This window comes from Amphiura filiformis, chromosome 14 (genome assembly GCF_039555335.1).
Source record: "Amphiura filiformis chromosome 14, Afil_fr2py, whole genome shotgun sequence".
Taxonomy (NCBI): Eukaryota; Metazoa; Echinodermata; class Ophiuroidea; order Amphilepidida; family Amphiuridae; genus Amphiura; species Amphiura filiformis.
This window is the reverse complement of record NC_092641.1, coordinates 11,521,037-11,665,215: the sequence shown is the minus strand read 5'-3', so window position 1 is coordinate 11,665,215 and position 144,179 is coordinate 11,521,037. Positions and strand designations below refer to the sequence as shown.

The 144,179-nt window shown below is 36.6% G+C and overlaps 7 protein-coding genes across 7 annotated transcripts in view; 5 read left to right on the top strand and 2 right to left on the bottom strand.

Moving 5' to 3' along the window:
* Positions 1–23,470: 23,470 nt before the first annotated feature.
* On the bottom strand, positions 23,471–86,506 carry LOC140169703 (beta-galactosidase-1-like protein 2). Its single transcript, XM_072193000.1, has 6 exons — positions 86,456–86,506; positions 28,481–28,504; positions 28,359–28,422; positions 27,589–27,706; positions 25,612–25,728; positions 23,471–23,802 (listed from the first exon to the last, which is right to left on the bottom strand). Exons 1-6 carry the CDS (start codon positions 86,499–86,501, stop codon positions 23,704–23,706), a joined length of 468 nt encoding a protein of 155 aa, XP_072049101.1. The 5' UTR covers positions 86,502–86,506; the 3' UTR covers positions 23,471–23,703.
* Positions 30,062–34,124, top strand: LOC140169700 (uncharacterized). Its single transcript, XM_072192996.1, has 2 exons — positions 30,062–30,426; positions 31,673–34,124. Exons 1-2 carry the CDS (start codon positions 30,145–30,147, stop codon positions 33,419–33,421), a joined length of 2,031 nt encoding a protein of 676 aa, XP_072049097.1. The 5' UTR covers positions 30,062–30,144; the 3' UTR covers positions 33,422–34,124.
* LOC140169699 (uncharacterized) lies at positions 41,560–44,629 on the top strand. Its single transcript, XM_072192995.1, has 2 exons — positions 41,560–41,850; positions 42,520–44,629. The coding sequence occupies exons 1-2, from the start codon at positions 41,578–41,580 to the stop codon at positions 44,347–44,349; spliced, it is 2,103 nt and encodes a 700-aa protein (XP_072049096.1). The 5' UTR covers positions 41,560–41,577; the 3' UTR covers positions 44,350–44,629.
* On the top strand, positions 50,255–53,726 carry LOC140169701 (uncharacterized). The gene is made up of 2 exons (XM_072192997.1): positions 50,255–50,650; positions 51,875–53,726. Exons 1-2 carry the CDS (start codon positions 50,372–50,374, stop codon positions 53,570–53,572), a joined length of 1,977 nt encoding a protein of 658 aa, XP_072049098.1. The 5' UTR covers positions 50,255–50,371; the 3' UTR covers positions 53,573–53,726.
* Positions 83,492–85,772, top strand: LOC140169702 (uncharacterized). The gene is made up of 2 exons (XM_072192999.1): positions 83,492–83,840; positions 84,323–85,772. Exons 1-2 carry the CDS (start codon positions 83,559–83,561, stop codon positions 84,983–84,985), a joined length of 945 nt encoding a protein of 314 aa, XP_072049100.1. The 5' UTR covers positions 83,492–83,558; the 3' UTR covers positions 84,986–85,772.
* A 50-nt stretch (positions 86,507–86,556) lies between the features above and the next one.
* On the bottom strand, positions 86,557–117,657 carry LOC140169193 (beta-galactosidase-1-like protein 2). The gene is made up of 11 exons (XM_072192450.1): positions 117,626–117,657; positions 113,982–114,077; positions 110,699–110,783; positions 106,787–106,851; positions 103,966–104,053; positions 93,266–93,430; positions 92,573–92,665; positions 89,923–90,029; positions 87,842–87,994; positions 86,761–86,926; positions 86,557–86,717 (listed from the first exon to the last, which is right to left on the bottom strand). The coding sequence occupies exons 3-11, from the start codon at positions 110,778–110,780 to the stop codon at positions 86,557–86,559; spliced, it is 1,080 nt and encodes a 359-aa protein (XP_072048551.1). The 5' UTR covers positions 110,781–110,783; positions 113,982–114,077; positions 117,626–117,657.
* A 17,632-nt stretch (positions 117,658–135,289) lies between these two features.
* The window catches only part of LOC140169697 (rRNA 2'-O-methyltransferase fibrillarin-like), a 15,374-nt gene continuing 6,484 nt past the window's right edge, over positions 135,290–144,179 (top strand). Inside the window, exons 1-5 of the mRNA XM_072192994.1 lie at positions 135,290–135,431; positions 139,947–140,186; positions 140,673–140,759; positions 141,667–141,726; positions 143,387–143,481. Coding sequence (XP_072049095.1) covers positions 135,419–135,431; positions 139,947–140,186; positions 140,673–140,759; positions 141,667–141,726; positions 143,387–143,481 — 495 coding nt within the window. The 5' untranslated portion in view covers positions 135,290–135,418. The remainder of the gene's footprint in view (positions 135,432–139,946; positions 140,187–140,672; positions 140,760–141,666; positions 141,727–143,386; positions 143,482–144,179) is intronic.

Here is a 144,179-nt window from a genome sequence, read left to right as displayed (position 1 = left end):
GTTTAAAACATTTTTAAAATGTTCCTGTGTTTACAGGGGAGCTACTTGCTTTATGGTCCGATAATTATGTTAGCATCCAGTTCCGTGCGGACACAAGTTTAAAGCCATATACGATCTTATAATATGAAATTGGTTAATTTTTTCAAACCTGATTTTTTGGCATATTTCTATTGTTTACATATGTCCCAACTTGCACCTAAATGGAATCGGCCAAATTTGTTGTCTTTGTAGGTCAACAGAGCAAAGTTTGACATATTATCATAATTTAAAAATTATGATAATATGTCCTCCCATAGAACTGCGTGTTAATTGGCCAAAATAACCTGTGGGGTTTCTTTCACTTGACCTTCTAATTTCAACCTAAAATGGACAGCAACCCTTCTCGTCAGTTATTACTAATATTATTTCAACATTTTGAATAAAGAATAACAAAATCAAAATTTGACGGAAATCGTAATTTAATGCTTTAATGCTGAATGCAGCTTGTTAATTAATTGACTCTTCTTTCCAGACACGTAAATGATAACGGTACAGGGTGTCCCAGAATGATTTGTACCGTGTTTGCAAAAATAACTAAAAATAGAAGACGGGCAGTGTATCTATTTTTGATACCTGTATTATAATGTTGGACATGTCTCCTACTTATTCTGTTAATTTCAGCACGCTACCTTTATTTGTTTTGGCGTGGCATGGAATAATGTAAAATCGATGAAAAACCTGCTTTTCATTTTCAGCGCAAACGACTCGCATACCCTTGAAAAATGGCACAACACACTTGAACAACTCATGGATCATTTTTATGTACATTTAATGTCAATCAAACAACTTTCATTCTTTAACTGATTCGTAACGTCATAAATAATAGATGGATATCGGATATTTAGTGGAAATATGAACGGGGCACAACTAAAATACCTGCATAACTTTTTCCAAATACCTTTGTGTGGGCTTTGTGCTGAACGGTTAGTAATTTTACAGATTTCAAAATAGGTTGCATTGTCAAAACTTAGAATTCACCATTTTTACGCAATCTTCTATAACTTCTACTAAAAACGTCCAATCTTTAAAATCTAAAAAATCTGAGAAAGCTAAATATATGTAGAACTTAAAATGCAAAACAATATGACCAACAAACATGCCCTTCATACCTAAAAAATTCCATCTTTTCCGGTATAGATCATTCTGGGACACCCTGTACAATATTACAACAGATAATGCCAATACAGGTAACAGATTACATGTGATTTAATTATTCCGGGAAACAATTAGCAGGATTAACTACTTCCTAAATTTGATTATAACAGAAAATGTAGCTGTCAACTACATGCCGGTACATCATGTAGACATCCATCATTTTCCTTTTAATCCCCGGTTTTAATTTTGATTCTTTCCGATAATGTACAAATGGATATAATAATCATTGATAATGTTTCGCACGCCATAAGTCTATATTTTGAAGACTAAATCTTTAGACATGAGCTGATATGGATCTCCTTTGAAAGATATTCTGCACTATGCATATACAAAACACAACAATTAACGGTCGAGTGTCGCCCACCTTTTGCCCGGGCCTTTGCCCAATATTTTTGTGGAACCTAAGAGTACATCACAAGCTATCAGACACACCAAATTGCATTCTGAATACGAGAAAATAATGTTCTTCTGATTGTCAAATATTTTGAATTTTTGAAATTGATAATGACTTTCATTTCCCCTTCTTTTATGTCCACACAACACTGGGTCTTTAAAAAGCCCACTCTAGACAGTCTGATGCCTATAGTCTCCGGCAATCACAACATTATGCCTTGTATGTTAGAAAAACATTGCCCTAGATAATTTCGGCGTGGGCATTTTGAATATCGCATGTTGAGAGACGACTGCTTTTATTAGTTATTATGGTCAAGTTTGTTTTAAATAAGACCATAATTAAAATTCGTGCTTGATAATTACTTTTCTAAAAGAATAAGGCATAATGATTGTCGGAGACGTCCATAAATCACAGCAAACCACATACAGGAAGGACGATTCTGCCACACAGGGGCCAAAACACACGTAGGTCTTTGTGTAACATATTGGTCGTTGACCACTTTTTGTCCTGTTGTGGCCACTACTTTACTGATTTTTAAGTCAACATAACACCTTGCAAACATCTGTCAGGCATGCCATATTTCAGATGATTACAACCTTATAAAAGTCTATTCAGTATAAGATGGCACATGAGAATAATTGTGGCAACATTCACTAAAGCTACCACACATTTTCCAAAGGTTTTGCATACAATTTGATCTTTGTCTCCATTGTAGACCTGTGTACTTTCCCAAAGGTCATGTGCCATAGTGGACGGACTATAGCCATGGGGCCCTATACATCCACATATCCAGGATCTGTGGTACAACCGTCACAGGTCATACCTTTCACAAACGTGTCATATTTTAGGTTAACACATTTATGCTTCATGTCAGAGAAATGGGCCAAGAGGTCCAGAGTTTAAATCTCGCTCAACTAGATATGATATGCATTGTCATCCTCAATAAATCATCCCAATAACTTTTCAGTATAACTGAGCTGCATATAAGTTGAAGGAGTATTTTGTGATTCAAACATACTGACCTTTTCAGTAGATATCCGCAACAAATGCTTAATCCCGATAATCATTAAGTTGATTGAGATTTTATGTATCATCCTTGATGACCTGAAGCCACAAGGTCTTAACATTAACACCTGTGCTCTTGCCAAATAAGGTAAAGGCAAACAAAACGCATCTTCCTTGATGACTTGAACCTGAAGCCACTAGGCCTAATACCCTTGTTTGCCAACTGAGCCATCAAGGGCAGATAAAACGTATCATCCTTGATGACTTGAACCTATAAAGCCACTAGCACTTAACACCTGTGCTCTTGCCAACTGAGCCATCAAGGGCAGACAAAATGTATCATCCTTGATAACTTGAACCTGAAGCCACAAGGTCTTTACACCAGGTCTCTTGCCAAAAAATCCATCAAGGGCAGACAAAGGGCATGAGTTAAACCTGAAACCACTAGGACTTTACACCTGTGCTCTTGCCAAATAAGCCAACAAGGCAGACAAAACGTATCATCCTTGATGACTTGAACCTGGAACAACAAGGACTTAATACCCGTCCTCTTGCCAACTGAGCTATTAAGGACAGACAAAACGCACCATCCTTGATGACTTGAACCTGAAACCACTAGAACTTAACACCTGTGCTCTTGCCAAATAAGCTATCAAGGGCAGACAAAACGTATCCTTGATGACTTGACCCTGAAGCCACTAGGCCTAATACCCGTCCTCTTGCCAACTGAGTCATCAAGGGCAGACAAAACGCATCATCCTTGATGACTTGAACCTGAAGCCACTACGACTTTACACTCGTGCTCTTGCCAAATAAGCTATCAAGGGCAGACAAAACGTATCCTTGATGACTTGACCCTGAAGCCACTAGGCCTAATACCCGTGCTCTTGCCAACTGAGCCATCAAGGGCAGACAAAACGCATCATCCTTGATGACTTGAACCTGAAGCCACTAGGCCTTAACAACTGTGCTCTTGTCAACTGAGCCATCAAGGGCAGACAAAACGTATCATCCTTGATGACTTGAACCTGAAGCCACTAGGACTTACCCCTGTGCTCTTGCCAACTGAGCCATCAAGGGCAGACAAAATGCATCATCTTTGATGACCTGAACCTGAAGCAACTACGACTTAACACTCGTTCTCTTGCCAACTGAGCCATCAAGGACATACAAAACGTATCATCCTTGATGACTTGAACCTAAAGCCACTAGGACTTCACACCTGTGCTCTTGCCAAATAAGCTATCAAGGGCAGACAAAAACGCATCATCCTTGATGACTTGAACCTGAAGCCACTAGGACTTACCCCTGTGCTCTTGCCAACTGAGTCATCAAGGGCAGACAAAACGCATCATCTTTGATGACCTGAACCTGAAGCAACTACGACTTAACACTCGTTCTCTTGCCAACTGAGCCATCAAGGACATACAAAACGTATCATCCTTGATGACTTGAACCTAAAGCCACTAGGACTTCACACCTGTGCTCTTGCCAAATAAGCTATCAAGGGCAGACAAAAACGCATCATCCTTGATGACTTGAACCTGAAGCCACTAGGTCTTAACACCTGTGCTCTTGCCAAATAAGCTATCAAAGGCAGACAAAACGTATCATCCTTGATGACTTGAACCTAAAGCCACTAGGACTTCACACCTGTGCTCTTGCCAAATAAGCTATCAAGGGCAGACAAAAACGCATCATCCTTGATGACTTGAACCTGAAGCCACTAGGTCTTAACACCTGTGCTCTTGCCAAATAAGCTATCAAAGGCAGACAAAACGCATCATCCTTGATGACTTGAACCTGAAGCCACTAGGTCTTAACACCTGTGCTCTTGCCAAATAAGCTATCAAAGGCAGACAAAACGTATCATCCTTGATGACTTGAACCTGAAGCCACTACGTCTTAACACCTGTGCTCTTGTCAACTGAGTCATCAAGGGCAGACAAAACGCATCATCCTCGATGACTTGAACCTGAAGCCACTAGGACTTAACACCTGTGCTCTTGCCAAATAAGCTATCAAAGGCAGACAAAACGTATCATCCTTGATGACTTGAACCTGAAGCCACTAGGTCTTAACATCCATGCTCTTCTCAACTGAGCCATCAAGGGCAGACAAAACGCATCATCCTTGATGACTTGAACCTAAAGCCACTAGGACTTAACATCCGTGCTCTTGTCAACTGAGTCATCAAGGGCAGACAAAACGCATCATCCTCGATGACTTGAACCTGAAGCCACTAGGTCTTAACACCTGTGCTCTTGTCAACTGAGTCATCAAGGCCAAAAGGGCAGACAAAACGCATCATCCTCGATGACTTGAACCTGAAGCCACTAGGACTTAACACCTGTGCTCTTGCCAGATAAGCTATCAAAGGCAGACAAAACGTATCATCCTCGATGACTTGAACCTGAAGCCACTAGGACTTAACACCTGTGCTCTTGCCAAATAAGCTATCAAGGACAGACAAAATGCATCATCCTTGATGACTTGAACCTGAAGCCACTAGGACTTTATTACACCAGTTCTCATGTCAATTGAACTATCAAGAAAACCTATGATATTGGTTTACTTTATGTATAGGCCTATGCTCCATTCTATAATTATTGATATATTTTTTTCTTCAAAAGTCATCAATACAAAAGCTGATAAGGCAACTAGGTGGCTTAATGAAACCATTTTGGAGCCGAAGAAAAGGAAAGGACACTCACTCTAAACCTGAGACGAATATAAAAGAGATAGGAAGCAATGCACTTTTACCATTGACCACTGTGAATCATGTCTTACGTGGCATCATTAATACCTCAAATTCTTAAATTAAATTGTCACAAGTTCTATTATGCAATCATTAAAAGAACATGTTCAGTACATGTGGAGAACTTTTTTTCTCGGATCGACTTGGACCTCTCGGAGAATTTTACTGGAGTACATACTACTACTGTGCTGAAATATCAGTAAGATCAAAGCATGTTTCACCCAGGCAGTAAATTGTCACAAAATCCCTACTTTTTTGTTATTTCTTACTGCATGTATAACTCTATAAAGAGAAATCAGTAGACACACCAGGTGAAAAAGTAGGCATTCGGATGACATCATAGGCAATATTAAACAATTTGGGTAGTTTGTTTGGACCCTCTAGAACATCACCAAATAGCAAGCAGTATTCAATTGGCTATCATTTTTTGTGCTAAAGATATGTTTGAAAGTTAAATATTAATGATATTTGAGTTGAAATATTATGGGGTAGAGGTAGCATTATGGGGCATTTTCCCAGTTATACTCAAATTTCACAATTTTGGCATTGTTACATAGATATGAACTGCAACATTGCCAAAAATAAATCATAAACGATTTTCGGCTGGCTATGTTTTGACCAGATGTCAAAAGATCACACAGCCTTAAAAATTACTGCAAATCAGACGTCACATGACCCTTTAACCCCTGGATAAGTCAGAGCTGCTCTAAATCATATCTCATGTATTGTTTGTACTTTTACAGTTCATATCTACGCAACAAGACCAACATCGTGTAATTTGACTGAGGGTCAGACCAAAGACCCTAAATACAGGGATATCCAACTCCATCATTATGGAGGCCATGTATGAAATTATCGATTGGCTCCAAACAAAGGATTTGAGCCGGTGTCCTTCACCGTAGTTATGGCGGAGTGCAGTCCATTCAATCAAATGTTGTCATCAACCTATTTGATCGTAGTGCAGGGTTATGTGTGTGAGACAAACTGTCACGGTAGATTGCAATCATGCTTTTGTTGAATGCATTTGAGTAGTCCGCCATATTTACGGGATGATAGTCACATGCAAGGCCTCTATTCAATACAATATTGATTGTGTGTGAAGGGATTACTGTTTCACCTACACCTGTTGCATTGGCAGTTTAGAATTGTTTTTAGGAAATTGAAAATCTATAACACAACTGGAAATAAACGCCATGGTGAAATTTGAAATACTTCCTCCCACACCTTGAAAGTAATAACATTAATGCACGTTTTCACTGTAGCAGCACTAACGACTATTCCCTCATGTATAGCAGCTAAACACAGATTGCTTCCAAGGAAGTGCCGCTGTTGGATATCCCTGCATTTAGGGTCTTTGACCAGACTGAAGGAGAAAATCACCCAACTCCCTGAAGGTAGAAAAACTGCACACACTGACAGAATATCATATAGATTTCTTATGGGTGTCATATATTTAATAGAAAAGTTCTTATTCATCAAAGATAAATTATGTAACATCAATGGAATTAACAGTAAATACACTCAATTATATTGAATCAACTTAAATTTCACATAAATCTCTTTAAGGGCTGGGGTATGAACGTTTGGACAGTATTTATTTTGGGACATTAGAGCACATCAGACATATCGAATTGCATTCTGAATACGAAGAATGTCCTGATATCAAATAATTTTGATTTTTTGAAATTCGCAATTTAATACACATTTTATGGCAAATCATTAAAATTGATATTTTGATATTTAACAGTACTTGAAGTAAACTTTATAAATCTGATGATTTATACTTGTAGTGTATGTAGGTGGGCTGAAAAGCCGACGACCAATTGAAAATTTTGATATGGATTTTTTCCCAAAACACCAAAAAAAATTAGGTCTTTTTGGGAAAAAATCCATATCTTCAATATGAAAGGTCAAAATTTTCAATTGATCGTCGGCTTTTCCTCCCTGCTACATACACTTTAAGAATATATCATTATATTTATATAATTTACTTCGAGGACTGTTATATATCAAAAATTTGAAAAATATCACATTTTTATAATTTGTCATAAAATTTGTATTATATTGTGATTTAAAAAAATGAAAATTATTTGATATCAGAAAGACATGCTTCAGATTCAGAATGCAATTCGATAGGTCTGATGTGCTCTCATGTCCCACAAAAAATACTGTCGAAACGCAATAAACGCTCATTTTGGATCCCTTAATACTACTGATAAAACAAGTTTTGTTTTTGTTAAGAAAAGTATATAAGGAGTAACTATTACACATTTCAGCTCTCTCTATACACATAACTTTCCACTGAACATGAACATAAAGGTGGCCAGGAAGGTGACACATTAGGCCAAGAAAAATAAATTGTTTGTTTGCCCTTTCATGAAAAAGATCAGGAGGGTCGGTAGGTCGATTTCTTTCTTTTCTTTTTTTTTGTCTTTTTTTTATATGATGTAAACTGCAGATGTTGAAGTCCCACATTTGTTTAAAAAACAAAACAGAAACAAAGAAAAATGAGAACAGTCACAGTCATGGAAACACTGATGAGGTATCATTTGCCAAAGTTTGGGGTTTAAAACGCTCAAAAATATCTTAGAAAAGTATCAATTATCTTTTTAATGTTTTTTTTTTTTTACAAAAAATTCATAATTTTTGAGGTTATAAAAAAAGGTAAAAAAGAAAAACGCGACCCAAGATTTTCGTGATTTTTCGGTCGGTCGGGAAAGGGCAAACAAACATTTTTTTTTTCTTGGCCTTATGACCCAGCACAGATCCTGGACCTGTGGACCCAGCAAACCCAAATTTTTCCCAATATTATTTGCAAAAGGTTATTTTGGCATTTAAAAAATGTTTGTAGATGTGTTGTCATACAAATCTTTTTAATATTTGTCATGACCTTGCATACTTGGCAGTGGGGTTTGACCCCCACCCTTTTTATTTTACCCCCACCCTTTTTATTGAGGCACCCTTTATATTGAAAATTCCTGACCCCACGCTTTTTAGTGAGGCACCCTTTATACTGAAAATCCCTGACCCCCACCACTTTTTGCTTTTCCCCCTATTTGTATACATTGATGAAGTCACAGGCAATTTGGTTTGAAGTAAATCAAGTACGCTGAATTCTGCACCTATCATCACACGATAACCTAGTGGATGTAAACATGCATCAAATGGAATTTTATCTTATGATGCCTTTGCTGGCAGTGGTTTGGCACTTATTCTTGTGGTTATTTTATCATTCAATGAAAATATATTGTAAGCTGGCACTCCCACCCTTTTTATTTTACTCCCACCCTTTATATCAATCCACCCTTTTTACCAACAAAGTTTAAACCCCCACCCTTTTAAGGATTTTCCAAATTTCCAAGTGGCACCCTTTAAAAAGGGTGCCCTGCCAACAGTGTACACAGGATGTATCAAAATGATTGGTGCCCTTCAATTTTGATGTTTAAAATCACATTTGTATCATTAATCATGTTATTATGATCTCATGCATTTTGCTATCTTTATTGTATATATTTTGTTTCACATTTGCATTATTGTATTTTTCATTGTTGCTTGTTGCGCCGTGGTCTATATGAAATGGCGCATTATAAATGCCTAATGTATGTATATGTATGTATGTATGTTTATTGAACAGCCTGCATCTTCCAAATCTAACATTGGATACTCTTGACATGTCCAGAATATTATAGTTTATGACTCATCCATTATCAATGGACCCTAACAAGTACCAATCATTTTGATACAGCTTGTACAATCCAACACTTAATGTTATTAAAACGTTTTTACCAAAACCAAACCACCAAAACATAACCTGTTTAAAAGCGTTTTTAAAATGTGTTGTGTTTGCCGGGCATGCATCATGATGCATTATGTCAACACAACTGTATAGAGATAATGTGGACTGTCCCTGCTTTATGCTTAATGCTTTCAGGGAGGGCGAGTTAGCGCAGCGGTATTTCCCTCGCTTTGCACCACTTTGCCCAAGGACTCATGTGCATATGGTTTATCCCGATCCATGCTCGTCTCGCAGGTTTTCTCCGGGATCTCCGGTTTCCTCCTGCTTTCAAAATCGGTGATTGCAGTTGTTTCGTTATCAAAAACTTCCTTCTCCCAATGGAATTTGGGGAGCTGCAGAAAATGGGTGGATGTTACAATCTAAGTGCGGATAGGTTTGCGCCTGGTTCAGCTGCAACTAGCCTAGTTGATGCGATCTGATTGTGATGATTCACCACGCAGCGAAATTACAGCACTTTGAATCCTCTGGAAAAAGCGCTATATAAATTCCGAAATTAATTAATTAATAAATAATTAATTAAAAAAGTGAAAATGCAATGTCCCAATTTCTTGAATTATTAAAGGACAAAAAATATCATTCATGATACAATTCTTCAGCACACACACCAATATAACCAAAACCAAAATTATGTACATGTAATTGTTGTAGCCTAAACGATTTTAGGAAACTGCTCCCAGGAAATTCTGACTGGCACTGGGATTATGTATAGCCAGACTGTGCAAGGTATGCCTGGACTTTTTAATGTTGGCAGGTACCCATAATGAAGAAACTGTGATGATCTAAAAATAGACTTGTAAAGATTTTTATCAAATCTCTCGATATAAATATAATGTCAGTTTGCACAAGCTCAAATTTAAATCTAGGGACCTAATACTTTCAACATTGGGCTATTCCGGTTGAAATTTATACGCCCCATATGGAAGACATGACCTTTACCTCCCGCACAGGGGGTTTATATTTGAAAGGGAGTAAACTATTCAAGTTAGCCTGTACATTAAGATTATGTCTTCCATAGGGAATGTATGGATTTCAACTGGAATAGAGCATTACATTTCTCTAGTTCACTCTTTCACAAGCCAATTAAATTGCAGACAAATATAAATGAAGTAAATCTATGGATTAGTACAAGAAGAGCCCCAACTGTAAAAACTACAATAGCTGCCTGGTGTTATTTTATCAGATGTGTACAATACAGAATATAATTCAGATTCAACAACTCTTCCTATACTGTTGTTTTAACAACAGTTGGCTCCTGTACAAAATACGTAACAAATCCACAATTTGCCAGTACTGTATACGCGAACGCAATTTAATGGAAGTGTGTATATGCGCTACGCATTAGCGAGTAAAATTTGCCATGTCTAGGACGTGTGTGCGCTACATGTTGTTTTCATTATTTTGGAAGAAACGGCTAAACATTGCCTTTTTATTCTGTAATTCTATTGCTGATATCACAAGAAAAATCATCTATCTCCTTTTAATGTTAAGTGGTATTCAGCATCGAAGTGGTTACGTAATTCTCTTGGTTACCGGATCACGCTACTTTGGTATGCCTTCGAGTGCCATATACTTTATGTGGTGATCATTTTGATCGTGGTTCATTACTCTAGCGCGTGATCCCGTTGACATAGTAACATTACGTAACTTCGATACTGAATTGACCAGGGACAAATGATTTTCGCGGAACTTTTTTTCCGCGCAATTGGCTATTTTTTTCCAATGGGCAGGGATACATGATTTGCACTGAAAAAAAATGAAACTGGACATTCATTCCACACGAAATAATCCAGTGAATTACACAATATTTAGCTTGTTTTCATTGTTTAAAGGGATTCAATTATATTTGGCTGTTATTCATCACCATTTAACAACTCATGTCCTGCGCATTTGCATGACTTCAACAACACAGACGCATCATTATTAAATGGTGATAAACAATGGTAAAACATGGTTGAATCCCTAAATGTAAAAATTACCATGTTTATAGGGCAGCTTTGGCAGATAGGGCCTTTTTGCATAAACCCCATGCAAGAATCCAATAGAAATAATAATTGTATATGGCACCATAAATAAAAAGACAATGTTAACTTATCGAAATAATATATGGCACCATAAATAAAAAGGCAATGTTATTCAATTACCATAGTTTTAAAATATCTTAAGGGGTCGGTCACCCACCTTTGCACAATATTTTTTGTGGGTCCTGAGAGCACACTAAACACACCAAATTGCATTGTGGATATGAGGAGTGTCCTGATGATATCAAATAATTTAATAAGATTTTTTGAAATTCACGACATAATACAAATTTTATGACAAATTATTGAAATTGATATTTAACAAAAGGATACCTCGTATTCAGAATGCAGTTTGGTATGTCTGATGTACTCTCATGTACCACAAAAATACTATGCAAATGTCACTATCTGAGCCCTTAAAATCAATATTATGTCCTTATTACAACATAGAAGATAAGGCCAAAAAAAAATAATGGTTTGTCTCAAAGCTCACGAATGGTTTGAAAACAAATTCAAATGCGACTTTTTCATGGTATTTGGAAAAAAATCTGATTTATGCTGAATTTTCTGGAAAAACTAAAAAAAAAAAATTTGAAATTAAAAAAAATTCTGCATTTCTTTTTTTCCAAATCTCACAATTTTACAAATGCGCGCGTGAGCTTTGAGACAAACCTTTTTTTTTTTGCCTAATATACAATATACATATACAGGGCCTACTGAATCATATCATTGGGTTATTCCAATTGAAATCCACACTCCCCCTGTGGAAGATTTTGGAAACATGTTCCACAGAGGGAATATGAATTTTAAATGGAATTAGCACATTCCAGCTCCATTTATATTTCATACACCCTCTGAGAAAGCTCCAACTCGAATCTTTCACAGAGGGAGCATGTGTTTCAAATGGAGCTGCCTAATGTGCTAATTCTATTTGAAATGTGTACTCCCTCTGTGGAACATATTTCCAAAATCTTCCACAGGGGTAGTGTGGATTTCAAATGGAATAGCCCTTATTGCCTGCATACTGACAAATACCAAGATTACTATAAACTGCCCCTTTGAAGTGTCTTATGTGATTTGCAGAGAGTAGAGTCAGAGAAGATATCGTACCCTTCCCAGAATCCTTTGCAATATGACGCATTACCTCATTTACATCAAATAACACTCTTTGTACAGATACCATTTGTTTTCATGTTGCAAATAGACTGACTAAACATGGGATTGATAGTCAAGAAATAAACATTTTTTGCAAGTTTTGGATGTGCTCAGTTCATTGTGGAACATTTCATCACTATCGACCCATGCTGCACTAGATAGCAAATCAGTAGAGAAAATCAAAATGGGAGAAATGCATTGTGGGAAGTGTAAGGTATCTTCTCTGGAGTAGAGTGACCATGGCAAAAACATTGATAACATCACCCTCTATTAGGCCTAAAGATTGTTTGATTGGCGTAACCCGACCAACCCTAACAGTAGGCCCGACCGTTAAAAAAAAATATTTAAAAAAAAACATTAAAAAAAAAAATTTTAATTAAAAAAAAAAAGATGGAAAAGTTCCAAGGCCTTCATCAAACACAATTTACAGCTTTAAAAGAAAAAAAATCCCTACCCAACTACCCTAATTTTTATTTTATGTTACGACAATCAAACAATTTTTTTAGGCCGTATCTGTATCATACATCATACAAGGAAAGAGTTTCTAGTTATTTTGGGTTGGTCAGTATTGTGATATGAATCAAGGATCATCTTACAACAATATTACAATATTATAGTATGCATGCCTTCCGAGAAGGCAATAAACATGATAAAGTTTGTTGTCTGTTTACCCAGGTTGGTCCATGAGGGACACATGCTATAATTAAAGACAGAGATAAAAAGAATTTATCGCGTCTGACGTCATCTGTCAATCAAATTCGAGCATGGTTTGTTTACAAGTGTCGTGATGATGACTTGCTGAACGCGGCGGTATAACCGGGCGCCTTATTGTTAATTTTGCACCTTCAAACATGCAAACCATCTCGAAAGTTAGGTCTTTATAGTAGGAAACTTTTTTTCGCGAAGGCACCATGTCAACAATGCCTAGAAAAGCTGCTTTTTGCCTTGTAAAAGTACGTAATTTTTTGCCATTTGCTGCTATTCCTTTTCTCCGATCAGCACCAGATAGATTGGTCTTCCTTTTACTCGATATTAACCTGTGTAAACCAATCAAGGATCATAATTGACAGTGACATCAGACGTGATAAATTCTTTTTATCTCTGTCTTTAATTATAATGTGCTAATCCATGGGAAATCCATGTACCGTTCCAAGCTCATTCAATAAAAATGCACAAGCCTGGATTGCGGTGTAGACTAAGATGATGCATGCTGGCCCAAATAGCTTTGGTAAACAAAAGCAAGAAATGGAAGAAAATAGTAAGGAGAAAGGAGAGAAGGCCACTCCCAAATAAGTAAATTAAAACTTTGTAATTTTCTCAAAAAATTGCTATTTTTTGCAGGAATCTGTTATGCTAGTTGGATTCCTTGTGTCATTTCCTCTCTGAAAATGTACATTGTTTTAAAATATTTATCATTGTCACATTAATTAACAAATTTACCCAAACATTGTTCCCATAAATACTGATATGACAGCATATTTGGTCAATTTTATTTAAATATAATGAAATGGATAAAAACTGAAATTCATCGGAATTAACAACGATTGTTATCTCATGTTTTTTGAATTTTACTTTTAAAACCATAAAATAAGATTTATTTAATTCAATATTATTTTATTGAACAGGGTTCAACTTTTGTTGCACATTGCAATTTTTTGCAAAAAGAATTTTCGCACACTTTGAAAATTGACAAGAATCACATTTGATCCACTTATATTTTTTTCACATAAATCAATCAGCAATCCTGTTGAAAAATATTTTTTTATCATTGTTTGAATACATGATTATTATATTAACACCAATCCACACCATAACGCTCACCAGTGGCAACACGAGGGGGGGGGAGGGATAATTCCCCCAGTCTGTCCCCCAATAAAAACCCCAAATTACAAAAATGTCCACTTTTTGCGGCAATTTTTGCCTCACCTGAAATTCACTTTTTCCCCATTGTCCCCCCACCCATGAAAAAATTCCCAGTGCCGCCACTGTCTCTCACTCCACCTTAATGATACACCACAAAGTTTTGAAATTGCACATTTCAATTGAAAGCATAGTATACATAGTCGGAAGTAGAAATGACAAAATGTATGTATAAAATCTATACCCAATACATACTCAGGATAGCGTACATATGGCATTGGACCATTCCATTCCAAAACATTAAAAACATAATGTTACTTGTGTTGACAAAATGTTTTGCAAAAATGTTTGCAAAATAATATTTGTCAACCTTAAACATTAGTGACAGAGAGGGCGTAAGTCTAACTACATCACACAAGGGGATTAAATATTCATACTTCATGATAAGGTAAAAAAATTGTTTGCTTGCCCTCCAGTGGGATTTTTGGGGTAGGTCGGTCAGTCGGTCGGAAAAAAATATATATAAAAATTTTTAATGATGACTGACATGTGGAAAGATACATCAATACTTCACTTCCGACCTTCAATAGCAATGGCTTCAATTAGAACAACTGCATACTTACAGGCATAAGACTACAAGTTTATTGGAAACATTGATGCAGGAATGGATGTTTATAAATGTTATAATGAGTTTACAGTAATGATTTTCTTCTTAAGAAAAATGTTGTTGGCCAAATTGAGATTTGAAATGAAATTTAGACACAGAAAATGCAATAAAAAAAACCCATTAAAATTATAAACTAAAAAAAATAAATTTTTTTTCAAAGAGCCAACCCTGATTTTGGCCAATTTTGGGTCGGTCGGTCGGTGGAGGGCAAGCGAGCAAACAATTTTTTTTTGGCCTAAGGGCCCAACAACTTTTTAAGGTCATACACAAATGTGTGTAATCGCCAATTATTCTACGGTTTCCATTTCTTTTCTGCAGAAATTGTTGGAACCTTCTCATGTCATACGGAGTAGACTAAAATACTATACAAACAAAAAATATTATTTCTTACTCATATTCATTATGATCAGCATCAAAATTAAAATGTATAATTATTATCTTTTTCTTCAATTTATACAAATATGCTATACAAATTTTTTTGACATACAAATATTGTATGTCAATTAATATGGCACAAATCACAGATGTGAACAATTATACACATACAACATCACATGGGCGTCAATCCTGGGAGAGAATGTGTCCATCACCTTCCAGCAAAATGACAAATTTTACGTTCTTTTCAGCCATTTTTTGACGAATCAGGCCGATTGTATCCCCACATTTCAAGACGGATTGACACTAAAAAATATGCGAAACATTACGTTTTGTTACCTGGAGAGATTTGATCACGTCTCACCTCCTTTTCAACCAAATCAACGGTAATAACTGTTGTAGTGAGGGATCAACATTTAACCACAAATTGCCTCAGGCAAAGTTCACTTCCCGGGAACTAAATACCACACAAGGTCAATAACTCATTGACCCATTTGTGTTATATGCTGCCACTAGCTAGAATGACATCCTTGTGATCTGGTCAACTTCATTGACAGATACGAACCTCAGGAGTGAATTGGATTCTCTCCAGGTAGTGAAACGTAATGAGGCGAGGCAAACAATGAGCATGATGCAGCATGTGGGTAACACATTTTTTCATAATTATAGCTACATGGACTGTGTGGTGCTACACCTCTTGACCAAACTTTTGAACCGCACCTACATGTACTTACATAATGCGCATGCATACTTGTACTCACACAATTTATTTCGAAATAAGAAGATAATGAAACATAATTGTCCTTTTAAATGACATACTATGTGCAAAAAGTTCACATTTGCTATCTGCTTATAACATCATTACTATTACTAAAAATATTTCACTTAAAATAATTTCAACATAATTGATTATATCAATATCATCACAATCAAATTCGATACATTATTATAAATTGTATGAAACACAAAGATTGCCTTAAACCACAAAAATTGACAGGTCTACCAACTGTATAGAAGCCAGCAAATCCCCCATATTGAGTTGCATGACCATAGACGGTACATGGTGAGTTGCATGACTATTAATAGACCATAGATGTGTACATCCGTATCAAAAGGATGCACTTGGCACCTGCTACATATGTCTTTATAGCAAGGAATAAATACCAGACTCATCTCAAGTGGAGGTCCCTTCAAATCATCCCCAAGTCACATGGTTTGGGTATACAGAGAACATTCCTAAACCATGTCATTTTGGGGTGATTTGAAGTGACCTCGACTTGAGATGAGTCTCATGCCCTCCAGTGGCGCGCGCAAAGGGGGGCCATGGCCCCCCACTTTTGTTGGTCATTCGGGGGATTTGGGGGAAAAAACCTTAAAAACATCAAAATTTGCCCCAAATCAGACTCCATTCGGGGGAACTGAACAACCTGCCCCCCCCCCCACTTTCAATGTACTGCGCACACCACTGATGCCCTCAATGAGCCCTGTTCATACATTCCAATACATTTGGTGATTGTATTTCAAATTATAAAATAAGACGCATCATTCTTAAATCACAATTTTCCTGCGTTTTTTTGATACCAGAATTATCATTCTAAAGCAGGTAGCACACCATTAGATAACACCTATGTATGAACCAAAGTTTACACCTGCTACCACAGAAAATGTTCACGTTCAGTAAATTTCTACAGAAAAATTTGTAACATAAGTTTTAAAAAATAAGACAATTAAAAACTAACCCAAGCTAGTACTGAGGCCATAACTACTTAAAAATATAAATGTAGCCATGCACACTTGAAATGAAGTTTATTTGTCACACTGATTGTACAAAAAAGTATCAAAATACATATATCAGGTTTATTGATTAAATAAGATTTTTTTTGTATTTTTGTTTGACAAAACCAAGAGAATATTTACTCATTACAATACTTGTCTTTAGCATCGGACAACAGATCTGGCCATACTCCTTAGTCTTTTTTCCAGTTTTAGGAAGTATGTGCCATTCTCTTTGTGGTCTTACTCCCTGTTCTTGTTTTCGTAAGAGACTACTGGAAACTAGCTTCCCTAAGAATGTGGATCAAATGACCATATCAGTTACATTCGTTCTCTGATATGAAAGACAAAATATTATAGTGAGTAACAATTTGCATACCTGCCAACATTGTAAAAATAAAAATCTGTACAGAGTGCGCGCGAAGCATGCGCTCACGGTAACGGCGCATACTTGCCAACCTTTGGAACTAAGGTCAATGTCTAATTAGAGTGAAGCGATAAGCAAAACAAATTTTTGGAAAAAAAGAAGAAGTTATAGACCCTAAATTACTTGTTATTCAAGGTTGGAAAAAATAAAAAAAATAAATAAAAAAAAATATTTTTTTTTAAATTTTTAAACTTTTTTTCAAAGTTTTTGGCAACTTTAGAGAAGCACTGGACCTATTCTGAAGTGCTGGGAACATTCACAAGTATTTGAAAAAAAAATTACGAAAAAATCACAGTTTGTTATTCTTAATATGTAAACCATTAACTAGTGTTTACCTCTTCATGTATCACATATTATAGATGCATTGGTTTTCCATGCATTTATAATATGTGCTACATGAAGAGGTAAATATTGGTTAATGGTTTGCTTATTAAAAATAACAAACTGTAATTTTTTCGTAATTTTTTTCCAATTTTTCTAAAAATTAACTGTGAATGATCCTTATGATCCTAGCACTTCTGAATAGGTCTAGTGGTTCTCCAAAGTCGCCAAAACTTTGAAAAAAAATTCAAAAATTCAAAAATTTTTTTTTTTTTTTTTTTTGCATTTTCAAAAATCGGATTTTTCCGATTTTTGTGAACTTTGACCTCAAAAATCGGAACGAATCCGATTAAATCGGAACGGTTGGCAGGTCTGAATTTGTTTGGTTTTGTCAGCAAAAATGCACAAAATATGTATCAAAATACTATTTCAGGAACAATTTTGCATCAAACAATTACCATCCACTACATGAGGAAATGTCTTAAATTGGCAGGAAAAACCTGTGTCATTGGCCCCTGAACATGTTTAAACCGCAACCTCCTATGTAACCTGTTGGCAGTTTTGTTTTAAACATATTCAGGGGCCACATAATCATCCATAATGCTGTGATTTTGACACAATGCAGAATAAGATAAGAATAGCACACTGAGCTATTCCAGTTTACATTCATACACCCCCTATGGAAGACATGACCTTGATCTCGCACACAGGGGGTGTGAATTCAAAATGAGCTCATTTGAATGGGTGACTACATTTAAAATTTACACCCCCTGTGTGGGAGATTAAGGTGATGTCTTCCATAGGGGGTGTATGGATTTCATCTTGAAAAGCCTAAAAGGCTACAGTCAGGACTCTTATTTCTTATTATATTTACTTTCCAAAAAACCCAAAAACGATTGTTTCAATTCACTGAGCAAGCTTTGAACTAGGCCCATAGTCAGGAATGCAACCCCTGCTGAAAAAGGTCAACATTTTAGAACAAAAAAATGTTAAAATGTACTCAAGATGGTCAAAATTAGAAAGAACAGTTAACAGAGGGACCACTTTTTCATGCTAAACTGTTCAAATAAGGCCTACATTTTTTTTGTTTGATTGGCGTAACATAACAAAATAGTATAGGCAGGTAGGGATTTTTTTTTTTTTTGCAAGTCAGGGTCAAGCCTATATTTAGAAATCTTTAGTCATCTTTAGAAATAATAATGCTTACCAATTACATTTGAAACAAACATACTCCCTCTGTGGAAGATATTTCCAAAATCTTCCACGGGGTGGGGGGCAAGGTCTTAGCCAGTCAAGCGGCTACCTGTCTTTAAGATGGGTTAATCTAATTTTAGACGGGTGGATTAAATCGATTTTACAGATGTGATAGCTCTAAAACAGATGATTTTAAGGTTATATGAACTTGAGACTAATTCAGGGTGACATGTAAAGGCCAAATCAGGACATATTTGACCCCAGTGACCCTTCCATGGGTATAGACAAGTTGTTTTATATTTGAGGGTCAAATTTTGGTATCTGCTTGGACGGGTGGTTTCTGATTTCTGGCTAAGACTCGGGGGGGGGGGGGGATTTCAACTGGAATGGCCCTTTAGTTAGTGTACTTTATAGCGGCATCAGTCTTAGGATTTCTTTTTCATATCAACCAGATGTTCACTATCACTAAACTTTATTTGACGCATATCTGACTCCTCTACTTGAAATGGCTAAATATACATATTACACACACAGAACACTATGCAACAGGACATGACTAATTTATGTAACTGCATCAATGTCATGGATAGGGTCCTGTCTGTTAAACATCTGGGCTATTCCAGGTTAACTTTACATACCTCTTATGGAAGGCACGATCTTAATCTAATACACGGGGAGTGTGAATTTTAAATGGGTTTATCTAATTGCATCAGTGTCATGTGTCATGGATAGGGCCCTGTCTGTTGTCACAACTTCTGGGCTATTCCAATTAAACTCCACATACCCCTTATTGAAGACATGATCTAAATCACACACACAGGGAGTGTATATTTTAAATGGGTTCACCTGGATGGATGACTAAATTTTAAATTTACACCTGTGTGGGAGATTAAGGTTTTGTTTTCCATAGGGATTTCAATGAAATCTATGAATCAGTGTTAAAAGGTCATGACAATTGGTTTCTTTAAATTGTTCATATCATTTTGCGGTCTCCTCTAAAAACCATATATTATGAGACCCATCGTAACAACACAGAGTAGTTGTCTTTAAAAAAAATGACAATGTGGTTTGTCCCAGGAACCGCCACTAGCACTTGCAGACTGGCACTCAATCAAAATGAGCTTCCATAAGCTTCCTTCCGACCGTTATCATGTATTATATCACTCATACATAAATTCTAGACAGTTCATTGGTTGATTACCATTTGCTACCATTTGCCATTTTTTACTATCACCCACTCCGTGTGATAGTCTTTACCATCATGTGCTTTGTCAGTAGTGCGCCTGCGCCAAACCGTCGCTGACTCTTGGACTCGCCGATTTAGTTATGGGGTGGACCCCAAAATGTGAAGTATATCACCGCAAAACATGGTGTTATGTTGATGAATAAATGTATTTCCTACCTTAAATAGTATTTTAGTAATAGAATTTATGCATGAGTGATATAAAACAAATATTAACTGTCTATGAGTGTAATGGTCGAAATATAATCACTCGGTGAAAGATGTATTGTTCCATTCCACTGCTGCCGCTCGGGAATGGAACAATCCATCTTTCACCTCGTGATTATATTTCACCATTACACTCATAGACAGTTAATATTTGTATACTGAATTTAGTAACTATCAAATATCTAGGCCAAAATAATCTACAGTTTTTTTTACGTCTACATGCATATAAAACTGCAATATGCAGCGTCATACACCATCGCTGTAATATTCACTCAATCGTTGATGGCGCACCATTCTTGTTGCTGTAGTTAACAAAGTTTCATCAACAAGTGCACACTAACACATGCCCCAGACAGGTGTTTTCCTGTACGGCCTAAAAAAGAAAATTATTTGATTGGCGTAACATAAAAAAAATAGGGTAGGTAGGTCGACAATTTTTTTTACACACACATTTTTAAAAAGCTGCAGGCCCCTAAATTGCACATGATAAAGGCCTGGGAACTTTTGTTTCTTTTTTTAATTTAATTTTTTTCAATTTTATTAAAATAAGAAAGTCTAGGGTCAGGCCTATTAGTAAGGTCAGTTGGATTATGCCAATCAAACAATCAACAGGTGGCAAATTAACACATGTCCCAGACAGGTGTTTTCCTATGAGTAAAATATCTAGCACTCAACTTGGTCTGCTGATGACAACCCTGATGTAAATTTGGATTTCTAAAGACTTGCTTCATTGCTTTAACCCCATGAGACCTATACCTGCCTATTGGTCAAAAAGAAGTGTTCATTATGAATTGGACCAATCAGTAACATTGTTAGAATAATTTCACCATGCAAATAAATTGGGATGAATTATTTTCAAAGCTCCATTCTGATTGGTGATTAAAATGAAGATATCACGTAATTGACCAATCAGAGGCAATGTTAGATCGGCAGGTAGTTTTCAGGGGGTTAAACGACACCTCACACATTGATATCATACACAGAATATTGATTTAAGGAACAAAAAAGTACACATTCCTTGTATTTTCTTCATTTCTCATAAAGCAATATTGTAACATTTCCATAAATATTTTTATTTAAAAAAAAATTGATTTGTATTTCTTTTCCATAAAATGTGTAGATTTTAATAGCAGATATTATGTCACCAAATCCCTAATTATAATTCCAATGCAGATGTTGCCAAATGTTATAATATTGCATTTAGTACAAAAACCAGTAATAGTTTAATAAATATAAAATTTAGTGGTATATCTAGAGTACAAAAGGATGTGGGGTGGGGGTGTGTGGGGGGGGGGGGGGGGGGCTGTCTTGTGTGTATGAGTTAGTGTATTGGCAGGATTTAACCTGGATTTTAAAGTCACTCCTGGTTCACAGTAATTTGGTGTAAGTTAGGCGCTATTTAGATCAATAAAGTTTATGGCACATATACCAATTTAAAACCAGTTCTTAAATCTTCTGTGAGTATCAAAAATCACTAATGTACATGCAATCTGGCATGCATGCAAGTATGAGATAAGACTTTCTGTCTTGAGAGTGAGGAGATAAGGTTAGAAGTAGCTCCCGGTCCTGTTATACAAGAGGCTAACCAGGAACAGTACTTGTAAAAGTAGCTCCTGGTCATGTTATGTAAGAGGCTAACAGGGAACAGTACTTGTAAAAGTAGCTCCTGGTCATGTTATACAAGAGGCTAACCAGGAACAGTACTTGTAAAAGTAGCTCCTGGTCATGTTATGTAAGAGGCTAACCAGGAACAGTACTTGTAAAAGTAGCTCCTGGTCATGTTATGTAAGAGACTAACTGGGATCTATACCTGTAAAAGTAGCTCCTGGTCATGTTATGTAAGAGGCTAACTGGGAGCTATACCTGTAAAAGTAGCTCCTGGTCATGTTATGTAAGAGGCTAACCGGGAAATTGCTGTAAACCTCTAACGAGAGCGTACTTCCGCAATATTGACAAGGTGGAACTCGCAACACATATATGGCAGAATTAACAACACGTTAAGCACACATACTACATACTGTATCTATGCATGTCAAGATCGTAGAAGAATGCTCCCGTCAAAGGTTTACATCAAAATACTATAATTGGGTGACAATTGGAGCCTGAGAGCCTGCTTATTTACACCCTTGGTATGCATACATATCTGTGAACACATTGGTGTGCATGCTCATACAAGGTGAGAGTGTAGTGAAAGAAAGACTTATTTGCAATAGCTGCCAGGTGTCATATGTGCCCAAGATAGAATGCAGAAATTGTTAAATTGTCTATAGGGCAGCTATTGCAGATATGCCTTTCTAGCACAAAACCCTTGATGTGTTGTTGGTCTTCATCCACTTCTCCCTATTCCAGAAAAATACAGTAATAATTTTTGTAATTAAAAAAATATTATCTTGTTTTGCTAAATGAAACATAGCTAAAACATAATCCACTACTTAGTTCTAACTGGCAATGAAAGTCAAATTTGAATAGTTTTGCAATTTCAGGGAAAATTGGCCAAAAAACATCTAATTTTGCACAATTGTAGTCATAAAATTCTAAGACGTGGCACAAGTCCAAGCATTTAAAATCTTCAGTATAGGCTACGAGTAAGGTCGTAATTTAATTTTTTTCTGTCATTTTAGATAATTGGTTAATGAAAAGATTAAGATAATGTGTTTTCCAAAAATTAGAATGCCTAACTTGAAATTAGTCTTTGTACAAGTCGTGGGGCTTGATTGTCACAGCAAATGAAGAACACCCTAAAAAAATTGACCAAACATTAAAATCTGACCTTTATTGCTAGTTAGAAAAGGATTAGGATTGAGCTATGTTTCATTTGGCAGCAGAAGGTAATTATTTCTTTAATCTCCCCATAAAATAGTGCTGTATTATCTGGAATGGGGAGTACATCCACTAGCCCTAAGGATCACTAGTCCTAAAAGTCCAAATAGTCCAAACCCTCACCCTAATCCTTTCACAGACTATAGAATCCTTTCAATTATATTTCTGATTATCAAACAATTTTTCCAGGCTAGCAGACCATCAAGGACTATAATATTTACAGTAATTTCTTGGCCAAACTGGAACATGCGCGTTGCGTCCATGTAGCGTACTAAGCGTCTACGCAATGTAAGGCGCGTGTATGCTTTCTTCTGTACCACGCTATATTCGCGTGTGTTTATCGCGGAGCCACTAGCGTTTATAGTGTTCCAGTTTGGCCAAAAAATTACTGTAAATATTATAGTGAACTGTAGGATTAGCACCTGCACATTGTGTTACTAATCAAATGGAATGACTCATCTGACAGTCTGATACTATCATTTAATCCTACCATAAATCATTCATCATCATCCGTAACATGCTGTACGGGTCCTAGATTATGCTTATCTGAAAACACAATCTCTGAGCTGCTTTGATGAAGTTCAAAGATGATTATCTGGAAAAGAATGAAATATGAGCTATTATAAAACCCACTGTAAAGGTTATTAAACAAATATTATGTCTATGATATGTGTGTGTGTTGGTTGATATATAATCATGAGCTGAAAGATGGATTATTCCATATAATGAGCCAGAACAGCAAGTGGAATGAAACAATACATCTTTCACCAAGTTATTTTATTGGGGCTGGGTGGAGGCACCTTGCAACCCCCATAAGCCTTTTTGAAGTATGGCGTGCACAAAAGGAGAGGGCGTACTTTGATTTGAGTAATCTTTTGTATGCTTTCTCATCTGACAAATGATTACTCAAATCAAAGTACGCCCTCCCCTTTTGTGCCTGCCATACTTCAAAAAGGCTTATGCTATTGGTGACTCCTAGTTCAAATTGCACAAGTTGGGGGTAGGTGGGGCAAGGCAACATTCCACCCCCCCCCCCAATGCTACTGGTGACTCCTAGTCCAAAATACATGATCAATGACATCGGCCTAATCAGTAGAGGATATTAACTAGAATTACGTGGTTCGTATTAAGGTGGCCCCCACATCAAAGGTTGGAAAATACAAAGAAAATTGATCTTGATAAATCTGGTAATAAAATGTTAGTCAAAATATGGGAATAAGGTTAATCAGTAGAGGATATACAATTTATGCTTTGTCTAGCAGACCTAGCATGTTGAGCTACAGAGGATCATAATAAGCTCATCAGTTCTAACCCCATGGTTCCCACCCTTGAGGGCCTTCTATGGAGGGGTACCGCTAGAACTAAACACTCCAGTGTCCGCAGGGACCCCCGAACTTGCAGAAAATTTATAAGTCGGGGTCCGGAGTAGAGTTTGGTGAGTCCGAGTTGCAAAATGCAGCATAAATAGTATGTCTGCAATACAGCTAGATCGAAAAACTGGGGGTCTGCAGGGACCCCTGAACTTGCAGAAAATTTAAAAACAGGGGGTCCGAACTCTATTTTGGTGGGTCCGGGACCCCAAAAAGCAATCTAGCGCTACCCCTGCTTCTATATGCTATACATTGGGCGTGTTCAGATGGTCTAGGATCGCCATACTCAAGAATTGTAATTCCTACGGCTTGTTCATATGGCAGTAGCACACAAAGATCACTTGGGGGAAATTGGGATAAATCTGGGGATTGGAATCACATAGGGGATTTCCCAAAATTTTTGATTGAGAACTGCTTTGCTCAAGCAAAAACTTCTCTGTGTGGACGTGTCTATTATTAGTAGGATAGGCTTTTATGAAGGGAGTTCGTAACAATTAGTCAGTTTTTAGCGGATTCGCCGTCGGACAAGTTTAGAACTGTCAAGCTTTCGTTAGGCATAGCTGACTTCTTCAGGACAAATTACCTAAGACTTCAGTGAACAGCTCTTTTCAGAGCTAACAAACCTTTAAATTTAGCAGATAGGCGAGGTCTACTTGTTCTTTGTTGAGAAGGGGCAGACTTTGCAGTACCACCAAACCTTTTACATTAGCAGATAGGCGAGGTCTGCTTGTTCTCTGTTGACAAGTGAACGGCTCTTTTCAGAGCCACCAAACCTTTCACATTAGCAAATAGGCAAGATCTGCTTGCTCTCTGTTGACAAGGGACAGTCTTCAGTGAACAGCTCTTTTCAGAGCTATCAGTAGGCAAGGGGTGGCCTACATGTCTCATTCTTAGTTCATTTGTCCTAAAGAATTCAGAGCTACTCCTGACGAAAGCTTGACAGTTCTAAACTTATCCGACAGCAAACCTGCTAAAAACATACTATTAAATTGTGCCTATTATTGACCCAATCAAAGAAACCATGTCAACCTTACCTCATTCTTTCCTGTTTTTAACAATGGTCCTGGTAGATAGTATGTGACTTGTGGTCCTTTCTTCCAGTATCTGCCTAGGTTGAACCCATTGATGAATATAACACCTTTCTCCCATTGCTAGAGTAGGATATCAAATGGACAAGAAAGAAATGATTTCATATATTGTCCCAATGGGCATTATAGTTGAAATCCATGCATCCCTAATGAACCCACTCAGGGAGTGAGAATTTCAAATTGGGCTACTTAAATGGGTGATTCCATTTGAAATCTACACCCCCTGTGTGGGAGGTAAAGGTCATGTCTTCCATAGTATATGGATTTTTCAACAGGAAAAGCCCAATATACCTGTATAACCTGTGAAAGGCCATATGCATTTATCCCACAGCAGCTGGAGGGAGTATCCCATCATCCATTGCAGTCTATCTGCTTTCTCCATAGTAAATACATACAAAATACAAGTAAGAGCTGCTTAAATATTGAGAGCTATGGATAGTTTCACAATACTTTAGAGATCATATTTTTTTCACACAAAAATCTAAAGCTCCTCTGATATAAGCGAATAATTGAAAGTTGAATTGAGGAATTTGGTGTACACTTTCTATGGCATGTGCATTTCTACTATGGTACCGCAGAGCATGATGGGATACACCTATCAGCTGCTGTGCATTTAGCCAAGCATTTGTAGTGAAAAGGTAAAAGACAACATCACACTGTAAACCAGACTCATAGACAACAAAATCAACAAATACCGTAAAACCCTGTCTACAAGCATATATAGTGTTTTTTATAAAAGTTTAATTAATTCGAAGCAAGCGTTAATATACCAATACAATAGATCGGTCTTAAAATAATAGGCCTACTTGTTTTTATATGCTTGGATCCGTAATTTATTTGCTCAAACTCCATAATGGCGACTGGATTAATGTAGCTTTCATCAGTAGCACACTATATGCTTGTAGACGGGGTTTTACGGTATGTCACATGAACAATATGTCCCATATTGGGCGAAGCTTCCCCTATAATAGTTATGCTATGCATGATTTTGAGTTATAGGCCTTTAAAGATGACATTCCCGTAAAATAAATCAAATTTTGGAATTCTTAATTTCCTTGGGACTGAATTAACCAAGGTATCATTTACAAAATTACCCATATCTTGGAAAGTATTGATGCAACATGTATGTATATCATTTTGCTATCATTTTGAAGTGTATTGTCCCGTGCTTACATTTTTATTCAAATCATGATATGTCAAAAATGTGACTTGTTCCTGTCAGAACGGGTCATATTGTGTTATACCATATTCAACCTTAATTAGCACCCTCCCCTGATAAGCCTCTGTGAACTTTTTTAACTTGCATATGTGTCAGCACCCTTTTCAGTGCATGTGTTGCATTAAAGAATCTGGAATGAGCGTTTTGAGTGTTTCGACAGTATTTCTTGTGAGACATGAGAGCACGTCAGACATATCGAATTGCATTCTGAATACGAAGAATGTCTTTCTGATATCAAATAATTTTCATTTTTTGAAATTTCCAAACGTTCATACCTCATCCCTTAAAGAAGAAATAAATGCAAGTTTAATCACATCAAGAATCCATCTTGGCATAGAGTTTCCGGAATAAAAACATAGTTTGACATGAAATATTATCCACTTTGAATTTCAAAATATGGTACTTATTTAGCGCCTCCTTTAGGCGACTCACTGAAACGCCTGGGCAGAGAAGAACGGTAGTTGCTTACATTTTGAGAGCGTGCAGAGCGTAAACACGGAAGTGGGTTCTGATTGGCTGAATCAATTGTCTGACAATCATAGCAACAGAAAACGTTGTTCGGCGCCCTTGAAGGGGGCACATAGCTCAGCGTATGTCGCTCATTAACAGGGCTCTCCCGTCAATCTGAGCAAGGAACCGCCATTCTTCTCTGAAACCGATTGAAGGTTGAATACGGTAGTGTTTTTATGCATTTTCATACCTACCTTCATATCTATAAAAGTATCTTTGGGTGGGTTTTCTGTGATATCTATAGTTGCTTTATATAATGCTGGTCTCTTCACATCACTAGCATAGTCTTGCCACTTGGAAGATGCTGATGCACTGAATAGAGGAAGAAAAAACCAATACGCAAAATTTCAAATATTATTATACAGCTCTTAACCTCTTGGACATTACCACCTTCTTGAAAAGTGCATCTTGAAAAGTGGCACACAGGCCCATATGTAGGACATGTTTTTTTAGGGGGGAGGGGGTGCATGACTACTTCCACTTGAAATCCATACACCTTCTATAGAAGACATTGCCTTTATCTTCCAAAGAGGGAGCATTAATTTCAGATGAGGTTGCCTGAATGAGTGCTCCATTTGACATTTACAGTAAATTTTACACCATATGTGTACAGTCTGTCTAGTCTGAAGTACAAAGTACCGACGTGGACGCACACATTGTGCCGACTTTGAAGGCACTCATACCTGCAGCAGAGACGCAGCAATGCGCATTGTTTATGTGCTGTGTACGCACGTGTTGTCACTTTGTACTTCAGAGTGGACAAACTGTAGGAGATGATTAAGGTAATAGCTTCCATAGGGGGTGTATGGATTTCAACTAGGTATAGCCCAAATCATTTGATTGCACCTTTACAGTGTTATAAAATCACATCTCATATAGCATTGCATGAAAACTGATCATAACAAACACACTGAAATCAAAATACTGAACAAATGAAATAAAAATGCTAAAATCCAAAACTTACGCTTGTATAAATGGTTGTTTGAATTCCATAGGGTACATCTCCCAGTTGATTTGCTTCTTGCCATCTATGAGTACATCGCCAACAAACCTAGAAAGAAACAATAACAGTATCACCATGGTTACCTATGAGTACATCACCAAGCAAACCTAGAAAGAAACAATAAAAGTATCACCATGGTTACCTATGAGTACATCACCAAGCAAACCTAGAAAGAAACAATAACAGTATCACTATGGTTACCTATGAGTATATCACCAAGCAAACCTGGAAAGAAACAATAACAGTATCACCATGGTTACCTATGAGTACATCACCAAGCAAACATAGAAACAATAAAATATCACATTGATTATCTCTCAGACACTTTAAATTCATATTTAAAGTGTCTGAGTAAACATTTCCTTTGGCAGATTCCAAATTAGGTGTAAGTTGGGACATGTATGTGAAAACATTACAAATATTGCAAAAAAAAAATCAGGTTTGCAAAACCAAAACCAAATTAATATTAAAAGATTGTACATTAACCCTAACCCGCCAGGGGCTTTTTGATGACTGGAAGGGAAAGAAGGAAGGAATAAAGAGAGAAAACAAAGAAAGAAGTTTTTTGCTCTGTGTGGGATTCGAACCCGAGACCCTCGCATGCCAAGCACTGGGTCGGCGACACTTTGTCACAGGTCTTGGGATTCGCTGGCTAGCAAAACCGTGCCTATATATCACTTAGGGCGATTATGTCATCACACCATGTGGGATGCACGAACAGCGCATAAATCAAGTAGTATTTTGTAGTACTAAGGCGTGTTAGGGTTAAGCGACAAAAAAAAACACCACCCTGTCTTACAGGTCCGACCAACCCAGACTTTTTTTTCTTCAAATTTTGCTAAAATCATGTAAACATCCATTTTTTGACCAAAATAAATTGATTTAGACTGGAAAGTTTTTGAAAAAAAATTCAAAACATTTTCAAAATATGCTTGCAAATTTTTGGCAAACATATTTTGAAAATGTTATTTCTGCCCGATTTCTCAACATTTGGGTGATATTTCGGGTCATTTTAGCCTTAAAAACACCCAAAATTACATGTCTTTAATTTAAAGGGACCTCACATTTCCTCAGTTTGATTTGCTTCTAGCATTGGCACCCTTAAGAAGAACTTGAAAACATTGAGCTATTCCTATTGAAGTCCATACACCCCCTATGGAAGACATGACCTTAATCTCCCACACAGGGGGTGTAGATTTCAAACAGTCACCCATTCCAGTAACACCATTTGACATTCACACTCCCTATGTGGGAGATTAAGGCCATGTCTTCCATAGGGGGTGTATGGATTTCAAGTGGAATAGCCCATTTAACAATAATGCATATTATATTTTGTTTAGTTCATGGGCACCTTCAGGCTTTTGGCACTATACCAAGTGTCAAATATTGTTATTATTATTTTCTTTCAATTTTACCTTTTATTAATGCAAAAATGCACAAGTAACTTGGAATGACCCAAATTACACTTTCCTAAATCCATTGTATGTGAATACCCCTGAGCCTTGCTGGTTTCATATATAAGTAGTCTTTGCACAGTCATTTATAATGGTGACATATGTGATATGGCAATCATACAGACTGCATGAGGAGGTTGTGTGTTACCCTATTGTTGGCCATAACAACAGAATGCCCTGGACTTGCTCAACCATGCATTTTGTTATGCATTAAGTTTTAACACTGAAATTGCACTGAAAAGTTTTTGATATATCATGTGATGCTAGCCTGCCCTGGATAGGGCAACACGGCTATGGCGGAAACAAGTACTCTAGCATCAACGATAGACAGACATTTTCTGGAGTGTGTGATCTGTTCTGAGCCTTTCAATGACCCAAGAGCATTACCATGTCTCCATCCATTCTGTTGCGAGTGTTTGGAGAATTGGGCCAAATCCTGCAGTAATGATAATAGCATTGTAAGCTGTCCTCTATGTAAAAAGATCTACCAAATTCCAGAAGAGGAAGGAATAAAAGGCTTTCCTGTTCATTTTCTTGTGACTAATTTGCAAGACACTGTTGATAAAGCAAAGCAGGTATGTAGTGCACTCCACCCAGTATTTGTAGCACCACATTAGATAGAGAAATGTTCAATGTTTGCTTAAAGAGGAAGACCCAGCAGAGCAGTTCTTCTGGGGTGAACCAAACCTGTCTGGTTATCAAATTAATCAGTGACGAGGTTATCTCTGAATTTGACTGGTGCTAAGATGCAATACCATTTTAAAAACATCAATTAAAAGCTGTCAAATTCAAATTCAGAGAAAACCTTGGGATTTCCCCCGCCCCCAACACCGAACAAAATGAGGTCTTTGGGGGAAAAATGTATATCTTCAATAAGAGAGGTCAACATTTTCAATTGATAATTGGCTTTTCATCCCAGCTACATACACTTTAATAAGTACCGTATTGTTTGTAATAAACGCCCTGGGGGTGTTGCATTTTTCCAAAAGGGGGCGTTTATTAAAGGTGAATTGTCAGTGAAAAAAACTTAAAAATCAGGTTATATTTCCCGATGGTGCTCCTGTAGAAAAGAGGGATTTCCGGCTATACTAATGGCGATGCCCATGGAAAATATCATTTTTGTGGTAAATGCATCAAAATTACACCCGTAAGTACATCATCAAGCAAGAATCTAATGAAATTCTACCATAATTAGGCAATGGAATGGATGGAAGTGGGAGTCATAACAGGTTTTGTCCATGCAATTTACCGATCTTCCCTGACAAGACTGACTGACTGATGCCAGTTTTAAGCTTACTCATGCGATATAGCATATGCCATGGAATTTTTGTCAAATTTTCACAGAAAAATTGGAGGGGGGGCGTTATTAGAGGGGGAGTGTTTATTAAAAACAATATGGTACATATTATTAAATTTATAAAGTTTACTTCGAGGACTGTTTTATATCAATAATTTTAAAAATATAGTATAATTATAATATGATAATTTGCCATGAAATTTGTGTTATATTGCGAATTTCAAAAAATCTAAATTATTTGATATCAGAAGGACATTCTTCGTATTCAGAATACAAATCGATATGTCTGATGTGCTCTCATGTCACACAAAAAATACTTATGAATTGTTGACCTCCAATTTTTTGATGTATCAACGGTCAATGCTTAGCGGGGGGTCCAACCCACTGGATATGCCACTGTATAGCAGCAAGATGTTGAGTTCCTTACACAGCAAGTAGTTTGTTAAATTATAACATACTTTCCTGTATTTTCTCCTTCTGCTCTTCATAATCATTCTTCAAATTTTGATCCTTCTTCTTAACAGAAAAATTCTACCACAGAGCTCTGTGACAACCACGGTCAGGAGAAGAAGTACTTCTGTGAGAATTGTGGCTGTGCTGCATGTTCAGATTGCGGTATCCTTGATCCTACTCATAGAGGCCATTCACTCATCCGGTTGAAGGAAGCATCACAGCGACAGAGCAGCTCCTTGGAAAGCCTCACCAGAAGAGTTAAAATTGTAGAAGAGAAATATACAACTGCAGTCCACCAAATACAGCAAGTAAAACAGAATCTTGACCGTGATACAGATGTAAAGGTACAGGCCATAGATGAAGCAAGGAATGAATTTGTACAGCAAGTGGACAATCTTGTTAGAGCTTACAAGCAAGATGCCTGTAGTAAGAAAGAGGAAAATCTGCGAGCAATTGAACAGATTGAGGAAAAGCTCCAGGTTGATCTAGCCAGCTTAAGAAGTTCAAATGCACTAGCAAGCAATGTGATCGAGTCTGGTTCTGATTCCGATATCATCTCCCTCTACCCATCATTGTCATCATCACTACAACAAAGCGCTGAATCACAACCCACTCTAGTAGATAGCAAACTTGGTAGGATAAAACTAGAGCGCCCTCAACCTACTTCCACGGATTTGCCTTCTTTGGAGCAGCTGCTATGTGATAAGTTGCATATCACTACTTCTCTTACCCAACACCCTCAAGTAAGCCATCAAACCAGCAACTTGTCAGCAAAAGCAGCAACAGCAGAACTCTTACCATCAGCAACAGCAAAATACTTGCCATCATCATCAGCAGCAGCAGCAACAATTAAACCCTTGGCAGCATTTACAGCAAAGGCGCAAGTTAATACAGTAACAGCATCAGGACAAGATCATCAACAATCCACTAGTAAGCATGAAGCCTCTCAAGACCAAAGTTTCAGCTTATTTTCAAAGTCTCAATCTGTGCCCAATACCCAGCCTAGCATCCAGCCCATTTTTGGTAAAAAGTGGAAATACTGTGGACAAATTAAAACTACCCCACAAGTAAGGTATCCAATGGGTATTGCCATTCATCGAAATAGGGATATTATTTTGACCAGTATAAGCACACCTGTCACAGTGTTCTCTAGGAATGGTGATTTCAAACATGTCATCAAAGGCTCGCCTTCTGAAATCTTTGATATTGCCATTACTCCCAGCAACCAATACATCATACCTGGCAAGTGCGATAAGACTGGCTTCTACATATGTGACAGTCGTGGTGTCCTAGTCAGTACTATTCCCACGTATGATATGAACAATAAGCCATCCAGCCCTACATCAGTTGCTGTAGATTCAACAGGTAGAATCATAGCAGGATTAGGTTCATATGGTGACAAGAAGACCGTGTCCATTCATCAGCCCAATGGGACACTGGTATCCAAGTTTGAAACAACATCATCTCCGAGCAGGCTAACCTGTACGCCAGATGATAAGCTTATCATATCATTTGAAGACAATACGCTGCAAGTAATGGATCAATCAGGTCACAATGCTAGCCTCATTCAGCCCCCTCCTAGCATTCAATCATGGAAGCCTTACCACGTCTGCTGCAGCAAACAAGGGGAACTGTTTGTTGGCAACCAGGGTTATCCGGATACGGTTGTGAGTAGATATGTGTGTACAGGTGGAGAATACAAGTATCTAAACTGCATCACTACAATGGAAAGCTATCCTTGGGGTATTGCATTGTCAGCAGATGAACATGAATTGTTTGTAGTTGATTGGGGGTCCAATTGTGTCAAAATATTTCGGTAAACTACAAAATACATTTACAAAAGTTCTTATGCCAAGTTAGAAGTACAGTACTAGCATAACATATACAACTAGTGTAACTGAATAACTTGAAAAAAAATCCAAAAAAACATGATAAAAATAAAAAGAATGAATAAATAGGAAATTATGAAACTATTCAAAATGGACTCACATTATGAGTGGGTATGGTATAGCACCATATCCTATGTACATATTCAGGCAGACTGATAATCTTGCGGTGATTGTGACCCTTGTCACAGGTCAATGACCTGTGACAAGGGTCACTGACCAGTAACAAGAGGGTACAAGTTACGTCAGTTCACCAAACTTTCTTATACTAACAGATGGTTCCATAGCCACTTAAATAAATACAAGTCCAGTTGATTAGTTTCATGATTTCTAATTAATGTACAATTATACCTGAATGAATGTAAACCCATACACACGTAATGACAAGAACAATCATCTATAACAATATTTATTTAATAATAATATTATTATTCATGATAATAATACCAACAGTGAGATAATGTCTGCTTTTACATTGTGAAAACTTTGATTTTTTGGTGAATGGGGCTCAGAATTTGTATGTAGGGTATCTCAGAAACTGCTAGGGTATATTTGGAAGTGAATCTGAAAAAGTAGTGTGAAGGTGATAACCAGGTAGACCTGTAGCAGTGTCTAAAAATTCTGGATCAGTATGATTTGCAACTAATTTTAGCTATGAAATTCAAGCGTGAAATGGAAGCAAAAATATTTGATTATTACGAACAATGATTGACTGTAGGATTGGTGGCCCTTTTGGAATTAATGAGTTGTCAAGATATTACACCTGGGACTGTAAATAACATTTAGCATGGTTTTAGATACATTTTGTACCCAGCGAAAAATAACATCGAACAATAGAAGTCCAGTGTTTTAATGTTAGGTGTAAATATAGTCTCGCGGGAGCATCTGTTATTAGTCTTCTTTATCAGTCTTTTTTTTTAAAAACTTGCTGGTCACGGCTACCGCGTAACTCTAATTTAACAACATTGAGCAAATGTGACCATCCTCCACAACTGAGCCCGGATGTTGCCAGTGCCACTATTGAGATATGCTCCATTGAACTTAACAATAAACAACAGGAAACAAAGCATTTATTGACTGTTTTGATTTTTTCACTACTTAAATGTCAAGTACTATAGACATGATATACATCATTTTAAAGCTAATTTCAAGCAGAATATTTTGGTTGAATATCTCAAAAATGATGATTGGCGACTTCAGGGCTCAGTTGTGCTGGATGGTCGCAAATGGGGTATCAAGATGTGTTTAAATAAACCATCTTTTTTCCTATGTGTAAATAAAATTAATAGTTCTAATGCTAAAGCGTATTTATAATGGCTGAGTTACTTTTTGTGAGGTTGTGGGGGGTATTTAACTCAGCTGAAGTGGAATCTTCTTCTGCACAGGATATGTGAATTTCAAATAGAATCATTAATCTATTATCAACTATTTATCCTCAGCTCATTGTACACGGATTTTAACAAATTGTACAAATACGACTTTCTGTTAACAAATGTATTCTGCATTAACTTGAAGGGAAAAGTAAGGTTTAATAATGGAAATCCAGCTGAAAAGTTTGAAATATTTACTTAAATATGTTTAAAGAAAATTTATGAATTGTATAAATTTATGTTTTGCTTCAATAATTTGTAGTAGTGTTTATTAAAATCTTTAATTCCCAATGTTCAATGTTTACATGCACAATCTATCTTAAAGGAGGATTTTGTGATCCAAGCATTCTCTTTTTATGACATTTTTCAGTAGATATCCACGAAAAAAGCTTATTCCCAAAATTTCAGTTGATTCCGATTTTGCGAGTTTTTGAGTGTTTTGACAGTATTTTTTGTGGGACATGAGAGCACATCAGACTTATCGAATTGCATTCTGAATACGAAGAATGTCTTTCGGATATCAAATAATTTTCATTTTTTGAAATTCACGATATAATACAAATTTTATGACAAAATTTAATATTTTTCACATTTTTGATATATAACAGTCGTCGAAGTAAATTTCATAAATCTAATGATATATTCTTAAAGTGTATGTAGCTGGGAGGAAAAGCCGACGATCAATTGAAAATGTTGACCTTTCATATTGAAGATATGGATTTTTTTCCCAAAAACACCTTTTTTTTTTTGGTGTTTTAGGAAAAAATCCATATCTTCAATACAAAAGGTCACAAGTTTACTTCGAGTACTGTTAAATATCAAAAATATCAATTTTTAATCATTTGCCATAAAATGTGTATTACATTGCAATTTCAAAAAATCAAAATTATTTGATATCAGAAGGACATTCTTCGTATTCAGAATGCAATTTGATATTTCTGTGGTGCTCTAATATCCCACAATAAATACTGTCCAAACGTTCATACCCTGCCTCGGATACAACACCCTTGCAGAAAAATAGCTCCTGTGTCTGATCAATCAGGTCTATTCATTTAAATCTTTAACATAACAAAGAAAAGTATTTTCCCCACCTATTTTAAGGTAGCTGTGTACTCTCAGATACGCATGTAGTAAAAGTGCCATAACTTTGTAATTATTCACGCAAGACATATAAAAGTATACATTTTTATAAAGGCAAGACATCAATGAATCTCAATATAAGTACAGTTTTGGTGTAAAAACAACAATTATGAAGAAAATCACAAAAAAGTGAATTTTGGCAATATTTGTTCGGTACATCATAACAAAACTAGAACGTCATGGTTTTCGACGCATAGGCGTCGAATGGGATGCCTCCACCATGGGGCAATTTAAATGTGTACAAATCCATTTTTAGTAATTTGACCTCAGATGACCCTTGGGTGACCCTGGATGACCCCAAAATGACATGCCAAAAATTGGCTCTAAATGTTGACTGTACCCACCAAGTTTCATGCACATACCACCAATTTTATTAATTTGACCTTAGATGACCCCTGGGTGACCCCGAAATGACCATCCAAAAATTTAGCTCTAAATGTTGACTGTACCTACCAAGTTTCATGCCCATATGACAATTTTTAGTAATTTGAACTCAGATGACCCCTGGGTGACCTTGGATGACCCTGAAATGACCTTCCAAAAATTTGGCTCCAAATGTTGACTCTACCCACCCAAGTTTCATGCCCATACGATCAATTTTATTTATTTGACCGCAAATGACCCCTGGGTGACCCCGGATGACCCCAAAATGACCCTCCAAAAAATTGACTATAAATGTTGACTGTACCCACCAAGTTTCATGCCCATAAGACAATATTTAGTAATTTGACCTTAGATGACCCTTGGGTGACCCGGATGACCCCGAAATGACCTTCCAAAAATTTTGCTCTAAATGTTGTCTGTATCAACCAAGTTTCATGCCCATACGACAGTTTTTAGTAATTTGACCTCAAATGACCTTTGACCTCAGTATATGACCTTGAACCTCACCCAAAAAAAAGTATCCAGAGTTTTTGACCATGACCCACCTATCCTGAAAATCTGAAGTCAATCCGCCCATCCATGCCCGAGATACAGCATCCGGACGGACGGAAGCACGGAAGGGCGGAAGCTCGGACATTGCAAAAACAGTATGCCTCATGGTGGAGGCATAAAAACACTCTTTCCAAAAATTTTTGTTTTGCTTTTTTCTTAATCTTGAGGCACCATTCCAAAAATGTTTTTTTAGTTTTTTGATATTGGCCTTATCTTTTTAGATATTGACCATATAAGGCATCAAAATGAACTTTTTAAAATTCACAAACGCCTATTTGCACAAAATGATGCCTAAAATCGGAAATAGACCAAAATATAAAAAATGAGAAAACAGTTTCTTAAGTCGATCATGCTTTTTATGATGAGCATAATTGCTTACCTATAGATGCTGTATTTATTGAGTTATCGTGTACCTAAATCGTCATTTTACCGAGAAAATGAACATTGAAAAAAAGACCGTTGAAGTTTAAAGTGGTCACATTTTGCACTTTGATCGAAGCTTACAGAAGAATGCGACAGTTCTCGTTTTTCTACCTTACATTATGTGAACATCGGGTACAGGCCTCCAGAAAATTTTCTGCTGTCTGGGAACTTAATGACAAGTGCTGGAAATTTTCTGTGAAATAATTGAAATAGGCCTATGTGCGCGTAGAGCGAACATCACGAGCGCTGAAGCGGGAAGTCCTAACAGCTCTCAGGGTTTAGATGCTCTCTCGTGCAATCTGAGCCTTATTTTGGAACAGTTTTCTATCAAAATTTACATCCTTTTTCACAAAAAAACACAACTTAAAATTTCAAAGTATTAGCCTACTGTCAAAACTCACAAATTTCCAACAATGTTGTCATTTTGTTGTTGTAAGTCATAGTACATATATATATAGTATATGATTGATATAATCACATCTAGGGCTCAACCGATTATTGGATGTCGGATGTCGGTAAAAAATTCAAAAAACAATTTTTATTTATTTTTTAACATTTTTTAGAAGTATTCTGCAACTTTGAAGAACCACTGGACCTATTCTGAAGGGCTAGGATTATTCACAGATAATTTGAAAAAAAAAAAATGACGAAAAAATTACAGTTTGTTATTCTTAATATGCACATATTATAAATGCATGGAAAACCAATGCATCTATAATATGTGATAGATGAAGAAATAAACATTAGTTAATGGTTTACATATACAGGATAACAAACTGTAATTTTTTTACCTTTTTTTTTCCTTTTTTAAAATTAACTGTGAATGATCCTGAAATTTCATAATAGGTCCAGTGGTTCTCCAAGGTCGCAATTTTTTTTTCTGTGACCTCTGTGACCTTTCTGGGAACGCCGTTCCCGCGTTTTTTGGAGGCCTGATCGGGTAAATCCACAGCCCCTTGAGAAATTTGGGCGAAATCTATTCATATCTTGATGTTTAAATCGAGGGAAAGATCTTGACAAAATTCACATTTTATCAGCTAAAACGGAGCCATTTGACCGCTAGGTTTTTGTGAAATCAGTGCTCCGTGGTGTTTCCATAAGATGCGCCGCACATGCAGATAAGCGTCAGCGTATGCGTAAGCGTATTTGTGCGTTACCAAATTTCGCGATCGCATAACGCGATGCGTTCTTCTTGCCGCGTGTACCCTGCTGGTACAACAAAGATTTTCTTTCCTTTTAAATTTCAAACACGAGTGGAATAGTGAAATAAAATCCTTCAAATATTGCAGTTGGAGTTTACAAATCTGGATTTTCATTCCTTGTATTTATAAAAAACATAACAAAGTACAAACATATAAAAAAAACTCAATTTCGCGAAAGAAACAATGTCTAGAGTACACAGTCGCGTTAAGAGTCTTATAAGAATTGTAACAATTCTTATGTTTTTCTTTATTTTTTGAAAATTACCTTAATTTTGACAGTTTTTGATTTTTTTGCCCACTTAGGAAGGAGCTATGGTTACCAAACTTTCAGGGATAGTAAATAAGCTTAATACCTAAATTCTCTCGTCAGTTTTTTTGGATAAAGTGTTTACTTTTTGAAAAAAATTATTTTTTTCCATTTTTAATTTTAGGGAATGTTCAAAACACTGTAGCTTAAAATAGAAACACTTAATTGGAAAAACTGACGAGAGAATTTAGATATTAATCTTATTTACCATCCCTGAAAGTTTGGTAACCATAGCACCCTTCCCTGTTGGCTAAAAAATCCTAGAATTTAGGTAATTTAGTGTTTCTAGAAAAATCAAAAATCATAAAAAAGTACCAACATTCCTGTTAAATATATACTTAAGTAACACTAAGTCAGAAAATAAACTTAGTTTGTATTATTCTGTGATATATTGGCAGCAAAATGAAACTTAAAACTTTTATATACAACTGCTATAAAGGAGAGAAAATCAGTTTTAATAAAATCTTTGTTTTCAAAAATGTTGCTATTTTGAGAAATTGGCAAAGTGCCAAAAGCCCTTCCCTGAAGAAATTCAATGGGATTTTGAGATGACAAAAAAATTGCGTAACTCGAAAACGCTTTGTTGGAAAAAATTAAAACTTGGCAAGTAAGGTTTTCTCATCAATACACACATCCTATATTATTTTCAAGGAATTCTGAGCATGACACCGTAGCCGATACAGCCACCTTAAGCAGAAATAAATTTTTAACAACATCAATATTTTCAGACTAGAAACGCATGCTATAACGTAATTAATGGACTTAGGCGAAAAAGCTGGCGAGAGATTTTAGATAACATTTATTTACAATTTTTCCAATAGTAAAAGTTGGAATCAGAGTTGAAGTCTTTGCTAGAAATAATTATTAGTCGTAAAATTAAGGTTATTCATTAATTAATGCAAATTAGCGACTCAAATATTGTGTTGTTTCAAGCATTGGGATGTGTAGTTTACTCATAAAAATCAAGGTGTGCACTCGTAGGCGGAATATTTTTTATCATTTTTTCCTTGCCGACATGTGGGAACCAAGTTTCCTACCTTAAATGCCTTTTTTAATCTGCAGGTTGAAAGGGGATTATACATGTAAATATTCTTGTAAATATTCATGTTAATATTCTTGACAAAGGTCTATGACCGAAAATTCATGTCTAATTTTGCTACGCAAATACATTTATACAAATGTGGTTTGACACCAAATATTTCTGCTCTTGGACTCTTTTACTTGTAAATATTCTTGAATATAAAGAAATATGATTGTGTGTGTGTGGGGGGGGGGGGGGGTGTCGGAGAGACCCACTGTAAATTCCCATTCCAATTTCCAGCAAAAAAGATATTTTTGTCATTTGAAGACATGGATTTAAGAAACAACAGCAACTGCATTTTGCATTTGACTTGTTTGACCTGCTACAGGAGACAAACACATTTTTGGGGGGCCTTAAGTTGTACATTTTAATTACTGTTGCTTCTATTGGCCAGCAAGGGATGTGTTGAATTAGTATATATTCCTAGCTGTTCAATAGAAGCAAAAGTAATAAAAATGTACAACTTGACCCAGCTTTGACAAAGACACTTGAATAACAAGTAGTTTAGGGCCTATAACTTAATATCAGATCGGTGGACAAAAGTCAGCTCTAATCAGCAGTAAATAGCTAATTCATCAATACCAATATTGACGAAGTAGCTATGTACTGCTGATATTGGTATTGATGAAGTAGGTATCTACTGCTGATATTGGTATTGACGAAGTAGCTATCTACTGTTGCTTTGGGACGATGAAATACCCGTATCAGCAGTAGATAGCTACTGCATCAATACCAATATCAGCAGTAGATAGCTACTTCATCAACAATATCAGCAATATCATCAACACCAATATCAGCAGTAGATAGCTACTTCATCAATACCAATATCAACAGTAAATAGCTACTTCATCAATACCAATATCAGCAGTACATAGCTACTTCATCAACACCAATATCAGCAGTAGATAGCTACTTCAGCAATACCAATATCAGCAGTAGATAACTATTTCATCAATACCAATATCAGCAGTAAATAGCTAGTTCATCAATACTAATATCAGCATTAGATAGTTCATATTTGAAACTTAAGTGCAAAGGTAATAACTTTCCAAGTCACCAAATACTTGCACACATATAAATGCAAAGTTTTGGGGGGAAATTCCAACTAGGCCTCCCTGAAAATTGCATCTTGGCTTATGAATCTTGCACCTTCAGTTTCAATATTAGTTCACCTAAGATTCCAGTGGCCATACTCATAATTGAAAGTGCATTATATGTAAGGGTTTCCCTTAAATCACTCCAAAGATATAAGTACAATCCTGAAATAGCAAGGTGTTCTCCTGAAAAAGACATTCCTTTAAACTTAATCATTTAATTTGAAGTGACCTCATATTTCCTTTAAAGTGTTTTTAATGCAAATATACAAGTAATTAAACCCGACCCAAAATAATGCTTTCTTATTCAATATTCTGTAAATATCACTTGCATGATCAAGTAGTCTTTGCACAGTCTTTAACAGTGACATGCATGATATGGCAATCAATACAGACTGCATTATGAGGTTGTGTGCTAACTCATTGTTGGCAATACCCATGGCCTGCTCACCCATGCATTTCCTAAAATGTTAACATTGAAGTTTCAATTGAACTGTAAGTTTTTGATGTGTGGTGCGACCTGCTATATTGGGCAACATGGCGGAAGTCAGTACCCTGATAGATCGACATTTTCTAGAGTGTGTAATCTGTTCTGAGCCTTTCAATGATCCCAGAGCATTACCATGCCTCCACCCATTCTGTTGTGAGTGTTTGGAACATTGGGCCAAATCCTGCAGTAATGATAATAGCATTGTGAGTTGTCCTCTCTGTAAAAAAGTCTACCAGATTCCAGAAGAGGAAGGAATAAAAGGTTTTCCTGTTCATTTTCTTGTGACTAATCTGCAAGATAATGTTGATAGAGCAAAACAGGTATGTAGCATTCTCCACCCAATGAGCCCTGTGTCAGTTTGGGCAATATTCAATACATCGAGGGCTCAGAATTTGAAAGCTGTAACTCACAATGACCAGCTCTCACAAAATGAGTATAAAGTTGGTTCCTTGCTTTGGTATTCAAAAATCAATATTTCCTCCACAATCTCTTTGTGTTTTCTATTGAATATTGTTATGATTTATGGACTCTTATCTTCTATAATTCAAATTTATGATACGAATCCCTCCTCCTAATCCTATATAGGATAAAAACATGAGTAATATAGAATAAATAGACCTAATTGAATCTTCTAAGTGAAGGAATACTCAAGCGACACTGTTTTGAAGTCCAAGCTGCACATCAAAATGTAACAAAACCACCCTTTTGGGTACCCCAGTGTATGACACAAGATCTTATTTGTTCAGTTTTACACAGCAAACCACAAGACCATCGCAAGGTTAAAACATATGGGGGCCATCACAAATGTGGGGCAACCAAAACATATGCTCAAATTGAAATTAAGAAAAAACATTGCAAATTTATTAAAAAAGAGGGCCGGGCATGGCCTCCCTAGCCGTCCTGCTTGCTACACCCCTTTGTCATCATTTTGTTTAAAAAAATCACAACTTGACACAGTATGTACCATTATGCTTCTTTCTTCTTTACAGAAAAAATCTACCACAGGCCTCTGCAATAAGCATGGTCAGGAGAAGAAATACTACTGTGTGAATTGTGGCTGTGCTGCCTGCTCAGATTGCTGTGTTCTTGATCCCAGTCATAGAAGCCATTTATTCATCCAGCTCAAGGAAGCGTCAAAGCAACGGACCAGTTCCTTGGACAAGCTCACCAGAAGAGTTAAAGATGTGGAAGAAAAGTTCACAACTGCAATCCAACAAATACAAGAAGTAGAGCAGGATCTTGAAAGAGCTACAGATGAAAAGATTCAGGCTATAGATGAAGCAAAGAATGCATTTATGCAGCAAGTAGACAAGCTGGTTGAGGCTTACAAGCAAGGTGCTTACAGTAAGAAAGAGGAAAACAGGAGAGCAATTGACCAAATTAAGGAAAAGCTCCAGGTTGATCTAGCCAGCTTAATAAATTCAACTGAACTAGCAAATAATGTGATCGAGTCTGGTTCTGATTCTGATATTATCTCCCTCTACCCGTCATTGTCATCATCACTTCAACAACTTGCAGAATCACAACCCACTCCAGTAAATGGCGACCTTGGTGAATTCAAACTAGATCCCCCTCAACCTACTTCCATGGATTTGCATTCTTTGGAGCAGTTGCTATGTGATAAGCTACATATCACCATTGTGCCTACTGAACACACTCTTAGTCATCAAACCAGCAACTTGTCAACGAATCCATCAGCTGTAGCTAAACCCTTACCATCAGCAACAGCACAACTGTTGCGATCACCAGCAGTAGAAAAACCCGTATCATCAGCAACAACAAAACTGTTGTCATCACCAGCAGCAGAAAAACCCTTACCATCAGCAACAGCACAACTGTTGCCATCACCAGTAGCAGCAAATTCACTACCGTCATCGGCAACTGAACCCTTGTCAGACATTACACCAAAGGCCCAGGTTATTGCTGCTGCAGTATCAAGACAACTAAAATCCACTGGTAAGACTGAATCCTCTCAAGGTCAAAGTTTAGTCTCAAGTCCTCAGTCTAGCACCCAGCCCTGTATGGGTAAGAAGTGGAAATACTGGGCTAATATCAAAATGACCCCACAAGCCAGCCGACCAATGGGTATTGCCATTCATCCTGATGGGGATATTGTTTTGACCAGCATGTCTTCACCTGTGACAGTGCTCTCTAGGAATGGTGATTTCAAACACATCTTCAAAGGCTCTCCTTCTGAGATCTTTGACCTTGCCATTACTCCCAGCAATCAATACATCATACCTGGCAAGCCTGGTAAGAATGAATTCTACATATATGACAGTCAGAATGTTCTATTCAGTACTACTCCCACATATGATATCAACAAGCAGCCATCCAACCCTACATCAGTTGCTGTAGATTCAGCAGGCAGAATCATAGTAGGATTTGGCTACAATGGTCACAAGACTGTGTCCATTCATCAGCCTGATGGGTCTCTGATATCGAAGTTTGAAACAACATCACCGCCACGCAGGCTAACCTGTACACCAGATGATAAGCTTATCATATCATTTCATATTAATGATACCCTACAATTAATGGATCAATCAGGTCACAATGCTAGCATCATTGAGCCCCCTCCTGGCATTCAATCATGGAAGCCTTGTTATGTGTGCTGCAGCAAACAAGGGGAACTATTTGTTGGCAACACAGGGTATCCTAAGGCTGTGTATAGATATGTGTGTACAGGTGGAGAATACAAGTATCTCGACTGCATTACTAAGATGGAAAACATACCATGGGGTATCGCATTGTCAGCAGATGAGCAGGAATTGTTTTTGGTTGATTGGAAGTCAAGTCTTGTTAAAATATTTCAATAAAAACATACACCCATTTGCAATATTGGCAGTTTAGTATTTTTGCTATATTTATACATACATTGTAAGAATATAACCATAGATGAACTCCTGGATGGGGCAGCTTTAATTAGCATGAGGCCGCATTGATATGTAAATAGCGTATTGTTATTTAAATTTGTGCCCAGACGTATTGAGGGCGACAGTCATGTTATCCAGACGGAGAATGGCTGCATATGCCGGGCATGTCAATTTGCTGAGTGAAGGCTGATAATCACCTTTCTGTATAGGTAATAAGCTAGTATATTTCGTGTACCAGTTGGTTAGAACAAAAAATTAGTATCATATTAAATATATTAAATGTATAAACTTTGAAATTTACATGAATTTGAACAGCAGAGCTTGAAATCTAGCTAAGTCAGGTGATGTGAAATTCTGCTGCATGTGACCCCTCTGCGTGGTAGAATTATATTCATAAAACATTGAATTTAACAGATATCATGGGCAGCCAACCACGATTTATCAGCATTTAAAATATATGTTAATTAACAGAGATAAATAATAAAGAGTACAAATGGCAATTAACTAGTAAACAATCCTGAAATCTTAAAATGTTGCCACATGATTTCCCGACCACATGATATGTTAACATATGACCACTATTCAGATTTACCGTAAATATTTGGAGTATTGTTGCCTTTGTTGTACGGCTTGCACATACACTGTGCATTTCTTTACCTCCGTATAAAATCAATAATTCATGCTGGGAGCCAAGTAACATTCTGTCTGCTCAGTGCATATTGGTATTTTATTTTACTTGAGAGCATAATAGAAATACATAAGACAAATAGGGCGCCATGATGGAAGGTCAGGTCGGGTATCAAAGGTTATTATAACTTAAATACTACTTGTATTTCACACCTTGCCTCTGTCACATATTTCCTTCATATTATTGACAGCAAGTCCTAATTTTGACTTTGCTATTGCAAAATGTCATTTCATATTAAATTAGTAGACTTTCTTTGCAAAAACATATCACTGGTGCCTGATGGGAATACCCGTCCGCCATTTCATTAAACTGGATAGTTTTCGCCTGGTTTGTGCCCAGATGTATTGGGGCGCGCTATACTCTCATTGAACAGGCAAAGTTCGCAAAACTAACAATGTTGTTATTTGCCAAACTCAATTAACATGATCCAAGGGGTCGAACATGAATTATTCATAACGAGCTATAACGGATCGATAACTGGCCTAGCTAGTAAACCAGCTGAATATTTCATAGATTTTGTGTTGCTAATAGAACAACCGTGAATTTAGTGTCACCCCCTTGATATAACTTATAAACTTGTAACGTTTCATAATAATGAATAATAATATAAATTTTGGGGAAGAGTAGGGAGAAGGGTAACATAGAGTGCTGCCTGTTTCCCCTGGGAATTATTTTGGCATGGACTTGGCTCAGTGGTGTCCAAACTGATATGACTTATTAAATAAGGACTTGCATGGCTAGGTTATGTGTCTGAATATCATAAAAGTTATATCAAAATAAATGAAAACAATCAATTTAGAGAATACCCTAAAACTATTAAGTTTACTCCAACAAATAAATAAACACAACATGGTACTGTAGACCGGATATAATGTGAACAACTTTTATGGTCAACCTGGCCATAAATCTTGGTACTTGTGGGCCTGAGACGGCATCACTTTATGGTCGACCTGGTAGAAACCAGTTACGATAACATAATGTGGTCTACCTGATATTGATAATATTGCATTTTGATTTTGCTGACAGTTCTGATTTTCATTCTTTCTTTTGTGCTTTCATGCTGCTGACGAGAGTGTTTTTCCGTGACGTGGGTCTTCATGTGCAAGTGTTCTGTTTCCTAAACATATTGAATGAAATGACACTCGTCTGATTTACAAGGTTAATGCTGTTTTTGAAAAATGCTAATAAATAAGTCTGATTACTTTTTAGCAGTGTAATTCAAATAACTCAAACTCATTGGTTGTGAGGGTATCGCTAAACCATTTCTATTTCATTGTCAACTATTTATCCCCAGCTCATTTTACTCAGTTGTTGTATGGAAAGTTTGTACAAAGTTATTTTCTGTTAGAAAAAAAAGTTCTGCAGAAAGGATATGTTTTGTGGCCAATAACCAAAACCGCGCACTTCTGGATAAAACGACTAAACTCAGTATGATCATTTTATTCCTTACAGGGTAAAAACAAATCTCATCAGGAGTGCCCAAAAATTTAATCACATTTAATAACAACATCACAGGCCATGCCCGTTTCTTCATGGGTAAAACAAAAGAGGAATAATTTGACAAGTTTCATGCTTTTATCCAGAAGTGTATGATCATGATGACAATATGGAGTTATTGCCCACACTACTAAAAGGAGTATTTAGGAAATTATTGAATAAATGTACTGATATACATGTATACCTGGATTGGCAATATAAACACAATACAAAAAGAAACTCCACACTTATGTAACTCGTCATAAATCTAAACCTGCTTATGTTGTTACGATTTGATTGACATAGTCGTGTCATGGACGAAGAATAGAGCACGAAGTGCGATGGACTTGCAACTCCGTTCGTCGATGTGAGGTCAGCACTTGCAACACGTAGGTGGCAGCAGCATTTTTCTTTAATTAGCACCAGCCCTCGAATTAAGGATCTGAAGGGGCACGGCAACTTTTTTAGGGCAAGTTGATAATTGCCTTGGATTTTCACTGAAAAGGCAAGGCAGCACAGCAGTTTGTAATATTTCAAGAGGGCATCATGGCAACTGTTGCAAATTTGAGAAGGGCACCAAGGCAATTTCTCAAAAGTGAAGAAAACACACACAAACATAGATAGATGATTTTATAATGAAGGGGCAGGGCTGGGGCACCGACGGCAACTTCATTAGAGGGCACGGCAAGTGACTGCCTTGGGTAAAGGTCACATTTTGAGGGCATTGCGGCAGCGGGGTTGGGCACCCACGGCAAAATGCCATGGGTGCCGTGGGTTAATTCGAGGGCTGATTAGCACAGCACTACGCATATTTTTTTTACGTAGCTTTTAGTACTATCGTGGTGGCAGCAGCATTTTTCTTTACTTTTCCAATATGGCACCGCCCGTGAATCAATTTGGTGCCTGTTGGCGACGCCATTGGACGCCATTTCAGCGCAGGGTAATACACAGGGAAAGCTGACGCTGTCGCCACCTTTTTGTATTGCGCTAGTATATGAGTTGCAACGGCCTGGTCGTGTGCAGCATCAGATTGGAGATAACAAGATGCTGCACATGACCATGTCAATCAATATGTCATGACATGAGCAGGTTTAGTACACTGGACCTGGAATCGCCTTCCACACAGGATGTGTGGATATGAAGTGAAATACTTAACCCCATGAGAACTACCTGCCGATTGGCCAAAAAGAAGTTTTCATTATCAATTGGCCCAATCAACAACATTGTTAGAATCATTTTACAGAGCAAAAACAAATGGGGTGAATTATTTGCAAAGCTCCATTCTGATTGGTGATTACAGTGAAGATATCATGCAATTGACCAATCAGAGGCAATGTTAGATCGGCAGGTAGTGCTCAGGGGGTTAACCCATCATCACCAGTTATCATCCTCAGCTTATTTTACTCAGATTTTACATGAATAAAATGTAAAAATATAATTTCCATTAACAAAAATATTCTTCATTGTTGACTTCTATTAAAATTGTTGATGAAATTTTGTTTTGGCTCATTATTTTTCTTCAATGAAAATTAAACTGAAGGTTGGTAATAACTTCCCCATGTATAGTTGTATCACTTCTTGTCCAATCAAAAAGCTGTAACACAATGATTGTTACTCATCATCCTTTTTAAGTGCTTTTGGAAAGGCTGCCTCTTCCAAACACACCATTAAAGGCCAAAAAAATAAATTGTTAGCTTGTCCATAGATCACTTTCAGAAGTTAAGTTGGTCAGTTGGGAAAGTCTTTTTTTTTTCTTCTTTTTTCCATTATCTTTTGTTTTTTTAAATCAAATATCAAAAGTGTAATGTGAAGTACTTGTATGCAAAACACTCATTGACCACAGAATTTCCAACTTGTGTAGATGCTGAGAACAATAATACAAAATATCGGAACCCTCAGCCAGGTACAACTGGATAGGAAGAATCATGAAGGCAGTGGTATTTTACATTTCTTTTATATCTTCAGTTTTTCAGATGAAAAGTTAATGACTTTTGTGGGCAAATTTTGGGCAAAAAGACTACAGTCGGGACTGCCAAGATGGTCGGAGAGACGGACAAGCTTGGCCCAAAGATCTTTAGTAAAGCTAGATGAGAATAAGTATATGTGTTCACGTAACCTCCTTCAACTCATTTGCATAGAATTGGATACCAAGATCGTATTCTGATTCGTCCAACTTCGAATTAACATACTTTTGGATACCTCCATATTTGGGTTTACCTAATTAATTATTAATGACGATTACATTGTTTACATCATGACGTCATTAGAGCTTGTCACTTGTCCGATTCGAAACACGAAAAGCATTTGCACTTTTCTTCCCATTAATGTTATATCATGAAATACCATATAGCGGAGGTGTTAGTTTTTTATATAAGGAAAATATTCAAACCGATGACCCCATGTTGACAATGGCTAAATATGCTGCATTAGTTCTGGAAAGGGTTCGGCGACGGTCCGCCATTTTATTCTTCAGATTTTGATGTCATTTAGTAGACTTGCTTACCAGTCGTTTTCATTATCCTAACTACAGTTTGCACATTGAAAAGTGAACTTTGACGTACGTGATGCGAAAAATTCTTGCCGTACCTATTTTGATTCATTTTTCAGCCGGGACGGTTTCGTTTGCGGCCTCGCATCGGTATAGGGATGACCAGTTCTTGTGTATATAGAATTCTGTGGCTTGGCCTTGGATCCACCTGAAATTACCATACTTTTACATATTAAAACTGATGGGTAACAATTATTGTGAAACAATCTGTTAACCAAAACTTGGTCAAGTCTCCACAAACACAAATGACGTCCAATAGAAAAATAATCACTGACCATCCAGAATTTGAGCCTGGGACCTTCAGATCATTGGATCGATGCTCAACCAACTGAGCTAGTGAGTCAGATGGAGAGGAGCTGTGATATTATATCTGTAAGCTTTCAGTCAATACCCATCATTAAAAGTTATTTTAAACACATACAGAATAAATACTTGTACACAACATTCCAAGATCAACAGTGGATAGCTACTTCATCAATACCAATATCAGCAGTAGGTAGCTATTTCATCAATACCAATATCAGCAGTAGATAGCTACTTCATTAAATACCAACATCAGCAAAAGATAGCTACTTGACTTCATCAATACCAACATCAGCATGACATAACTACTTCATCAATACCAACATCAGCAGTAGGTAGCTATACTACTTAATTAATGCTAAGATCTTGTTTGCAATGAGTAAAGGCATAAATCACTTTGTAACTTTAGAGGGGATGGAGGTTACTGTAAAACCCATGAAGTTTTTTTCTCCGATATTCATACGCAAATGGCAGTTTCAACTTCCACATGTATATACTTTAAAATTGTCCAATGCTGGTCTGTTCCTTTAACGTACCACATTTCTCAGTTTAAATTTCCTTTAATTTGAAGGGACCACTAATTTCCTTTAAAGTCTTTATCAATGCAATTGAAATGGTACAAGGGGAATACCCAAAATGACAAATTCCTATCCCATTATCATGTATATCACTGAGCATAGCTATTCAGCTGCATACACGAGTAGTCTTTGCACAGTCATTACTAAATGTGACACACATGCTATGGTAATCAATAGACTGCATAAGGAGGCAGTGTACAACTTTATTTATTTAATTGTTGGCAATGCAATAAGCCCTTGACATGCTCACCCATGCATTTACACAGAGAAGATCGTTACGCTGATTTATCAATACATTAATTGTTAACATGAAGAGTAAATTGAACTGAAAGTTTTTAATATGTGTGGTATGAGCCTGCTTTATTGGGCAACATGGCGAAAGCAAGTACCCTGGCATCAACAATAAACACACATTTAGAGTGTGTAATATGTTCTGAGCCATTCAATGATCCGAGAGCTTTACCATGTCTACATCCCTTCTGCTGTGAGTGTTTGGAAAATTGGGCCACATCATGCAGTAATGATAATAGCATTGTGAGCTGTCCTCTATGTAAAAAGATATACCGGATTCCAGAAAAGGAAGGAATAAAAGGTTTTCCTGTTCATTTTCTTGTGACTAATTTGCAAGACACTGTTGATAAAGCAAAGCAGGTAGGTATCATACTTCTTCCAGTACTACTTCAATAGGAAATGGATGTGAGACTGATACACATATTTCAGAGTTTAGGGGAACAGAGTGCAAACAATTTTTTAAAGGGTATTTGGGCAAGAGGGGCAAGATGGATTTTGGGTTAGAACATAATTTTTACAACACGGTTGTTTGATGGGATCATTTATTAATTTTTCTAACAAAATATTATTATAATGCTCAATTATAGACCTGAATAAATACCAACATCTATCACACTAATAAACTATATATAAACATATATTTTGTAGCAATTTTAACATAGATTATCGTTTCTATATCATATTATTCATCTTTTTCTGTTTTTGTGGTAATTTTAATTCTATAAACTATATTTGGGAGCAAATTGAGGGCGCTATTTACATATATTTTGAATTTAAATTAGCCAAATAATATGAGTTATACCTTACATTTCATGATAAAAAGTTTTATTGAAAATTACCTTGTCATTTGTTAGTATGTATGCTGATGTTCTTATACCATTTTTCAAGTGCCTACACCTTATAAAGATGCAAATAAGATTTTAGATAAATAGCGCCATCATTGTTCAACTTTTTTTTAAAATGACTCAGTTTTACATGTCATCAAACAACCGTGACAAACACAAGGACTTTTGGTGGAAAGTCAAAAATAGCCCCAAAGGGACTGAATGGAAGTTGCCATTCAAGAAGTTTCTAAGTGACATCCACTCCGATTGTTAATCTTTGCTGCTCTAACACAACAAAGACCTCACTTGATCCCTAAGTGACATTTGATCAAGTTCAATACCACACTGCACTGCCCTGACCAACCTCTGAACATGCTGGGGCATTGTTAACATATCTGCAGAATTACGTCAAATGACTACCAGATGACTTTTGACCTCACATATGTTAATTGGCATCAAACATGTCACTGATGTACCTAAGGGCCATTGTGTCTGAGTCCCATTGAAATCCATAAAAGCATGTAGCAGAATGACCAAATGTTAACCTTTGGTGTTGTAAGTCAAAAAAACAAGCTGTATCAAAAACAAGCTGTAATGCTACCCCTACCCATTAATTTAGCAACTTAAATATCATTAATATTTGAATACATGACCTCACTTGACCTCCAAGTGACTTTTGACCCCTGATTCCATACCACCCTACATTACCCTTTGTAATAAATAAATCAAATAATACATTCTCCTTCTATTACCCCAACAGAAGAAATTCACCACCAACTACTGTGAAAATCATGAAGGCAAGGAACATGAGTACTTCTGTGAGAATTGTGGCTGTGCTGTCTGTTCAGATTGCTGCATCCTTGATCCTACTCATAGAGGCCATTCATTCATCAGGGTGAAGGAAGCATCACAGTGCCAGAGCAGCTCCTTGGAAACCCTCACCAGTAGAGTTACAATTGTAGAAGAAAAGTACACAACTGCAATCCAACAAATACAGCAGGTGAAGCAGAATCTTGACCGCGATACAGATGTAAAGATACAGGCTACAGATGAAGCAAGGAATGAATTTATACAGCAAGTGGACAAGCTAGTTGGAGATTACAAGCAAGATATATACAGTAAAAAAGAGGAAAATGTAAGAGCAATTGAACAGATTGAGGAAAAGCTCCAGGTTGATCTAGCCAGCTTAAGAAGTTCAACTGAACTAGCAAGCAATTTGATTGAATCTGGTTCTGAGTCTGATATCATCTCCCTCTACCCATCATTGTCATCATCACTACAACAAAGCGCTGAATTGCAACCCACTCCAGTAGATAGCAAACTTGGTCAGATCAAACTAGAGCCATCTACTTCCATGGATTTGCCTTCTATGGTTCAGTTGATATGTGATAAGTTGCATACCCCAGTCACAACTACACAACATATTCAAATAGCGAAACCAGATGCAGCAGCACAACCCTTACCACCAGTAACAGCAAAAGACTTGCTATCAGGAGCAAAATCACTACCATCATCTGCAATTGAACCCTTGTCAGATGTTACACCAAAGGCTCAAGTTATTGCAGCTGCAGTATCAACACAACTAAAATCCATTGAAAAGCCAGAGTTCTCTCAAAGTCCAAGCTCAAAATCTGCACCACCTATCCAATATAAAGCCCCGCCTAGCACTGGTAAAAAGTGGAAAGAATGTGGACAATTCAAAACGACCCCACAAGTGGAATATCCAAAGGGTATTGCCATTCATCCTAATGGGGATATTGCTTTGACCAGTCGTTCTGCACCAGTGACAGTGTTCTCTAGGAAAGGTGATTTCAAACATGTCATCAAAGGCTCTCCTTCTGATATTGATGCCATAGCCATTACTCCCAGCAACCAATACATCGTACCTGGCGAGCGTGGTAAAAATGAATTCCACATATATGACGGTGAAGGTATCCTAGTCAGTAGTATTCCAACAAGTGATATCAACAATCAGCCATCTAGACCTAGCACAGTTGCTGTAGATTCAACAGGTAGAATCATAGTAGGATTATTTTATGGTGGTCACAAGACTGTGTCCATTCATCAGCCTGATGGGACTTTGGTAGCCAAGTTTGAAACAACACCTATGCGAATGCTAACCTGTACACCAGATGATAAACTTATTAAATCAGTTACTGACAATACCCTGCGAGAAATGAACCAATCAGGTCACAATGCTAGAATCATTCAGTCCCCTCCTAGAATTCGATCACAGCCTTGGTATGTATGCTGCAGCAAACAAGGTGAACTGCTTGTTGGCAACTGGGGTTCTCCTAAGGCTGTGTATAGATATGTGTGTACAGGTGGAGAATACAAGTATCTAGACTGCATCACTACGATGGGAAACAGTCCATATGGTATTGCAATGTCTGCAGATGAAGAGAAATTGTTTGTGGTTGAAAGTGGAGCAAGTGTTGTCAAAATATTTCGCTATTAAGGGATGGGGTATGAACGTTTGGACAGTATTTATTGTGGGACATAAGAGCACATCAGACATATCGAATTGCATTCTGAATATGAAGAATGTCCTGATATCAAATAATTTTGATTTTTTGAAATTCGCAATGTAATACACATTTTATGGCAAATGATTAAAATTGATATTTTTGATATATAACAGTCCTCGAAGTAAACTTTATAAATCTGATGATTTATGCTTAACGTGTATGTAGGTGGTACGAAAAGCCGACGATCAATTGAAAATTTTGCCCTTTTCAGTATTGAAGATATGGATTTTTCCCAAAACACCAAAAAATTAGGTCTTTTGGGAAAAAACCCATATCTTCAATATGAAAGGTCAAAATTTTCAATTGATCGTCGGCTTTTCCTCCCAGCTACATACACTTTAAGAATATGTCATTAGATTTATAAAATTTACTTCGAGGACTGTTATATATCAAAAATGTGAAAAATATCAAATTTTAATAATTTGTCATAAAATTTGTATTATATCGTAAATTTCAAAAAATGAAAATTATTTGATATCAGAAAGATATTCATCGTATTCAGAATGCAATTCGATATGTCTGATGTGCTCTCATATCCCACAAAAAATACTGTCGAAACGCTCAAAACGCTCATTCCAGATCCCTTAAACAAGTCACCATTTCCAATGTTGGCAATTTAGTATTTATGATATTATGAAGTGTAATGATAATTAATAATGATAATAATAAAAAATAATTATACCCGGTAACAATATTAACCCTTTGATCCCTGAATTTAAAATAGGCAATGATGGCGCCCCCTGAATTATCTGCATAAATTACCATACATTTACCTAATTGTAGGCATTAAATTGTCCTTTCACTGTTTTTTTAATGATTTATTTATGCCTGAGTGTTTGTTCATTCATTCATTCATTTATTTAATAGTGACAACATTTCTCACTTTTGTAAACTGAAAGTAAGCTTTCCGGCCGTTGTTGTTGTGTGTGTATATTCCCATTGACCACACTACACTGCATATATTATCCACATAGCATTTATACACTCACACGAACATAGTATCCAATGCAGTAGGCCTATGTCAATAAAATCCTCATCTTTTTCACTTTCAAAGTCACTTTCAATCTCACAACCTGAGGCATCCATATCTTCATCATCATCGTCAAGTACGGCAACCAAAACATCGGCCACTGACATGTGTTTTGATGCCCCATTTTGGTGGTTTTGTTCATTATTTTCACTGTAAAGTTAGCAGAAACCTTGACCTGACCCTGTATGTCTAACTCCCGCTATAACAAGCTACCTGATTGGCCCAAATGTCCAAAGGGTCCAAAAGGTTGTATTGACATCATCTGTATGTCAAAAAAATGGCATTTCAGGTATATGCAATACTCTATCATGCCAGAAAAACAGCATTTCGGGTTGTAAGGGTAATAGTAAGTAGCAGTAGTTTTCATGCAGTTTGCAAATGACTACTTCCAACCAAACCCTTAGGCCTAAATATACAAAATCAAGTTCCTCATACATTTTAAAATCTACAATCAAAAAAAAAAAACCTGCATCTAATCAATTTAAAATCCAACTATTATGTATGAACAAAAATCATATTTGTGGAACTAGTTTTGGACACTCTGTATAATATAACAATAATAATACTTATATCTATAATAAAGGGGAAAAGATAAGGTGTATTGAAGAACATTGTTGAATTGTATGAAATATGTTTTGGCTCTCTAATGAAAACTAAATTAGTAAATGAAAGTGGATTGGTATATTTCTTAAATCTGTGACCAGATCTGGCTCAATCAGGCTAATGTCGGCAATAATGAAACTGAGATATGAGCAAAAATTGAGGCGGAAAAAACGTGAATAAAAAACAAGAAAATGGCATAACTTTGCAACCAAGTAAGTATTCAAGAGAACTGGGGATTCAACATCAGTAATTGTAGGTACTGAGCAAGTTAGAAATGGTAGTAAGTAACTAAATTTTCAATATTTCCGACTTTAGCCTGAGTGGATCACATTGGGTCACATAATCCTGTCCACACCAAATTGGCTGTAATTGTTGTTTTCACTTTTTGAGATATTGGACAGGCCAGTTCTCCTTAAAGTAAGTTTACAAATATTATATGTCTCTGTTACTTGTTTGCAAGGTAGTAAAAAAGAAGGACTTTGGGAAATCCTTTGTTCTCCATTGTTTTTTGTTTTTTTGGCAAGTTTAATGGACGATATATCCTTCAGTGTAAGAACACAACAACAACAACAAAAACATGGAACACACAGACAAAAATACCGTAACTACTCGGGTATAAGCCCACCTTCAGGTATAAGCGCACCCCCTATTTTTCAGAACATTCTGGGAACAAGGGTGCACTCGGCTATAAGCCCAGTACTCAATTTTGGCCAAGTTCTTAAACAGGCCTAATTACTCCCCGATTTAAATCGGTTTTCCGATTTATTTCTACTAAAAAATAAATAAATAAATAAAAATAAATAAATAAATAAAAAAATTATTTTTATTTTTTACATTTCTGGAAGTGGATGATGATATTTCATCATAAAAAGAGCAAGAAAATTTTTGTTAGTGGAGAAATTAAGAAAGTGTTAATTATAAACTTTTTAGGGGTTGCATCCATTAACAATAGCATCATTTGCATTGCAAGTGTGCTAAAAATGAAAAACAATTTTAGAAAAAACCCATACAATTATATGCCTCAGAAACCCAATTTTAGGACCACAACCAGGCCTGCTTAAATCAAATCAATGCTTTTCTCTCACATTTAAGAACAAATATAAAACAAATCAGTTGATAATTAACATTCCACACTTAAAATTTTAAGAAATTGACAAAGATGATAGAAATTACTGGTACATTGGGCATATACAAATGGGGATGATTTTTCTTATTTCTAAATTCAAGTACTAGCCCACCCCCATTTTTGAAGGGAAATCTGCCATCTAGGGGAGGTGGGCTTATACCCGAGTGGTTACGGTAAATAAAACATTACCAATGCTACTCTTACCTGTAAATTGAGATGTCCAAATACACAGAATGTTGAGAACACATGAAAAAGAAAAAAGACAAACAAAGTACATTAAATTTATGTTCAAGCAAGCAAGTTGGCTCAATCGATAAGACGTTTGATCATGGTGCGTGAGATTACAGCTGTTAATGCCTTGATGTCTTCACATAAAAAAAACAGTCTTAAGGAACAAACCAAATTTCAAAATTGGGTGAATATGGATAAAAACCATCTATTTGTATTCCTCTCCATATCTAAGGTATTTCATTACCTGGCTAACAGGGCAAAAAATCAATGTCCATTAATTCATGTTAACCTTGACCAATCTTGATGTTACCCAGGTAACAAAATACCGGAGATATGGCAAACTATTCTTTGTTTAAAATGTTTTTCCAAGCAGAACAATTTGAGACCACTTTGATCAAAATCGGTGCATTTTTGATTTTTTTTTACCCCTGTGGACAATGGTGGAGACCAAAATTTGCTTTTTGAACTTTATACCTAATAACTCATACATTGGTTTGGGTTTTACCTGAAATTAAGCAATTGTGAAATTTGGGTCCTGCATAAGCAGCCATTTTTGTTTTATGCAAATTAGCATGTTATCCCTATTCCCTTTTCTTTAATCTTTTTTGAATATGTTGTTGGGGATGCCTTTTAGAGACTCAAAAAACACTGATGTTCCAATTTTGTCTAACTCAAACATAAATTGATTCTACAAGGGCATCACTGAGCATACTGGGTCGAAATATGGTACACCGACAAAACATGTAATTTAGCCCCCCCCCCCTCCATGGCACAACTGATCCCTGCTATGCCAAAGCTACTGATATGAAGAACTGTTTTTAAGCAGATGGTTTGCAAATCATGACTACTGCCCTCATCTATTTGTCTGGTGTAAGAGGCAACCACATCTGAACAGACACTTGATGGCAGTATACCAAAATTATGGAGTAATGAACATATATCCGTCATGACCAGTCAAATATTTGCATATATTTGATATCAAAAGTGAAGAGTTTCTAAACATGATTACAATATGCTACTAATAGTTGTGGTCCATGAAGTGTTTTAATTTGGAAAATTAATTTATAAAATAGTAAGGCCTGCAGCTGCTTTCCTAGGCAATTTATTATTATCTTTAACATATTTGCAAGAATTTGTTTTCTAATCCTTGAAATCTACATGTAAAATGGTGAAGTATTTTCGTCTTGATCCTTACAAAAATATGTAGAAACAAGTAATGTATAGAATGATTGTACTACATTCTGTAGTTAACGCTCCAATAATAAGATAACACATATCATGCCAGGTGCTCAACAGAGCAACATGGCAGAAGCCAGTTCCCTGGCATCAATGATAGGCAGACATTTTCTAGAGTGTGTGATATGTTCTGAGCCTTTCAATGATCTGAGAGCATTACCATGTCTCCATCCATTCTGTTGTGAGTGTTTGGAACGTTGGGCAAAATCCTGCAGTAATGATAATAGGATTGTGAGCTGTCCTCTCTGTAAAACAATCCACAGGATTCCAGAAGAGGGAATAAAAGGTTTTCCTGTTCATTTTCTTGTGACTAATTTGCAAGACACTGTAGATAAAGCAAAGAAGGTATGTAGTGTATTTCACCCGGTATTTGTAGAGCCAGTATAATGGTCTAAAGTTTGTGTGTGCATTTTTCAATTGCGACAACTGCTGCACAGTATCTTTAGTTACTTTGATTCTTGGTTGTCAACTGGACATTTTCATTTAAATGATAGCTTTATGTTGGGCTTTGTTCTTTTAGGCAATTTACTCATAATATTAAGCAAGTTCAAAAGTGCAAGATTATGCATTAGAAAAAACATGGTGAATCAAGATTACTGGTACACAGTGTCATCAACCCTATATCTTCATGGCAGAAATCGCCATGGTAGGTTGAATCCACAGCCACGATTGGCCATTTGGTTCAGACCTTTGAAGCTCTTTGAGACGAATAATTAGTCGAGGGACATGACTAAGGCTACTCACAATAGCCGGGTAATTGATCTTGGTTGTGCGTGAATAAGCTTGTATACTGGCAACACTGGCCTTGAGAGACTAAAGACGTGAAACGACACGGGCTCCCGCCTTTACATTGATTTTTAATAGGACTTTTTATACACGAGTGATTTTACATTTTCTTCTCTGAATTCGGAAGCCTTGGTATAGGCCTATACACAGTCATGGCAGGACAGAAAGACGACACACTGGACGAAATATTACGCACAGTACAAGCGCTATCTGCGCTTCCTACTGATGTAAACAACCTATCTAAAGAAGTAAGTTCTTTCAAAGATGAAATAAAACAGTGGAAAAGTGATATAGATGAAAAAATGAAAGACATTGACCAGAGCATGAACGACTTGAACACGGAGGTTGACAATCTCAAATACAAAGATGCACATAATAACTATGCGACTATTAACAGGGTCACTGAGCTTACGTGATCAATATGAAAAAAGAAGACTTGAGGCGCAGCATTACAGCTACAGTGCAAATTTGTTATTTACGGGCATTCCAGAAACGGAAATGAAAAAACCCGAAGAGCTACTGAAGAGGTACTAAGACAGCATTGGGTTGAGAACATGGACATGCTGGAAGGAGATGCCTATAACATATTTATCGCCCGATTGCCACCGCATGAAAGGATCTGCGGTTGGTTCAAAACCACGTACAGTCATTGCAAAATTTGTGCAGATGAGCGACAAAGACTTTGTTCTAAGCCATGCAAATTATCTCAAGAACCACACTATTCCGACTAGAGACGGAAGAAAGAGACAGAAATTTACTGTTCAACAGCACTATCCACCCAAACTGCAGCAACAAAAACGAGAACTCTGGCCATACTACGTTCAAGCAGCGAAAGCAAAGCTACGTCGCACTTTTCGGGTGATCGACACAGATCTTGCCCTGTTCATTTGTGGACAAAGATTCCAATATGGAATGAATGTTGCCAAAATGCAACAACCACAGACACCTCGACACATCCGTTTTGACACGCCTCATAATGTTAGTCATAATACTCACGATACCAGCGACGTTACAGTGATGGATGGCGTAGAAGATGGAAGAGATACACATAACAGAGTGGTAGAGGGAACGCAAGATGAAGCTGGAGATTCGAGAGTTGAAGACTCCTTACGCAACTGCTTAAACAGTGATCTTGGTTCATCTCCTAGCCTTCTCGCGGATGGCGCAGTTTAAATAGTGCATTTTGCATGTTTAGGGAGAACTTGTGTTTCTGAGGACCTTACACTTGAGAGTCTGCGATGTTTGTTTTTTCCACAAGTATATTATGTACATGTATTTAAAAAGAAAAACAAACATACAAATAATTTTTACGCTGATATGAATATAAGACAGTAATTATTTAACTCAGTGCTGATATCAAATGTCAAGTTAGACATTTTGGCCAAGCAGAAATGATTGTTCAGAAAAAGAGAGAAAAACTAGCTGATTGCTACCAATATTTTTCTTTCTTGATGTTGGATTGTTTCAGTATGAATTATTTAAGTCAGGATTTCTAAAAATTTCAAAAGAATTTTGAAAGGTACTTGTATCTTGATGGTCTGATATCTTAAAACAAAACATTGTGAAAGGAAATTACTGTTTTTGAGTATACATGCATGATTTTACGTGTGTTTAAACATGTATTAAAAATAAATAAAAAAAAAAAAAGATGAGAAAAACTATTGCTCCAATAATTATTTTTATCCTGGTGATCGGTCGTTTGAGTATGATTTATTGGAGTTACCTTTGTTTTTCTCTCTTTTTTTTTTTTTTTTTGTTTGAAGATTTCAATAGAATCTTAAATCTTCAATATAAAATTGAGAAAGAAAAAAAGACTGGTTTGAGTATACAGGCATGTTTCTTTATAGTCATGATAGTGGGTAAAAAAAAAAAATTTAAAAAAAAAGGAAAAAGAAAGAAAAAAAAAAAAGTTTTTTGTTTTGTTTTGTTTTTAATTCTAAATTTTCTGCACAATTTTCTTTGGCGGGAGTCCGGGTTGTCTATTGTTTTTTCCCAAATTTATTTTTTTCTCATGCCGATTCTTTTTGTCCAGTCAAATACTCGCATTAGTATCGAGTATGTAGTGCTGATTACTTTCGTGATCAACACATGGCCCTATTCCATCAAGGGCTTTCACTGTAAATATAATGTTCATAACTTTTTTCCCTGTTATATATGTTATAATATTTTGTACCGTGTTATATTATGCTCAATATTATATAAGGTATTACAAATGCTGTATAGGCCTATCTTGTTTCAAAACATTTTGAACGTAACAGATAACATTCTGTAGGCTAGGTGGAAAAGTTTTAGAGCCATCTATACTCGTTTTTTTTAAACAATGGTAGGAAATAATTTTGGTATATGTTAAGCTAAATGTGCGAGGCCTACTAAAAGAAATAAAACGTAGACAGGTTTTCACATGGTTACGCAATAGACCGTACTCAATCGTCTTTCTTCAGGAAACGCATTCAAGCAAAGCAGCTGAAATTATTTGGAAAGACGCAATGGGGTAGCGCCATTTTTTTTCTCATGGTTCAACAAATAGTAGAGGTGTATGTGTGTTATTTAAAAAGATTTGAATTACGAAGTAACAAAGTAGTTTCTGATGAGCGTGGAAGGTTTATTATTTTAGACACATCTATTGATGAACAAAAGTTTACGTTTATTAACATTTATGCTCCTAATAAGGACGATCCCTTGTTCCTAGATAAAATACGTGAATGTATACCCGATTTTGAATGTGAGTCCATCATATTTGGAGGGGATTTTAACTTGGTTATGGATATAACTAAAGACAAGAAAGGTGGTCGCCCTGTTACCAATTTCAGAGCACAAGAAAGTTTAAAATCCTTTATAGATGGTTACGATTTGGTAGATATTTGGAGAAAAACTAATCCTAATGTTGCGCGTTTTACTTGGCGTTCTAATACTATGCCCCTATTCAGTGCAGACTTGATTTTTTCTTAGTTTCATCACACCTTTTGTCTCAGATAGACAATTCTGATATTTCTTGTGGGTTTAAAAGCGACCATTCTCTGATTAGTTTATCCATTTGCCCCTTTACTGAAGCTAGAGGTCCGGGATTCTGGAAGTTTAATGTATCACTGCTACATGATCAAGAATATATTGATATTGTGAAGAAGTGTATACAGGATCATAAACAATGTAATCAAAACCTCAATCCTGGTCTATCATGGGAGTATTTAAAGTGTTGTATCCGATCAGAAACAATACAATATTCTATCCGTAAAAACAAACATCGTAAAATGTTGGAAAACGATCTCATGATCAAATTAAATGGTTTAGAAGAACAATATTCCCAAAATCCATCGGAAATTTTGAAACAGCAGATTGATGTTGCAAAGAATGATCTAGAAGATATTTATAAAAATAAGGTTAAAGGTTGCATGATTCGATCACGTGCTAAAGCTTTTGAATTTGGGGAGAAAAACTCAAAATATTTTATTAATCTTGAAAAACGAAACCAGAAGCAAGGTATTCTTACAAAACTTGAAACAAATAATGGGGTTATCCTTTCTAACAGAAAAGATATTTTAGAGGAGGAAATGCAATTTTACAGGCAACTTTATTCTACATGTAATCCACCCTCATGCAACATTGAAGATTTTCTTCCTCCTAATACTTTATGTCCTAAGCTAAGTGCACATCAGAGGGATTCATGTGAAGGTATGATAACGGTGAAAGAATATTCTGATAATCTGAAGCAAATGCCAAATAATAAATCACCTGGTTCTGACGGCTTTCCAGCTGAATGGTACAAATTTTTCCATAATGATATTCATGAAATGGTTTTAAACTCTATTAATTATGGTTTTCAAAATGGTGCATTTGCAGTTGATCAGCGCAGGGGGGTGATCAAACTTATCCCCAAGAAAGATAAAAACCGCATGCATTTAAAAAATTGGAGACCTATCTCGCTCTTAAATACTGATTATAAAATTGCCTCAAAGTGCATAGCTGCTCGAATAAAAAATGTTCTTCCAAGTATTATACATAGTGATCAAACAGGGTTCTTGAAAGGACGATACATTGGGGAAAATATCCGACTTACTCTCGACATAATTGATTATATAAATTCAAATAATAAAGCAGGTTTTGTTCTAATGATTGACTTTGAAAAGGCGTTCGATAAGTTAGAATGGACTTTTCTGCATCAAGTTCTCAGATATTTCAATTTTAGTAATGATTTTATCCGATGGATAAATGTATTTTATTCTGGAATAACTTCATGTGTAATGAATAATGGTTATGCCTCTGCCTTTTTGAACTTACTTGCGGCTTGCGCCAGGGATGCCCGCTCAGTCCTTATTTGTTTATTTTATGTAGCGAAATTCTTAATATGTCTATAAGAAATCAGCCTTTAATTAAAGGTATAACAATTGATAATAATGTTATTACCGTAAGTGCCTATGCAGACGATACCACTATTTTCATTGAAGATGTTTCTTCGTTAAAAGAAAGCTTACGTGTTCTTCAAAACTTCCAAACGTTCTCTGGTTTAAAAATTAATGTAGATAAATGTGAATTGATTCCTCTCGGTCAATATCGCAATGACAAGCCCAACATTGATGAAACAGGAGTAAAGTATTGTACTGGTCCAGTTAGGCTGCTAGGTATATTATTTTCTCCTGATTTGAAAAATATTTTTGAATTAAACTTTATACCTAAATTTAAGAAGTTAAAGGAAATCCTCAGAATTTGGTCAGCCCGAGATTTAACTCCGGCAGGAAAAATTGCTATTGTGAAATCTTTAGGTCTGTCGCAACTTATTTTTCTTATGTCTGTTTTGCCCAATCCTCCAGAATCGTTTTTAAAAGATTTAGAATCAACACTCTATAAATTCATTTGGTCCAATAAACCGGACAAGGTTAGAAGGAACACCTTGATCGGTGACTTTTCAGCAGGTGGCTTAAATATGTGCCATATCCCTTCGGTAATAAAAGGTCTAAAACTTGCATGGGTTAAAAGATTTCTGGATTCTAATAATAAAGGAAAATGGAAATTATTTTTCAACATTTATTTAAAACCAAGGGGTGGTGACTTCGTATTTCATTGCAATATTAATCCGAAAGACAAATCGATCCAAACTGAAATTAAAAATGCTTTTATAAAAGATGTATTAATTGCTTGGTGTGAAATCACATACGATTCTAACATTTCTGTTTCAAAATCACCATACCAAATTTTATGGAATAATTCTTTTATTCGAATGGATGATACCATCATCTATAATTCTGTTTGGCACAACTGTGGTATACAACGTGTAAAAGACTTATATGATAATAACGGCAATTTTCTAAGCTTTTAGATATTAAAAGAAAGTTCACCATACCCGACCGTAATTTTGTTTTCTACTTTTCCTTGATTCATGCAATACCTTGGAAGAGAAATTGTAGGGTAGAATATGATGTTGATTTCAAATCCAGCAATGACGATTTATTAAACAAAATAAAAACTAGTAACAAAGTGTGTAAATTGATACACAATATTTGTATCAAAAAAATATTTAATAAGCCAATATCAGAAAATAAATGGGCACAAGATTTTAATGTTGCTAATTTGGAATGGAAAAAAATTTACTCTATATCAAAACTCTGTACACCTTCGATTAAGTTAAGATATTTTCAATTCAAAATTTTACATAGATATCTAGCAGTAAATGGACTATTGTCTCGTATGGGTATTGTTCAGTCAAATCTGTGTTCCTTTTGCAAATCTCACGTCAAAGCGATTCGTCATCTTTTTTGGAATTGTAATTTTTCTTATCAATTTTGGAATGATGTTGAAAGATTTATTTTGAATCTCGATATATCATTTTCAGAACAGGAGATTCTGTTTGGCATCTTGGATAGGAAGAAAGACAGATTTAACTTTTTAATTTTATATGGTAAATATTATTTATATTGGGCAAAAATTAATGAATCGCAACCTAACTTAAATGTCTTCAAAAGTAAGTTACGTCTATATCAAGAAATTGAGAAATGTTTCTCCCATTTTGATATGTCAAAATGGAATTTATTAAATCTATACTAATTGTAAAAGTAGATATATACAAATATACTGTATAATTTTAATATTTTGTGAAGGTGTCGGGTGGTCATTTTGTATGTTTTTTTCTCCTCACACCGGACTCAAGTACAGGGAATAAAGTTGTGAAAAAAAAAAAAAAAAAAAAAAAAAAAAAAAAAAGCTTATACCCCATTGAGGTCAATGGTCATCGACTTTTATACTGCCTAGTAGTGAGTGCAGCTGTACTACACGATGTAGTCCATACAGGACCAACACAATATAAAATTAGAGTTTTGGTCCGATTTTGAGTTCAAAGCGCAAGGCCAATTTTCAAAGCGCATTCTAGCGACCATCATATCTGTTCAACACATATTTTCAAGTGTATGAGACCACATCTGGTTTCTTGAGAAAAATTCATTTACGGGAGATATTCATCATTTTCTAACCCGGTATCCGAAGATTTTCGTCTGATATCAAAATCGTGCATAGCAATTCACGTGTATCGATCCCGTGAATTCATTTTAGTGTCTCTGCTGCACCAAATAATTATTAGCCAGGCGGAGTCGGAGTGTGGTATGCCCCCATGTTTTCTCTAATTAATTCACTAAAATTGATTAAATATTATTTCTCCTTAATGTGTGTCACTAGGAAAGTGAGTGACATATGATTTAAAACCTTGGTCTTACAGAGTATACTATAATGCTAATGCCATTGGCTTCATAGATAGCTCTGGCAAGAGTACTGGTCTAGAAACGCAAAGGTCCCAGGTTCAAATCCTAGGCAAGGACAAATTTGTCTTCTGTATCCTACTTATGGGAAAGAATAAATGTGCATACCAATAACCTCATGCACTAAGTAATTCTTAGTCACTATGCCTGAACAAAGGTATCATCAGTGTTGGGGGCCGTGTGGACAAGATTCAGAGATACGCCGACTCGATGACCTTTCCAAGACAAAAAACATTAAATCACCTAATTCTTCTTAGTAAAATAGGTAATGGGGATGCGCATCCTGCACAAGAACAAATAAACACAATGGGGAACGATTGCTCGCTACAAGAGGAAATTGAATATAATAAGAAAGAAAGAACAGTTTACAAACCCCAAAAATTTTCTTAGTCTTTTGTTAGCCATATTAAACTTTTATCTGTGATGCCAGTCTGTATTTTCAAGGAGGCACACAATGTGCAATAACAGATCTGAAATAAAGTTTTCTAACGCAAAGCAGTTAGACAACCCTTTTAACGTTAACCTCAAGCAGAGACACCCCCGGGTCATGCTTTGTCAGATCGTTTTTTCCCGGGAGTTGCCAGGCCAGCGCGATTGGCATCGTGTCTCGGCCAATGAGAGCGGTCCTTTCTGAGGGCCAGGTCACGGAGGTCGCAGATTTTGTCATTGCATTTGTTGACCAGCAATGGGATGGACGTAAGATTTATTAATGGTCAATAAGTGGTCCCAAAAATTTGGCATTCCGTGTGTTTCCTTGTCTCTGTCTGGGGTTAACCAATGTTACCTTTGTTCAAGCTTAATTTTTGCTTTTTTTACTTCCTTTTTATTATGTACTAACAAGGTATTTTGAATGGGACCAAAAAAATGTGAGATCTGAAACAAATATTAGTTTAGTTTAAGCTTAAAATTTGCCTTTTCACTTCCTGTTTATTATGAGCTATTATGTGAAACAATGTATTTTGCATGAAAGCAAACAATGTAAGATCTGAAACTGATATTATCTTAACTAAAGCTTGAAATTTATCTTTTTCACTTCCCTTTTATTATGAGCTATAATACGTGGAAACAAGGTATTTTGAATAAGAGCATATTGCGAGATCTAAAACAAACGTCTTAGAATTTGACTTTTTCACTTCCTTTTTATATTATATGGAAACAAAGTATTTTGAATGAAAGCAAACAATGGGAGATCTGAAACAAACATTATATTAGTTTACGCTTGAATTTACCTTCTCTCACTTCCTTTTTATTATGTGCAAACAAACAAGGTTTCTCAAATTTCAAAGTCCAACCTCAGTCACACAATTACAGTTTCTTTTTCCTCTATGCCCTATTATAGTTACATTTTTGGAGATTTTGCAATGGGTTATTCCATTTAAAATTTAAAGTTGTGTTATGATTTCAAACAATAGTTATTTATTATGATTTAGACATCATGTGTAGCTGTAGATGGTTTACACATTCCATTTAAATCCACACTACACCTGTGGAAGATTTGGGAAATATCTTTCATAGGGGGAGTATGAATTTCAAATGGAATGAAAACATCAGCAGCTCCATTTGAAACTCACACTCCCTCAGTGGAAGATTCAGGTTGAATCTTCCTCAAAAGGTGTATGAAATTCAAATGGTGCTGCCTAATGTGTTAATTCCATTTGAAATTCATACTCCCTTTATGGAAAATATTTCCTAAAGTTTCCACAGGGGTTTACATATGGCTATTGCATTTGAAATAGATACACCCCCTATGGAAGACATATCCTTAATCTTCCCCACAGGGAGTGTGGATTTCAAATGGGGTTCCCTGAATGAGTGACTCCATTTGAAATCTACATCCGCTGGGTGTTCAGGATATGTCTTCCATAGGGGGTGTATGGATTTCAACTGGAATAGCCTATAACAGTTGCTAGGTTTATAAAGGAAATGGTGGTTGAGTATAATCAGAGATTTTATATAATGAGATAAGACACTCTCTACAAACTGCCTATACCATGCTATACAGCAGTTGAAGACAGGCCAAGTCTTACTACGATCGTGTAATGAGAAGATACCATAGAGTCCTACATAGAGATCTGAGGAAGAGACGGTCCGAATTGACCTACCTTGACCTATAATTTATCAAGGAATCACATTTTTGTACCGCTCACAAAACAAAGAGTATAAGTCCGCCCACCGCTGTCAATCATTCTAATGAACAAACAAAACAAGCTCTGGCAATGACGTAATCCTAATTATAAATGAGAAAATCACATTGTACATGTACTGTCTGCTGTACTACAATGTAGATGTCTTCCAACAAGTGTCGGAGTGTCGCGGTCCTGGTATAATTTACAGGATAAACTTATTCTACTTATCTCCTTTGTTATTTGTGACAGCACACCTGGTGAAAAATTATGTTCTATTCATTAATTAACTCTCTTCTTAATTAATTCCTCCTCCAGCTCCTCTAAAACTATCATCCTCTCATCTTCCTCTTAATTCCTCTTCTTTTTTCTCTGTATCTATCTCTTTATTTAAACATTTTACAGAAAACTACTACAGAGCTAGGCAGCACCACAGAACTCTGTGACAACCATGGTCAGGAGAAGAAGTACTTCTGTGAGAATTGTGGCTGCACTACCTGCTCAGATTGTGGTATCCTTGATCCCAGTCATAAAGGTCATTCCTTCATTCGGTTGAAGGAAGCATCACAGCGACAGAGCAGTTTCTTGGAAACCCTCACCAGAAGAGTTACAAATGTAGAAGATAAATACACAATTGCAATCCAACAAATACAGCAGGTAAAGCAGAATCTTGATCAAGATACAGATGCAAAGATACAGGCCATAGATGAAGCAAGGAATGAATATATGCAGCAAGTAGACAATCTAGTTGGGGCTTATAAGCAAGATGCAAACAGTAAAAAAGTGAAAAATGTGAGGGCAATTGAACAGTTTGAGGAAAAGCTCCAAGTTGATCTAGCCACCCTGGCTGAAATTTGATACACTTTTGATACGTATGAAAAATGTATGAAATAAAAGGCTTTGAATTGGAACCCTCATTTCATACACTTTTATGTATCAAAACTGTATCAAATTAACATTGCATACACATTTTATACATATCAAAAGTGTATCAAATGCCAAGATAATGTATCAAAAAAGTATCAAATGAAATGTATCCTTTCATTTCATACATATTTGATACATAATTATATCAAAAGTGTATCAAATAAGTAACTGTATCAAATCAGGGTTCCAATTTAAACTGTATCAAATTAGCGTTCAAATTTTTATCCTTTCATTTCATACACATTTCATACATAATTTATATCAAAAGTGTATCGAATATGTTACTGTATCAAATGAGGGTTCCAATTTAAACTGTATCAAATTAGCGTTCAAATTTTTATCCTTTCATTTCATACACATTTCATACATAATTTATATCAAAAGTGTATCGAATATCGAATATGTTACTGTATCAAATGAGGGTTCCAATTTAAACTGTATCAAATTAGCATTGAAATTTTTATCCTTTCATTTCATACACATTTCATACATAATTTATATCAAAAGTGTATCGAATATGTTACTGTATCAAATGAGGGTTCCAATTTAAACTGTATCAAATTTTCGTTGAAATTTTTATCCTTTCATTTCATACACATTTCATACATAATTTATATCAAAAGTGTATTGAATATGTTACTGTATCAAATGAGGGTTCCAATTTAAACTGTATTAAATTTGCGTTCAAATTTTTATCCTTTCATTTCATACACATTTCATACATAATTTATATCAAAAGTGTATCGAATATGTTACTGTATCAAATGAGGGTTCCAATTTCAACTGTATCAAATTTGGGTTCAAATTTTTATCCTTTCATTTCATACTCATTTCATACATAATTTATATCAAAAGTGTATCGAATATGTTACTGTATCAAATGAGGGTTCCAATTTAAACTGTATCAAATTTGCATTCAAATTTTTATCCTTTCATTTCATACATATTTCATACATAATTATATCAAAAGTATATGAAATATGTAACTGTATCAAATCAGCGTTCCAATTTAAACTGTATCAAATTAACATTCAAATTTTTATCCTTTCATTTCATACATATTTCATACATAATTTATATGAAAAGTGTATTGAATATGTTACTGTATCAAATCAGGGTTCCAATTTAAACTGTATCAAATTAACATTCAAATTTTTATCCTTTCATTTCATACACATTTCATACATAATTTATATCAAAAGTGTATCGAATATGTTACTGTATCAAATGAGGGTTCCAATTTAAACTGTATCAAATTTATGCTCAAATTTTTATCCTTTCATTTCATACACATTCCATACATCATTTATATCAAAAGTGTATCGAATATGTGACTGTATCAAATGAGGGTTTCAATTTAAACTGTATCAAATTAGCATTGAAATTTTTATCCTTTCATTTCATACACATTTCATACATAATTATATCAAAAGTGTATGAAATATGTAACTGTATCAAATCAGCGCCCAATTTAAACTATCAAATTAGCGTCAAATTTTATCCTTTCATTTCATACACATTTCATACATAATTATATCAAAAGTGTATGAAATATGTAACTGTATCAAATCAGGGTTCCAATTTAAACTGTATCAAATTAGCGTTGAAATTTTTATCCTTTCATTTCATACACATTTCATACATAATTTATATCAAAAGTGTAACGAATATGTTACTGTATCAAATCAGCGTTCCAATTTAAACTGTATCAAATTAGCGTTGAAATTTTGATCCTTTCATTTCATACACATTTCATACATAATTATATCAAAAGTGTATCAAATATGTCACTGTATGAAATCAGCGTTCCAATTTAAACTGTATCAAATTAGCATTGAAATTCTTATCCTTTCATTTTATACACATTTTATACATAATTATATCAAAAGTGTATCAAATATGTCACTGTATCAAATCAGCTTCCAATTCTAATGCTGGCCAGCGGACCGCCTATTTTTGATACATGCCATTTGATACACTTTTGATATAGTTTTTTGATACACTTTTGATACAGTTTTTATACACTTTTGATATAGTTTTTTGATACACTTTTGATACAGTTTTTTATACACTTTTGATAGTTTTTTGATACACTTTTGATAGTTTTTTGATACACTTTTGATACAGTTTTTTATACACTTTTGATACAGTTTTGATACACTTTTGATACAGTTTTTTATACACTTTTGATACAGTTTTTCAAATTTCAAAATTGGTCCAATCAAGCTCAAATTCAACAAGAATTATCCTTACATGATCTAAACATATTTGCAAACATTAATGACCCCAAAGTGAAGGGGTCAAAGGTCAAATTTTGAAATTAGTCTAATCAAGCTCAAATTCAACACTGCCCTCTACTGCTAATGCTGACCTCTAGCACTTTCCCCATCACGGAGCAGCTCAATGCACTTTCCCTATCAACGTTCAAAATTACAACGCAATAGGATAAATGTGTGAGAAAGTCTTGCAAAAAAGAAGCAAAACCCAACCAAAATGGAACATACATACATCAGAGGGCCTGCTTGGAATGCAGTGCTTGTCACTGAAGTTGTTACCCTCAATAAAGAGACAAAAAGGCTACCAATAACATCTACTATACAGGCATGTGCTATATTCATGCTTAATACATAATACATTGAGGCCCTATATATAATATATAGTAAGCTTACCTTATCAGAACAAAGTCAGATATTTCCTCTTTAATCACAGTCCCTGATTACAACTACATTGTAACCTAATGTGCAGTCTACAAGCATGTTTGTATCTTCATCATGATAAATAAAACACCATAATTTGCTCTAAAATACAGTACATTTCCAAATGCAAATCCTGGTGTTAACTGCATACATGCCACATGGGCAAATTTGAAAATGATGAGTCATTATCTAGACATGTGATCAGTTATTGATACAGTTTTGATACACTACAAAAGGTCAGTTTATGAAAGCCCAATTTGATACACTTTTGATATACCTCTAGCCACCCAAAATAAACTTAAGTCCAATTTAATACGCTTTTGATACACTATAGGCAGCCAGAATTTGACCAAGTCCAATTTGATACACTTTTGATATACCTCTAGCCACCAAAAATTAACTAAGTTCAATTTGATACACTTTACATACACTAAAAAACAGGCAAAGTCCAATTTAATACACTTTTGATACACTGTATGCAGCCAGAATTTGACTAAGTCCAATTTGATACACTTTTGATATACATCTAGCACCAAAAGTTCACTTTGATACACTTTACATACACTGAAAAACTGCAAAGTTCAATTTGATACACTTTTGATACACCACAAGCATGGCCAAAATTAACTAAGTTCAAATTCAATACACTTTTGATACATTTTTGATACAGTTAGGTGGTATTTGATACAGTTTTGATACCTTATATTTTCAGTTGATACATTTTCAATACACCCTTTGTATATCAAAACTGTATTAAATTGCTGTTTGATACAGTTTTAATACACTTTGATACACTTTTGATACACTTCTTGCTGTATAGAATTTCTGCTAGGGCAACTTAAGAAGTTCACATGAACTAGCAAGCAATGTGATCGAGTCTGGCTCTGATTCTGATATCATCTCCCTCTACCCATCATTATCATCATCACTTCAACAACTTGCTGAATCACAACCTTCTCCAGTAGATAGCAACCTTGGACAGATCAAACTAGAGCCACCTACTTCCATGGATATTCCTTCTTTGGAACAGCTGCTATGTGATAAGTTGCATATTAATGATGCATCTACACAACACAATCAAGTAAGCCATCAAACTAGCAACCTATTGGCAAAACTAACAGCAGCAACAAAACACTTATCATCAGCAGCAGCAAAACACTTGCCATCATTATCAGCAGCAAAACCCCTACCATATTCAGCAATTAAACCCTTGCCAGGATTTAAAGTTAAGGCAGAAGCTAATCTAGCAACAGCATCAAGAAAAGTTCATCAACAATCCACTGTTGAGCCTGAAGTCACTCAAGGCCCAAGTTTCAGGTTATTTTCAAGGTCCCGATCTGTGCCTAGTACTGAACTCTGCACCGGTAAAAAATGGAAAGAATGTGGAAAAATCAAAACTACCCCACAAGCCAGTAGACCAATGGGTATTGCCATTCATCCTAATGGGGATATTTTGCTGACCAACAGCTCTGCACCTGTGACAGTGTTCTCTAGGAATGGGGATTTCAAACACGTCATCAAAGGCTCTCCTTCTAATACCTATGACATTGCCATTACTCCAAGCAACCAATACATCATACCAGGCGAGCCTGGCAATAATAAATTCCACATATATGACAGTCAATGTGTTCTAGACAGTACTATACCCACATATGATATCAACAATAAGCCATCCAGACCTAGATCAGTTGCTGTAGATTCAACAGGTAGAATCATATTAAAGTTAGGTTGGCTAGGTCATAAGACCGTGTCTATTCATAAGCCTGATGGGACTCTGATATCCAAGCATGAAGCAATGATATCATCACCACGAATGCTAACCTGTACACCTGATGATAGACTTATCATATCATTTAATGATGATACAGTGGAGGTAATGGACCAATCAGGTCAGAATGCTACTGTCCTTCCGCCCCCTCCTGGTATTCAATCATGGAAGCCTTGGTATGTATGCTGCAGCAAACAAGGGGAACTATTTGTTGGCAACTGGGGTAATCCTAAGGCTGTGTATAGATATGTGTGTGCTAATGGAGAGTTCAAGTATTTAGACTGCATCACTAGGATGGAACATGATCCATTTGGTATTGCTTTGTCTGTAGATGAACAGGAATTATTTGTGGTTGAAAATGCGGCAGGTCTTGTCAAAATATTTAGATAGAAACAAATCGGCATTTACAATGTTGGAAGTTTCATAAGTACAATGTAAGTCAGGGTTCGGTTTTTGCTAGCAAAAACCTGTATCATATTTTGTAACATAATATTTTGTTTTGAGATGAAAAAAGTGATTTATTCATCATTTTTAAGTTTTTGTCATTTTTGCCGGCAAAAACTGTTTTTGCCAAGTGGTGAAAACTGCAGTTTTTCCACCTGCAGCACAAACCTGCGAACCCTGGCTGCAGTATGTATAAATAAATCCTGGTAATAAAGATCAAGAAATGAATGATTGTAAGAACTCTGGTGCAATTTGTAATTAGTGATAGCGAACATTACAGATAGCAATACTTAGGTATAGTGTTCCTCACAGATAATGGCATGTTACAGACCTGCCAACCTACCGAAGTCAGAATGAGGGACATTGAGACCAAAACCTTGTACATGTACACAAACCAGTTCCGACAAATTCAAAGACTTAAGGTGTGCAATACTTTCAGAATTCAGAGAAGGTTTTGCAGGTCTGAATTTATCACAGTAGACTAAAGAGAATACTATAGCAAATTTTAAAGAGACATTTTCATCATTTTCTGCTGTTCTTACATTTTGCCATCACTGAAATTTTCAGAAAACAGGACAGTCCCTCATTTTCACTTTGGTAAACCCCAAATGAGGGACAGTCCCTCAAAGTGAGGGACAGTTGGCAGGTCTGCATGTTACTGTTTATCATCAGCTCATTTTACTCAGATTTTGTATGGAAAACTTGTACAAAATGTGTTTTTATGTTCAAACAAATGTTCTTTATAAAGTTATTAAGGTAAATTCAATAACAGAAAATCATAAAATGAAGATTAGGCTACAAAAATGGCTGCATGAAGGGGAAAAGATACAGTGTATTAAAGGAGCAGAGATGTATGTGACGTACTGATCCACTTCCTGAAAATCATGCGAGCCGAAGGAAAGGCATGCAACGGGGGTCCCCTGGCGGGGGTTCACCCCCCTCACAAAACTTTTTTTTGCTCTTTTTATGACAAATTATCATCATACAATTCTGAAAATGTAAAAAAAAAAAAAAAATTTACATTTCCGAATTTTTTTTTTTTTTTTAGCCCCATTTCCAGAATTCGGAAATTTTCGGACGCCTTACATCTCTGAAGGAGATTATTGAATTGTATAAAAACTATTTTGGCTCATTATTTTGTTTCAATTAAATGTAAGTTGTTAGTGTGAAAATGGATTGGCTTATTTACTAAATATTGTGTTAAAAAGACACTATCTTATGCAGATGTGATTAGACAGTTGAAGTCACGAAGTTTCAAACCAAAGTTGTTTGATGGAATGTACACTGTATGTAGTCATTTTTAAGTAAAGGTGAAATATATGGAAATAGTGCCCCAATTTACACAAATGTACAGTTCATTTTTCTGCTTTTTGGGGAAAAAATGTATATCTTCAATATGAAAGGTCCAAATTTTCAAATGATGCATGCCTTCTTCCCAGCTAAATACACTTTAAATCAGGCCTGTAGCCAGGATTTATTTTGTGGTGGGGGTGCTGATTTTGAATAAGTGGACCTTTTTTTCAAAATTTGGACCTTTTTGGACTGGGGGCGGATTAGGACATTTTTGGACCAAAAAGGCATATAAAACATGATTTTTTTTTGTTCGCTACGCAATGGGACTTTTTGGGTTAAAAAGGCATAAAAAAGCTCTATTTTTTCACTCGCTACACTCGCAAATGGGACTTTTTGGGCCTTTGGCATTTTGGGGCGGTTTGTCGCACCCCCTGGCTACGGGCCTGCTTCAAATACATATCATTAGATTTATAAAGTTTACTTCCAGGACTGCTCAATGTCAAAATTAGGACATTCCTTGTATTCTGAATGCAAGCAGCAATGTAATTTCATGCCTCTGATGTGCTCTCATGTCCCACAAAAAATACTGTGCAAACGCTGCTATCTGATCCCTTATGGAAACCATAAACTTTTGAACTTAAGGTAACTATTACTTTCGAATAAGGCCAAAGATCACCAAAGAGGATGTTGTTCACCACTTCCTAAAACAAGCAAAACCTTGTAACACAGATTGTGAATACAATATTGCGTCATAGTACAACAAGCGTTTAATGTGAGGAAAAATTAATTATATATATCTTCAGGAGGATCTAATATGCATGTGTCTAATTGATTCTTTCCTATCTGTAACATTTACATGAAATGTTTTAATCCTTGAAATTTCACAAGGTTAAATTACTAAATCATAGTTCTTCAACATAATCAATTTATAGAATTACTTCACTTAATAGGCTAAAACAGTTATAACACCCAATAATAGTTAGGGTAACACATAATAAGCCAAGTAGACAGTGCAGTACTCAGGCAACATGGCGGAAGCACGCACCTTAGCATCAACAATAGACAGACATTTTCTAGAGTGTGTAATATGTTCAGAGCCTTTCAGTGATCCAAGAGCACTACCATGTCTGCATCCATTTTGTCATGAGTGTTTGGAACGTTGGGCCAAATCATGCAGTAATGATAATAGCATTGTGAGCTGTCCTCTCTGTAAAACAATCCACAGGATTCCAGAAGAGGAGGGAATAAAAGGTTTTCCTGTTCATTTTCTTGTCACTAATTTGCAAGACACTGTAGATAAAGCAAAGCAGGTATGTAGTGTAATTCACCCAGTAATGTAGGGCCAGTAAATAATTCAGACATTTTGTATTTTCAACCAATTTTACTCCTGTGATTGACAATCTACATGCAAGATCACAGACACCTAACAACATTGAGCAGAATTCCATCAGCGATCGGAGTAAGCCGTAAATGTTTTTGAGAGGGTGTGTAAGGAACATAATGGGGGCATGGCAGGGGCATTTGTCATTTACACAACCACTTGTCAACATCGAGAAAGAGAACTAAAAACAAAATGCACATAAATATTTAGGTTCTAGGAGATTCTTGCAGACCTTGGTTCTGTAATAAATAGCAATGCTATGATATTTCGAGGAGGGGAGAGGAGGTTTCTCAGGCCGCATTGGAAGTCAACGAAGGTCACATGCAGCCCACTGGTTGGATACTCCCTAATATATTCATCAAGACTTTTGTCATATGAATTAATTAGCGACTCCTTATCCATCCTCCTGCACATATTTACATAAATATCGTCTGTTTCTTTTACAGAAAAAATCCAGCATTAACTACTGTGCACATCATAACAGCAAGGAACATGAGTATTTTTGTGAGAATTGTGGCTGCACTGCCTGCTCAGATTGCTGCATCCTTGATCCTACTCATAAAGGACATTCATTCATCCGGATGAAGGAAGCATCACATCGACAGAGCAGTTCCTTGGAAAACCTCACCAGAAGAGTTAAAATTGTAGAAGAGAAGTACACAATTGCTATCCAACAAATGCAGCAGGTGAAGCAGAATCTCGACCGTGATACAGATGCAAAGATACAGGCTACAGATGAAGCAAGGAATGAATATATGCAGCAAGTAGACAAGCTAGTTGGAGATTACAAGCAAGATGCATACAGTAAGGAAGAGGAAAATGTGAAAACAATTGAACAGATTGAGGAAAAGCTCCAGGTTGATCTTTTGGCACAGTTTGAATGGAATTTCAAATCACATTTAGAACAAGTTACACTTACACATGCATGAGATAAAGATGGCTTAATTTTGCTTAAACAAGTACCACACATTTCATAATTTTTCTTATTACGGTTTTTCTTAAATGTACCCTTGGCATTACTTGTACAAATAGTATTTTCTGCATTTTGTATATCAAACTTTTCTTCACAAGAATTCTGATTATTTGTTGTTGCTTGTTTATCACATGAAATGTTTACATTATTATTTACAATATTGTCACTTTTCAAGATTACTGAATCTTCACTAACAATATCAATATTTATATTGTTATCAACAGAAACTACCTTGCTCTCATAACGTTTCTGTGCATAAGAAAATCCATATGTGGAAAGTACAAGTTATTTTTTAAGAAGTTGATGAAGTTTAGCGCAAGAAGTGAGGTACCGCGTCCATTTAGATGTAGTCGATACTTATCACTTAATTCAAATAATATTGATTCATTACTTAATTCAAATAATATTGATATTTTGTGTCTCACTGAGACATGGTTAACAAGTGACATTGATGACAATGAAATCAATATTTCTGGTTACAATTTAAGTCGTATTGATAGAACTTTTATGGGACATGGTGGGATTGTATGTTATGTAAAAGAATGTATTAACTTTAAAAACAATGATATTCTCAATGATAATGATATTGAAGCACTTTGGATTGAACTCAATTTACCACACACTAAACCAATCATTCTTGGAACTGTGTATCGAAAGCCTGATGCTAAGGCTGAATACATTGACAAACTAGATCAGGTTTTCCAAAAATGTGTTTCAATGTATGATGAAGTCATTATTGTAGGGGATTTCAATATCGATATCTCAAAGCCAAGCGAATCTAAGAAAATAACTAAACTTGCCAACCATTCTCAACTTAAGCAATTGATTAAGGAGCATACAAGAATAACTGACAAAAGTAAGACTATTATTGATCTAGCATTTGTTTCACAATTTGATAAAATCATTTCTTCTGGTGTGCATAGTCTTGGCATCAGTGATCATAATCTTATTTACTTAGTAAGAAAACAGAAAAAGATCAAGCATGCTCCAAAAATAATTAAAGCTAGGTCTTTTAGGAACTTTGATGAAAACAAATTTATTTCTGATGTCAAAAATATAAACTGGAATGTTATTGAAAATTATGAAAATGTTGATGTTGCATGGGATGTTTGGAAATCTCTATTTGATCAAGTTTGTAATACTCATGCTCCAATTCAAGACAAAAAATTAAGAGTCATAAGCCAGATTGGATAACTGATGATTTTATAAAATTAAGTAAGGATAGAGATTATTATTTTAAGAAAGCTCACAAAACTAATGACCCTAGTGACTGGGAAATGGCAAAAGCACTTCGTAATAAATGTAATATTCGTAACAGATATCTTAAAAAGAAACACTGTACTGATGCCATTAATGATAATATAAATGATCCCAAAAAGTTATGGCAAGCAATTAAGAAAGTTGTTCCAAGTAAAGTCAAAGTAAATGTCGCTAATATACAAAAGAATGGGACAAGTTTAAATGCTACAGATACTGCTAATGAATTTAACACTTATTTCACATCAGTTGGCACTACTCTTGCAAGTAATTTTGATGACATTAATGAAGACATAGGTGAATCATGCTCGTCTTCTGAGGTTAATTTCAATTTCAGTACAATTACCTCCGACTTTGTTCATGAACAAATTTGTAAGTTTTCAAATGATAAAGCAACAGGTCTTGATGGTTTTCATATCAAACTTCTCAAGTTAGCCTCTCCTATTATTTGTAAATCTATTGCTTACATTTGTAACCTCTCACTTTATTCATCAATATTTCCAACTGATTGGAAGAGAGCCAAGGTAACACCGATATACAAAGATGGCGATAAAGGTGATGTTGGCAACTATCGCCCTATATCAGTTCTACCTATCATTTCAAAAATTATTGAACGTGCAATTCATAATCAACTTTATGACTATCTCAGTGTCAAAGGCATTCTTTCCCCAAGTCAATCTGGTTTTCGTCCTAATCATTCTTGTGCCACTACTTTACTTGATGTTCAAGATTATATTTTGAAAAATATGAATAATCGTCGTGCTGTAGGTGCTATTTTTCTTGACTTGAAGAAAGCCTTTGACACTGTGAATCATAATCTACTTTTAAATAGACTTTGTATGTATGGTGTTAATGGATATGAACTTGAATGGTTCAAATCTTATTTGAGTAATAGAAATCAGTGTGTAAATATTAACTCGGTTCTTTCTGACTTTAAACCTGTAAACATAGGTATACCTCAAGGGTCTATCTTAGGACCACTTCTCTTCATAATTTTTGTAAATACTTTACCACAAAGTGTATCATGTAAATCTGTGATGTATGCTGATGATACTACCCTTCTTTGTTCTTCAGAAACTGCATCTCAACTTCAAACTGATCTTGAAAATAATTTGAATGATATTGCTGATTGGTTTCAAAAAAACCACTTAACTTTGAATATCAAAAAGACTAAATTTATGATATTTGGTACATGGCATGTTCTATCTAAATTTGATGATATTAAGTTAAGTTATTGTGATCAAACCATTGAAAAGGTTGACCAGTTTAAATACCTTGGTGTTATATTTGATTCAAACTTAACATGGTCTAACCATATCAATTATGTTTCTAAAAATATTTCTAAAAGATGTGGTGTCATAAATCGTATTAAGTATTATCTTCCAGAGTCAACTCTGACCATGCTGGCAAATGCTCTCGACTACCCCATTTTGATTATTGCAGCCCTGTATGGTCAAATTGTTCTGGAGAACTTGCAAACTCTCTCCAAATCCTCCAGAACAGACTTGCAAGAATTATTTTGTCAGCTGATATTAGAACACCAACAGATGAAATGATGGATAAGTTAAATTGGATTAAGCTTGACAAAAGGTGGTACAATCATTTGTTAGTTATTGTTTTAAAATGTATTAAAGATCAAGCGCCTTCATACTTATCATCTAACTTTACATTTACACATTCTGTACATAATGTTGCAACCAGAGGCCAAATTTCAAATATGCTTTATCAACCAAAATGGAGCTCTAACTCTGGTAAACGTACTTTTAATGTTAGAGCTGTTAAAATATGGAATGATCTTCCATCTAACATTCGTAGTAACTATAATACAATGAGTCTCTCCATGCTTAAGAATGCTACATTGTGCACCTCAACCAAGATAATTTAATTCATAATGTACTCATAATTATTTCATATTTAACTATGTATATTTTTCCTCATGTACATGTACTACTATAAATATTATTTAAGTTGTATTTTAATTTGTAAATGTACGGCTCTTGCAGGGCCCCCAGGAAGATCAGTGTTTTCATTGATGGGATTACCCTGCTTAAAGAAAGTATAAATAATAAAATAAATAATAATAATGATCTAGCCAGCTTAAGAAATTCAAGTGAACTAGCAAGCAATGTGATTGAATCTGGCTCTGATTCTGATCTCATCTCCCTCTATCCATCATTGTCATCATCACTACAACAACTTGCTGAATCAAACCCTACTCCAGTAGATAGTGACCTTGGTCAGATCAAACTAGAGCCACCTCAACCTACATCTGTGGATTTGCCTTCTTTGGTACAGTTGATATGTGATAAGTTGCACATCACAGTCGCAACTACCCAACACCCTCAAGAAAGCCATATGACCAGCCACTTGTCAGCAAAACCAGTAGCAGCAGCCAAACACTTGCCATCATCAGCATCAGCAGCAGGAATCACCTTGCCATCATCAGCAATTAAACCTTTGCCATCATTTACAACAAAGGTTGAAGCTAATGCAGCAACAACATCAAGACAAGATCATTTAAAATCCACTGGTAAGCCAGAAGCTTCTGAAGGTCCAGGTTTCAGCTTATTTTCTTGGTTCCGATCTGTACCTAGTACCCAGCCCAGCACCCAGCAAAGCACTAGTAATAAGTGGAGAGAATGTGGAAACATCAAAACTACCCCAGAAATCGATTTTCCAACTGGTATTGCCGTTCATCCTAATGGGGATATTGCTTTGACGAGCAGCTCCGCACCTGTGACAATGTTCTCTTGGAATGGCAATTTCAGACATGTCATCAAAGGCTCTCCTGATGATATCTCTGACATTGCCATTACTCCCAGCAACCAATATGTTATACCTGGTGATTATGGTAGGAATGAATTCCACATATACAATAGTCAAGGTGTCCTAGTCAGTACTACACCTACATGTGATATCAACAATAAGCCATCCAGACCTTATTCAGTTGCTGTAGATTCAACAGGTAGAATCATAGTAGGATTAGGTTGGGATGGTCATAAGACTGTGTCCATTCATCAGCCTGATGGTACTCTGATATCCAAGTATGAAACAACATCACCTCCACGCAAGCTAACATGTACGCCAGATGATAAGCTTATCATATCATTTGAAGACAATACCCTGCAAGTAATGGATCAATCAGGTAACAATGCTAGCATCATTCAGCCCCCTACTGGTATTCAATCGTGGAAACCTTGTTATGTGTGCTGCAGCAAACAAGGTGAACTATTTGTTGGCAATTGGTGTTCTCCAACAGCAGTGTATAGATATGTGTGTACAGGTGGAGAATACAAGTATCTAGACTGCATCACTAGGATGAGAAATTATCCATTTGGTATTGCATTATCTGCAGATGAAAAGGAATTATTTGTGGTTGAAAATGCGGCAGGTCTTGTCAAAATATTTCGATAGAAACAAATCATCATTTACAATGTTGGCAGTATGACATTTACGCTTTATAAGGCCAAGAAAAAAAAATTGTTTGCTTGCCCTCAATTGAATTTTAACAATTGGGTCGGTCGGGATTTTTTTTTTTTTTTTTTTGACTACTAGCAAACTCTACTGTTTGTATTAATTAATAAGGCTCAAAATATGAAAAATCAGACAATTTTGGTGTCAAAATGAATCAACTAACATTACAAAACAACTAAAATGTTGAACACAAGCTCTAAATACATTTTTTTAACTTCTTCAGAATGCAAAAATTTGAAAAGAAAAAAAAAACCTTTTTCAGGAATTTCAAAAAATAGGGTCGTATTTCCAAAATTAGGGTCGGTCGGTTGAGGGCAAGCAAACATCTTTTTTTTTTGGCCTAAGTACAAAGCAAGTGTGTAATATTAAACACAAACACTTGAAGAAGCCATCATCAAAATCATCCTTTGGCTGTGGAGCAGGCGACCACAAGATTCTTCATGTACAGCGATCTTTAACGAAAGTGCTACTACATGTATCTGTCCTGCTTGAATCATGCTTGAATTCTAGCATACATGGATGTAGGTTAAATAGGAGGTGCATGGATGTCCGGGACAATGACCACAATAATAATAACAATCAAAGGGGCAGCACTAAAAAAACTGGGAGGGGAAAAGTGAATTTGGGGGTTAGTGCCACAAACAATGAAAAATTTGTAATTTTGGGTTTTTACTTGGGGGCATTGGGGGCTTGTGTATAAAGTAATAGCAATGATCGAGAAATTAATTATTTAGTGTGATTTGAAATGTTGGAACATTACATTCTATTTGAGACAAAACTTCCAAAGTTTTATTTAGTTATATCATGAATTGATAAGAATAGTGTGAATTTGATCATTTGATCAATTTTTCATCAGTGAATATGATAACACACCATTAAAATATGTGTAGAATTTTGCACCGGAATTTGTTGTGTCATGGGTAGTGAGCTGTAACTATTTCAAGGCTAGACAAAGCGATCGTCATAAAGCTTGACCAACCATGCCGATCGATGCCGACCAATGCTACGGGTTTGTCTTTAAAACGTTTCCGTTTCATTTTATTGTCAGCTATTTATCCTCGGCTCATTTTACTCAGATTTTGCATGGAAAACTTGTGCAAAATGTGTTTTTATGTTCAAACAAATATGTTCTTTATAAAATTAAGGTATATACAAGATACTCTATAAAATATTAAATGCTGCATTAAGAGAAAAGATACAGTGAATAAAAGGAAATTGTTGAATTGTATGAAAAAATGTGTTGGATCATTATTTTGTTTCAATTATATGTAGGTTGTTAGGTGACAAAATTGGCTTATTTATAATAAAATATATCAAAAAAGACACAATCTTATGCAGATCTGATTATCCAGTTGATGTGACACTATGCTGTTATTTACATTACACAATAAATTTTGTTTAAGGGAAATCATAAACTTTTGTACATAAGGCAAGTGTCACTTTAAAATAAGGCCAAAGATCACCCAGGAGGATGTTGTTCACCACTTCCTTTATGCAAGCAAAAATATACAACCCAGATTGCGAAAACAATACTATGTATGTCATGGTTTAACAAGTGTTTAATTTGAAGGAAACTTAAATTAATCTTTCAAATAATATCTAAAGGGGGATCTAATATGCATGTATCTAGTTGATTCTTTAATAACTTTTAACATTTACATTAAATGTTTTTATCATTGAAATTTCAAAAGGTTAAATTATTAAATCATTGTTCTTCAACATAATCAATTTATAGAATTACTTCACATTATAGGCTAAAACAGTTATAACACCCAATAATAGTTATGGTAACACATAAGCCAAGTAGACAGTGCAGTGCTCAGGCAACATGGCGGAAGCACGCACCTTAGCATCAACAATAGACAGACATTTTCTAGAGTGTGTAATCTGTTCAGAGCCTTTCAATAATCCGAGAGCATTACCATGTATGCATCCATTCTGTTGTGAGTGTTTAGAACGTTGGGCCAAATCCTGCAGTGATGATAATAGCATTGTGAGCTGTCCACTCTGTAAAAAGATATACCGTATTCCAGAAGTGGAAGGAATAAAAGGTTTTCCTGTTCATTTTCTAGTGACTAATTTGCAAGACACTGTAGATAAAGCAATGAAGGTATGTAGTGTAATCCTACTGCTGTGTTTTACAATGTACATTCAGGATCATACACACCTAACAACGATTTTAATGGTGCAGAATTTTATCGGCGATCAAAGTGAGCCGTAACAATTTAAAAATTGCATTTAAGAGGGTGCCTAAGGAACATAATAGGGGCATGGCAGGGGTACTTGTCATTTACACAAGCCTTTGTCAACATTGAGAGAGAGAAATCGAAAAAAAAAGTTCACAAAAATATTTAGTTCTAGGAGATTCTTGCTGACCTCTACTTATTTTGGATTTACTTGATTATGTAATAAATAGCAATGCAATACTATTTTGAGGAGATAAGAGGAGGTTTCAAAGGCCGCTTTGGAAGTCTTCAAAGGCCACATTTAGCCCACAGGTTGGCTAATCCCTGAAATATTCAAGACTTTGTAACAACTCCTTTTCCACCCCTCTACACATATTTACATAAAAATCGTCTGTTTCTTTTACAGAAAAAATCCAGCATTAACTACTGTGCACATCATAACAGCAAGGAACATGAGTACTTCTGTGAGAATTGTGGCTGTGCTACCTGCTCAGATTGCTGTATTATTGATCCTAGTCATAAAGGACATTCATTCATCCGGATGAAGGAAGCATCAAAGCAACAGAGCAGTTCCTTGGAAAATCTCACCAGTAGAGTTACAACTGTAGAAGACAAGTACACAACTGCAATCCAACAAATACAGCAGGTAAAACAGAATCTTGACCGAGATACAGATGCAAAGATACAGGCCATAGATGAAGCAAGGAATGAACATATGCAGCAAGTGGACAAGCTAGTTAGAACTTACAAGCAAGACGTCCATTATAAGAAAAAAGAAAAAGCAAGGGCAATTGAACAGATTGAGAAAAAGCTCCAGGTTGATCTAGCCAGCTTAAGAAATTCAAGAGAACTAGCAACCAATGTGACCAAGTCTGGTTCTGATTCTGATATCATCTCCCTCTACCCACCATTGTCATCATCACTACAACAACTTGCCCAATTGCAACCTACTCCACTAGACAACAATCTTTGTCTGATCAATCTAGAGCCACCTCAACATACTTCCGTGGATTTGCCATCTTTGGAACAGTTGCTATGTGATAAGTTGCATATCAAGAAAGCCATATGACCAGCCACTTGACAGTGAAACCAGCAGTAGTAAAACCCTTACCATCAGCAACAGCAAAACACTTGTCATTATCATCATCAGCAGCAGCAATAGCCTTACCATTATCATCAGCAAGTCAAACTTTGCCCACAAGTATAAAATCTGGGAAGCCTGCAGCCTCTGAAGGGCCAGGTTTCAGCTTATTTTCTTTGTTCCGATCGATGCCAAGTACACAGCACAGCACTGGTAAAATAAGGAAAGAATGTAGAAAAATCAAAACTACCCCAAAAGTCATGAGTCCAACAGGTATTGCCATTCATCCTAATGGAGATATTGTTTTGACCAGTTACTTTTCACCTGTGACAGTGTTCTCTTGGAATGGTGATTTCAGACATTTCATCAAAGGCTCTCCTTCTAATATTGATGACATTGCCATGACTCCCAGCAACCAATACATCATACCTGGCAAAAATGAATTCCACATATATGAAAGTCAAGGTATCCTAGTCAGTACTACTCCCACATATGATATCAACAATCAGCCATCCAAACCTAGATCAGTTGCTGTAGATTCAACAGGTAAAATCATAGTAGGATTAGGTTGGGATGGTCACAAGACTGTGTCCATTCATCAGCCTGATGGCACTCTGATATCCAAGTATGAAACAGCATCATCTCCACGCAGGCTAACCTGTACGCCAGATGATAAGCTTATCATATCATTTGAAGACAATACCTTGCAAGTAATGGATCAATCAGGTCATAATGCTAGCATAATTCAGCCTCCTCCTGGTATTCAGTCATGGCAGCCTGTACACAGTGTGTATGTGTGCTGCAGCAGACAAGGGGAACTGTTTGTTTGCAATTGGGGATCTCCAATAGCAGTGTACAGATATGTGTACACAGGTGGAGACTACAAGTATCTAAATTGCATCACTAAGATGAGAAAATATCCATTTGGTATTGCATTGTCTGCAGATGAAGAGCAATTGTTTGTCGTTGATCGTACGTCCAATCTTGTCAAAATATTTTGATTAAAAAAAACCGCCATTTACAATGGTGGCAGTTCAGTATTGATGAGTTAGAACTACAAAGTAAACATGAGTAATTCTAAACACAAAACCAAGACATTTTGTGGGTCATTCAAATAGTTGTACCTCTGCTCTTATAACTTTGGTTCTATATAAGGTAGCTTCTCCACCCTCAGCAGGATTATACATTGGAATATCACCTACAAATGAAAGCAAAACTGATACCTTTTCCAGATTTTTTATTTTTTCAGTTTTGGAGTGCTATAATTTCATACTCTGAAATCATTAACACTCCAGTATACCATGAACACACATTATAACATTATTAAAAACATAAAATCTGTGATGACGAGATTTCATGACCTGGTCATCCGCCAGATGACCATTTTTTTTCTTAATTGGCGCAGTGAGCGAATGTCTACAGGTATACATATAATTGGGGTCAAAGGTCATATCTTACCTTTTCTCTCTCCATTCAGGAATTTGCCATAGTTGACTCTGCCCATGTTTTCTACCACCAGGAAAGTCTCTATAGGGTGTACATAGAATTGGGGTCAAAGGTCATATCTTACCTTTTCTCTCTCCATTCAGGAATTTGCCATAGTTGACTCTGCCCATGTTTTCTACCAGTAACTCCAGCAAATTATCTCCATCTCTGTCAGTGTTGAATTCAAACACTTTTTGATCATCTCTGCCCATGTTTTCTACCACCAGGAAAGTCTCTATAGGGTGTACATAGAATTGGGGTCAAAGGTCATATCTTACCTTTTCTCTCTCCATTCAGGAATTTGCCATAGTTGACTCTGCCCATGTTTTCTACCAGTAACTCCAGCGTATTATCTCCATCTCTGCCAGTGTTGAATTCAAACACTTTTTGGTCATCATCGTTGATTCTGTCCAGTACACCCATATCTTGACCGTTCAGAAATATCTGTAATGTATAAATGTATCAAAGAGAGCAGTAAAACATGAAAAATAGTAAATGAAAAAAATAATAACAGTTTCACAATCACTCAGTCCTAATATGATAAGAGTGTATAATCTATTCAACAATTTACTTCCTTTTTGTTACCTCAATGAGGTCCTCATGGGTATGATAAAATCATTATTAGGTTCAGTTTAAGGTGTGATATGAATTCTATGTGACACGATCTGGTCCATGGAGGCCAAAGGAGGCATTTTTGACAATTGAGTTACAATAATTATTACCTTGTGCAAACATTAAGCTATCATATGTGGTGTGTAAGTCTGTCATATATTTGTTCATTTAAGACTATGGAGAAGTCAGTTAATGTTAACGTTATTTTATTTTCTGGAAAAAACAGTTTTAAGTAATTAAAATAATAATTAAAATAATATTTTAAATGAACAAGAATGCGCAGCAGTGGCATCCACTACTCAAAGTATTGGACCTGCTTATCTTCACGATGACACGATAGATGATAGGAAAAAAACATATACCGTATTAATAATTAATTAAATTTTTCGATCACAAAAAAATGCAACCATTTCCATGCCATATCGTGTGAGTAAGCTTAAAACTTGCATACACAAAACATATGACTCAATCTTCCATCCATTTCATTGCCTAATTATAGTAGAATTTCACTAATTTCATCAGATTCTTGCTTAACGATGCACTTACGGGTGTAATTTTGTTGTATTTACCACAAAAATGTCATTTACTATAGTCGTAAATCCCTCTTTTCTACAAGAGCACCTTGGGAAATTGAACCTATTTTTTCACTTCCAATAGAAGCCCCCCACATTAGGAAAAATGCAACGCCCGAGGCGTTTATTACAGAAAATACAGTATTCCTATCTTTTATTCCCCAATTTAACCTACCTGTGCCCTATCTTGAGGTGGGTTAGCCAGCAGCATTTTGCCTGGTTTAGATTTCACAGTAGTACGATACAAGAGGAATCCATATCCTTGGCCACCATTTCTGTTGATTGGTAGTTTTTCCATGTTCAGTGGCTTCTCATTCTTGATTGGTGACTAAATGAAACAAAACAACAGTGACACAATTACAGGTTAATAAATGCGTATGGAGACACATCAACATCTCAGTCCATGTGCATTATTTGTCCAATTTCTCAAGCAACACGCTAGTGATACACATTTGTTAACCTATTTCATACACGAGAAAAAAACTCACATGATTTTTTCTATAATTTTCTATAACAAAATTTCACTAAAAATGTTAGAAATGTGAGCAAATATAAAATGTGTAAATGCATCAAGAAAAATGGATGCAACCAAAAGCACTGCGCATATCATGGATCAATTTTCAGAATTTACCCAGGCGGCGAGTGGCATGATAGAGCCGCCAACTTGTGAAACCGCCTGGCAGTATGGCATTTTCCATATACTCGGTTAGTTTTGTGGGGTTCATTATCGAACCCCAACGGTTTTAGCTTGTATTTATATTATTTATTAACATAGATAGGCCTATTTGTTTGTGATATTTCAAACGTTTTAAAATTTCAAAATAATCCCATTCAATTACACAGTTGACGATGGAAATTTACTGAATTTAGAGAATGCACGTCATTCACCACCTGAATTTACCCAGACTATCCACATGAAATAAGGAAGTTAATCATACGGCAACATTTATTTCTGGATGATGAAAGGTACTGAATTTTTTGTTCTCTATACAACCAGTTATAATAAGTAACATAATGTCATTATTATTCCAGCTCCAGTGGCAACTCATTAATTTGCTTGGACATTTAGAATTTTACTCTGAAAAATCATTCTTAAACACTTGAGAACGTTCCTGCAATCTTATTGGTTCTTACCCAGCTTTACCCGTGTGATATGACACGGGTCAGCGCGTGTGCGTCAATGCGATACGCGTACTCGCTATTTGGCCCAATCGGAGGCGCTGATCGGGACTGATCGATTTTAAGCCCTAGGTAATTCCTTGCAAAATGTAAATTTAATTTGATTAAAATTTGTATGATATTTTTATTTGAATTGAAGTGTTTAAGAATGAGAATAAAGGTATTGTTTTTAGCCCCTGTAGTGCATCTACTGTCTCATATAACACGGGCGACATCATTATTTTTGGCGTAAAACAACTCGCGAGACAATAGATGCACTCCAGCGACTAAAAACAATACCTTTATTCTCTAAATATAACAGGGCTGTAGTGCCAGTTTGCGGTCTCCAATGAACATTCGCCTAATCCTACCCAGTAAAATATGAAGTGTCACTAGATTGGGAACAGATAATAACATAATACACCAAAAAGTTGTCAAATACTAAATTTCTTTTTTTTTTTTGCTAGTTAACTCCAACTAAATGATTAGTTGGATTTACAGATATTTCATTTGCCAAAATAAAATAATGTGTTTTTAATTTTAAAAAATTGTTATATATGGGTTCTGTGGTATACAAATACTACATGGTTTGAAGGGAAATAGGGAAAACTATTTTTCCCCGAGGTACTGTCTACATGCCTACCACCCGAACCCGAAAGGTGAGGGGTGGTAGGCCTGTGGCCAATACCGAGCCAATACTGACCCCGTTTCCCTGAAAATACTATGTAGTATTAATTTTGCTTTATTACAACTCATACATATTTATGAGAGAATGACTCCAATTCATAACATTTAATATTTTTATATATATTTTTATATATATTTTTATATTGTATCATGGTCCTCCGTGCGATAAACAAGAATTAAACATTTGTTATAGCAACAACAAAAATGGCAGCAGGAAAGTGCTTGCTGTACTAAGCAGATATTATACGCTAATGATATTGTGAATAGGGGAAAACTATCATCCAGTAAGATAGGTCATAATGGGGATAGGTCAATCTACTTGGGTTGTGTCAAGTTACTATTGACCAATGAATTGGTGTCATTTCATTCTCTCATGAATATGTATGAGGTGTAATAACATAAAATACTCACCCCTACTAACTCCAAGATATTATCTAGTGTCATATAATGTGTCACTTTTGTTGTTGGGTATGCCATGTTTCCTATCTGGGTTGGCACTTTAGGTAAATTATCTGGCACTGTGGAAAAAAAATAAAAGACTTGAATTATAAGACAATAATAACTTTTGCTGGTTATAATCTTGTGCAAGGTTCTTTTTAAAAGCATTAACCATTGCGTATACCCAATTGACGTCAAGCCTGTGCATGGGACCTTAAGCAAAATAATATGCGCTGGATGGTTAGCAGTGCGCTTAATATGCCAATGTGTCTTATATGTCTGAATTCCCAGATATCTACAAAAGGTAAAGGTCTTGCATGTAGGTAATAAATTAATCACATTGAAACACAGCAGTCGTCTGGAACCCGCATTGAAAGATAAGAATATATGTAGGAAAAAAGAAAGAAAACAATATTAAATTTGTTTTTGGTTATGGTCAGGAATTGAAATTCATTGTGTTGGTGGTTGTGTGCAGGCTTTATTTGTTATGTTGTTTGTAAGTGCAGTTGTTAATTTTTATTAGTTTGTTGACAGGGCTGTGATAAAGAGTGTAGTTTAGTTCAGTTTAGTTTACTACCTTCATTGCACAGTCATGAAAATATCAAAATGCCGTGTGTGGTGCAAAAGGGCAACCACGAACAGGCACGCAGGCCCACTAGATGGGGTTCCTTATACACACACCAAATAAAAGAACTAAAATTACACAGCACATAATTATAAAGACATTTAAAAATACTATAAAATACATTAGAAATACAATATAACCAGGGTTGTCACCAGGACCAAAAAAGTACTGGTTAAAATATTGAACGCTAGGGATTGGGGAATAGGCTTTGAGGGTACCACCCCACACTAAAAAAAATTTCTTGCTCTTTTTATGATAAAATATCATCATCCACTTCCGGAAAAAATTTTTGTCAGTGCCGGACAGCCCGGACAGTGCCGGACGGCCCCGACCGGCGTAGTGACAACCCTGAATATAACACTAAAATTGAGTTGCCAAATTACTTCAAGACATCGCAGAATTCATATTTATAAGCACTAGTGAAATTGTACAAAGTATGTATACTGACAAGTTAATTTGAGATGTAGTGGTTAGTGGTGTATAAGATTAATGCCGCAATTTTATGTGACGGGTCACATATCTAAAATCCCAGTTTGAAGTCTTTTGGGTTATAGGTCTTCAGAATATCTACAAAAATCGCCAAAATTAAGTACATGTAAATATTGCTGTGATTACCAAATACAGATGAATTTACTCTTAACAGTATCCATTGTTTTGCAATGCAAAGCCATTTTTGCCACTGTCACTGCCTGTGCTCGCCATATTGCGTAAGGAGGGTTAAATAGACTTTTTTTCCATATATCCTGTGTGCAACTGATGGTCACCAAGGGGTCATTGCAATTATTTTTTCTTAATATCATGGCCATACTGAATCCATATTTGGGTAAATCAAATAATCAGAAGTGCGCCCCCCCCTCCCGAATAATGCAATAAGCAAACAGGTTTATAGGGACCGTTTCTATTAATCTGCTATTTGTCTGTATGCTGAATTCACTGAAACTGAGAAGGGGTGGTAAGGTTAGTTGAATTGAGGGTACGGGGATGTACTGCAGATTTGGGGTGCATTATTTTCAGGGTTTGTGGAATAGGTTTGGGTCACAGAGATTGTGTTTTTTTTGTTGTTGTTGTTTTGCAAGGGTGTTTTTTTTTAATTGTCTCAATAAATCTGTATTTTAACAAAATTTGCAGACATTTTCCAGATTTGGGAAAATGATGTCCCAGATAGGTAGTCTTAAGATAGGGGTGTGAATACCACACATAGTAAATCTTCACGTGAAATATTTTTTTCTGCATTTTTGTGACATACTTTGTTTTTCATTTACAGCCAATTTTACAAATTGACCTTAAATGACCTTTGACCTCAGCATGTGACCTTGAAAACCACCAAAAGATGAGGGTTCCCATAGTGCAGCTATGACCCAAGTTTGATATAAAATTAGATTCATATTTATTGGTCGAGCTATGAGTTAAAATAAAAATATTGGACGAGATGTAGTCGAGTCCATTATTTTAAAACTCATAGCGAGACCAATAAATATTGGGCATAAAGCATCCAATTTTATCATTATTATGTTTAAATCCAATATTTTCATCAAAACATAATAACGGCTGGACAACTTGTGACACCATAAAGTCTTTTCCTTCGGACAACCTAAAAATGAGCATATTTTTGCATCTCCTTTTGATCAAATTGTGTATATTTGAGGGCATGTTTTTGGAATCTCAGCCTCATATCCCTGCTATATCCAAAATCAAGAACACCACCCTTCTCCCAGGCGGGGAGTGGCATGATAGAGCCGGCAACTTGTGAAACTGCCCGGCCGTATGGCATTTTCCATATAGTCGGTTAATTTTGTGGGGTTCATTATCGAACCCCAACGGTTTTAGCTTGTATTTATATTATTTATTAACATAGGCCTATTTGTTTGTGATATTTTAAGCGTTTTAAAATTTCAAAATAATCCCATTCAATTACACGGTTGACAATGAAAATTTACTGAATTTAGAGAATGCAATGCGACCACCACCTGCCTTCTCCCTTGGGTGTTTCCATCTTACCTGATCCTTTTGGTGCATAACTCTTGAAAAGTTCTTTGATAGTAAAGAACTTGCTGGTTGTATCACCTGCTTCAGACAGTGGAGCATCATAATCTGAAATGGAAAATCATACAAGAACTTAATGCTCTACATGCTATCCATGCGCTTCAACGGAAAAAGTTCTGAAATATCTTCTCAAAATATCAAGAGCTATCTTAAGAACTACTGAACCAATACTAGGCTTGTTTGTACTCATTTCAATGCATTTTTCATGCTGATTCCAAATATGGTCATGAAAATTTACATTTCTGAAATTTTTTGAGTTGAAAAATTGAAACATGTCGTCTGCAGTCGACACCCGCGTGAAGAGAGTTAAGCAAAAACCTTGCAGACTTTCAATTTAAAATTTCAATAGTGTTAAATTTGGGCAAAATTCTGGGGCTAAATATTGGTCCACTATTTCCTACCCCAGAGTACATGATTTCCTGCGATCACAGTACAATGCTTGTATACTGTATACTTGCATTAGCCAATCAGCTAACCAGATGGACACACACCCAGACAGACTGACAGACACACCCCACACAGACAGGTCACAATTACCATAGCATGTCTGCAATAGTAGGCATATACTCTTTGTTCTTCCCATGAGTTCCACCAATCAAAATTCAATGCAGACAGACACCCCCCCACACACACAGCAACCACACTTACCATAGCTTGTAATAGTAGGCATATACTCTTTGTTCTTGTTACCATGATTTCCCCCATTCCAAAATCCAAAGTTGGTGCCACCGTGGAACATATAGAAATTGATGGATGCTTTGTGCTGCAGGATTCCTTTCACTAAGTTACTCATTCCCTCATGATTCTTGCTCGCTGAAAGAAAACAATTTTCAATAGAGAAATTCAGATGCAAAATGCAATACATTTAATAGCTGCCTTGTGTATTTGTGTATTAATATTGCTACATTGTAGTTCTTCTGGGGTGAACCAAACCTGCCTGGTTATCAAATTAATCAGTGACAAGGTTATCTCTGAATTTAACAGGTGCTAATTGATGCAATAACATTAAAACATCAATTAGCACCTGTCAAGTTCAAAGATAACCTTGTCACTGATTAATTTGATAACCAGGCAGGTTTAGTTCACCCCAGAAGAACTGCTCTGGCGGGCCTCCTCTTTAAGTGTATTTTAGTTTTAATATTGCTGTTTTATGCACCATTTATTGCTAGCAGACTGTTCTTCCTTGTGTGTAAAAGAAGGGTCCAAATCCACTCTCTAAATAGTCTTCCAAGTACACTTAATCATGGTTTCCATGAAAGAAAGGTCCAACTCCATGGAGTTGGGCCTTTCATTCACAAAATAATATAGCGTATACTCGTATTAAAACCTGCACCATTACCATGGAAACATCATATCATTTCACATCTATCTATCTATACTAATAAAATAATAGGCGGTCTCTGTCTATCTGTGTATCTGTGTATCTATCTATCTGTCTGTCTGTCCGGCTATGCGTTCCGCGGCGCTTCGACGCATCGAGCCGAAATTTCGGATATGGATAGGTGACGGAAAAGCAAGTTAACCGGTGGTTTTGAAGGGCCCCTCGAGGTCAAAGGTCATCTAGGGGGAAAATACCCCAACTGGATAGCAAAAGCAGCAGCAAGTGGATACAAAGATGTGTAATGGGCAACTCTGGACAAGTTTCATTCAGCTTTTGGCTGTTTGCCCAATTTGAAATGCACTGTAATGTCTACCCAGAATGCATTGCTGCAAAGCTACAGGTGCACTAGCATTAAGAAAATAATGAGCTCTGTGTGTTCGATGGCAATGCGTTTCTCCGCTTCGACGCATCATTCGATATTTCAGACATAGATGGGTACCGGCGGCGCTGTTTACCGGGTAGTTTTGAAGGTCATCGGAGGTCAAGGTCAAAGGTCACAGATTTCAAACTTTGTCCGATCGGGCCCAAACTTGGTGGGTGGGATCCTTGATAGGAGGGAAATATATGTCCAAAATAAAAGCGAGGTCAACTGAGGTCAAAGGTCATTACGGAGGGGTCAAATTGCAAACTTTGTCCGATCGGGTTCAAACTTGGTGGGTCGAAACCTTCATATGAGGGGAGCATGAAAAACATTATATGGAGGTCATCCGAGGTCAAAGGTCAAAGGTCATGGATTTCAAACTTTGTCCTATCGGGTTCAAACTTGGTGGGTGCAATCCATGCTACGAGGGGAATATATGCGCAAAACAAAATTGAGGTCAACCGAGGTCAAAGGTCATGTAGGGGATAAATTTAAACTTTGTCCTATTGGGCTTAAACTTGATAGGTGGAATCCTTCGTATGACTGAGGGGAGCATGAAAAAAATTGCACCAAGGTCATCCAAGTTCAAAGGTCATCTGGGGTCAAACAGTATCGCTATCATGCCAGTGCTCTCACAGCATCTGGGCTCTCATAGCCGCAGGTGCACTAGTACTAATAAAATAATAAGCGGTCTCTATCTATCTGTGTATCTGTGTATCTATCTATCTGTCTGTCTGTCTGTCCGGCTATGCGTTCCGCCAAGCTTGACGATCGAGCGAAATTTCGGATATGGATAGGTGACGGAAAAGCAAGTTAACCGGTGGTTTTCGAAGGGCCCCTCGAGGTCAAAGGTCATCTAGGGGGAAAATACCCCAACTGGATAGCAAAAGCAGCAGCAAGTGGATACAAAGATGTGTAATGGGCAACTCTGGACAAGTTTCATTCAGCTTTTGGCTGTTTGCCCAATTTGAAATGCACTGTAATGTCTACCCAGAATGCATTGCTGCAAAGCTACAGGTGCACTAGCATCTTTACTAATAAAATAATAAGCGGGCTGTATCTGTCTGTCTATCTATCTATCTATCTGTCTATCTATCTGTCTGTCCGGCTATGCGTTTCGCCGTGCTTCGACGCATCGCGCTGAAATTTCGCATATTGGTAGGTATCGGGAAAAGCATGTTGGCCATGTGGTTTTGAGGGTCATCGGAGGTCAAGGTCAAAGGTCAAAATTTCAAACTTTGTCCGATCGGGCCCAAATTTGGTGGGTGGAATCCTTGATAGGAGGGGAATATAATGCGCGAAATAAAATCAAGGTCAACCGAGGTCAAAGGTCATTACGGAGGGGTCAAATTTCAAACGTTGTCCGATTGGGTTCAAACTTGGTGGGTCGAAACCTTCGTATGAGGGGAGCATGAAAAACATTATATGGAGGCCATCCGAGGTCAAAGGTCATGGATTTCAAACTTTGTCCTATCGGGTTCAAACTTGGTGGGTGCAATCCTTGATACGAGGGAATATATGCATAAAACAAAATTGAGGTCAACCGAGGTCAAAGGTCATGTAGGGGCTAAATTTAAACTTTGCCATATTGGGCTTAAACTTGATAGGTGGAATCCTTCAGATGACTGAGGGAGCATGACAAAAATTGCACCAAGGTCACCCAAGTTCAAAGGTCATCTGGGGTCAAATAGTATCGCTATCATGCCAGTGCTCTCACAGCATCTGGGCTCTCATAGCCGCAGGTGCACTAGTCTATACTAATAAAATAATAAGCGGGCTGTATCTGTCTGTCTATCTGTCTATCTATCTGTCTGTCCGGCTATGCGTTTCACCGTGCTTCGACGCATGGCGCTGAAATTTCACATATAGATAGGTATCGGGAAAAGCATGTTGGCCATGTGGTTTTCAAGGTCATCGGAGGTCAAGGTCAAAGGTCAAATGGGGAAAATACCCCACGTGGATACAAAGCAGCAAGTGGATAAAAAGAATCCAGTAGACAATCTACAACAAGTTTCAAGCTGCCCAAGCTTTTGGCTATCGGCCCAATTTGAAATGCACTGTAATGTCTACCCAGAATGCATTGCTGCAAATGATTTGTACATTTCAAGCTTTTGGCTATCGGCCCAATTTGAAATGCACTGTAATGTCTACCCAGAATGCATTGCTGCAAATGATTTGTACATTTCAAACTTTGTCCGATCGGGCCGAAACTTGCTGCCAATGAATTCTATAAGCGCCCATACGCCAATAAGTGCCCACACCCCAATAAGTGCCCATACCCCAATAAGCGCCCATACCCCAATAAGTGCTCTCACAGCATCAGGGCTCTCACAGCCGCAGGTGCACTAGTTAAGAAAATAATGAGCTCTGTGTGTTCGATGGCAATGCGTTTCTCCGCGCTTCGACGCATCATTCCGATATTTCGGACATAGATGGGTACCGGGCGTGCGCTGTTTACCGGGTAGTTTTGAAGGTCATCGGAGGTCAAGGTCACAGGTCACAGATTTCAAACTTTGTCCGATCGGGCCCAAACTTGGTGGGTGGGATCCTTGATAGGAGGGAAATATATGTCCAAAATAAAAGCGAGGTCAACCGAGGTCAAAGGTCATTACGGAGGGGTCAAATTGCAAACTTTGTCCGATCGGGTTCAAACTTGGTGGGTCGAAACCTTCATATGAGGGGAGCATGAAAAACATTATATGGAGGTCATCCGAGGTCAAAGGTCATGGATTTCAAACTTTGTCCTATCGGGTTCAAACTTGGTGGGTGCAATCCTTGCTACGAGGGGAATATATGTCATAAAACAAAATTGAGGTCAACCGAGGTCAAAGGTCATGTAGGGGCTAAATTTAAACTTTGCCCTATTGGGCTTAAACTTGATAGGTGGAATCCTTCGTGCGACTGAGGGGAGCATGCAAAAATTGCACCAAGGTCATCCAAGTTCAAAGGTCATCTGGGGTCAAACAGTATCGCTATCATGCCAGTGCTCTCACAGCATCTGGGCTCTCATAGCCGCAGGTGCACTAGTACTAATAAAATAATGAGCTCAGTGTGTCTGTCTGTCTGTCTGTCTGTCCGGCTATGCGTTTGCCAGCGCTTCGACGCATCGTTCGATATTTCAGACATAGTTGGGTACCGGGCGTGCGCTGTTTATCGGGTAGTTTTAAAGGTCATCGGAGGTCAAGGTCAAAGGTCATGGATTTCAAACTTTGTCCGATCCGGCCCAAACTTGGTGGGTGGGATCCTTGATATGAGGGGAATATATGCCCGAGATAAGGTCATCATGGGGCTAAATTTAAACTTTGCCCTATTGGGCTTAAACTTGGTGGGTGGAATCCTTCATATGAGGGGAGCATGAAAAAATTACATCGAGGTCATCCGAGGTCAAAGGTCATCTGGGGTCAAAATTTCAAAATTTGCCAAATCTGGCTAAAAGTAGGCCCCCTATTCTCCATATTATGGGGGCATGAGCAAAATCAAACTGAGGTCACTCGAGGTCAAAGGTCGCATGGGGTCAAATGTTAGAGTATGTCCACTGGCTTAAACATGGTAAAAAGAATCATTGATGTGTCAGGAACATGTCATAATGTCATAAAGGGTCATCAGGGGTCAAGCAGTATATCTATCATGCAGCTGGGCTCCTAATAGCTACAGGGCCATTACAGCTACAGGCGTACTTAGTGTATATAATAATGTATGGTCATGTATTGAAGATAAAAACATTGTCTCTAAAACTTTCCCAAATATTAAGTTTTTTCTCAATATCTCAAAAACAGTTTTGATGGAGTTGGCCCTTCTTCCTCTTAGGTATTCAATTGCTATGGCATTGAAAGTCTGTGAACATTATAAACTGAGCTCAAAAGAAACTTATAATTTTTCACAAGGTCATAGCTTGAAATCCTGTCCATCATATTGGACCAAAATTACACACAAATTTACTTCAATACTCTACTCTTAACACATGTCAGTAACCAAGCAGTTATCCAACTGACACAACCGCAAAATACACTGACATGGGACAGCTTCCTGGACCACATTCACAGCCCAGCCCTGTTTCATGAAAAGAGTGTATGAAAAGCAGAAAGCAGCACCGTTTTATCATCTGTGCAAGGATCTTGTGTGCATTCTCACAGATTTTTTGTCCTGGGTGCCAAATGCTGGGGTGTGAAAGTGAAGGAAGTCCAGGAAGCTGTCCCTTGACAGTGCATTTTGCTGTTGTGTCAGTTGGACAACTGCTTGGTTACTGACATGTGTTTTGAGTAGAGTATTAATGTAATCTTGTGTGTAATTTTGGTTCATTTTGATTGACAGTATTTTAAGATATGACCTTGTGATTCACAAGTTGTAAAAAATTATAAGTTTCTTTTTGAGCTCAGTTTATAAAGAAAAAGAGAAATGAACACAAAATATATGTGAAGACTGAATTCTTTATTGCGGTATCTGATTACCAGAAGCAAAATATGCTGTCTGTTTCTCTTCAGATTGGTGACATGGAGATTCTGCCGACTGAAAATGTTCAGAACAAGTGTTATTTTTGATATCAAATGACAATCCCTCATTTCAAATCATTAGTTTTGGTTTCTCTTTTGTTCAGAAACCAAAAATCAAGGGATTAAAAAGTAGAGCAGATCTGGTCTGCAATCATAACACTATTATGCTGGGAGGACACAGTATATGGTATATAACCAGAAGTATACAATAGCCTATTGTGCAAACATAATTATTATCATGATTGATATCGGAAATCTAACCCCGCGGACGACAGTTGATGCTCTCTGTCGAAGGTGGCATATTACACCCCGAGTTCTAGGCCTAGAAATCATATACATGCTTGGCAGATATTGAGGGGTGGGGTGTTTGTTTGTTTGTATGAAACATAAACGATGCATGGAGATGATTTGATTATGAATTAGTTTATTATCCCCGGTAAGCACAACTCATACCTTTTACCTAGGCTCCCCTCTCCCCCCACCTATATAACCTCCTCTTTCCCTAAGTGTCTCCTTCTCCCCCTCCTCGCTTCCCCTATATTTGATATCTCCTCTATCTCGAGCTCTCCTCCCCCTTCCCTTTTCACTTCCAATGCTCTCTCCCATCTGTTTCCCTTTCTCCCTGCCCTTACCTCCCCCCACACACACTCTCCCTTTCCCCCACACAAACTCTCTTTTCCCCTCTATCTTCTCTCTTTTCCCCTCTATCTTCTATTTTAATTTCCAGTAAAAATTGCTTCAGTAAATGTCATTAGCTTATATTGGAAGTCATATATAATAGCCTTCCATTGATTCTGGTACATGGGATTAAGGACATGGATCGATTTTGTTTATAACACTTCAGTCGCCGCTTTTGTAATGTCGCGATTTTGTTATAACAACTCAGTCGCCACTTTTGTAATGTCGAATCCAAAAATGTTGATGGTCTATATTTTTTCACAGTTAAAATAGCCCTAGCTTATTGGTTTTTCTAAACCACGTTTTCCAATGTAGATCGACATGCTCGATTTCTCTCCTTGTCAATATTGCACTGCGAAATTTAAACATTTCTTTTGTTTACTTAGATCAGGTAACTTCAAACCAAATAATTTTCTTCTTCACACCACTTAAGGGTCATGTCACTAAATGCATGTTAATTATTGTGCAATTCATTGGACAATATTGCACAATGCCTGTATGCACTGATTGAAATATCATCGTGCAGTTGGCTTTGTATCAACTTCACTGTAGCCTGCAATTATCTGGCCCATTATGGTCCTTTTCCCAAAGGTAATCTGGAGTTGGAAGTAGGAGTTGACCTTGTGCTTAACCTTCCCTATAAAAATATATTCCCAGTGCACATTCTCAGATTTGGCTGCCAAAGTCTAAACAGTTTGCCTATGTTTTACAATATAGGGTCTATGGTTTTACCAAAGGATATGATATATGTTATTATAAGTTTTGTTAGTTTGTTACAAAATACAAACTGTGTTAATTATCTATTTTATGCATTATATTATCCCACCTAAATAGACTTTTTTTGAGTTATGCATTCCTTATTATAGGTATTGCACTTAGAAATTTACTGTATCTTTATATTATAATAGCAATGCATTTATTAACATGAATTTGAGAATGATGAAAATTGTCTTTAAAAAAATAAACAAGGGACATCCACTCTTCGAAGGTAAGACGATAGTATGTTTAATTATGTATCAAAAAATAATTATTAGTTCTTTAAAGTCATTTAAAGTGTTAAATCATAATCACAACTATATAGCCACATTAATACAGGCATTGAAACACCTTCCATTACCATTTTTAAGAAATCTGTCTTCTATTTTGATTAATATTTCATTTCAAATATTGACGGCTAACTCACAGTTCCCATGAATTATCAGTTACGATTGGAATGAGAATATGAAGTAAAGTATGATTCTTGTTTACCGAACTTTCATGCATTCTACTACCTAACTTAATGATATAATGTACAAGATCACACTGACTTCAACATTGACTGATATTAAAACCATTGCAAAACAGAAGAAGAATAACACAAAATGCATAAAATATAAAGTAACAATTTCCTAAATATGAAATAGGACAAGGTCTATTGTACATTATAGTGAGCTGTGCAAAAATTTGATTGCCAAATTGAGATATTATCCACCCAATTAAAAATAACATGGGTCCATAAAACTGGTTCTATATTTATAGGCCCCTATTAAACACTTATGGGTCACAAAATGCTCAAATTATTGCTTGATGGTAATCATTCAAGATCAATATTTAGGGATATGTAGAACATTTGGAAAGAAAATCATGTTCATACTATCTTACAATTAATGTACCCATGTGTAAAATAAAAATATATGTTTTAAAGCATTACAAATGAATGTGTATGTTTTCTGGTTTATACGAGGGGCAGTCAGTATGTTTTAAGAGTTGACTCGTGACGTCATTTGTGGATCGCTTTTCATGGCATTTCTCAATGATTACATAAACACTGTACCTTTGTCTTTCAAACAACACATGTAAAAATTCTATCACACACATGATTACGTAACAGCATTAGCATAAAATCAATGGTCTAGAGTCACCTGGTGAAATTGAGGCGTTTTTGTTAAGGGAAATAAGAGGCTGAAATGAGGTATTGTTGTATTTTCTATATTTTCTCGGAAATTAAAGAATGGAGAATGCTGCCTTTTGGAACAGTAATAGAACACAAACAACCAGTTCATTAAACCATGTTTGTTGGGCTGTAAAGGTTTTAGTTTATTTAAAATGCGTGGTCAAATATGTCTTATTTTTGACAAAAACAAGGCTTTTCTTTCTTTAAAAATCTTGATTTTGCCAAAAATAGCAAACGTGGAAATTTAAATTTTTTTGCCAGTTCTGTTGACTAATCTCCAAACATTTAAACGCGGAGTCTCCTAGAAAATATTTGAATCCGTGATTAAAATATAACTGTTATTGTACCATTGTTACATTTATACAAAAAGTAGTGGTACAAAGAGAGAGGCCATCGTTTGAATGAGAAAGTTATTTTTAAAACTTTTCTGTTCATTTCAGGTTGAGATCATCCATAAAAATTCATATGAATATTTAAATTACAATTTTCATAGCATTTTGTAATATTTTAGGCCCTATTTACATGGAATTTAGCAATTTCCGTGCTTTTCCACCATGTTGTATCGGTCATCCCACCTGCACATGCGCAGATTGTTGTTTCATTTGCACCAGTTATCATCGCACTGAGTACCAGCTCTCACACGTGACCAGTCATTATATTTTAGTCTGTTTCATTTTGGAGATAATTAATGTCATTTGTAATAACTGCTTTTTCATTTTCGCCATTTTTGCAGAATAATTTTGCTTCCATTCAAGCCCTAAAGTTGTTGAAGTTTCCAGAAGTCCCATTTCCATCAAAGTTTAATGGCAAGTCTCATATTTTACCATATGCAAACGGAGGACCTAGTGTTTATTCCTGCCCAAAACTAGCCATATGCACCTTGTACTTTTGCTGTTTTCGGACATTGTAAACACGTGTTTTTTCTGTAATTTAAAAGGCCCGCCTTTTTGCGTGATTTGGCAGTGTCCCTAGTATATTGATTTTATGCTAATGCTGTTACGTAATCATGTGTATGATATAATTTTTACATGTGTTGTTTGAAAGACAAAGGTACAGTGTTTATGTAATCATTGAGAAATGCCATGAAAACAATCCGCATATGACGTCACGAGTCAACTCTTAAAACATACTGACTGCCCCTCGTAGTAGAAGCATATTCACGTAAAAATATAATAATTTGGCTTTGCAGAAGAAAATTCTGAGAATGACAACATCATCACATACATGTGTCAAATATCACTGGCTTGTGTTGCACTGACTGTGAACTCCCTGAGGTAATTACTGCGCTATTAGGAGGGAGACCAGTTCACAGTCATTGATAGGTCAACCTCCTCCTGCGTGCCAGTGCTATGCAGCAATTTCCAGTATACGATGTTAATGTCATCGTGCAATTAGCATTGTCCCATTGTGCAATTTTGCACTATAATCAGCAAAATTGCACACAGAAACTGCGTGCATTTAGTGACATGATCCCTTATAAGAAACTGAAACGAAAACCGAATCTGCCTGATACAAATGTTCAGTTTTTAACACAAGGTAGAAACAAAGAATTCGATATCTTGTGAGTCAAATGGCTAGGCAGGATAATAGGAAACCACATGACCAAAACCAAAACCAAAACTAAAACTAAACATTTGAAATGACCGACTGACTTCACGTTCAAGTTAAAATTACCAGCTTCCCAATTTACCCTGTGTTGGACGCTTCTTGGATGCTGACATATGTTGTTGTTAGAAGTCTTCGCATTGACAATGGAAGTGGGCTCCTTTTGGGCAGCAATACATCAGACATTCAAAGGTTGCAAAGAATCCAAAACTGGTCAGTCAAACTCATTTAGTGCTGAACAAAACAGGACCATGATACACCTTGTAGCATTTTCAAGATCATGATGATGATCATTTTTACTTGTTAATTCAATTTGATTGGTGCAGTGATGGAATCTACTTGTGTTTGATGTGCCTCTCCCCAGGAGTCAGATCAGACTCTCTTGTCCCCTCCCACCCACCCTGGGTGGTCCCATAGCTTACCTTCAGTGTCCAACACATATGTTCCTCTCCCCAATGGTCAAACTAACCAGACCAGACTCTCTTGTCCCCTCCCACCCACCCTGAATGGTCCCATAGCTTACGTTCAGTGTCCAGCACATGATGTCCCTCTGCCCAATGGTCAAACCAACCAGACATCCCCTCCCACCCACCCTGCAGTGTCCGGCACATATGTCCCTCTGCCCAATGGTCAAACGAACAAGTACAGACTCTCTTGTCCCCTCCCATCCACCCTGGGTGGTCCTATAGCTTACCTTCAGTTTCCAGGACACATGTCTCTCTCCCCAATGGTCAAACCAACCAAACAAGACTCCCTTAGCTTGTCCCCTCCTACCCACCCTGGATGGGCCCATAGCTTACCTTTAGTGTCCAGCACATTTGTCCCTCTCCCAATGGTAAAACCAACCAGACCAGACTCTCTTGTCCCCTCCCACCAACCCTGAATGGTCCCATAGCTTACGTTCAGTGTCCAGCACATGATGTCCCTCTGCCCAATGGTCAAACCAACCAGACCAGAACTCCATCACCATCTTAGGTTTGTCATCACCCTAGAGTAACAAATCATGGAAAGGGCATCGTTGATATACATGACTTGTATGAACAATCAGGAGGGTGAGAGTTAGGGGTTCATTCATAGGATTGAGGGCATGATCGCTGTCACGCCTTGGGCATAAATCAACGATCATGCCCGAAATCCTATGAATGAACCCCGTTCATACATACCCAACATTCTGAACATTGTTAGCAATTCAATACAAATGAAAATAATAAGGGTTTACAAGTTTAAATAACATTTCCATACCAATTTCCTTCCAAATTTGGGTGAAAATGAGTAGGCCTACTTGCAGGAAACAGCTCCACTCATAAGATCAACGGCCAGGAGTCAACACGTTCGTCTTTGCACTCCGCGTGAGATGGGCGCGGTGACATGCGCGTGTACGTAACACTAGCAAATCGTGGATCACGTTAATTGGGTTCCAACGCTGCGTGGCGCAGCTTGTTTATGTTTGCGTACTGGTCATAAAAACGGAATTTATGACCAGCAAAAAAGGACCCAAATCCAATCAGAAACTTCGTTATATCGTGAGTATGTATGAATTCATATTAAAGAGCAATATTGGGACCCAGGTCAAAGGATGAGGGAAGAGATGATATTACCAATGGACAAAAAAGATAACAGACCGTGTACAAGCAGTCAAAGTCTCTGCATAACCCGATAATGAGGGCCGATTGTTCCATGAAATGCGACAGGCAAAACTGCTACACACTTACCACATATTTTTACGGTCTTTTGCGCAAACGCCAAGATATGCAAAGCTCTATCGTGTATACACGATTATTACACGAAGGCACACAACGCTGGCGTGATGTTAGACACATCACAATCGAATGATCGGCCCTCATGAATATGTGAGAATTCACAGCATACAATGCACGGGACTTTGACTGTTGATACGTACTCTGTGGATATACCACCACCATGACCACAGCCATTTTAATGTTTAGACTTATTTTAATGTTGAACACAATGTAAAACAAGATCACTGAGGTACAAGAACATGATTTATAGTTGTACAGCACAATAACTATATTGCACATGATTGATATGTTTTGTAATTATATCTTCAAGTTCCGTTGATCCCATTGTGACAATATACATGTAGATGGTATGATTCTATCAAGCATATAATACCTCAACAATCACCATCACATCCCATCAATTAACTATAGAATATATTGCATAATTTACTTACAATTTTAAATTGTAAATATGTTAATAAATGTATTTTTATTTCTAATTTCGGTCCATGAGGGTCCAGTACTTAATTGGAGGTCTTTACATGTGGAGGTGCGTTTGTACGTAAACCAATGTTATAATATACCTACTTATCTGTATCTGTGGGTGAAGAAAGTCGGAACCCTAAATGTATTTCTATATCGCTCATTCTACAAAATCCGGTGCCAATAGCCTTTTTTCCATTCTTTGGTCCACAAAAACTTTGTCGAGCATTTAGGGCATCAAATATGTTGTTTTTCTGGTAGAACTCAACGAGATCTACACGGACATATATAGTTTTCCATACTTTAAATGCTTTCTTCAGCCTGATTAACCCTTGCAAAGGCTCAAAAATCGCTAAAAATGCGTTTCCACAGCTCAAGTGTCACATCTAACCCTGAATATTTTCTTTGAATAAATGCGATTTCTTTTCATATTTGTTGTTTTTTAATTAGATAACGCACCATCATATTGTTTATCAACATTATTTTTAGTGATTAAAATGTCTTTGTGTAATTCTAAAATAAATTGCACTTTCCACCAAAACGCTGTGAGCTACGTTACTCCTTTTTAACACACGTTATTGGAAAGAAGTTAAACAGAGGCATCAATGTAATTTGCGGTTTTTGAAAGGAAACACTTATAGGTTTTTAAAAATCACAGTAAAAATCGTGATGCTGTAGCATTTTTGGCATAGAAATGTTGTAAACATTGAAATTTCGACCGACCATGTTAAGATTGGTGAGCTACGTTACCAGAATTCTATAGTATGCACTTGTATTACATGTACTTCCTAATAATATGTGAAAGCTACCAGTGGTCGAACCCCATTTATATTAGAATTAACCGACATAACATTCTAACGTTCGCAAATCACATTAAAAACATTAAAATCTAGTGAACTACGTTACTGTGAGCTACGTTACACACTCATTTACGCATCTTCAAAACTTCGATGAAATGGTGAAATCTGTTTTACATTTCACTCAAGTGATCTTTAATTTGCTTTTTATGACCTTGGATTGAGTAAAACCAGCCCACATTATAGTCGGTAACGTAGCTCACATTACATTGAGTTTTAGTGTTAAAAAACATCATGACTTCCTGAAAGAAAAATATGCAAGTGGTGTTGGCAATTTTTACATCTGAAAGTAGTGATACATTTACTTTTAAAAAACACAAAAAGCAGGTCTTTTTGAACAACTTTTATTTTTTCTATTTTTTTAGTGGATTGGCACCGGATTTTGTAGAATGAGCGATATATTAGGGGTGTGGGCGTTGTGGCATGAGTATATGGGTGTAAGTGTGACGGGTGTGGGGGGTGTTTGTATGGACATGTAGGGTGTACAAACAAAAATGTATTGTGTGTGTAAATCAATGCTATATTATCTTACTTGTAGCTGGTTGAGGAAACCTAAATGTCTACATTAGGGATGGGGATGCAGTGGTATGTCGGGGTGTGTGGGGGTGTGTGTGTGTGTGTGTAAACCTTACTTAATCTTACCTGTAGCTTGGTGAGGAAACCTAGATTTTTTTCTACATCAGATTGGAAGTTGATCGTCATGAACACTGTGAAGAGAATGACAAGATAATATAACAATAAGATGTGTGTTGTCAAGGGTGACAGGACATGCAAAATAAGAGACTTGCAAAGCATCCTCTGGCAATTTCGTATCGCATCATCTGTTTGAAATTTCCAACTTTTCAAATCACATCAAATTCCATTTAATCATGACTTTCTTGATCATTCCAATATCGTTTTACACAAGTGCAGTTTCAAACAGCAGCTAACAAAATACTTAATTTCCTAAAAAATTGCATTGCTAAAGTTTTATTGTCTTCAAAGTTGTTGCCACTCAAAGTTAAGTTTCTTTTTTGATGTGTTTAAGTTGATTTATACTGCTGCTGCACATTATAAAAAAAATAAAAACAGATGGTGGTTATAACTGCATGTGAAATTAACAAATGATAGTAAATGATAATAAAATGTTAATGAGAATACATTTTTATGGGAAACTGGTGAAAAATATCCAAATCTACAGAAAATGATGCTCAATTGCTCATATCTGTATTTAGATATAAAAATTGGACATTGTTTTTCACCGTGCAATGTAAGACATTCAAAATCCAACCGTTTGTGTCCATAAAAAGTGGTCAAGTATGAAGGATTTTCAAAACTAATTTGTTTCATTTGAGGCTAATTTGTGCAAAGTTCAAATGAGTTATATACAAATGTGACCATTCACGACAAATTTTGACTCTCTTCAAAAATAGTTGAAATCCCCATAAAACATGCTTTAAAATGATATATCACTTGAAATAAATGCTTAGGAATTAGGTGCTGAACAATCTATTTTCCTCTTGAAATTCTTATATTTTCTATGTGTTCCTATAGAGGTTATCTGTGTTCTATAAGCTGCATATCCTATCAGCGACTGCTATACCTTGTTTACGACATTCAAAAGAAGAACCTGCATGTGCAACCATGACTGTTTCAAAATAGCCCGCCAAAGTCATGCAAGTAACTCTGAGGTTGTGCATTAAATTGGCTTGAATGAGGAATACTACGGGAACCAGCGCCTTTTGTTAGAAGTCACGCATGAGTAAAGTGGATAACCTTAAGGTTTATTGGTCCACATCTCTGAATAAGCACTGGCGACTTAACACTAGGTTCGTGGTGGATGGTCACATATTTCAATTATTTTCAACTGCAATTTAACATAAAAAACTATTACAAAATTTCCAACTGCATTGAGCATACGATACAATTGAAATTGAGATGGCAATGACATGGAATGGTTTAAAACAGCTTAACACCACTGATGTGGAGATGAGCAACACACAACAAAAAAGTAAGCAAGCATGAAATCATGCAAATAAGCAAGCAAATGATCAAGAATTGCAAGCTAACCACCGCCTTCAAAGAAAACAAATTCAAGGAAGTAATAAGCATTTGGGATATAAAGCGAAGAAGTGATAAGCGACCATGTTTACCACCCTCAACTAAGCACCACCACCACCTTCAAAGAAAATTACATCAAGGAAATAATAATCATTTGGCATCAAGCAAACAATCAAGTAAGCTATTTTAAGCTGCTTAAAAGCAGCCTTGTTTACCACCCTCAACAAAGCACAATCTTCAAATAATAAGCAGGGGCATCGCTAGACCAATATGATTCGGGGGGTGTACAGCATGTTTTGCCGACAGAAATATTTTGTGAATTGTAGACCCAATTTTTTTTAGCCAGGACGACACTCAAGAATCTAAAAAAAAAAATTTTTTTCAACTAATATTTTTAAATTAGTAACTACTACTATAACATTCACAATAGGTCTATTACGTAACAACAGCACAATTTCGTAACACATTAATCTTTTATATGACTCTTGCAATTTGCCGACAATCACATAGCTTTGTCTACATTTGCCGACAATCATATGGTTTCGACGACAACAATTTTGTGTATGGGGGGTGTCACACCCCCATACCCCCCTCTAGCGTCGCCCTGATAATAAGTATTTTACAAATCAAGCAATCAATCAAGCGAGTTACAAAGCAACAATGCTTGCCACCTTCTACTGAACACCATCTTCAAAGATAATGAACTTATCTTTAAATTTTGTGAAAATAATACCTTAAAAGCATTCAGCAACTCAAGCAAGTAAGCAATTAAACAAGCACACAGTCCACACTACACCCTTAACTGAAAACTACCATCTTCAACGAAAATGAGCTTAACCCCCTCCCCCCCCCCAACTGAAAAATCTCCATTTCCCATGCAATGGAATTGGAGTTATACAGTGTGTTTGACCTTCATTTTCACATCTGCTTTTTTTTTTTCAGTTGTGGCTTCTTCTAAGTTGTGGCTTTTTGTGGCTTGATTTGCTATACATGCTTATTACTTCTTTAAAATAAAGTAAGAAGCATGTACAGCAAATCAAGCGAGCAATCAAGCAAAGCAAGTGAGCAAGCAAGCAAAGCAAGCGATTAAGCAGCCATCATGCTTACCACCCTCTACAGAACCATGTTCCATGTTCTCTAATTTGTTGCCATCAGAATGCACAAGCAGCTCTTGTATGCCATGTTTTAGCAAAAGCTGGAAAATAAGGTAGTTTATATTTAGTTTTACATGTGCCAAGTTCTGAAGAATTCAGATGCAAACAAGTGATATACACAATTGGCTGCCCTGTGTTGGTATTACCATTGAAAGTAGACCTTTCATGAATTTTTCTTCAAAAAAGATTTTGACATTTTTATTTGGGGGATGTGGCAGGCTCAAAAGTGGAACTTTTGTGAAGTTCTTTCTTCAAAAAAAACTAATTTTCTATGTTTTTACCGCAGAAAAAACATGAACTTTTTTATTCGGATTGGTATGGTGGGTGCACCCCATTGCACCCCACACCCCCTTTGCTGGTGTAAATTTTGTACTTGAGGATACTTGATTTTGTTTTGTTAAATGGATAAGACTTTTCAAAACTTCCAATGGGCTAATCCATGGACCACTTTATTGGTAATTTAGTTTTGAAAAATTGCTTTTGTTTTGTCTGTAAAGATACTTTTCATGTGCAGTATATTACAATGCCAAAATCCAATATGAACACAAAGCAACCTTTGGATATATATCACATTTTGCATCTAAAGTCTTCATATGTATACTCATACACAGCCAGTTTCATTTCTCTATAATGGTAACCTACCAAAATGTGGGGACTTTCTATAGTAACATTATGTAGTACCCCAATATTAGGTACAGAAATTATGTCAGGGTATAGGTACGGCCACTGACTTCAGTAAATGTAAGGATAAGCCAAATTGCCCAAAATAATGGCAAATTGTGCTGAGCAACTTGGAAGAATTGGCCTAACTTAGGGAGAAATATCAAAATGCACAGAATCCTACAACAAATCTGGACATTGCATGGAAAAAATATGTACGTATCAAATCCCAGCACATTTCACAGCCCAAGAAGATATCTTACACTTCCCACAATGCATTTCTCCCATTTCAATATCCTGCACTGATTTGCTATCTAATGCAACATGGGTCGATAATGACAAAATATACCGCAACAAACTGAGCATATCCATATCTTGTAAAATATGTTCATTTCTTGATTATTGACCCATGTTCAGCCAGTCTATTCTCAAAATGAAAACAAAGCAAAGCTGTACAAAAAAGTAATGGGAGTGTCATTTGATGACATGAGGGGATGTATCATGTTGCAAAGGATCCTGGGAAGGGTAAGATATCTTCTCTGTTTCACAGCTATGAAAAGCATGGAATTCTGCCTTCAAAAGAGCCTGTACAAAGTAGCATTCCCATAATGAGTAACTATAGAGTGTCACACTAGGTAACCCATCAAAAGTGAGTAAGATACTGGCTGTGTATAAGGTCTGATATGTCAACACTACCTACCACCATCAACAGAGCCGTCATTCAGGTGCTTCCAGTTGTTATCTGATGTAATAAGCAGCTCTCTGATGCCATTTCTTTGCATAGTCTAAAAGAGATATTGCGGGTGTTCTACATAATATTAAAAACTATCAGGGATGCTGACCTTTTTGGTTTTCTTTTTTAAAAATCAGATTAAGATTTCTTTGATTTATATCAGATTTCTTTGATTAAAATTGTACTTTTTCAAACAAATTTTCTCCCCAACCACATAATATCCGCTCCAGTCAACTAAAGTGCCTCAACACAATGCCTAAGAGTTGGTAATTCAAATTATGAAATTAAAGTCAAACCAATTGTTGATGTAGATATCAAGGTGATTTCCATTGAAAAAATCCAACAGACCTACAATGGGATCGTAAAATATCTTTAAAATCATTAAGAACATCAAAAATAGGCCAATGTAGATGATTATTTGACCAAAACAACATTGAATTCCCCATAATCAATAAAAAAATTTAAATTGATTTAAATCAGGGATTTTTTTTTAAACTCATGATTTAAATCATCATTTTAAGTCCCAACTTACGTTACATGCCATTAATGAGAGAATACATTGACAAATACCAATGCACATGCCTTTTTACATTTTACTGAGCAATGCATTGTGATAAAATACAATGGTCAGTGCACTGGTACGTTAAACCATGGAGGTATATAAATAAATGGAGAATGATCGCCAGAATTCTAATCTCCTAAGTGGAGATTATCCCGTTACCTCTATTCAATGAGTCACCAAACTTGAATTGACCAGCCACTTCAGCCAAGCTATTGATATCCACGATGGTTATGAGCCTCTACCATGGTTCATTGATTATCACTCCCAAAATTTCCTCATAGGAATTGACCCTACATTGACCCGTCCCGGAAGCCTTGTAAAAGAGACGGTATAATGACGTCAGCTAGTCAATCAGCTAGTTCAAAGTCACCAGTTTTGATAGCTTATAGTTTCAATGTATGATCGTGCGAAAACCCGAAGAAATTCGGATGTTCTGTTCTCAAGTTATGAAACTGTTTTCTACACTAGTTGTGCCGTAACTTGACAAATATACTTAGTTTTCATGTTCATATATCAAGCTTTTAAGGGGTCTGAGGGAGTTCAAATATAGTGCAAATGAAAGCAAAACGTTTTTACCTTCCGATTGTGAAACAATTATGTTGGGCCAATTTGGGCCATTTGAGTTCTGAAAGCGAGAAAAATTTACGGAAGTACTTCGAATTCAAGCAAAAGTGATGATCAGACAATCTTTTCTAGAGAGAAATTGATATATGGAATGTATAGGCCCTATATACTTTGTTTAAACAGTTTCTCATAGTTTAGTGTATGATAATCGTGATTTTGGTTGAAGCTTCGGGTCAAATTGATTGAGTGCCATGACGGATATGTCATGTTATTGTTTTTAAACTTTTAATTCTGTATTGTCATGAAATCGTATAGGCCGCTTAAATCATCATCATTAAACTTCTCATTGTATAATAAATAATTTGCAGTATTTAGGCCTAAATGATTATTAATATTATTAGGAGGCTATCATTTTCTTTGGAGGGAGGGGTTCCAAATATACGGGGGGTCATAACTTTTTGGGAAAAAAAAAGTCATAGGCCTAATTCAATTTTTCATGACCAAAATGTAGGAGTCACAAGATGACAACAGATAAGGTGTTTCTTTTTCAAAAGACTGATTTCTTGATGCAATTTAAGCACTCAATTTTTTGGCGAAAATGAGATTTTGATATCAAACTTTTATGAAACATGAGCACTTAATTTCCAATAAGTATAAACTTCATTTTACCCCATTGAAATCAATGGCCAGTGAAACAGACTTCACAATGTAATCAGCTTAGCATAATCAATATAAACCTGAAATTGCCTATTCAACAATAATTGGTCATAACCAACGTAGTACAAAAGAGGCTTGGCTGGATCATTCTCCATTTATTTATATACCTCCATGGTTAAACACTCTTTGTAATACAAAATTAGCATTAAACAAATGTTGCTGCTACTTCCACTCAATCAACACTAAGATTTGTTACCCAATACTGTGTTTACTGTACATTTCAGAGATGTTCATGGGATAACTATAGCCAGGGACCCATCCACGTCCACCCATGTTTGTTTTGAAGAGCTTAAGTCAATAGTAACTGGGTGGAAAACCCATCAACCCGTCTTATGGATGCCTGAAAAAATCCCAAATGATATAAAAATGTAGAGTATGGAAAGAAAACTTACTTTGAATTACTTTCACCTTTATTTCCTCTATTCAAATATATGAATATTATAGGTCTATGAAAATAATATAACATTTAAAATACCTTGGACTCTTTAGTGTCAGGGGTATGCTAACCCAGTATTCTAAGTGCAAGGACTTATTCAATCAAGTCAAGTTCAATTCAGTCAGGTCTTTTTAATGTCTGGGGTATGCTAACCCAGTATTCTAAGTGCAATGACTTATTCAAGTCAAGTCAAGTTCAATTCAGTCAGGTCTTTTTAATGTCAGGGGTATGCTAACCCAGTATTCTAAGTGCAAGGACTTATTCAATCAAGTCAAGTTCAATTCAGTCAGGTCTTTTTAATGTCTGGGGTATGCTAACCCAGTATTCTAAGTGCAATGACTTATTCAAGTCAAGTCAAGTTCAATTCAGTCAGGTCTTTTTTAATGTCAGGGTATGCTAACCCAGTATTCTAAGTGCAAGGACTTATTCAATCAAGTCAAGTTCAATTCAGTCAGGTCTTTTTAATGTCTGGGGTATGCTAACCCAGTATTCTAAGTGCAATGACTTATTCAATCAAGTCAAGTCAAGTTCAATTCAGTCAAGGACAGGTTAAATACTTTTCCATCTGGACTAATACCTGGGACTAATATGATTTATCTGCTGAAACAAGAGATTTTAGTTGCTTTTAAAAGATGAATTAAAATGCTTAATTCTTTTTTCTTTTTAAAGCAATAGTGGTTTGTCATAAATGGTACATTTATTATATACATAGTTATGTAACAACTAAAGATACAGATAAAAAATATTGGGAGTTATGTAGACCTGCCAAATTCAGTACCTAGGTATACAATATACTTTGAAACAAATGTGATCGATCATGGTGCATAATCGATATTGGACCCCAACAATTTTGGATGGATAGTTTCTGGATCCTGGCTAACAAATTAATATTGAGAACTTGTGGTAGAGCATTGGACAATTAAACCAAAGGTCCCAGGTTCAAATCCTGTTGTGTGGTTATTATAGATTACCTCTCTGACATGTTTCAGATATGGCTTATCGTCTCCATACGACCCAAATTAGTTCTCTACCTGTACGGCTATGATTGGTCCACGATCTTTGGAATACTGAAAAAGAAAAGATACAGGATGTGTGATATGAACTGGATTTGTTATTAGGTCTCAAAGTTTATTTCCTCTACAGTCTACACAAAAACTACTTGGAGGATAACTACCGCCCATCACTAATGACGACATTTTGTGACAATCATTGTATGTAAACGCTATGAAATGGGAAAATAGGGTACTATTAGAACTCGGGTTACGCTGTTGTCGCATTTGCAAAACAGTTGCATAATCTTGGTTCCTGTTGGCTGTGCAGATTACTATACACTTAGATATCAATTACCATTTCACCAATGAGCAACTTAACCCCCTAAGCACTACCTGCCAATCTAACATTGCCTCTGATTGGTCAATTACATGCTATCTTCACTTCAATCACCAATCAGAATGGAGCTTTGCAAATAATTCACCCCAATTGTTTTGTGTAATGAAATTATTCTAACAATGTTGCCGATTGGTCCAATTGATAATGAAAACTTCTTTTTGATCAATCGGCAGGTAGTTCTCATGGGGTTTAAGGTATCATATCCATAATTGCTGTTTTACCACTTGAAGAGTCTAAATGTAGCTAGCACACTGAACACAATGGGTTATTCCAGTTATCCAGATATCCGCACACTTCCTATGGAACACATGACCTTAATCTTTCACACAGGGAGCATGAATTTCAAATGGGGTTACATGAATGGGTGACTCCATTTGAAATTCACGCCCCCTGTGTGGGAGATTAAAGTCATGTACGCCTTTCATAGGGGGTATGTATTTCAACTGGAATATTAGTGGATCATTATGAGACAGTCTTACGACAGTTGCTTGACACACATGCCCCAATGAAAGAGCGCACTGTTATTCTTAGATCTAATGCGCCTTGGTACGACGATGACTTACGCGAAGCGAAGCAGCTGAAACGCGGCTTGAAAGGAAAATGATCAAGACTGGACTTGAGATTGACAAAGAATTGTATCTGAATCAATGCAAAATCTACCGTCGCAAGCTTGAAGGAGCCAAATGCAATCACCACCGAAACGAGATCGCAAATTGTAATGACCGTCAGCTGTTTAGTTTCGTTAATCTCATGTCAAATCAGTCTTCGCAAACGCATGCATTACCTGACTTTGCAACTGAGACAGACTTGGCAAATGACTTTGTCAAGTTCTTCCACAACAAGGTCCGCGATCTTCGAAATAAACTTGATAGCATAGTGCCTCCGGAAATCTCCGTTGATATCAATGACACGTGTGATGTTACGTTCTCTCACGTTTAATCCGGTCACTGAGGATGACATCAGGACACTTATCAGCCAGTCAACGTCTGCCTCTTGTAGTCTTGATCCAATACCGGCGAGCCTTCTGAAGAGTTGTTTGGATTCAGTACTACCCCATATAACTCACATTGTGAACAGCTCTTTGTCTTCAGGTGTGATACCAGCGGCGCTGAAGTCCGCGCCAGGTCAAGCCGTTGTTGAAGAAACATGGCCTGGATCGTAACGATTTCACGGCCGCCCGATATCAAATCTCAAATTTCTCTTCAAGACCATTGAGAAAGCTGCTGCGAGTCAACTGAAAGACTACCTTGATGCTCATGGTTTGCACGATCCCATGCAGTCCGCATATTGCAAGTACCATAGTACGGAGACGGCATTAATTCGCATTCAAAACGATCTTCTGAAGGCTGTGGACAAACACCAGGAAGCCATTCTAGTGTTGATTGATTACTCCGCAGCATTCGACACCATCGACCATCAGATCATTCTCAAACGCCTGCGGGATCGCTATGGTATTGTCGACACGCCATTGAAATGGTTTGAATCCTATCTTATGGGCGCGTACAATCTGTTGATATTGCAGGCGCTTTATCGGATCCTTGTGTGTTGGAGGAGGGTGTTCCTCAAGGGTCAGTGTTTGGACCTACCATATTTACAATGTATTCTGCTCCAATCGGTGATATTATCAGTGCCCATGGTGTTGAGTATATGAAATTTGCTGATGACTCACAGCTCTATCTGATTCTAAAGCCTTCGGAAAGATCTGGCGCTCTTTTACGGATGGAGAAATGCATATCTGATGTACGTTCATGGAGTATTGGTGATAAGCTCATGTTTAATGACTCGAAGACTGAGGTGATTCATGTCTCTTCTACGTTCATGCATTCTCCTCCATTTCGAAGGTGTCGATTGGTGAGTCTCTCATCGGCGTCAGTTGCTCCGCCAAAAACCTGGGAGTTATTTTCAATCATACTATGGACATGAAGGATCATGTTAAAGCAGTTGTCCGGGCAGCTTCGTTTGCTATCTATAAGATCGGGCAGCTTGCTAAGTACCTGGATCGCGATTCCATCAAGCGACTGGTCCATGCGTTTGTTTCGTCGCAACTTGACTTGTGCAATAGCTTATTATACGGACTACCCGCAACTGAAATTGAGAAACTGCAGAGAATTCAAAATGCTGCGGCTAGACTCATCACACGCACTAGAAAATACGACCCATATCACCCCAATCCTTCACCATCTGCACTGGCTACCAGTTCGTCATTGCATCACCTACAAAATTGCACTCATGACTTTCAAGAGTCTCCATGGAATGTCACCTGGTTACATCAATGAACTCATTTCTCGCCATAATCCTTCTCGCACACTTCGCTCCTCATCTGCACATTTCCTTAAGCGCCCGGACATTCACAAAACCGTCACATATGGCAACAGATCTTTCAGTGTAGCTGCACCTACCATCTGGAATGCTCTGCCGGCAGACATTCGCAGCATCTCTTTTCTACAGAATTTTAAAACATGTTTAAAGACTCATCTTTTCAAACTATCGTTTAATTACTCATCTTTTCAAACTATCGTTTAATTATTGTACTTAATTTAAGATGATGTAACCTTATTTTTATGATATTTCTGTACAGCTGGTTTGTACTTTTAAATAATTTGTATGTTCTTGCTTTTATGTATTTTGCTCTGTAAAGCGCTTAGTGAATTTGTTTTTGTTGTCAGGTGCTCAAAAATATATTTTTTATTATTATTATTATTATTATGCTGCACCATGCACCCCATCAGGAGATCTAAGCTTAACCAGCTCCTATTCGCTGCAGAAGTAGTGATGTCATAGGACTAATTACCACAGCAATGGGTTTAGACTACTTTTGAACATATTGCCCTGCACTAGATGACGCCATAGAGTGATAAAGACCTGGATAGTAATTCTATAGAGGTTTCACATCATGCTTATCACCCGCACATACCTGTACGAATAGTGGTATCAGTCAATCTATCATTGCACACATACAGAAGTAATGAGTGCATCCTGCTTATAGTGCAGGGCAATACATTCAAAAATAGTGCAAACCCATTGCTACGATGTAATTAATCCTGTTACACCACTTCTTCTACCATGAATAGACTCTATCAAATAAACTGTTTTTCCTGATTATGTCTGAAATAGGTTCATGATTCAATTAGCCAATCAGAACACCACTTCTGTGTTTACGCTATTTTTGCCAAATCTGTAGACCGCTGAAGAACATTGCTGAATACTATAATGAATATTCACTTACCTGAAACTTTGCGACTCTTGGTATAAGCTCTTCAAAATATCTGTCTACAGCTTCCAGATAGAGTGGGTATGTTGACCGGACTTGCATTTCATCATATTGTAATAGCCAACTATATCAAGTAAAGAAAAGAGAAAAAAAATCATTATTTTTTGGCACTATCATAAAAAGGTTGATCGATGTATGTGACACAATCTGTGGTGAAGGCAGTGGCGCAACTAGGGGCCCCAAATTGACCATTTCAGCATCGATTCTGCGCCCCTCAAGCGATGAAAGTCAAACATTTATGCAAGCTTTATGCACATTTCAGCACAAAATCAATTGATAGAACATTTGAAGACCGATATTCAACTTAGTAACCAAAATTAATTCAATAATTGCCTGCGTCTAAGATATTTCCGATTATTCCCTTTCATTTATATCATTACCTTTGTGCAAAGATTGGTGAATTAAACATACATATGTTTCAATGCATGCTTGAACCATATTTTGTACTTTGTTCTCAAAATTACAAAAAAAAAGACTTAGCGTAGCAGGCGACAAATTGTGTAATTGAGACCCGGAATGTCTGTAGGCTGAACGTCCTTACTAGCTGATGAGTTGAGGCAGTTTTATTTGTATTAGTCGCTAGTGAAGTCCATGTTGCCGAATATTGTCTGATTTTGCTCTCTGTTACACGCAGGAGTGCCCCTACATGTCAATCTTATGCATACACATACACCATGCTGGAGCTTGCCCTAGCTACACAGTACTAGTTTGCACTTTAAAGTGTTAGGCCAAAAAAAAAAAAACATGTTTGTTTCCTGTAGCAGGTCTAAAAAGTCAAATGCGAAATGCGGTTTTTTATTTTTATTTTTTTTTAATCCATGTCTTCAAGTGAAAAAAAATACCTTTTTTGCTGCAAATTGGAATGGAAATTTACAGTGGGTCTTTCCGACACAAAAAAAATCATATTTCTTCATATTCAAGAATATTTATGATCCCCTTTCAACCTGCAGATTAAAAAAGTATTAAAAAAATGTGTGAAGTTTTCCCCGGTAGTTTTTCACTAAGCTCATTTGTTGTGTGATGTGTAAATGTTTACTCCAGTAGTGTTTTGTATTATTTTTTTGCGATTTTTTTTTCCGTTTTTTTTTTCAAAAGTGAAAAAAAGTCTAAATGCACAAAAAAGCCATAAAAAACTAAATGCGTGCCCGCTACAGGAAACAAACTTGTTTTTATTTTGGCCTTATCATCCGTGATTTTAAATGCCACAGTATCTTGCAACTTCCATTGAATTCTATTTTAAAACTACCAGTTACTACAAAATATCGCATGTTACACTATAATTTAATTAAGTTGGTGCTTACATTGTGAAATTGCAGTTCAAATAGCTCTGAAAATGAAACCACACAAACCTATTCAGTCCAGGACTCCGGTGTACAATGTGTCACCTTGTCCTGTTTGCTCACAATATTGAGCCTAGGGTATTGGGGAGGCCATAAAACATCCTCTGGAACTAAGTTGTGATATCATTAACAAGGTTTCCACCCTTCAATTGAGTTGGTTTGCTAAAATTCAGCCCTCCCCCAATAGTGTAAGATTGAAAATTGGCTTGGTTGACACACCATTTTATCTATATTTTGGGCAAAACTAGTGTAAAATTGGAAATTGGCCTGTTAAACACAAAACTTTACCTTAATTTATGGCTAAAATAGTGTACAACACACAACAGACCCTGATATGCCACTGAATATGTAAAATACTTACCCCCCCCCCCACCCCCAAAAGAATTTTTACAATACAAAGGCTACTTTTCACACTGTCCTGTTCACATTCATACTGTACCTTGGTAGACCACCAAATTCCCATTCTGCACATATATATGGCCCTGGTCGTAATATCACATATAATCCAACTTTCTTGGCAATGCCCAGAAATTTCCTGAAATAAAATGAGCAATTGAAATTAGCATTAATTTACTGCTTAAGCACATTGATCCAACCCACATCTTCTTCTTCTTCTTTTGGTTAAGTCTGTAAATTTGGTGCACTATGTACATATCACACCAACTGAAAAGACCTGGTTACTCGCATGAAGATTTAGTGATTTGAGAAATGCTTTGTTGCGTTGACTTTGAAGGCTTCCACTGTCTTAGAGTTATTAATCACATAAGCTGGCATTTTGTTCCATTCAGTTATTGTTTGGGGGAAGAAGGAGTTCTTGAACACTTCTTTGTTGGCACTGTACCGTGTTCAACAATTTCTGTTGATGGCCCCTGGTATTTCTAGTATTCAACTTGAGATGAGATGTTGGAGAGATGGCTACAAGGTTGTTGTGTATTTTGTAGAGCATGGTCAATCTCTTGATTTTTCTACGTACTCTCAGATCACCCCATTGGAGACCTTCTAGAAGTCTTGTGACTATTCCTTCTTCTCTGCTGCAGTTTCTTTTGCAGAATCTGGCTGCTTGTCTTTGCACCCTACCAGAGATTTACTGTTGCAGATTGTGTGTGGATCCCATGCTGCCACAGCATATTCAAGGCGAGGTCTCACCAAAGAGAGGTGCGCTATGGAATTAACCTCTTCACTGCAGCTCCACAAGTTGCACCTAATTACTCCAAGGACTCTCTGAGCTTTGCTTGAAGCTTTTTTGGTTTGTTTATTCCAACTGAGAGTGTTGTGGAGTTCAATTCCCAAATAAGGATGGGATTCTTCAGATGACAGCGGTACACCACAAAAGGTGTACATTGTATTTCCTCTTGGTGGGGTTCCATGAACCAAAGGATATGGTACAACACTTTGACGGATTGAAATCCATAAGCCATTCATTTTGAAGCGACAATACATGTATGTCCTTGCCAGATGAAATGGGTTGGTAAACAAGGCAATCGTCAGCGAACATTCTGACTTGCGAGTTCAGCTTGTCCGGCAAGTCATTTACATTGTATATGACAGGAATAATAGTGGTCCCAAGACCATTCCCTGAGGAACACCTGACCTGACAGCTACTACCGAAGATGTTCCTCCCAGTGTTATGCAAAAATTTTGAAATACATGTAATGTACATGTATGTGACAAAAGTCACAACGAAATGTACATGTACCTCTTGTCAGTTCTCCTTTTTAAGTTTTAAAACCTTTTTATAATCCTATTATTGGATAGGATAGGATATGATATCTATAGGATTGTTATACAGCTCTGGTCTTTGCTTTGGATAAACCCTGCTCAAGTGGTAGACAACAAAGCATTGCAATTTGTCCTTGAAATTTGTACAAGTAGGGCCTACACTATACAAAAATGTACATGTATCAGCAAAACGTTAACAATGGGAGGACATTCCTGAACTCTTAATTCTTTTGGGGATAATCTGAACTGGCCACCAATTATGATGGTCTGATATTTATTGATTTTATTCCTTAAACTCGATGCATGAAGCAACCAAAAAGAAGTATCTCTCATTGTGACTTGTCATTTTATGTGTAAAATATTGAGTGGTCCCTAAACTTACTCTATATCCAGGATCCCTGTGAAGTCAAATTCTCCTCTCACTTCTTCATGCATGTTCCATGGCACATATCTGAAATTACAAAAATAGTGATTAACTATAGAAAAAGTGGGTAATGGTGAATCCAACAGTTGAGGACTCAAAACACATTAAGGATCTTTATTAAATGATACAAGAGGATACCTTGAATATATACCGGTACCAAAGAAAAAGAGCAAAGTAAATACCGTACCAACTAGTACCAACCGGAAACAAGTAAACTCCAGCCTAGACGGTTTGCAGAGGAGGACAAAAATTAACAAAAGTAGGCACAGAAGTAGACAAAAAATAACAAATTCTCGATCATGAGAGGATTGTACCTTCTGCGTCAGCGTACTTTTCATAGAATAACACGATCGCGCGACCTGCATGACCGAACCTTGACCTTGCCTAGCAACTACCGTGGGATTGGTCAATTCTTAAAAGCTGTGTTTGCGCCGGTCTTTGCGTAGTACGCTCGACGCAAATAACTGTGCGTACCTAAGTTGGCTCTCATGATCGAGAATTTAATATTTTGACTATAGTTAAAGTCCAAAACTAAATAGCCAAAAATTACTAATTCCAAGGCCAAAAAGAAGTGTTAAAAAGGTTCAACACTTCTGTGGGCCTTGGAATTGGTCATTTTTGGCTGTTAAACTTTACCTACTTCTGTTACCGGTACATAGTTTTTGGTCCCCCTCTGTACACCATCCAGTCTGTATTTTAGTTTTTACTTGTTTCCCGACATTTGCTTATTTTCTTTCCTAACTATATATAGCACTATAAAATAGCATAGGATTATGGATTATTTTGCTTTGGTAGTACTGTACACAACACAATTTTTTTGTAAACAATTAGGCCAGGTAAAAAAAAAATATGTATATCGTCCGGACTGTTACAAAAATTGGTGAGGTAGGTTTTAATATTATTTGTTTATAAATATATAATATGGCATGTTTTATTTTTTTACCATATATTTTCTGTGTAACATTACAATTGCAAAGTGTTTGTCAACACATCATAAAATCAAGGAGGGCCCTATCAATGAATATTTTTGTAAATTTCCCGAAGTCCTACCCCTAGCTTGAAGAAGTGTGCAACAGTTTATGATAACCAGGGCAAGAACTTCTTTGTGTCTTTTCATCACAACAATTTTAGAAACAAAGTAAGATCCAAGCAAATTGGAAAAATAACAAAAATAAATATAATAGTGTTGAAAATCTCCAAAAATTGGTAGGCCTACCGTATGCATGTTTGTTTTACTTGGCCTCATGGCCTTACAATGATTAAAATCATGAACATTTATTCAACATGCATGCGTACATTACATGTATGCTGCATGTACATTATTAGGCCAAGTAAAAATAAAATGTTTCTCGTCCGGGTTTTAAAAATTAGGAGGATGAGGGGCTTTTTATTTTCTATTTTTTATTGGAAAACGATGCTAAATACCTGCATTTGGCACCATATTTTCAGTATTCGACATAGGCTACAGATTGATATCTGAGAAAAAGGAGGAGGCCCTTTTTATTTTATTGTTTAAGAGGTAGGCCCTGGTGGTCACAAAACACTTCTTAAATGATTTGTGCATTTATAAAGCTGCTAAAAAAGTGTCAACTTCTGAAACATCTTTTTCAACAAGTTATAACTGAAAGTTTACAAAATAAAAAGAAAATGAAAAATCTTCAAAAAAGGAGGGCGTGGACGAGAAACATGTATTTTTTTACTCGGCCTTAATATTGCAAATTTGCATGTGATGTGAAATGGAGTTATGCTGATCTGCATCATGTGATTCATGTACATGTATGAAGTATGATTATGTCGATCTAAATCTTACACATCAATAGTGTTCAATCCACAAGCTTTCATCTTCACCAATCTATCCTCCCAATACTCAGGCACCACACGAAAATAATGAATACTCCCTGACAAAATATGCAGCTTCTTCCCGTCAAGCAAAAACTCCGGGCCGCCATTGACGTTTAACGAAGGCTGAGGCATCTTGAAGCTTTCAGGTCCCCCGATGATTTCGGCCGACTCTTGTCGTGATTTCAAGCGCTGGAAATACCAATAAATAATGGCTCCTATCATTAGTGCAATGACGATCCATCGGATCAGATGTACGGGACGAAGTGATACCTGCGCCATGCGACCAACTTTCATGCTTATTTTAACCTTAACCTTTATATTATTATTAAAATGAGAAAAATAAATACTTCCAGCTTCGCCGAAAATTCAATCAGCCACGTTCATTTGTGTACATTGGCTGACGCTAAGTGCAGCACGGTAAAGAATGCACGTAATGATAATACTGCAGCTTCTAAAACAGTCAGAAATTTGTCAAAAGCATTTAATTTATATGAAGTTATATTAAATCAGTGATATTTAATAGCAATTGAGAATCGTAGAATGAGAATCGTTATTTTTTAAGGTACTTTGACAATGCTGCAAATATCCGTAGGTTCACATAAAGTAACGAGCCTTTGGTGTTTTCTTCTATGGGAAAATATTGCACAGGTCATCAGAGGTCAATATTGTGAGTGTACATGATCAGCACGGTAAATCTATATCAATTATCCAGGGTGGTTGAAAAAGCATCATCGCTCGATATAAAAAAATAATTTACAATTTGTTAGGCATAATATACTTGAACTTTGTTTGTTTACCCAGGTTGGTCCGTGAGGAACACATGCTAATCCATGGAAAACCATGGACCGTTCCAAACTCATACAAATGCACAAGCCTGGATAGCCAGCATAGGCTAATATATGCATGCTGGCCTAGATAGCTTTGTTTTGAAGCACATATATTTTATATTGACGAAAATGAGTACAAGCCAACACGCACTTTTATTTTAAATATTCTTAGGCCTATGTTTTTTTTATTTAACAAATAATTCTTCCGTTATTCGCCCCCAAAAGGGGGATAATTTTAGCCCTTTGGCCGGGCCCTTTGGGAAGAATTTTGTGTTTAAGGTTATTCATTATTTTAAACTGTTGTGATTTGGTAGTTCACAGCATCTTACGAATGGTAGTAAGCTTTGGCAAAAATTGTATTGCTCAATTCATAGCGAGCGTGTAGAAGAATTAAAATATCACATATATACTTTTATAGGTGCTGCGGTTCTTGAGTTACGTTGTAAAGAGGGCTGAAACAACAACACTTTTGTAAAACGTACATAACTCATTAACAACAATAAATTAAGCAAGTTTGCAAAGTATACGATTTGTAGAATGAACTTTTGCAAAACATCATGGTGTTAATTTCCAATAATATATTGATCTAGATAATCAAAATCGATTTTTAGGTTGCTTCGACCAACAATACCTCGTCTACCCTTAAAAGAAAAAAAAGTCTATAACTGGGATATTTTTGGAATGAAATAGATGGTAACTGGCTGGAAATAATAGCTCTTCGGGGTAGATGAATTCATCAATCAAGTGCAAAAAAACATGCAATTTAGGGAAGAATTATAATGGGTGCATATAGCATTAGCATGTAATGGTATTGGCTTTTACTCATTCCCATCCCAAAATTATTTTTTATTGCAAACCAGTGACTTAAGAGCTCTTAAGTATATTAATACAGGGAAGAGTTGGGTCAGTAATTCTTCCCTGCCTGGGCAATTATAGTGACTAGTGGCTAGTACTATAGGTAAAAATGCACACAAAGATTAAGCGAGCTGGTTCCTATTTTGCATATTTCATACACTAATCCTTTTTCTTTTCAGTTTGGACCCCTAACTACCCAGCAAACATTGTAATATTGGCCCAGTAATGGCTTAAACCGGTCTACTTCTGGCAATACCGGACACGGCTGACGGAATAACGCCAGTACAAATCCGATACTGGTTAATGTCTGGCCGCCGTTTTCTTATCAGGATAAGCTGTGCCGTACTTGGTCCATTATTGGGCCAATTGAAGACTACCTGAATATGGCATCGAGCCGGCATGTACATACTGGCCCAGTTGCGGCAGAAACTTGGTGGCCGGGCTTGTAGGCCCCCGGAGCACCGGCCCTGTATTGGCCCAATGTTGCATTAATGTGGGCGTGGTTTTGAAACTCTGACATTTTTTACTATCAAAACACAATCATCTTCATTTTGAAGGGCCACCTGTTATTATTATTATAAAGAAGAGGCAGCGAGTTTACGCTTGTTCCGAATATTTCATTTACTGCCTTGTAAAGAATCTACGTGAGCAAGGCATAATTGTTGTCTGATGACACCATAGAATATATATTTCATTTATCAATGGCTCAGTTTTGTGAGCTTAGTTTGTTATCGAACTTTAATACTTTGCACATCAGGGTTGATCCCCTCAGACCAATTTATTAAACTTGTTCTTTTCGGCTTTTCGTCGGCCAAATCTAAAACCAGGCAAACTAAGCTCATTAACTTTGTTCTTGCTAATTATAGGACCACGATTTGGACTGCCAGGAAATGGTGCCAAACCAATCAGTCGGTTAGCATTAGAGAAATGTTTAGAGCATTAATTGATAGGCGCATGGAGCTTGAATTTATGACTCACGTCTGGAACAACAACACTGAGGACTTTTTTGACAATTTTGGAGTGGGTGAGGCCCTGGTCAAGCCCACCACCGCAGGCTATATGCTTACATTCTTCTGATTTTTGCCTCAGTGAGGTTAATGTTGTTGTTTATTTCCTTTTTATGTGATCTTTATTTTCATGGTACCTTTATATGTCGTAAACATAGTTTTTATAAGCCGTAAACATAGTTTTCTAATAATGACTTTGTAATTATTGTATATGTGTTGCAAATAGGGCATTCCGGTAGTGAATGTCCTTTAATAAAAAGGAAAAAAAAAAAAGGTACAGGTAATACAAATTCAATGCTGAGTGCAAGTAAGTTTCCTTTTCAAAGGAAATATTTGGTTGAACAGGTGGAACTGACCAATAATGCCTGAACCGGGTAAAAGAGGAATAGAAGAACACTGCACAGCTAGACGTGGACCAAAAAAATTAAATAAAATAAAGGACCAAAATTGGACCATTACCGTTTACTTACGGTTTCATAATGGGAATATATTGGCAATATTATATTGACCCAGTACAGTATTGAATAAATTGGACCTGTACTGGGCCAATTTCAACCCATTTTGGCCCAGTGCTGGCAATATCTATTGGGCCAGTCGAATGCCCGTGTGCACGACCGTACCGGACCAATACAGGCTGCCATTCTTGGTCCATTACAGCAGCTTTTATAGAGCCAGTATCGGGCCGATTGTACGGTGTACCATCTCCGCCAATTTCCTTTTTAATTTCCCCTTTTTTTTAATTTCCCTTTTTTTTTATTTCCCCCTTTTTTTTTAATTTCACTTTTTTTAATTCCCCTTTTTTTTGAATTTCCTTTTTTTTTTTTTGAATTTCCCTCTTTTTTTGAATTTCCCTTTTTTTTTTTTTGAATTTCCTTTTTTTTTTTTGAATTTCACCTTTTTTTTTTTTTTTTTTGAATTTCACCTCTTTTTTTTTTAATTTCCCAAGTAAAATAAAGTTTGGCAGAGGCGGGGTTCGAACTCACGGCGCAGGGCTTTGGATACTCTGTGGGCCTAGCGCCTTAGACCAGTGGGCCATTTGTCATATGGTCGCAACTTCAACATAGCATGATGCAGTCATGTCTACAGTAGAATTCATCTCGACCTTTGCAGGACTTAAACCCCATTAAAAGCTATTAAACCAAGATAACACTCATTGAAGCAGCTCAACTGATTAAATCAGATCTTCTGTGGTTGTGTACAAGTGTCTGTTTTCAATGTGCGACATCGCAATAAAGCTGGTATTACAGCTTCAGTTGGGTAACCGATTATAAAGGAAACGAAAGGAAACAATGGTATGTGTACCATTGTTCACGAAATGAGACAAAGACCTGCTTTTTGTTAACCAGCATTCTTCAAAATGAGCAACATAATGATTGTTGACTTAACACGGTTTGCAAATAATTTCTTCATATTTTTGGTGTTATCTGTCGTTTACATATCCTTCCTAAAACACAAAAGTGCGACCCTCTCCAAACATCTAAATTAGCTAAAAATTTAGGACATGTTACATAACTTTATTTTCTAGAACCTATTTAGAATAATTTAAATGTAGCTTTTACCGTTTTTTTTGTGGCATTCTTCAGAAGTGAGCGGTCCGATACCAATATTTTCGGTCAAATCTCCATTCAATTAACACGGGGAGTTGGCTAGCTATGCCTTGCCCTCACTCATATTTTACAAAAGTGCGACCATTTCTGAACATCTAACCTAGCTGTAATTTTAGGTCATGTTAGAGAAATATATTTGCTAGAAGTTTTGGAGAATAAATAAAATATTGGCTGGTTATTTTTCACACAGTGATGTTAACTAGGCAAGTGTCCATTCTCCCAACATACATCATTTGTTGAGGTCACACGTCAATGGTGAGAGCACTGTGTATTGTGTATAGGAAAACGGACAGTAACTGCAGTATGGGCCTACCACGTGACAAGCAAGGGCAGAAAATAGTATAAATCTAATGTTTGCTGGGTATGGTATGTAGGCATGGTAGGGAAGCCCGGGAGGAAAGCTGTTACGATGTCTTGTGGCCGAGCGGCTAACATTTATGATTTACTGGTTTTCTTATGGTTTCAATGGTTGTTGTTCCGTCATACATAAATAACAAGACGCACAGTTAGTTCATTATGATTTATTTTAACACCATCATTTCGAAGACATGTTCTTCAAGTCTTAGTGAGCCTATATTTTCAGACTCCAGCTACTGAGTGTAGACTCCACTGAGCTAGCTTCTAAAGGTGGATTTAGAACTCAATAAGTTTGGGTGTTGTCCTCCCATATCAGTTCGGGGGCACTGCTAATTCAAAGACGTCTCTGATATCAAATACTCTTGACGCGTCATGTCACCTTACAGTATCATATTTCAGAGACGTCTCATAAATCACATACTCCCTAGTTTCAAAACCCAGTCGCAAACGATATAAGTAATTTTGATGAACGTGCCAGCGCAGTGGGAATAGTTTTGTGTATAGGCCTTATCAGGGTTGTAGCTAGCCCAAGTTGAGCATGTTGAGTGCCTGCTAATTTTACTATCCAATTCATGAATTGGATAGTAAAATTGAGATTTTTTTTACCCCAAAACATTTGATTTTAGCCATTGCAATCTAAGTGTGTTCTGGGACCATTTGTCAGAATTTGCACAGATAGATATAATTTTTGCACAGGTAGATATTTGCTAAACATAGGAAAGCTTATTGTAATACACCCAGCTTCGTTCCGATGTGCTGCATCTAAATGCCGAACTGTCAACAAAGCTCGACGTAGGCTATGTGATATCACAGACCCCCGTATGTGAAATCACTGACCCGTCTTTGAAATCAGAGACGTCCGGTTATTAGGGGCTGTGCAATAATTATGAGCCCTGGGGAGGGTAAAATTGGGGGGCAAGAAATTTTGGCGAGCCAAAAGGGGGGGGCAAGCAATTTTGGCAAGCCGAGAGGGGGGCAAGCGATTTTTGGCACGCATTCACGGGGCGCCTTTTTAACAAAACGCTCTAAAAAGGCTTAGGAAAACGGTACGGAAACGCTTTAATATGCAAATTTTCCTGCTCGCTACGCTCGCAACATACATCTAGACCATTTAAAGTTTGGAATTTGGGATCCCAAAAATTTGGCATGTTCAAAGGGGGGGCAAAGAATTTTTGGCGGGCCGAGAGGGGGGGGCAAGCGATTTTTGGCGGGCCGAGAGGGGGGGCAAGCGATTTTTGGCGAGCTGTTCGAAAATTTTACCCCCCCCGGGGGGGCTGATAATTATTGCACAGCCCCTTACGAGTTCCCCCGAACTGATATCTTAAAAAGTGGAATAGAACATTCTTTGTTTTAAGTTCCTCCCACTTTATATTTTAGACTGATAAAAGTCTGACCAATCACATTTTATCTATGTAATTCTTTTACATATACGTTCCAAAATATGCAGGGCTAGGTACCCGGGGCTAGGTAGGAAGATCAGAACAAAAGAGAGAAATTTCATTTCTTTTGTCCGCCCATATTATTGTGAAATCTTGGGAGGTCTATGATATAAGATTCCCAATTTTACCTAATAATTTAAGGCCCCTGGGGAAATCCAACTTCCACACAGATTTTAACTCTCTATAAAATTGTTATACTCCCTCTATGTTTATTAATTTGTGCAATAAATTGCTCACTGTTTTAATTAGGAGCATAAACTTGACCTCTCCCTTATTCATGCAAATTCTCTTAATTAATAGTTATTCATTGAAATAAAATAACCTGATAGGAATCTCAATTTCATGATATGTAAAATTGACATATCTTTATAATATCTGTTGTAGTTAATCACCACCAACCTAATTGATACCAATAAGAGATTAGTATAATTATATCATAATCATAAAGCATCAAGTTCATATGATAAATAAAATATAATAATTTTAGCATGGAAACATTATAAAATGTTACCATTACATCACATCTAATGTCCTGGTTTTTCCACAACCCTGAGATCACAATAGATGTGCATTTCTATTAAATTGGTTATTTTGCCAAACTTATTGTGCCGAAGCACATTTCCTCTTGTATCATAATTATCCTATTCATAATATTCATGAGGAAAAATTAGAGGTTGTTAATAAAGTTCTCTTTCTGAGAGGCAAACAATTAGGTTATTTTTTTCACAAATAAGCTGAATATAGCTATGTCACAAAAGCAGCCATTTGGGATTCTAAGGGAAACTTGTCCAAGTTTGTATTCCCTTTCTTTTAAACCTCCGCTCAGATCCAAATCCTTGATATATCCTTCCCTAGATCCTATACTACAGAAATTGTTTCATTCTAACGTTTTATAAATCAGGGGTGTGAGCACTGCAGTATATAGACTAGCAGTATATAAAAGATCTGTGCTCAAAACAGTAGCAAAAATGAAAAAATCTGAAAAGCAATAAGCTGTACCGTAATTTCGGAAGATCCTAAATTTACTTTTGTACAGAGCAAGTTTAGGCCTAGGCCTACTAAGCCTACTGGTACAAAAAAGTTGAAAATGAAAATCATAAAGCTTAACTCTCACACCCCAGAAAATAATCAATCACAGCCCTAAAAATAATAAAAAGCGCCCACCATGCTGAATCTGTCTTCCTTTAAACCATTAGTCCTTAGATACAATCGGTGTCCATCTTTTTTCAACTTTAAGGAATAAAGGTTCTCCCAGAGATGCCATTCACTTTCAATCAAAACCTGAAACTGGTGAGAAAACCCACTGGGGCTGAAAATGAATAAAAACGCCGAAATTTGGACTCGCGTAAAACCTGAATTCAGGCTAAAACCTGAAAAGTTCCATCGGCACTGATAGCCAGAATGGAGTAGGCCTAAAGTGACTCTATAGGTGGAGTAAACTAGCACTGACTCTCCAAAGGAGTCACCTGATTATCACATGAGAGTCAGTTGACTCTACCTGTGGGGTCAATTGACTCTACATTCAGTCGTCGACGGAGTCAAGAAATTTTATGACTCTTCAAGGGAGTCAGACTCTGTAATTGCTTGGCTCTTGACACCATTCCAAACTTTGAATTGTTTTCTTGATGTACATCTATATATGTGTATCATTATTTTTTCGAACTGTCGGTGTGACCCTATATAATGGAGTCAGGGGTGACTCTATTAATGGAGTCTGGGGGACTCTAGAGTCACCTAGACTCCAGTTTGTCTTCAGTGGGTATATTCTCCAAATAAGGGATTGGTTCGAAGCCGGAGCCCTGGTTCTAAGGAGACTTTTTGAGTTCCAAGTTGAACTTTAAAAGCTTTTAAACATTGGAGAAACCTTTTAAAGTCGGCTTGTTGCAACTTTTTCGTGACTTTGATTTTTGAGTTTTGACCACTATAAATATCAGGCATGCATGGTACGATCACAATTCCGTTATTCGGCCTCGTAATCTTGATTATTCAGAATAAGCACATTATTTACTTAATACTAAAAATAGCCCGTCTCAATCTATTGCAAGTTCTTCATGAGCATGTTTTAGTTAGCCTAACTTTTAGGCCTATTAGCAGTGCATGCAGTGCGGAACAGTGATATTAAAAGTAATAAATAGATGACGCTTTTGAAATGTTGAATTAATAAAATTGAAGTAAAAATTGAAGTTCGACCTTTTTTTAAAAATAATGCACGTGTTCAGTGTGAATAACTTACCTGGCCTGGTGTAGTGCTGCAAAAAGCTATATAATACTTGTACTCCTATAAATACATGAGCTCCTGCAGCTTCCTGCCAAAACCAAACTCGACTGATAAAGTGATAACATTTAAAACCTTTGACCGCATGCATGTATGAGAGCTTATGAGCTCTCATACATAGTGCATATTTGATCCGTACGGAGATAAGTTTGGGTCCTGATGTGATTTGAACTGATGAGGCATAAAAACAAATGCTCAAGCAAGAACTTAAAGTGCTATCCACAATACAAGAGTATCCAAACATACATGATGTCCCAAAAAGATCTTACACTCGGAAAGCAAATATTTTTAGAAAACTTTGAAACCTATGGGTGACATTCAAACCCGGGCATTCAAAGAAATTTGTAACCTGTTCCTCAACTTTTCTGATTATGCCAATTACGATAACTCAAGATCCCCAGGTCAAGATCATTTGGTTAGCACTTAGCAGTACTTAATTATGGGAACCATACTACAACTGAATTGTTTACTTCATACTGCAGTTACTGTCCGTTTTCCTATACACAATACACAGTGCTCTTTCCCATTGACGCGTGACCTCTACAAATAGCCCTACGTTAAAAGTATGGGGATATGACTAGTTAACGTCGCTGTGTGAATAAAAATTCCTTTAAAAGGAATAGGGCGGGCAAATGAAAAATTGTCAAGAGAAATGAAAGAATGAGTAAGTGAAGTACACAATTAAAAACAGGGAAAATATGACACAACATCTATTTCCAATGGGGGGAATAACACAAAACGTATAAACAAAGTTAAAAAAGTTTTTAACTTTATACGTTTATGCGTTTGTTATTCCCCCATTGGAGGTTGTGTCATATTTTCCTTGATTTTAATCTTATCTATTGCTTATCCTTTGTTCTCTGCTGGTCAGTTGGAACAGATTTTCCCTGTATTTATATTAACCCTTCACATCATAACAGAAGACGTTTTATGTTAACATTTTATATAAAACATTGTGTTAAAACTTCTGTAGATAATAGTTATTTAAAACATTTTCGTAATCATTTTTAGAGGTTTTTTTTATCATCAGATAGGAAGACTTCTGCTCATCTTCTCTGGTGAGACAACAGGGCTGGGGGGTATCTTTCCATATCAAAATTTAAAAATCTGTCATATCAATTTCCTCAATATGTTGTTTTGATACAACTTATGAGGGGAAAAGTTTGATTTTGCAATATTTCGATATTATTTTTTAACTTTGTAACTTTATTATGATTAACATAACTGTATTTCAAAGCGTCAAACTATATCATTATTCTGTCCCAACAAAAATAATCCAGGGAATAAAATATTCATTCATATGTTTATTTATTTTATTCAACCTGGGCCATTTCTACTGGTGCACATGCATTCTAATAATTTGTCTATAATACCTTATACAAGCATCAACAAGCACTATTTGTCACAAGATTTGAAAAGTAAATAGCCTATGTACACACTGCCCATACAAGCTGTATTTAAGTACATGCCGAAGCTATCAGTATAAAAATGATATATATATGACCTTCACGATGCTATTAATTTAGCCCAAAGATTAGGAAAACTAGCAAAACTGTTGAACTGGTACTGTTCAAATAAAAACATCTGCAAATCTTGCTGCAATTTCCAAATAGTATTTCTATTACTTAAATAATTATTTTTGTTATTTCTTTTAATACAAACACATTACTGCCTATGACGACTTTATCGTATTACTTACATATCAAAATCAAGTAATAATTACAAAACTCGCCGTAAACTATCACCTCTGTGGTAGACTTCTCCGTAGTCCACTTGCCATTGTGCATATTCAGAATTACCTTTGCATTTTTAAAAACTCCGATTGTGTGCACAATTGATAGATTTTCCTGATCTATTCAGTCACCGTACGCCCTCTGTTAGCTTGATACCCAAGTGTATTTTCGTGAGTAACGTGAGCAATTCTCCAAAATAAAACAGACTGCTAGAAAATCACTGGTAGGCATGAAGGGAGCCCTCTTTCAAAAAATATTAAAAAACAAAAGTAAGGCAGGACACAAATGATCACTTAGAATGCCTACATCTAGGGCAACTAGATTTGTTTATAGACTATTTATTACATTATAATATCGAGATTGATAACATAGGCCTATTTCTAAATTTTTCAAAATTCGACTATGGCATAGTCTACCTCTGTGGGTGTTTGGGATATAACCGGCGCGAATATTTTCTCAACACTGCGGCATGTGAGAAAGTAGGTCAATAGTCAGAGAATACAGGGCGGGTGCGGCACGCCGCACCCGCCCAAAAATAACTTTCGGCCAATATTAAAAGTACTCTTCTAAAGTTCTAGAAAATATAGTTTTTAACATGTCCTAAATTTTTAGCTAATTTAGATGTTTGGAAATATTCGTACTTTGGTGTTTTAGTTAATGTTATAGGTAATAGTACATTGCCTAGTTAACGTCGCTGTGTGAAAAATAACCGGCCAATATTAAAAGTACTCTTCTAAAATTCTAGACAATATAGTTTTGTAACATGTCCTAAATTTTTAGCTAATTTAGGTGTTTGGAGAGGGTCGCACTTTTGTGTTTTAGGAAGGATATGTAAACGACAGATAACACCAAAAATATGAAGAAATTATTTCCAAACCGTGTTAAGTCAACAATCATTATGTTGCTCATTTTCAAGAATGCTGGTTTACAAAAAGCAGACCATTGTCTCATTTCGTGAACAAAGGTACACATACGATTGTTTCCTTTCGTTTTCTTTATAATCGGTTACCCAACTGAAGCTATAATACCAGCTTTATTGCGATATCGCACATGAAAACAGACACTTGTGCACAACCAGAGAAGATCCGATTTAATCAGTTGAGCTGTTTCAATGAGTGTTATCTTGGTTTAATAGCCTTTAATGGGGTTAAGCACCGGCGTGTCCAGGATCGTTTCCTGCGGGGGGCTCAGCCCCTCTTTCAGATTTATGTGGGGGGCTTGATGGCTAAAATCGCCAAAAAACGGCTGATTTTACATGATTTTTAACAAAGTGCGGGGGGCTTCAGCACCCAAAGCTCCCCCCCCCTGGACACGCCACTGTTAAGTCCTCCAAAGGTCGAGATGAATTCTACTGTAGACATGACTGCATCATGTTAGGCCCTACATAGACTTTTAACTTCATGCCATGCACAAAATATTGCATAAACTTCCCACCAAATTTGGTGGGAAGTTTATGCAATGTTTTGTGCATGAAGTTAAAAGTCTATAGGCCTATAAGTTATGTTATTGAAGATAATTATAGATTTTTACCCAAAACACCAATTTATAAAGTTAACTTCGAGTACTGTTAAATATAAAAAATATAAAAAATATTTTATAATTTGTCATGAAGTTTATATAGTATCCTATTATATCGCGAATTTTAAAAAAAAAATCAAAATTATTTGATATCAGATGGATATTAGGCCTATATTCAATGTTTGATGTGCTCTCAGTCCGGGCTCTCAGTCTCAGGTCCCACAAAAAATAATGTGCAAACGTAGCTTACTAGACTATCGTCTATCGTCTACCGTCTACCTTGTTGCATTTATTGTAACTTTACTTTCGGAAAAAATTCTGGCTTGTAAAATTTCTGTCGGGCGCGTATCTTTTTAAACTTAAAGTTACACGACCGACTGGCTAGTGCCAAAAAAAAGTTAAGATCAAGCCCTGGTCTTGTAAGCTCTTGGAGCTGCGAAAATCAGTGGAACTATTTCCCCAATCTAGTAGTACATTTTCCTTGCCATACTTCCCACCTCTCCCTGGGTGCAGATAACAAATAAAAAGCGCCATCAATTCCACAACCACTGAGCAATTGGTGCTCCTATGTTTGAAAAAAAAAAGCTAAAAGAAATCAAATTTAAGGTAGTTTTAATCATTTAAAAGTATTTTTTTTTAAAACTACCTCATAGGGTATCCAAAATAGGTTAAATCCATGTTAAATTTCTACTTAATATTTGAGAAATTTAATAATGCCAAAAAATCACTTTTTGATGATTTTCTAGAAACACCTCACAGCATTTTCTAAGCACGTGGAGAGATTGCACACAGATTGTTTACGAAAATGGGCAAACCAGGTAAGCGAAAAAACGTAAATTTTGAGCCATAAAATAATTGTTCAGCTCGTAATAGTTAATTCTATAAAAGTATACATTGTTCTAAAGATAAAAACCGTTAAAATAACGAATGGCATGTCGTGGAATTTAGTAGAAAGCGTGCTTGTATAAAGCTTACCTATTTTCAGATTTTTAAATGGCAATGCCATCCATGATCATATCATCCATGCACGCGCACGATCAATCACATGTGGTGAATGCTCGTCGTGTCGTCACGTCATCAACAGTTATAACAATACTACAGAATTTTAAAGCATGGGCACTTAAAAACCTGTGTACAGAATTTCAAAGCCAAAAGGCAGATCTATCTTAAACAGCTCGGCCTCTGCTGAATTACATGAATCATGATTTTACATGAATGATTAATGCTCGCCTCATTCTTAGTCCGAATAATCAGTCAAAATATCAGAACAAAATACTAATTTCTGACATGATTGATAGTGTCCTGGGTCTGAACTGTTTCTATGATGAAATCTTGATGGCAAATTGGACAAAAGTCTAACTAAGAAGCACATGGTTCTCAGCCCTCGATTTATTATTAGGGAGTCCAGTAGTTTCCCGATTTCCGAATTTGTATCTGGAAGCACGTAAAACACGCAAGAATTGTCGTATGTTTTAAACATGATTTTTATGTTCAAATGGAAAAATAAATTATGATTCGAAGAGATTAAAGATTAATCTTTCTAACTGTATGATGTTTTTTCCAAAAAAAGTCTGTATAATACTAGAATCTAGATCAATGCGATAAATACGGTGTACCTTCAGAGCAACAGATTAGCAGTAGATGCATTCGTCGCCATTTTGTCACATGAGCTTCCGGATGTGACGGAGTTTTTGGATCACATCTCATTAACCCCTGACCTAGTCCAAAATCTGAGATTATTATGGGATAGACAAAAGAATTCCCCATCCGGCAATAGTAAACAAATGCCCGTTGAAAAAGCATGAACGGTAGTCAAAAGCAATTTCTGAGGCACCAAAATCAAGGTAATTTTCCCCGATTTTTCTTGTCAAAAGCCTTATAATTCGGTTATAAAGAGTCCATGAAACCTATATGAAACTGGTATTAGATTAAATTATAGACTTTCAAGAAGAAGTTGGCCAAGTTGCAGAGCAATCGGAGGTTGCGGTAAAATGCGAACCATGATTTTGTACAGGGAGGTACTGTGGTAACATGCGAAGTACGGGGAGTGTAGCGGTGTGTTAGCGGTGCATGCCATTAGTCACTAACTATAGAAGCCATTTTCCGAGGGGCGGAAAGACACAAAATATGTGTCGTATGACCTATGACCCTGATAAACAACACGAATTACTCCATGTGGAAGTTGTTGAGATTGCTTGTGAGTTTTGTTAATGAAATTCCTATTTTGTAACAACATGTAACACACCAAAACATAAAGATCGACTATCTAATGACTTCATAGTCTACAATGATCCTAAATTTACCATTATCTGCGGAATCCTTTCTGTTCAAAGACGAAGTTGTAGTTTCATATTTTTGCCGTGATCGCACTGTTCGCCAAGCTGCCAAATAATTCAACACTGATGGTCATGTGATGACCTTCTTCAATCCGGTCTCTGTGGACCCTACCACTTCTTAATAGGTATGCTACATGCTTTTGCGGCAATGGGGGCTGGCTGCGATTTTCTAACAGATCTTTTATGTCACCTTTGATTGAGTTATTTTCCAGGGTACTGAAATTTAACCCAAATTGTCGTAGTTTTTACAAATGTTCCAAAAATTTTGGGAAAATGTTGAAAATTTTTGCTCGATTAAGGAAAAATTGAGCTATTTTCCGAAAAAAATTGAGAAAATTATATACCAAAATAGGCTTTGAAAAAGGGGTCATTGATATACCAAAAGGCTGAATATGCTACCCATATTTGCGCCACGACCCCGTATGGCATTTGTACTGAGAACCCCCGGTGTCAAATATTTCGGATCCCAATTTGCAAACCTGAAAATATTCTCGATATTTATATAGGCTACATCTTGCGAGCAGGAAAATCTGTATAATTGGGATCGCCTTTCGCCGTCTGTGTGGTTTGTAAAGCGAGTCAATTACATCCCCTACAGACGAGTGGAATTAGTAATATCATGAATATGCTAATTCTGACCTGTTGTGACCTCCCCTCCATTGCGCGATAAACATGGGCGACTGCATGAGAGTGAACAATTCAAGCGTGCTCACCGATTTCATACCGAAAATGTGTAAGAAATAATCATCTGATTTCAATATGGAATCAACAAGAAGAAACCGTAATCACCTCATATACGACTAGAGACAATTTCAGTACAATAGTAAGTGTGCGTAATTGCTAACGAAGATGAATTAAAAACCGGTAACCAACACGTTAAGGATGCACCTCCGTGTACATTACATAACCACTCAGTCTCTCCCTGATAGTCATATAACGACCAAATGATAAATGACGACTATCATGGAAGACTGAGTTCCGCAGTCTAGCATGCCATGTGCCTTGTCGGGTTGACGCCGGGTGGTAGATGTAGCGCATTATCGGGTCTTGAGGGCAAGGATAAAAATGAAGAAAGCACACTTAATACAAGTGATATTATTTTTGTTACTACTTTCAATCATTTCTATGATACTTCAAGAATCTGTGTAATATTTTTTAATTTTTTTTTCACTTCCTTTGTATTTTTTTTTCCAATTCTGAAGTTGAGTAGTGCAGTGTCAGATGAGCTTCATAAACTAAAGACAAGAACATTTTGCATGAGGGCTTCAGAGAAATAATGAGAAAAAAACCACTTCAATGAATTGATATTATTTATGATACTACTTTTAATCAACTCCAGTATAATAAGAATCTCTGTTCTAAACTTGTTAATATAAAAATGTTTGCGTTTTTTCCCGCATACATGTAGGCCCGAAGTTTGGGGTGACTTGAGAAAAAAATAAAACACACACAACTGCACTTCATACTATGTAATGATTGTAATCATATGTTGTTACTTTTTTATTCAATAATTGTCAATATGATATTACAATACTAGTTGTCTTTCTTAACTCCCTTTCCAAATTTTATTAGATTTCAAATAAATTTTGAGACAGTAATCGACATAATAGGGACTTTGTTGCACTCATTCCAGTTGGTCGCGGCGACAGACACAAAACCTGTACGCACACAACTTTAATTGAGCATAACTTCACTATACTTCAAGCTACTGAGCTGATTTAAAGACTGTTGGTTTTCTCTTTAAATTCTCTTTCCAGTGATACCAAACTTGATAAGGTTCGCTTAAAAAAGGCAAAAAGTGCCGGACTCCCTATTATTATGCATGTATGGATCTGAAGCATGTCCGGGGCACGGCAACATTTTTAGGACAACTTGATATAAGAATTTTGCCTCGGATTTTCACTGAAAAGGCAAGGCAGCACAGCAGTTGAGTTTGTAACAAAACTAACATTTCAAGAGGGCATCATGATCATTGTGATCATGGCAACTGTTGAAAATTTGAGAAGAGCACTAAGGCAATTTCTCAATGAAAGTGAAGAAAACACACACACAAACATAGATGATTTTATCATGAAGGGGCAGGCCTTGGGCTAGTCCGAATAATCAGTCCCAGAACAATATTTTTATTTCTGACATGATCGTGTTCTGGGTCTGAACTGTTTCCATATGAAATCTTGATGCCAAATTGGACAAAAGAAGCACATGGTTTGACTTGACAGCTTTTTAATCCCTATTCATGTTACGTGAATCACGCTATTGTTGACCATCCTTCTGATACTTGAGTGTTTGGACAAGCGGAACGGTCTTTTGTCTACCTCTCTGTTTGTAAACAGACGAGGATGTCGAAATTGACATCCTCCCCGAATAGGAAAGTCAGCGTAATAGTACGGCACTAGCCTTGGGCACCGATGGGACAATCAAACTTCTTACCAAGTTAAAATTATGCAAATTTCCTAGCACTGCCCCACGCACCCACTGCATGACATCACGTGCACAGAACTGACGAATCGTGTGCGTAGGATCGGTGAAATTTTTGTAAAATTTGGTAAAAAACAGCTCGTGCATATTGTCCGTCTCCATTGAAAAACTGGATCCTCCGCAGTAAAATCCATCATTCATGACCACTTGAAATAAGCTTCCAAAATAAATTACTTGAAAAATTTATAACACAAAATCTATTTCAATGAAGTAAAATGGGTCTGAGAACCGAGTCTATGGGTCAACTCAACCTGTATGGTATGTAATTGGAAGCCTGTAATTTTTAAATTTTGGACATCTGGAATTTACAGGAAGTACTGCGTATCTCTGGCATGTCGGGAATATTGTAAAGCAGTTCAATATTTATAAAGAGGTGCGGGAGAATCAATTTGGAGTTTCTCGCAATGGATTTTTAGGTCCACATTTGCATTCCATTAAAAATTCAATCATATAAAATGTCAATCAATAACCATAAAAAGAAGTTGTGAATACAATTAACCTTTGTTTTACTCTCTACAGGTCTAGGATTTTCACCCAGAGGTGGCGGCGGTGGTGGCGGCCGAGGTGGTTTTGGTGGAACACGGGGAGGTGGCGTCCGAGGTCGAGGTGGATTTTCACCCAGAGGCCGTGGTGGTTTTGGTGGTGACCGTGGTGGTGGTCGAGGTGGTTATGGCGGTGACCGTGGTGGTGGCCGAGGTGGTTTTAGAGGTGGACGTGGTGGTAGTCGTGGTGGATTTGGAGGACGAGGCGGCAGAGGAGGTAATTGTTACTGTATTCACATTTTAATTTAAGATCGTTTTGTTTGGGAAGAAAACATAAAAAAGCATACATGAATGGGAATTGAACTAGTCATAACGTTCTGTGTAAGGTTACATAATTCTTCCTTTCATGTATGCTGCCAGTTCGAGGCTCTCCCGCATATAGTGCATAATGGCGGAACCGTGCAAGTAGCGAATGATAGGGCTCAAATACAATTTAGCCTGACGAAAAATATCTGTAAATGATAGAATATACCTGTTGATCGTGAAATCTGACATTCAAAATAGTCTTTGTAATCATAATTTTAGTATTTTGAGACCTAGTATTAAAATTGCTAAATAGCATGAATACTTATCAAGATCTGAGTAATTTATAAATTTATGATATCTTTTATTTTTGCCTCATTAGTCTTCTGAGAAAGGGGCACTATAGAGGCGTTATTACATATTGACAGTTTCTGACGAATAACATCACACTTTTTTTTAGGTTTCAGTCCACGAGGAAGGGGTGGCTTTGGTGACAGAGGCGGAGGACGTGGTCGTGGCGGACGAGGTGGGCGTGGTGGACGAGGAGGTAAGTCAAGTGGTATAGCAACCGCAAGAAAATATTGCCTGTCCAAATGATTGCACTAGAAAAATATTGCCTTTCTGATTGCCTCAGGCAAGTACAATTAGGTGGAAAATAAAAATTGTTTGATTGGCGTAACATAAAAAAAATTAGGGTAGAGCCTGTAGGTAGGAATTTTTTTACTGTTAAAGCTGTAAATTGTGTTTGATAAAGGCCTTGGGACTAGGGGTGTTATTTTCGGTAATTTTGTGCCCGGTACCCGTGCATTTTTCGGGCGGGTAACTGGTACCGAAATTGCACAAAAAAAAAAAAAAAATTGAATTTTGCAAAATTTTAATATGACAAATTCAATCCCTTTTTATATCATTAATAAAACATACCATTAAAACTATTTATCAATTTTCATATTAAAATTACAAAACAATGTGCAAAATTCAATTTTTAAATTTTTTTAGGTCAACCATGATCCTAGCATTTAGGTCTAGGTCCAGGGACACTACAAAACCAAAAAAACTTTTTTTAAATTTGGGTACCGGGCAGGGGATTTCCTGCCCGGTAATAGGATTATCGGGCGGGACTCGAATTCCGGGACTCACTCACACCCTTACTTGGGACTTCTTTTTTTTTTAAATACTGTATTTAAAAAAAGTTGGGGTCAGACCTAATGTACTTTAAGGGTCAGTTGGGTGACACCAATCAAACAATTGTTTTTAGGCCCAAGTGATATTGGCATTAAATTCCAAATGCATGGTGGGTCATTTTGTGCAACTTTAGGTACAGCTGAAAATAATTGCATTTTTGGAAGAATGATGCATGCATGCAAATGCCCATAACTCAGGGAATTTTGAAGCCTTGATTTCTTGAGTCTGATAGCATGTTTTTTTATTACTGTACTCTTTTGTATCTGTTGCAGGTGGACGAGGTGGTTTTGGAGCAGGCAAGAAAGTGTATGTTGAACCTCACAGATTAGAAGGTAAGGGGGTAAAGAATTAAAACCATACCATAGCTAAAATAATAGTTTCTCGATCATGAGAGTATGAATGTACTGCGTGCACTGCGTAATGTCGCAAGTTTAGTGGAATGACACGATAGCGTGATCGATTGTTCACCCACAGGAAATGCAGCGCTACCCAAAGCGTGTGTGGTAGGCGTTGTACGCCGACGCACAATTGCGTGCCTATTGAACTCTCATGATCGAGAAACTATTATTTTAGCTATAGTATGGTTACAAACATGGACCGTAATTTAGTGTTTCAAGCCAGAATTGATCATTTCTTATTAAGATGGGACTACACCCCTGCCAAATTTTATGTATATTATAGGGGCAAGGACTACAACTACTGCACTGGAAATTTTATTTCAGCACAGACAACAGTTGTGGAGTTACAGTAAAAAATGAGGGAAAACCAATATCTGATCAATAAATCAATAACTACTTGCCTTGAGTTGCTGAATTTCCAGTGCAGTAGTTGTAGTCCTTGCCCCTATAATATACATATCTTACTTGTCACCAACACCCTTGAAAAATGCAAAAATAGGCAAAGAATTGGCCAGGGGTGTAGTACCACCTTAAGCAGCTTCTTAGTAGAATTTCCATTACCTGTACGGGTACTTTGAATAATCAGGGGTAGAATTTGTGAGAATCATTTGCTTTTCAGTGTGTAAACATAAGAAGTCATGAGAGTAAAAAATTTATGAGAATCAAGTTTGATTCATGTATTGTTTGTGAAAATTGATTTGCAGATTCTCACCCAAATGTCTAGCCCTTGGCATATTTTGTAGACTGTAGAATACATAACGTTGCCAACTGCTATCACCAGGGGTCGCATTCTTGCATGTCTGCATGTCCTGGGACCCCTTATAGACTATGGGCCATGCATCTCTACGGCCCTTGGTTTTCCACTTTTGTAGTCCCCTCTTGGGCAGAACATGAAAACACAACAAATCAAGAGTAAAGATATGTCTGAATTAGTATCCAAAAAGTTCCCACGTTTTACTTTGCACATTTAGGAGTTATTTGGGGTTAAAATTGAGTTTTTCGTGATTTTTTTCCAAATCCTTATTTTTTTTGGTGTTTTGGGAAAAAAATCCATATCTTCAATACGAAAGGTCAAAATTTTCAATTGATCGTCGGTTTTTCATCCCACCTACATAAAGTTTACTCCAAGTACTGTTAAATATCAAAAATATCAATTTTTAATGATTTGCCATAAAATGTGTATTAAATTGCGAATTTCAAAAAATCAAAATTATTTGATATCAGAATGACATTCTTCATATTCAGAATGCAATTCGATATGTCTGATGTGCTCTAATGTCCCACAATAAATACTGTCCAAACGTTCATACCCCAGCCCTTAAAGGGTCCAGAAAAAAGTCAAATGTACCCTTTAAATTTTTGAGTTTGCTCTATCCCTGGCCATCTCAGAGATTGAGTATGAGCCATCCTCCTCCTCCACTCTTGTCTGCCTTGTTGTGTCTGATGCACAGCAATAACAGCATCCTCCAGTGTCATCCCTGACCCTAAGCCATGCCAGGAGTCAGCCACCAAATATTTATTTTAAAACATTATATTTTAGGCGAAGAGTGTTTTGTTAATGGTTGGTGTTATTTTAATTGTTTCAATACAACAGGTGTATTCATTGCACGTGGCAGAGAAGATGCTTTAGTAACAAAGAACCTTGTACCAGGTGATTCTGTATATGGGGAGAAGAGAATAGCTATTGAGGCAAGTATAAGGATGTAATACATGTAGCATATTCATTCCAATAAGCGTCCATGGCGTCTAACATTTTGGGTGGGCGCTTATTTTTTACCTGGTTTACTTACTTAGGGGCGTTTATTAGCTAGACAAATTTACGTATGTTATAAAAGAGTCCTGAGACGTTCTAATAGCTTTCTGATGCAGAAAATGTATTGCAAGTTTATACAGGACTTTCAGTCCTTCAGCTATTTCACTGTATCAATGTCTATCTGTCACTTCAACATTGATGGTGGGTGGGCGCTTATTGGGGCATAAGTGCTTATTGGAACGAATACGGTACTTGGATATTGCTAAAACCAAGCCAAATTCACTCCCAGCTGGTCAGGCCCACCCCAACGATAAACCACAGTAGATAAACCAATAGATAGAAAAATGTTATGTCCATGTTGTCCATGCATTTGAAAGGTGTGCGTACACAGACACACAACACATAGTTTGCGGGTATCCTATCCTTTGAGATGACCTTGCAAAAGGGCAATAAAGCTTTTAATCAAGTGAATTTATTAATGTCTTCACTTTACTTAAAAGTAAGGACATGGAAACTGCGCAATGCGCAAAAAACGCCAAAATTTGCATATTTTGGATAGATCCTACCGCAAATTTAAGATTTTCCCAAAATAACCATTCTTACTTATTTTCCAAAAACTTGGAAGTTTTTACTA

Excerpts from the sequence above, each read along its gene's own strand:
- LOC140169700 (XM_072192996.1), top strand. The coding sequence starts at position 30,145 with ATGGCGGAAACAAGTACTCTAGCATCAACGATAGACAGACATTTTCTG. Across the intron at positions 30,427-31,672 it reads CTGTTGATAAAGCAAAGCAG|AAAAATTCTACCACAGAGCT; the intron begins GTATGTAGTGCA and ends TCTTCTTAACAG.
- LOC140169699 (XM_072192995.1), top strand. The coding sequence starts at position 41,578 with ATGGCGGAAGTCAGTACCCTGATAGATCGACATTTTCTAGAGTGTGTA. Across the intron at positions 41,851-42,519 it reads ATGTTGATAGAGCAAAACAG|AAAAAATCTACCACAGGCCT; the intron begins GTATGTAGCATT and ends TCTTCTTTACAG.
- LOC140169701 (XM_072192997.1), top strand. The coding sequence starts at position 50,372 with ATGGCGAAAGCAAGTACCCTGGCATCAACAATAAACACACATTTAGAG. Across the intron at positions 50,651-51,874 it reads CTGTTGATAAAGCAAAGCAG|AAGAAATTCACCACCAACTA; the intron begins GTAGGTATCATA and ends TTACCCCAACAG.
- LOC140169702 (XM_072192999.1), top strand. The coding sequence starts at position 83,559 with ATGGCGGAAGCACGCACCTTAGCATCAACAATAGACAGACATTTTCTA. Across the intron at positions 83,841-84,322 it reads CTGTAGATAAAGCAATGAAG|AAAAAATCCAGCATTAACTA; the intron begins GTATGTAGTGTA and ends TTTCTTTTACAG.
- LOC140169703 (XM_072193000.1), bottom strand. The coding sequence starts at position 86,501 with ATGGGCAGAGTCAACTATGGCAAATTCCTGAATGGAGAGAGAAAAG. Across the intron at positions 28,423-28,480 it reads GCTTGGTGATGTACTCATAG|ATGGCAAGAAGCAAATCAAC; the intron begins GTAACCATGGTG and ends ATGTACTCATAG. Across the intron at positions 23,803-25,611 it reads TAAAAACAGGAAAGAATGAG|ATAATCATCTTTGAACTTCA; the intron begins GTAAGGTTGACA and ends ATTCTTTTCCAG.
- LOC140169193 (XM_072192450.1), bottom strand. The coding sequence starts at position 110,780 with ATGCAAAGAAATGGCATCAGAGAGCTGCTTATTACATCAGATAACAAC. Across the intron at positions 104,054-106,786 it reads GTTTCCTCACCAAGCTACAG|GGTGATGACAAACCTAAGAT; the intron begins GTAAGATTAAGT and ends TTGTTACTCTAG. Across the intron at positions 86,718-86,760 it reads CCTGAATGGAGAGAGAAAAG|AGACTTTCCTGGTGGTAGAA; the intron begins GTAAGATATGAC and ends TACACCCTATAG.